This window comes from Pseudorca crassidens, chromosome 16 (assembly GCF_039906515.1).
Source record: "Pseudorca crassidens isolate mPseCra1 chromosome 16, mPseCra1.hap1, whole genome shotgun sequence".
Lineage (NCBI taxonomy): Eukaryota > Metazoa > Chordata > Mammalia > Artiodactyla > Delphinidae > Pseudorca > Pseudorca crassidens.
This window is the reverse complement of record NC_090311.1, coordinates 28,490,845-28,615,304: the sequence shown is the minus strand read 5'-3', so window position 1 is coordinate 28,615,304 and position 124,460 is coordinate 28,490,845. Positions and strand designations below refer to the sequence as shown.

At 39.9% G+C, this 124,460-nt stretch overlaps 3 protein-coding genes and 1 pseudogene across 23 annotated transcripts; 2 read left to right on the top strand and 2 right to left on the bottom strand.

Annotated features, from left to right (window-relative positions):
* The first annotated feature begins 11,047 nt into the window (after nt 1-11,047).
* On the top strand, nt 11,048-50,646 carry ENTPD7 (ectonucleoside triphosphate diphosphohydrolase 7). Of its 7 annotated transcripts, none has more exons than XM_067709723.1 (14): nt 11,048-11,203; nt 11,462-11,564; nt 11,645-11,776; nt 12,692-12,874; nt 24,435-24,640; nt 24,885-25,035; nt 29,249-29,352; nt 31,227-31,283; nt 33,676-33,809; nt 37,820-37,986; nt 40,095-40,419; nt 42,869-42,954; nt 44,653-44,814; nt 46,318-50,646. In XM_067709723.1, exons 4-14 carry the CDS (start codon nt 12,813-12,815, stop codon nt 46,547-46,549), a joined length of 1,686 nt encoding a protein of 561 aa, XP_067565824.1. In that variant the 5' UTR covers nt 11,048-11,203; nt 11,462-11,564; nt 11,645-11,776; nt 12,692-12,812; the 3' UTR covers nt 46,550-50,646. The 7 variants fall into 7 exon arrangements, with proteins under 7 accessions (XP_067565824.1, XP_067565820.1, XP_067565826.1 ...); XM_067709724.1 differs by having other exon boundaries at nt 11,079-11,209; XM_067709719.1 differs by lacking the exon at nt 11,645-11,776.
* LOC137209469 (receptor-binding cancer antigen expressed on SiSo cells pseudogene) lies at nt 39,036-39,877 on the bottom strand (annotated as a pseudogene).
* An 8,654-nt stretch (nt 50,647-59,300) lies between the features above and the next one.
* Nucleotides 59,301-74,994, bottom strand: COX15 (cytochrome c oxidase assembly homolog COX15). 2 transcript variants are annotated; one of them, XR_010935802.1, is made up of 10 exons: nt 74,776-74,994; nt 73,147-73,337; nt 70,990-71,112; nt 70,513-70,699; nt 68,531-68,698; nt 66,411-66,492; nt 64,336-64,490; nt 62,697-62,810; nt 60,968-61,774; nt 59,301-60,875 (listed from the first exon to the last, which is right to left on the bottom strand). XR_010935802.1 is itself a non-coding variant. In XM_067709727.1 (9 exons), the coding sequence occupies exons 1-9, from the start codon at nt 74,863-74,865 to the stop codon at nt 61,643-61,645; spliced, it is 1,242 nt and encodes a 413-aa protein (XP_067565828.1). In that variant the 5' UTR covers nt 74,866-74,994; the 3' UTR covers nt 59,301-61,642. The 2 variants fall into 2 exon arrangements, 1 of the variants encoding a protein (XP_067565828.1); XM_067709727.1 differs by having other exon boundaries at nt 59,301-61,774.
* Nucleotides 74,995-75,005: 11 nt separating this feature from the next.
* Nucleotides 75,006-117,362, top strand: CUTC (cutC copper transporter). 14 transcript variants are annotated; one of them, XM_067709733.1, is made up of 12 exons: nt 75,006-75,175; nt 78,509-78,580; nt 82,215-82,274; nt 85,263-85,472; nt 86,139-86,174; nt 88,414-88,547; nt 93,413-93,440; nt 95,739-95,795; nt 96,616-96,721; nt 105,052-105,133; nt 105,666-105,830; nt 108,920-109,136. In XM_067709733.1, the coding sequence occupies exons 2-12, from the start codon at nt 78,529-78,531 to the stop codon at nt 108,989-108,991; spliced, it is 1,002 nt and encodes a 333-aa protein (XP_067565834.1). In that variant the 5' UTR covers nt 75,006-75,175; nt 78,509-78,528; the 3' UTR covers nt 108,992-109,136. The 14 variants fall into 14 exon arrangements, 11 of the variants coding, with proteins under 11 accessions (XP_067565834.1, XP_067565833.1, XP_067565831.1 ...); XM_067709732.1 differs by having other exon boundaries at nt 75,006-75,224; XM_067709730.1 differs by having other exon boundaries at nt 75,010-75,228.
* Nucleotides 117,363-124,460: the final 7,098 nt, after the last annotated feature.

Below are 124,460 nucleotides of genomic sequence, written 5' to 3'. Positions count from 1 at the left end.
AATTTGATAGTGGCTTAGATGAGTGGTTATGGTATAGGTTATCTCATGAAGTTGCAGTCAAGATGTTGGCTGGGGCTGCAGCTATCTGAAGGCTTGACTGGGATTGGAGGATCCACTTCCACAATGGCTCGCTTACACAGCTGTCAAGTTGTTGCTGGCTGTTGGCAGGAGGCCTCATGTTCTCCTTGTGGGTTTCTCCAGAGAGCTGCTTAAGGGTCCTTATGACATAGCAGCACATTGTACCACATTCTTGGCAAATTATTTTCTGCCTTTTTGCTTATAGCCATACTAGTGGGTATATAGTAGCATCTCATTGTAGTTGTTTTTTTTGTTTGTTTGTTTGTTTTGCAGTACACGGGCCTCTCACTGTTGTGGCCTCTCCCGTTGCGGAGCACAGGCTCTGGATGCGCAGGCTCAGTGGCCATGGCTCACGGGCCCAGCCACTCTGCGGCATGTGGGATCTTCCCGGACCGGGGCACGAACCTGCGTCACCTGCATCGGCAGGCGGACTCCCAACCACTGCGCCACCAGGGAAGCCCCTCATTGTAGTTTTAATTTGCATTTCCCTAGTGACTGATGATGTTGAACACCTCATTTGCTTATTTGCCATTTGTATATCTTTTTTTGATGAGGTGTGTAAATCTTTTGTCCATTTATAAATGGTTTTTTTTGTTGTTGTTTTCTTATTATTTAGTTTTGAGGATTGTTTTTATATTCTGGATACAAGTCCTTTAACAGATAGATTATTTGCAAATATTTTCTCTGCCAGTGTGTAGCCCATCTTTTCATTTTTTTCAGTGTCTCTTGAAGAACAGTTCTTAGTTTTAGTGAGTACCAATTTATTAAGTTTTTCTTTTGTAGATCATGCTTTTGCTGCTGAATATAAGAAATCTTTGCTAAGCTCAAGGTCACTAAGATTTTCATCTAGTTTTTTCTTTTACAAGTTTTATAGTTTCACCACTTACATTTAGGACTATGATCTATTTCAAGTTAATTTTCCTATGTGGTATGAGGTTTTTTGTTAGCTGTCAGTTTTTTATTTCACAATATTTCTTAGAGATCTTCTCATATCTGTACATAAAGAGCTTCTTTATTCATTTTTTGAGCCAAATTCCTGCTCTGATGGAGCTTATATTCTAGTTGCAGGAAGATAGACAATAAAACATATTGTATGTAAAATGGTGATATAGGAAGTGTGGGTGGGAAGGACAGTTATAATTAGGGTGGTTAAGTGAGTCTCACTGAGAAGTTGATATTTTAATAAAGACTGAAGGAGGTAAGGGTCTTGGTAAAGCACTGGGTAGGGAGAACAGATGCATAAAAACTCTGGCAAAGGGAACACTAATTACAAAAATCTTAAATCAAGACAGGCCTGTCATAAGGTAGAAACTGTAAGGAGGCCCCTGTGGCTGAAGTAAAGTGAGTGAAGGGAATAACAGTGAGAAGTGAAGTTAGAGAGGTAAGAGTTATGTGACTTGTAGGCTATTGTGAGGACTAGGGCTTTTCCTCTGAGATGAGAAGCTACTAGAGAGTTTGGAGGAGTGACAAGATCTGGCTTATACTTGAAAGGATCCCACTGACTGCAGTGTTCAGAATAGACTATAAGGGGCAAGGGTAGAGACAGAAAGACCAGGAAGAAGGCTACTGCAATAATTCAGTAAGAAATGGTATAGACATTTCTCCAAAGAAGATATACAGATTGCCAACAAACACATGAAAGGATGCTCAACATCACTAATCATTAGAGAAATGCAAATCAAAACTACAATGAGGTATCACCTCACACCGGTCAGAATGGCCATCGTCAAAAAATTTACAAACAATAAATGCTGGAAAGGGTGTGGAGAAAAGGGAACCGTCTTTCACTATTGGTGCGAGTGTAAATTGATACAGCCACTATGGAGAACAGTATGGAGGTTCCTTAAAAAACTAAAAATAGAACTACCATACGACCCAGCAATCCCACTACTGGGCATATACAGTGAGAAAACCATAATTAAAAAAGAGACGTGTACCACAATGTTCATTGCAGCACTATTTACAATAGCCAGGACATGGAACGAACCTAAGTGTCCATCAACAGAGAAATGGATAAAGAAGATGTGGCACATATATACGATGGAATATTATTCAGCCATAAAACGAGACGAAATTGAGTTATTTGTAGTGAGGTGGGCGGACCTAGAGTCTGTCGTACAGAGTGAAGTAAGAAAGCAAAACAAATACCGTATGCTAATGCATATTTACGGAATCTAAAAAAAAAAAATGGTAGTGATGAACCTAGGTGCAGGACAGGAATAAAGACGCAGGCGTAGAGAATGGACTTGAGGACATGGGGAGGGGGAAGGGTAAGCTGGGATGAAGTGAGAGAGTGGCGTGGACATATATACACTACCAGATGTAAAATAGATAGCTAGTGGGAAGCAGCCGCATAGCACAGGGAGATCAGCTTGGTGCTTTGTGACCACCTAGAGAGGTGGGATAGGGAGGGTGGGAGGGAGATGCAAGAGAGAGGAGATATGGGGATATAGGTATACATAAAGCTGATTCACGTTGTTATACAGCAGAAACTAACACAACAATGTAAAGCAATTATGCTCCAATAAAGATGTTAAAAAAATAATGGTAGTAGTTTAGACAGGTGTGGTAGCAATGAGGTTAGTGAGAAATGGCTGGCTTTTGGATGCATTCTTAAGGTAGCGCTAATGGGCTTTGCTCATGGTCTCGATGGAGGGTGGGGAGTGGGTATGGGAGCAAGAGAAGGGTTAGGGCAACTCCAAGATTTTGGGCCTGAGCATCTGGAAGAATGGAGTGTTTCTCACTCCTTTACTACCATAGTGTGTCATCAAACATTTTAATCTTTGCCAGATTGGTAGCTGAAAAAATGGTATCTAATGTAGTTTTTACCCTATATTTTAACTGTGAAAATTGTCAAACATACAAAAAATTGAAAGAATAGTACCCACTTCATACTGACTTAATAAAGGATATTTATTAGCTCAAATAATTGGCTATCCAGAGATACAATGGAATTCAGGTTTCATTTGACTCCGTAACTTAACCATGTCATCAAGAATTTAGGAAGGAGGGGAAAGAGAGAGAGACAGACAGACAGACAGAGAGATAGAGAGGCTCCCTCACTACACTCCGTAAGAAAAGTGAACTTTTCATTTGCCCCAGCAAATATGTCTCTTTATCTGGAATTGGACTATATGCCCACTCCTGAAAACACAGCTGTGGCCAAGGGATAGGATTTTGCCCAATACCTTAGACCTGGCTTGCATGTCCCACTCCTAGAGCCAGGGTGAAAGAATCCTCAAGTACACACGGCCTATACCTGGGGAAGGTGCCCACACTCAAAATCGGAATGGGTGCCAAGAGAAAGGGATCAATATATTCCCCATGCCTTCGTCCCAAGTACTATGGGAATTTTAAACTTTGCCATACTGCACCCCACCTCCCCAGCTGGAATCTCTGAAGAGTGGCCTTTCATTTCTCGGAATGATCTATGGCATTGACTTCCTGCGTTTGTCAAATTTTCAATCATCCTACTTGTTAATTCACTTCCTACAGTTGCTGTCATCTTTTTTGCACTGATATGCCATCATTTCTCAAGATACTCCGACACATGGCAGTAGTGTTATCAGACTTTTACTGAAGGTTTAGGGTCATGGAGAGGATTATAACATAGCGCAGAATTCAAAATTGAACCCTAGATGTCAATGCTATTACCTGAAATTTCCCTGACCACCGTGTCTTGGGGACTAGTGATTTTAAAATATGTCTGCAAATTGTTAGATACTTCTCTCTTCAAAAAGTGGAGCCTAATTGCCCTACCCTTGAATGTGGACTGAGAGTTAGTGACTCGCTTTTAACAAATAATATGTGGCATAAGTGAAGACATGGCTTCTGAGGCTAGGTCATCAAAAGAATAAAGCTTCTGGGCTTCCCTGGTGGCGCAGTGGTTGAGAGTCCACCTGCCGATGCAGGGGACACGGCTTCGTGCCCCGGTCCGGGAAGATCCCACATGCCGCGGAGCGGCTGGGCCCATGAGCCACGGCCGCTGAGCCTGCGCGTCCGGAGCCTGTGCTCCGCAACGGGAGAAGCCACAGCAGTGAGAGGCCCGCGTACCGCAAAAAAAAAAAAAAAAAAAAAAAAAGAATAAAGCTTCTACCTGGCACTCACACTCTCCCTCTCTCTCAGATCACTCTGGGAGAAGCCAGCTTCCACATCATGAAGACACTCAAGGATCCCTGGAAAAGTCCCACGTGAGAAGGCACAGAGGCCTCCCAACAATAGACAGCATCAACTTGCCAGCCATCACTTAGCAGCGCATACTTCAGTGCCAGTTAAGATGTTAGATGACTAGAACCCCAGCTGACATCTTTTTTTTTTTAATGTTTATTTGGTTGCACCAGACCTTAGTTGAGGCATGTGAACTCTTAGCTGCGGCATGCATGTGGGATCTAGTTCCCTGACCAGGGATCGAACCCAGGGCTCCTGCATTGGGAGCATGGAGTCTTATCCACTGTGCCACCAGGGAAATCCCCCCAGCTGACATTTTTTTTTTTAATATTTATTTTTATTTTTTAAAATTCATGTATTTATTTTTTTGGTTGTGTTGGGTCTTCGTTGCTGCACGTGGGCTTTCTCTAGTTGCGGCAAGCTGGGGCTACTCTTCGTTGTGGTGTGCGGGCTTCTCATTGCAGTGGCTTTTCTTGTTGTGGGGCAGGAGCTATAGAGCGCAGGCTCAGTCGTGTGGCATACAGGCTTAGCTGCCCTGAGGCATGTGGGATCTTCCTGGACCAGGGATCAAACCCACGTCCCCTGCATTGGTAGGCGGATTTTCAACCACTGTGCCACCAGGGAAGTCCCCCAGCTGACATCTTGATTGCAAACTCATGAGAGACACTGAGCCAAGCTGCTCCTAAATTCCTGACCCACGAAAACTGGGAGAGATAATAATTTGTTATGCAACTATAGACAAAGAATACAGGGACTCTCTCATGTGCTCTTCTCTCCAGTCCCAACTGTCACCATCTTGCAGAGGTCCCTCATCTTTCTTTTATCTCATTTGTTTTTTCCTTTACCAGAGCTCCCTGAACCTAGTTTCTAGAGGGAATGCTCAAAATTCCTGTATTTTATTTGGAGAGTAATTGAAGTCTTCTTGGTCTAAACCTCTCCCATCTAGACTAAGCCCAGGGGATCCCACTCTCCCTGACCAAACATACCCATTATGGTCCAAAACCTAGATATTCTGTCTTCCTACCTGGCCAGCTGGTACCAGGTCCACTCAAACAGCTGCCAGCTTTTAAAACAAGTATTCTTGCCCTAATAGAAGTATGCATGAGCAAAGTGCTACAAGAGCAGAGAGGAAGCACCTAAGCTGACTGGGGGAGCTCATAGAGAGAAGGTGACATTTGAGCTGAGTTTTGAAGGATAAGTAGGAGTTCATTTGGTAGAGAAGTGAAAGAAAGTCATTTAAGCAGAAGTAATAACAAGTACAAGGGCTCAGAGGTAAGAAAAGGCATAATTCTGAGACCTGTAAATATGTCAGGGTTGTGCATGAGAATACCTGTTGAGGAGCTTGGTTGATGTTGGGGGCTAGATCATATCAGGCATTGTAAGCCACATATATCAGTTAGGAGACCAAAGCTAACAGAATCCCCTGATTCAACTGACTTAAAAATAAGAACAATAATGAATTTAGTATCTCAAATAGTAAGTCCGTAAGTAGGGCTGCTCCCATGTTGGTTACCTTCACAGCTTAATGATGTTATCAAGGACCCAGGTTTTTTCCATATTTCTATTCTGTTATTCCCAGGCTTGTCCCCTATCCCCCACCCCAACCCTACCCCCGTGGTTGTAAGATGACTAAAGCAGCTCCAGGTACCCTTAAGATTACTTCTGGAGGTAGAAAAGGGGCCTTTTCTTCTCTCTCGTTATGTAAACTTTTGATTGACATACTCCTTTTAAGATGGAGAAAGCCTTTCCCAGAAATGTCTTCCCTCCTCCTCCCATTCCTCCCAACAGCTGACTTCCCTTTAGTATCATTGGCTAGAATTGCATCATATGCCCAGGCTCAGTATTTGGTAAGGGAATAGGCCACCATGATTGATGTAGACCAGTCACAGTTTACTCCCTAGGGCTGAGGTGGGAGCTAGCACTCTTGAAGCACATGGTGAAGCATAGCAGTGTGGTTACTAGAATAAAATTGGGATTCTGTTAACAAGGTGGAAGTTTTGGCTAGGCAGTCAGCAGAATCTGCCACACCATGCCAAGGAATTTGAACTATCTCCCACTGGGATGGAAAACCACAGAAGATTTTAAAACAGGAAATAGCATGATTATATTTCACTATGTCAGAATAGAGGGGTACTCAAGAGGGGCATGGGTCTGGAGGTAGGGCCACCAGTTAGAAGATTTCATCAGAAGATATTAGAGAGGATTTTAGGCATTTGAATTAAGAACACCTAGTGACTAATTGGAATGGGAAAAGGAAGTAGAAGGGATAGATTCAAGAATGACTTGCATGTAAGCTAGACAGCTACATGTCAAAGAATGAAATTAGAACACTACCTAACACCATACACAAAAATAAACTCCAAATGGATTGACCTAAATGTAAGACCAGACACTCTAAAACTCTTAGAGGAAAACATAGGAAAAACACTCTTAGACATAAACCACAGCAAGATCTTTTTTGACCCACTTCCTAGAGTAATGAAAACAAAAGTAAACAAATGGGACCTAATTAAACTTAAAAACTTTTGCACAGCAAAGGAAACCATAAACAAGATGAAAAGACAACCCTCAGAATGGGAGAAAATATTTGCAAATGAAACAACGGACAAAGGATTAATCTCCAAAATATACAAACAGCTCATGGAGCTCAATATCAAAAAAACCAAACAATCCAGTTAAAAAATGGGTAGAAGACCTAAATAGACATTTCACCAAAGAAGACATACAGATGGCCAAGAGACACATGAAAAGATGCTCAACATCACTATTAGAATCAAAACTACAATGAGGTATCACCTCACACCGGTCAGAATGGCCATTATCAAAAAATCTAGAAACAATGTTGGAAAGGGTGTGGTGATAAGGGAACCCTCCTGCACTGTTGGTGGGAATGTAAGTTGATACAGCCACTATGGAGAACAGTATGGAGGTTCCTTAAAAAACTAAAAATAGAACTACCATATGACCCAGCAATCCCACTACTGGGCATATACCCTGAGAAAACCATAATTCAAAAAGAGACATGTACCACAATGCTCATTGCAGCACTGTTTACAATAGCCAGGACATGGAACCAACCTAAATGTCCATCAACAGATGAATGAGTAAAGAAGATGTGGCATGTATGTACAATGGAATATTACTGAGCCATAAAAAGAAACGAAATTGGGGCTTCCCTGGTGGCGCAGTGGTTGAGAGTCCGCCTGCCAATGCAGGGGACACGGGTTCGTGCCCTGGTCCGGGAAGATCCCACATGCTGCGGAGCGGCTGGGCCCGTGAGCCATGGCCACTGAGCCTGCGTGTCCGGAGCCTGTGCTCCACAACGGGAGAGGCCACAACAGTGAGAGGCCCGCATACCGCAAAAAAAAAAAAAAGAAACGAAATTGAGTTATTCGTAGTGAGGTGGATGGACCTAGAGTCTGTCATACAGAGTGAAGTCAGAAAGCAAAACAAATACCGTATGCTAACGCATATTTATGGAATCTGAAAAATAAAAAATGGTACTGATGAACCTAGTGGCAGGGCAGGAATAAAGATGTAGACATAGAGAATGGACTTGAGGACACTGTGGCGGGGAGGGGGGAACTGGGGCAAAGTGAGAGTAGCATTGACATATATACACTACCAAATGTAAAATAGTTAGCTAGTGGGAAGCCGCAGCATAGCACAGGGAGATCAGCTTGGCGCTTTGCAACGACCTAGAGGGGTGGGATAGGGAGGGTGGGAGGGAGGCTCAAGAAGGAGGGGATATGGGGATATATGTATGCATATGGCTGATTTACTTTGCTGTACAACAAAAACTAACACAGTATTGTGAAGCAATTATACTCCAATAAAGATCTATTAAAAAAATTAAAAAAAAATAACTTGCAGATACCTGCTTGGGTGAATCACAGGGTATTTTGTCAAAGTTGGGAATATGCATGGAGGAGGTTTGGGTGGATAAGGTGAGAATGGAGAGACAGTGAATTTGGTCTTCGACAGTGAGGTACCTATAGGACACATGAAGAGAGATCAGTAAACTTGGAGGGGAGAGCAAAGACCACATTAAATTCCATTAGAGTTTAGGGCAGGATGGAGTGTGGAATGAAGGAGAATTGATGAGGAGAAATAAAGCGATGAAGACAATGGACACAGTGTGGGACTGGTTTGACTGATTTTGCTCAGGGTGGGTAGAGTCAAGGATGCCTTGAGAAAATTGCAAATGTAATTGTAGACAAGCCTTTAAAAAGCAGTTAAAAACCTGTTTTGAAATATGGATTTCTGTAATTTGTTTCAACATGTTGAATTACAGCAAATGAGATGGAGAAATGATCTCAACCCATTTTTTTTGGCCTCCTAACTGGAAACCTCAGAACTTAGCCCTGTAGGCTGTTAATCAGATAAGCACTGCAGGCTTTACCATGCCTGAGAGCATATGGAGTGATTGAATGAATTATTGTCCAAACCAGATGGACAAAGAAGGTATAATGAGAAAGTGTTGGGATTAAAATGTAGGTTTCTTTTCTGTTTTATAACAGTAGTTACAAAATATAAATTAGATGTTTCAATGCACCTTCAAGTTCTAAGTTAATATAGTTCATAAACTATATGAAACAAGTACTATTTAAAACATAAATAGGAATTTTATTTCCACTCAAAAACACTCATTTAGTGGAACACTGGAGTTTGAAATATACATAGATTAGATTTAGAACTGCACAGTTGGCTGGCAACTTCAAGAATTAAAAAAAAAAACAAAGCCAAAACATTTGTTGAGCTTTTCCTATGTCTACCTTGTTCCAGGCACTGAACTGGGCTCTAGAATAAAATCACCTGGTAGGGCTTCCCTGGTGGCGCAGTGGGTGAGGGTCCGCCTGCTGATGCAGGGGACGCGGGTTCGTGCCCCGGTCCAGGAGGATCCCACATGCCGCGGAGCGGCTGGGCCCGTGGGCCGTGGCCGCTGAGCCTGCGCGTCTGGAGCCTGTGCTCTGCAGCGGGAGAGGCCACAGCGGTGAGAGGCCCGCATACAGCAAAAAAAAAAAAAAAAATCACCTGGTATTTTGTAATTTTTTGTGGTTAATCCTAACTTTATGCAGCTATTATACTCGATGTGGTTTCTGGGGCCTGGATAAAATATAACACTTGAAGCAGAGTAGGGACTGAGGGACAAAAAGAAAATTGAGAATTGAAGGAGAAAAGCAACCTAGGAAACCCAACAAGGTTGGGAGAGTAATGGAGGAAAAAAGAAACAGTCATGAGAGACTGAATACGCAAACTGGATAATGGCCAGACCGTATATGACAATTAAAACTCTGACCCACAGCCTCTGCAGCAATCAGCCCAGAACCCTCATGACTGGTCAATAACTGTCAGCTTCCCTAATTTTTGCCCCTGCCCTTCCAACTCAGGACCAACTGGTGAAGGTCAAATATGCTCCCCCAAAACAATCACATTAGATGCCTTGCTTCTAGTTAGCCTGCCTCCAGCTTCCCCATGCCATTCGGTGCATACATGAAATCTTCCCTTTTTGTTTTTCCACCTTAAACTTCCCCACTCCCTTGACAGCCTTTGAATCTCTGCCAGATGCCAAGTGATAGTGGTTGACTGCCCTGTTATAGCAGGCATAGAATAAATAGCCTCTTTGTTCTCATTTGGGTGGTCTTCATTTATTTCCACAGTCATTCATTCACATATTTATCATATATTAGTTGTATTTTATGTGCCAGGCAGTACCCAACATTGCTATGCAAGCAGATAGTCCTTGCCCTCAAGGATATTCTGTCTACTGGGATAGACAGATACGTAAATATAATTGTAATTCAATGTGGTAAGTGAAACAACATATAAAGGAGGTGTAGATCAAGTAAGGCTTTTAGGGGAAGTGACCCTTAAATCGAGTGGTAAGGGTTGAGGACGAGTTGACCCGGTAAAGAGGCAGGGAAGGATACTCAAGGCAGGTGGAGGGGAGGGGTGGAGGAGGCAGAGTGAGCAAAGCCCAAGAGGGCAGAAACCACAGAGGTGCGTTGCTGGAGCATGATAAGGGAGGTGCGGAGCAGCAGCAGATGCTGCATGGGCAGGTCGTGGACGGCCATGTGTGTGCCAAGTTTGTAAGGACTTGGATTTCATCCTGTCCAAGCGGCTCCCGCCTGGACATGAGAGAAGAGGCTGGTGTAAGCAAGGTACAAAAACAACATTCAGGAAACATTACCTTTTGTGTATCACTGTTAAGGTCTGGGAGGGCAGGGACACAGCCGCTCTTAATGTTTGGCTCACAGTAGACATTAAATGAATGTGGAATGAATGGATATAAGCGCTGCGGTGTAGTCGTCATTACCCCCCAACTTGTGTTTTTTTCTCATGGGACAACACAGTGGATCCGGGGCATCTGTTTGGGAGGCTGTAGGGAAGGTTTGTGGTGGGAGAACTGCCATTCTGCAGGGCAGGATTTGTGGACACAAAACCTCCGACTGGCTTTAGGCAAGGGATGCACTCGTGTCGCGAACACCCCGAGACCCACGCACCCGAGCCGCTCCGTCGTGAAAACGGCCGCAGAGAAAACAGCCAGCAGAGAACTAGCGCCCCCGAGAGGGTAGCAGCCGCAAGGTACCTGGGCGCCGCTCCGTACTGCTCACCTGTGAGCCACAGCCGGCCCCTCCAGGCGGAGCCCCGCACGACGCCCTTCCGGATTGGACGCGCTCGAAATCCCGGGGCGGGCATTAAGGCCTAGCGCTCTAGGGGACTGGCCACCCTGGCGGACCGACGTGCGGCCGACGGAGCTGGTTCGCCCGCGGCCCCAGCTGGGCGGAAGGCGGGCCCCTCTCCGCGGGTCCCCTGTCAGTCATTGGCTCCCTGTGGTTTCCTTGGGGACGTGGCGCCGCCGGCGGCCCAGGCCTCCTTCCGGCTCGGTTAGAGGCCGCGGGGAGCACCTCCGGACCTAGCAGAGCGGAGCTGAGGGAGCCGGCGGGCCGCTCGACCCGTGAGTGTGAGCTCGGGAGGGCTGCGGGGCCGGGAGGGGCGGACCGCGGGTTCCTCGAGGATGTCGCTGGCCCTCTAGAATACCCCGCTCCCAGGGAGCCTGGGTAGGGTCCACTGAGCCCCAGGAGCAAGAGCATACGGATCTGGAGTGGGAGCCCGGGGAGTGGGTGGACGCCATGAGCTTCTCGTGGTGGGGTATGGGGTCTAGTCTCGTGGGTACTGCTGGAGGTGAGCCGGAACCCCAACCAGCTCTTTCCAGGCTGCAGACTTCGGAGATGACTGGGACGAGGAGACCACCTTCTCAAGGCAAAAGGAAAAGGAGGTGACAGGCCTTGAGACCACTGAAGGGAACCCATGGCTAGGTAAGGTTGCAGACTTTATCCTCAGCTGGGAGCTCGGTGGGGGGTGGCTGGGAGATTGTTACGAGTGAGGTTTGCTCTAGGGCTGCATATGGACTTCGCAGCCTGGTCAGATGGATGCAAAGATCAAAGCTGCATTCTTTTGAAGGCAGATTCAACAATACCTTACAGCCCAGAGCCCCCGGGGTGATAGAGTGAGTGCTTGCTCAGCTCTGGTAAGTGCTAGATTGTAATGTTCTTTCAAATTTCCACTTGAGTGAGGCTAGGTGCCCCTTGGGGAGGTTAAAAAAAACCAAAAACCAAAAACAAAACAAAAAAATTTTTTTAAATGAACTTTGAAAACAGACCGAGGTCCTTCTGAATTACCATGGAAAGTGAACTTCACAGTTGAGTATGCTTATCCATACATTATAACACTCTGAAGCTTTCAGAAAAGATTAATGTGGCTCTGTGGAGCAACAGGTACCAAATGAGACAGTTGTCAAATAGAGTAAGTGGAGAAAGATGCAGAACAGTAGGTATGATGTAAAAGCAAAGGAATGGAGATACACACACAGACACACACACAGATATATTACCTATATGGTATGTATTTATGCTTGTGTATACAAGAATATCCCTGGGTAACAGTGGTTGCCTCAGAGGGAAATGATGGGGTTAAGGCACAAGACTCACTTTCCACTATATATCCTTTAAACTGTTTGATTTTTTTTTATTGTGTGCATATGTTACCTATTAAAATATTTTTAAAAATCAGTTGAATAAATTTTCTGACTATCCAGTTTTTTTGACAGCATTCTTGATGGCAATGTTACAAGTGCTCTGATTCTTCAGTGTTATGAGATTGCACAGGGAGACTGGTGATCTTTTCATTAACATGAAGTTGGTTCTTTGAACTGCATCCCAAAGTGCACTCTGGAAAAAGAGCAAAGAAGCCTTTTTTTATTTATATAGTAGAAGCTCCATGAACTATATATGTCCTTTTCTAAAGTTCAAGAGTAAATGAACATTTAGACTTCTGGGGGCATAAATTTTTTGCCTTTATCAGGAAGCGCTTTAATTCAGCTTAAAAACCATTTTTTAGCACTGGATTGTAGAGACTTTTCTTACTAATGTTTGTCTCATTTCAGGATCAGTTTTTCCTACCTCTGCCCAGCCTCCTGGTACTTCACTGTGCCCACAGTGAGCCCATTTCCCCGGCAGCGGGTGGCACTCCTAGGACTCTTCTTCATATCCTGTCTCCTTTTGCTTATGTTAATCATGGACTTTAGACATTGGGGTGCTTCATTACCACGAGACAGGCAATACGAAAGGTGAGTCAGCTTTACATCGCTTCGATTGGCTTTGGTGTTGAAGTCATAAATATTTTGATAAGCTGTTTAACACACTACCACCTTTGACTCTTTTGGGGAATACCGCACTTTTATTAGTAAAACTGCATGCCACTTATTACATAAAGAAGATCTTAAGCCCCATTTCGGCAATGTTCAGTTTTGATTCAGCAATGCTGTTGCTGCATTTTAACCATGAAAGACATCTTTCTGTTCTTTTGTCTTGGTGGGCTGACTTACTGGGTGCATAAATGTTTAGGATTGTTATGTACTCTTGATGAATTGACCCTTTTATCATTATTAAATGACTCTGTTTATCTTTGATTATATTCTTTGCTCTGAAATCTACTAGTCTGGTATTAATATATCAACAGCAACTTCAGCTTTCTTGTGTCAGTGTTAGCATGATAGATGTTTTTCCATTCTTTTAGTTTTAGCCTATTTGTGTCTTTATGTTTAAAGTGAGCTTCTTGTAGGCAAGAGTTTAGTTGAGTCTTTCTTTCTACCCAATCTGACAATGTCTGCCTTTTATTTGGGCCCTTCAGGCTATTTACATTTATCAATTGTTTAGATTTTAATCTGTCTTGCTATTTGTTTTCTGCTTGCCACATCTGTTCTTTGTTTGTCTTTCCTCTTTTTTTCCCTTCTTTTGAATTGAGTACATTTTTTATGATTCCATTTTAGCCCCTTTCTTGGCTTATTAGATATAACTCTGTTTTTATTTTTTCAGTGGTTGCTTTAGGGTTTAGAGTATACATCTTTAACTTATTACTTCAAGTAATATCATACCTCTTCACACACAGTGTAAGAACCTAACAACAGTGTACTTTCATTCCTCTCTTTCCCCTTGGCCTTGGTGCTATTGTTGTCATATCTTTTACTTCTACATATGTTATAAGCTCCACCATGTGTTATTATTTTTGCTTTAAGCATTCAATTATTTTTTAAAGAGGTTTTTAAAAATAAGAAAAAAAGGCTTGTATATTTACCATTTCTGGGCCTCTTCATTCCTTTGTGTAGATTTCATATTTCCATCTGGTATCATTTTCCTTTTGCCTAAAGGTCTTCCTTTAACATTTCTAGTAGTGTGAGTTTGTGGTTGGTGAATTCTTTAAACTTTTATGTGACTGGAAAAGTCTTTATTTTGTTTTCCCTTTAAAAGAAATGTTCACTGAGTATGGAACTCTAGGTTGATCGTTTTCTTCTTTCATTACTTTACAGACGATGCTTCACTGTCTTCTGGCTTGTCTTAGGAGAAGTCTGCTGCCATTTTTATCTTTGTTCTCTCTGTACATAATATGTCTTCCTCTGGCTGCTTTTAAGGTTTTCTCTTTATCACTGGTTTTAAACAATTCGATTATGATGTGCCTTGGTGTAGTTTTCTTCATGATTCTTTTTTCTTTTTTTTAAGATTTTTTTAAAAATTATTTTTATTTTTTAAAATTTATTTTATTTTATTTTTGGTTGTGTTGGGTCTTCGTTGCTGCGCACGGGCTTTTCTCTGGTTGTGGCAAGCGGGGGCTACTCTTCATTGGGGTGCACAGGCTTCTCATTGCAGTGGCTTGTCTTGTTGTGGAGCATGGGCTCTAGGCACGTGGGCTTCAGTAGTTGTGGCATGTGGGCTCAGTAGTTGTGGCTCGCGGGCTCCAGAGTGCAGGTTTAGTAGTTGTGACACACAGACTTAGTTGCTCCATGGCATGTGGGGTCTTCCTGGACCAGTGAGTCCAGGAAGTGGTGATCTATATAGCTGGAGAGGTAGATCAGGCTGGGCCTATTAAGCCATTTTAGGGGGTTTAGACTTTATCTTAAGGGCAGAGGGAAGACTTTGAAAGGCTTTGAAGAGTGATATGATCAGAAATGCTTTTTACAGAAAGGTCATTTTGATGGCATGGTGGAGAATGAATTGGAATCCTCCAGTAGAGAGATGATGGTGGCCTAGACTTGGGTGGTAGCAATGATGATGAAGAGAAGTAAATGCATCTGAGGGATACGTGGGAGGTGGAGTGATCTGATAGTTCTTATCTACCACTAAACTCAGGTGGCCAGATTCAATAAATACTTATGCTGAATTAATTGAAACAAGTTAGCCACAGAGCTAAGGAACACACAGACTGTGCCTGTGTAATGAGCGTAACAAAATCCTCACACCCTGTAATGCTCTGGCTGAGCAGCCAGCAGCCATATAGCCTAGAGCTCCTTGTTCTTTAATGAAATGTTAATGAAATGTGCATATGGCTACAAATTACCATGTGTCCTTAAACTTCACTCATGGCTGCCTACATGAGTCATTTAGGAAGCAAACATCTGTTGAGAGCTTGCTGTGTGTGTGACTCTGTGCTAGGCGCTAGGGTACAAAGATGAATAAAACGTGGCCCCTGAACTCATGCAATTAATAATCTAGTTAGAGAGGCAGATGTGAAGGAATAATTGTTTCCTAATGAGATAATAGTTTAAGTATAACTATGTAGAATCAGGAATAAAGAATCAGGAACTGTACATAGTCAAGAATGAGGAATAAAGTTAAGAATCAGAACTTAATAAGAAGAGGCTCATGAGTAACCAAATTTGATATCACTGAGTTCATGTACTAAGCGCTTATGTACTATACTGATAAGAAAGGCTCTCACATAGAGGCTGTTTACTTTTGTTTTACATACTGTTTTTTTTTAATTTTTTTCAACTTTTTATTTTATATTGGAGTGTAGTTTGTTAACAATGTTGTGTTAGTTTCAGGTGTACAGCAAAGCGATTCAGTTATTCATATACATATATCTGTTCTTTTTCAAATTCCTGCCCCATTTAGGTTGTTACATAATATTGAGCAGAGTTTCTTGTGCTGTATAGTAGGTCCTTGTTGGTTATCCATTTTATTTTATTTATTTATTTTATTTATTTATTTTTGTCTGCGTTGGGTCTTTGTTGCTGCACGTGGACTTTCTCTAGTTGCGGGGAGCGGGGGCTACTCTTCGTTGTGCGCAGGCTTCTCATTGCGGTGGCTTCTCTTGTTGTAGAGCACGGGCTCTAGGGTGCGCAGGCTTCAGTAGTTGTGGCACACGGGCTCAGTAGTTGTGGCTCACAGGCTCTAGAGCGCAGGCTCAGTAGTTGTGGCGCATGGGCTTAGTCACTCCGCGGCATGTGGGATCCTCCCGGACCAGGGCTCGAACCCATGTCCCCCGCATTGGCAGGCGGATTCTTAACCACTATGCCACCAGGGAAGTCCCTATCCATTTTAAATATAGTACTGTGTACTTGTGCATACTGTTGTAATTAGCTTGGTTCTCTCTTGTCTCAGGACACAGCAAATAATAGCAAGTTAGAATGGTGGTAGTGGGAAGGGTGTGATGGTCATTAGATGTGGGCACACTGATGACGGTAATTAATAACGTACTGACATCTTGACAGTGAGGCAGGAGAGAGGAAATTTATTAAAAGTAGACTCAGGGGCTTCCCTGGTGGCGCAGTGGTTAAGAATCCACCTGCCAATGCGGGGGACCTGGGTTCGAGCCCTGGTCTGGGAAGATCCCACATGCCGCAGAGCAACTAAGCCCATGCGCCACAACTACTGAGCCTGAGCTCTAGAGCATGCGAGCCACAACTACTAAGCCTGCGTGCCACAACTACTGAAGACCACACATCTAGAGCCAGTGCTCCGCAACAAGACAAGCCACCACAGTGAGAAGCCTGTGCACGTCAACGAAGAGTAGGCCCTGCTCGCCACAACTAGAGAAAAACCCGTGCTCAGCAGCGAAGACCCAACACAGCCAAAAAAAAAAAAAAAAGTAGACTCAGTCACTCAGAATTTCTACAGACCATTTCTATAGTGCTAAACAGTTCTACACATTTTGTTAAAACTATTTTATTATACAGTCTAATTATTTGTGTTAACGATGACCTTCAGTCAGTGGTTTTCAACTTTATGTAACCGAATTACTTGGGGACCTTTAAAAAATGCAAATAACTGGACTTTTTCTCAAGGTGATTCTAATATGCAGTCTAAGTTGGGAACCATTGCTCTACAGTTTAGTTATATTTATCTGGGAACGAAGTATTGTGGTATAGGGGAAAGAGATTGAATTTAGAGCTAATCAGCCCGTCATTCTCTAGTTGGGTTATCTCAGACAGGTGCTCTATTCTGGGATCTCATTTCTTTAGTATAAAGTGGAGGTAAAATGCCTGCCTTGTCTTGTCATTTGGATTAAAAAAGAAAAACACCTAGCACTGCCTGGTACATCACAGATATTAGTCTTATTAGTATTATTTGGAATAATCTTGATTTTTCTGTTCTCTAATTCTGTTTTGTGCCCTGCAAATATGCAGTGAAGATAAGGGGAAGCATTATCTCCATTTAAATTTTTTTCCTTCCAGAATTTCTTTTCTGTGGCAGCTGTTACAACTTAGGCACTGGTAAGCACTAGCTGATGATAAAATGATTAAACAAATAATTAGGAATTGATGAAAACACCTAACACTCAAGTTCAACAGCTTATAAAAAATTAGGACAAGTGCTTGTGGTTGTGATTTTTATATTACATACATTGAATATAGTCATATTTTTTCCAACTTAAATTGTTCTTAATTCACATGATGAAATTATATCAATATTTTATATAGAAAAAATGTTTTAATTTGAATTTTTTCAGCCATTGGTAGAACCTAGCATATCACTTCTTTTTTTTAATTTTTAAATTTTATTTTATTTATTTTTTTATACAGCAGGTTCTTATTAGTTATCTATCCTATACATATTAGTATATCTATAGCATATCACTTCTGAGGTGATATGGCCCAGGATTTTAGAAGCCTGCATGGGGGTTTTCCCTCAGTAGTTTCAAAACTGAAGAGCTGTTGTTTTACAAACATATACCCACATTGCTTCTGGAAGGAGAAAGCAGAAGGTTTGCATCAGAACTAGAATTTAGGAAAAGGTAAATTTACAGATTGATGGGTGTCAGTAAGGATAGAATCCAGAATTTTTTTTTAAATTTATATTTCTAAAACAAACTTTATTTTTTAGAGCAGTTTTAGGTTCACAGCTAAATTGAGCAGAAGGACAGAGAGGTTTCCCATAAACCTCTTGCCTTCCCCCCGCCAACACGCACAACAAAGCTGTTTTTAAGAATAATTTTTGTTAGATGTGTTTTAATCAACTATTTATCTAGTATGTGGCATATAAGATGGGCTCCAACAACTTCATCATACTTAATTCATATTTTACACCCATTTATTCATCTATTCACTTACTCAACAAACACTGTCTACACTGTGGTATCCAATAGGGTAGCCACTACCCACAGAGGCTATTTAAATATAAATTAATTTAAATTAAATAAAAAATTCAGTTCCTTATTTGTACTAGTCACATTTCGAGTGTTCACTGTGTGGCTAGTAGCTATCCTATCAGACAGTGCAGAAAGGGAATATTTCCATCATATCAGAAAGTTCTGCTGGAAAGTGCTAGTCCTGGATACTGGGTAAATTGTTAAAATTTATTAATAATTTTTAGTATAAGGGGTGCTTTTAGCATGTATTCATACATGTTGTGCAAGACAAACAGTGAACCGTTCTTACTTAAATGTTCTGTATATTCAGTACATTTCTTTTTCACCTTAATGTTTAATATTGTTCACTTTTTGGTAACCCCACTACTGTCTTTATTAGTGGGGAAATATTTGTCTGGTTGACTTATTGTCCTGAAGAACGTAGCTATTGAAAGGCGGTGCCTCATGTTCCTTTGCCATCTGGGAATAACTGAATGAGCACTACTGTGTCAGCAATCAGCTCAATACTGACCTTCCTTAGGAGTTTTAATTCTGTTTAAAGCAAGTGAAAAAGAGCCATTACTTATGGTTAGAATAAAAATGATAAACAGATATACAGGTGAAGTTAAGGGTTCTTATGTACAGTGGAAAAATTCAGAGATTTTGCTGGTGAAATTGAAGGCATTTATTTGCATTTATTCATTTACTTGTCCTTAATGGTGTTTATAATGTTTATAAGCAGAGCTTTAAATTATAAATGTTCCTGACTGCTCTGATTAATCTTGTTAGGAGATAAGTAGTAACCTTACAAGATGCTTTTCTGGGTATGTATTGCTATCATCAGTCATGCACAGCTACTTTGGCTACAATGTCATTATATTTGGTTTTGAGCCTTGAACAGAGTTGGGATATGATGACATTCATCAAAGAAGTGGTAGCTCCATGCTGATGGGGGACCACTTTAATGGACTTTTGGCATATTACTGAGTTCTTTTTGAACTCTAGAAGTGGTAATTAGTGTTGATTTTGTAAGCTAGGTAATGGTTTGGTTAGTTATAGCTCTAATGCTGTTAATGTCTTGAGGATAATGGCAACGAAAAGCAATGTCTTCCAGTTCTACCTTGGGTGATGTATATGTGGGTATCTTTCTTTTCATTGACTCAGCAGTGACCAGAGGGAAATCATGTTTCTCAAATAGAGGGGATATATGTGTGTGAGGCGGGGGTAAGTGCATGTGATGGTGAATCAGATCTCTCCTGGGACGGTGGATGTGAGGGATCCAAAGCTTTTGGAACTTTTCTCTTGGGCTTTAGGTCTTCTTTAGGGGTTGACAGTGCAGTATCAGCAAAGCAGAAGGATCCAGAAATGCAAGTAATTAACCATGATGGCTAAGGCTGGGACTGCAAATCAGAAATGAAAATATCCGAGAAAGGACCAGTGATCCATCCGCGTTAGGAGCCTAGACAGAGGAAGACCTTCAGGTGGTTGAAAAGTGTAAGAAGCCTGATTAGGTCATAAGAGGTCAGAATTCCAGAACTTTCTGCGGCCTGAAGCAACTGATCAAGGATTCAGGTGGGAAATGTAACATAAATGTCATCTGGTCCTATCTTTCTCCCTAGTATTCTAGTGTCAGCTGACTTTTTTCTGCCAATGCACACATGGCGACTTCTAAGAGAAGAGAAAGCAAAGTTGAGTTGTACCCAAATGAGAGCTGTAAAGTTGCTTATCTTGACAGGAACCAAAGAGGATGACAGGATGCTTTGGAAAGCCATTGAAATTTTCTAAGGAGACCAACTGATTTTGAATATAGCTATACAAAGACATAGATGAATTATTAACAAACTAGCAGCTTCATATTGTGAGCTCTAGGCCCAAGCCAATCAGGATTGATTGATACGTATCAGAGAAATGTGAGGAACATTGTGTCTGTATTGAGGTATGCAGATAAGGTAATTGCTCTTGAGAAGCTGAGAGTCTAAATGGAGAGGTGGAGCAAACAAATATGAAAGAACTCTTAGGGCTCATACTGAAATGTAAGCAAACTGCTTAAAGAGAATGACACTCCACATGTTAGAACAGAAGGAGGAGGCCTTTTTTAGATCATTACAAGAATCAGCTTGTTGAGGGGAGGCTTCTGGAGAACTGGGAAGCCATATCAAAGAAGGGAAAGGGGGAGGAATAGGTAGAGAAGCAAACGGATGTTAGAAAAAAGGTCGCGTTAGAGTAGTGGTTCTCAAAGTGCTTACTGACGCTTGGGAGTCTCTGAGACCCTTTCAGGGAGTGTGTGAGGCCAAAGCTATTTTGATGATAATACTAAGATGTTGTTTGCCCTTTTAAAAAATTGTGGTTAAAAACGCATAACACAATTTACCCATCTTAACCATTTTTAAGTGTATAGTTCAGTACCGTTAAGTATATTCACATGGCTATGAAGCCAATCTCCAGAACTTTTTCATCTTGCAAATCTGAAACTCTATACCCATTAGACAACAACCCCTAATTTTTCCCTGTCCCCAGCCCCTGGTAACCACTATTCCATTTTCTGTTTCTATGAATTTGCTTACTTTACCTACTTCATATAAGTGGAATTATTTAGTATTTGTCTTTTGTGACTGGCTTATTTCACTTAGCATAATGTCCTCAAGGTTCACCCATGTTGTAGCGTATGGCAGGATTTCCTTCTTTTTTTTAAGGCTGAATCATATTCCATTGTATGTATATATCACATTTTGTTTATCCATTCATCTGTCATGGACCTCCCGAGTTGCTTCTACCTTTTGGCTATGGTGATACTATTTGCCTTTTTCACTGAGTTGACATTTACACTGATGATGCAAAAGCGATGGTGGGTAAAACTGCTGGTGCCTTAGCACAAATCAAGATAGAGCACCAAATTATACTAGTAGTTATGGCAGTCTTCACTGTCACACAATTGCAGTGGGAAGAAAAGTCTAATTCCACTTAAGAATATCTTTTTAATATTCTGTGTGACAAAATGGGAAATAGGAATTAATCACTTCTGTTGCCTACTCAGGTTGTCTCAAGGAAAAGCACTTAGGCAATTGTTTGAGTTGTGAGCTGAACACAGTCATGGAATACTATTTTTCACTTGAAAGAATAACTGTCAGAAAAACTGTAGATTTCAGATGTGGGTATTTCATAGACATTTTCTTGCAAATGAATGAAGTAAAAACCTGTCACTTCAAGGAAAATAACTGTCAGTATTTATTGCCAGTGATAAAATTTGAGCTTTTAAGTGAAAATTAGAAGTTTGTATCTGCCACTGTGAGTTTGATAGCTTCCCAATACTTAAAAGACTTTTTTGATAAAATTGGTAGTGATATTCATGAATGTGTGTGGTTTTTTGGTAGAATGAAATGTGTCAACATTAAGAAGATTTGCATAGCTCAGCGAACCAGTATTTTCCAGTATACGATGTGAGAACATTACGCATGGGTAAAAGCAATTTAAAGTGAATGATAGACCAGTGCATTTTAATGTGACAGTATGAAAAGTTCTTAGAGTTTAGATTCCACATTGCAACCAACCTTTAAGAAACTCCACTTGTCGAGTTTCAGTGTAGTACCAATGATCTAAAAAGTACTCTTCCCTTTTCCAACAACATACCTGGGTGAAGCTTGATTTTCTTCATATACTTCAATCAAAACAACTTATCGTAACAGATTGAATACAGAAGCAAATATGAGAATCTAGTTATCTTCTATTAATCCAGACACAAAAGAGATTTGCAGAACTCTAAAACAATGCCACTCTTCTAACTTTTTTGTTTTAGAAAATAGTTGTTTTTCATAAAATATGTTCATATGTAATGAGTTTGCTATTGTGTCTAAATAAATAAATAAGTATTTTTAAATGTTCTGTTTTATTTTTTAACATGGTAAATGTAGATAGATGTGCCACAAAAGCTCTTTGGGGTCCAATAATTTTTTTAAGGCTATAAAGTGGTCCTGAGCCTCCAAATTTTGAGAACCAATGTACTGGAAAAAGTTATTCATTAAGCAGGAGGGGACAGGATCCAGAATCTTGTCAAAGAGAAGTAGAAGGGGTGGTTTTCAGAGAAGGAAAGCAGATAAAGATCTGTGAAGTAGAAAGATTGCTGATGAGAAATGAAAAGTCACTTTGGGCTGGAGATGGATTATCTTGCCTATTTCTTCTCTATCTGTGGCCCACAGATGTCTGCCCAGCTTTCCTGTGATAGAAGTGAGCTGTTATGAGTTGACTGGTGGATTGTGAGCCCATTTTAGCCCAATCATTTGATTAGAATTTGATTAGAATTCCACAGATGTCTGCCCAGCTTTCCTGTGATAGAAGTGAGCTGTTATGAGTTGACTGGTGGATTGTGAGCCCATTTTAGCCCAATCATTTGATTAGAATGGGAAAGTCTGTGGTGGAATGGAATCTTTAGGACTGTAAACTTTCTAGTGTGTAACAGACTTTTACCATCTGCTTCACTTCCTGCAACTCACTCTCATATCAGATCCAGAAAAAAGTTCTACCTGACCCTATCCTATGCAATAATTTACAGCATTGTATTGAAGCTCAAATATATGTTCTCCTCTTTTTAAAATAATGCATTTTGTGTTATAGAATAGGAAAGGTACTCAGCTCTACTTTTTTGATTTCAGAGCTGTTTCTACACGGTCTTCTTTTCATCAGGTTTGCTTTTCTCTCCAAAGTAAGGAACTCTGTAGTCTGTGTAGCAATGTGAAATCACCAGTAAACACAGGCTAGATTGTTCTGAGAGGTATGACACATGGCTTACTTTTCTGGATTTACTGTGAAGGGAATGTTACCTGCAATTCAAGGCCCCTCACTTGCATGGGCCCCTTTTGTATTTGTAATGTTGAATATTTTGTGTAAAAGAACCTTCCTCCCCCATTATATTAGTTTCAGGCTCCACAAAAGCTAGTTCTAAAGCGTTCTATGTAAGGGTCTTGGGGATCTGGGCATTACCGCTAAAGACAATGTTGGATGATAGGGCAGAAGGGAGTTTAGGTGTATTACTTGAAAAAATTCACAGCATTACTTTCAGAATATTCATTCAATTATTAGCTCAACCTATGGTAATATTTATTCAAATTTAATAGAATCTAGAAGGCAAAATTTTAGTCTGCCTACCATGCATTATATATTAGCGTCAAGAAAGAGCTCTCCAGGCTTCCCTGGTGGCGCAGTGGTTGGGAGTCCGCCTGCCGATGCAGGGGACACGGGTTTGTGCCCCGGTCTGGGAAGATCCCACATGCCGCGGAGCGGCTGGGCCCATGAGCCATGGCCACTGAGCCTGCGCGTCCAGAGCCTGTGCTCCGCAACAGGAGAGGCCACAACAGTGAGAGGCCCACGTACCGCAAAAAAAAAAAAAAAGAAAAAGAAAGAAAGAGCTGTCCTTTTTCGAGTAATAAGCTAAAAGCCATTCTCATTCTCACCGGGCTGCTCTTCAGGTGAAGCCTTTGAAGAGGAGTCATCAGTGACGTTTGTACTTTTCAGACCTGTATGCTCTGAGGAAACTTTAATATTTATTAAAGCCTCATCACTCAGAAGAAGGGTTTTACCAGCTTTTAGCCTTCTTTTCTTTCTGGATATTTCAGCCCTTTTCTCCAGAGAGTCTTCTGCTATTTGTTCTCCCAATAGTTATGTAACAAGCACAGCACTGAGCTAACTGCTCAACATACATTTTGGCCTCTCTGAGAGTAGAGACTCCTAACTACCCTCATTTCACAGACGAGGGAACAGCTTGAGAGAAGTAATTTCCTGAAGGTCACAAAACATAGGAAGTGCTAGAGCTGAGACTCAAACCTTGGGGTTTTGGTGGTAACATCTTTACTTGTTCCATCTTCCTGCTGTCAGCCAGATATCATTCCGCCATGTTCTTCATGTTTATATACAGAAAGGATAGATAAATAGAGAAGAAATTGTTAGAATTGCTTTAGTTATCTAGTGTGCATAGCAAACCACCCTCAAATTTTGTGGCTTAGTATTTACTGAGGCCTAGAAGCCCTTTAATGCTTAGTAAAAGATTTGCTACCCTGGCCAGTTTCAGAACTACCCCCAAACTTAGGGGAGTCTTTTGGTTACCTAATTTCAGTATAAACCAGCTGTTGCCTCATATACATCAGTAAATATGGTCAATATTGTTTCATTCCTTTGTTAGGATGTGTAGTCCCATGTGCCTGGCACATGTAGGCACTTAATGAAGACTCACGAACAGATGAATTAAGTGGTGGTGCTATTTGCTTAACACTAGTTTCTCTTTTTGCCCGGCTTAGGTATTTGGCTCGAGTAGGAGATCTTGAAGCTACTGACACTGAAGACCCAAATCTAAATTATGGACTTGTTGTGGACTGTGGCAGCAGTGGCTCTCGGATTTTTGTTTATTTCTGGCCAAGACATAATGGGAATCCTCATGACTTGTTGGACATCAAACAGATGAGAGACCGTAACAGCCAACCAGTGGTTAAAAAAATCAAGCCAGGTACTAAATGGAATGTATTTCATTGTCAGTCTCTCTTATCTGCTACAGAAATGAGAGGACAGAAGAGAAGAGGGAGAAAGAAAGCTACCCTTTTCTTCTGGACGTTCTGGATAATGGGAGGGATTCATTGCTACCCTACTCTTACGAAATAAATGTTTAGGACCTTAAACAGAACCTTATGGGGTATCAGTCTTCTGAGTCTATGTGATCTGCTCTTTAAAGAAAGTATTTTATCTTACTTAAGGAATCTCTGCAATGGCAGACACTCCAGAACATGCCAGCGATTACCTTCGTCCTCTGCTGAGCTTTGCTGCTGCTCATGTGCCTGTGAGGAAGCACAAGGAGACCCCCCTTTACATCCTATGCACAGCAGGCATGAGGCTTCTCTCCGAGAGGTGAGATGCAGGAGAGTGGGTGGCCCTAGAGTTGAAAGTGCAGTTTCATACATTATTCTCTGTGGTTCCCTGGTCTGAAGGCAGGATGTGGGTACAGCACACAGAGTTGACAGGTGGCACTAAGAGACTTCTTGCTCAAAATAGAGCAGAGCCACTCCTACACCCCGTTATTTCACAATCAGTTGATCACACCTCCATGTCGTTTGCTTCTTTGGGATCAATATCTATTTGAGATGGTTGTAATGATTCTTAGTTTTGATTGAGGGTTGGGAGCAGTGGTGATGTAATAAATTTGGATCATGAGGCACCTAGAAGGTGAGCATAATTTCAGAAGGGTAGTAGGAGGGTCACCTGGGGGACTGGGTACCTGGGGTCTAGTAGGAGGGCTCTGGTAGGAATGGGGTTTTCTCTATAACTTTGCCTGGCTCCCTGATGATAGTAGGTGCTGCTTGCAAAGCTTAGTCTCCATTGCTTTAGACCACTTTTTCAACCCCTGCTGGTTAAGTCTTTTCCACTTGACCTTGGCAGTTTAGCCTGGCTTTTTGCCACCTGATCCTTCTTCCTTCACTGAAAGAGGAGGAAGACGAAGGGGCAGCAGCTATGCTTAGGTCAGACCCCTCCTTGTTTGTGATTTCTCCCTTTTGACACCTCCCTGACCCCTCCATACTTATTATGGTCTTGAGGTAGGAATGAGCTCCCTTAACTTGAGCACCCATCCTTCTGCAATGTTCACAGTCTCATAGTCATCGGGTATTTTTTATTAGCTTAAATGTTTTTCCTTGATAAATGGCAGTTCCCTTTTCCACAAAGTTTCATTTCATATACTTGGCCAACAGCAATGAAAACCTCTGCCATGTGTGTAGGGCTCCATTCTGCTTGTGCCAGACATGTATGTCAACACTTCTTCCAGTTGACTACTTTCCTTCTGCTCAGACACAGAGTTACTGGTTTACTGTTGAGAAGCAGATTATTTTATGTAGCCATTTGTCAATCTGAAAGGCCTTCTAGTTCCTTGTTTTCCCATACATCTTGATCTTTAAATTTTTTTTTTTGGTTTGTTTTTACTTATTTTTAAAACTAAAGTTTAAAATGTTATTGCTAGAACCTTACATCATTAAAGGAAATCTTAAAATCAAAACAAAGAAGTTATAATTCTACTGCCCTATCAAAACTGTCTCATTTTGTCCTATTCCTTTCTCTCTGTATATCTATGTGTAACTTCTACAAAATTGTAATCATACTACACGTGAAATTTAGAATTTTTGTTTTTGACATAAGTAATGCATCATTCAAACTTTTAGAAACCATGTGAAGAGTATGGATGACATAGGTGGTGCCACATCACAGGGCTGTGAATGGACTAAGGTCTCACAAACAAGGAAGGAGGGTGGAGGGCCAGAGAAAAAGCTGACTCGGAGGTCAAAAAGGCAGAGCCAACCAGCAGGGTGATGAAATGGCCACAGTTTGTGTGTCTGGAGCAAAGGAGAGGATTGCCTCATCTCCTGGCCCTGCCCAGCCTTTCCTCTGTTTGTCAAAGAAGTTTCTATTTAAACAAAATCAACTATGTAGCTCCACCCCATTTGTCTAAGATGTTCCCTGTCATCGTGGAAGCTCTGAATATTAGTATTTATTTTATCTTAAGAATTTTTAAAGAACTTGCCTTTAACTTTTTTTTTTTTTTTTTTTGCGGTACGCGGGCCTCTTACTGCTGTGGCCTCTCCCATTGCGGAGTACAGGCTCCGGACGCGCAGGCTCAGCGGCCATGGCTCACGGGCCCAGCCGCTCCGCAGCATGTGGGATCTTCCCGGACCAGGGCACAAACCCGTGTCCCCTGCATCGGCAGGCGGACTCTCAACCACTGCGCCACCAGGGAAGCCCTAACTTGTTTTTTGATCAGCTCTTTTAATAATGCCTAGACCTACCCTGGGCTTATGAAATTATTGCTACCTCTAAGGTAGCTATAGTTGTTGACGTAAGTTTAACAGTCACTGCAAGAACCTGTTTTGTATAATTAATACTTTGTTAATTTATTAGCATTTGTGAGCAATATTCAAAATGGGTTTGAATCCCCTGGACTGTATTTTGGATTTATTAGCACTAGGTTTTATTTTTTTGCCGAAGGCCTAGACTAACAGAATTCATTCCACTGCCTTTTTAGTTTGTGATGGAAATACCTTTAAAGAATTACGAAGTGATAATTTAAGAAAAAAAACTTTATTATGGGAAATTTCAAATGTATATAGAAGTAGAGAGAATGATGTAATGAATCCGCATTTACTTGCCACCCAGCTTCAACAATTGTCAGTGTTTTGCCATAAAATGTTTTTTTTAATAAAGAAACAATATTGAATTTTAGAAAATGAAAGTTCTGTCCTATCCTGTGTAATCCATGAAGAGTGTTTTGTTTATTAACATAAATTGGGATCATATTGTATGTACTGTTTTGTAACCTGTTGGAACTCAAAATATATTGGACATCTTTTCATGTCAATACATGTAGATATAAATTGACCTCATTTCTTTTAACATCTGTGTTCTATTACATTGCATGACTATCCCATAAATTATTTAGCCAGTCACTACTGATATACGTGCATTTAGGTTATTTCCAGTTTTTCATTGTTATAAATAATGCTGTAGTATTTTTTCTCTCTGTATTCTTATCTGATGATTTCATTGCAATAAATGTCTTAAAATGTAGTTGCTGGGTCAAAGGTTAAGCACGTTAAAAACCTTGATACCTAGTCCCAGATTGCCCTTTAGAAAGGTTGTACCAGTAATTTATATTCCAAACAGCAGTGTGTGTTGGTACCCATTCTTCCATGTCATCACCAAAACCAGCAAGCCCTCTTCTTTGGGTAGTTTAGAACCATATCCAATAAGGAGGGCAAAATAGCACCTCTAGTTCCCCATATGAAATTTTTATCATAATAATTTCTTGTGTATAACAATGACGTTATATATTGGAAGATTATTACTTTAAATGTAATTTTCACTTTCAAGTGCTAATAACATTCTTCACCAAGTCATGCTGGCAACCAGGATAGCCAGCAGAATATTTTTGTAATGAGTAATTTAAAAAATCCAAGATAACTGCTCTTATTTTTAACCAGCATTGTCTCTAGATTTATATGATTACTTCTAGCTTTGTTTCTTTGCTTGTTTTTATCTGATAATACTAATAACATAAAACTTTAGAGGACAAAACAGCGCTGTAGATACTAAGCTTCAAGCGTCATCCCCAAATTATGACCTTTGGATTTTGATCCTGGTCTGGGTTTTCCAAATGATAAGATTTTTATACAGAAAAAAAAAATCAACCCTTGAAATATGGAAAAGGAGGTTTAAAAGTTCATTGTTAATGTAAAGGATCATGTAAAAATTTGTGGGCCAAACAGTGCTTCTTACGTGGTGATGTGAGACACTTTTTCTGTATTGTGTGAGATCTAAGGATGAGATTGTGTTCCTCAAATTAACAGCCTCCTTTCATAGTGGTTAGGAATAACGTAATTACATCTGTTTTATAGATTATGAAACTGTGTTTCAGTTTCCTGTAGCTTATCCATACTTAGCCTGTGAGAGGCATAGAACCATAGTCTCATCTTTTAATACTATTTGAATTGTAACATTGTATAAAGGATAAGTATTACTGTTACCATATTGCCTTTTAAGAAGGAGGCTATACTTTTTTTTTAAATAGATCTTTATTGGAGTATAATTGCTTCACAATACTGTGTTAGTTTCTGTTATACAACAAAGTGAATCAGCCATATGCATACATATATCCCCATATCTCCTCCCTCTTGCATCTCCCTCCCACCCTCCCTATCCCACCCCTCTAGGTCATCGCAAAGCACTGAGCTGATCTCCCTGTGCTATGCTGCTGCTTCCCACTAGCTAACTATTTTACATTCGGTAGTGTATATATGTCGATGCTACTCTCACTTTGCCCCAGCTTCCCCCCACCCTGCCCGCCCTGTGTCCACAAGTCCATTCGCTATGTCTATGTCTTTATTCCTGCCCTGAGGAGGCTATACTTTTGAGTAATTTTAAACCTTTGAAATCTCGAAGGGGGTACCAAACAGAAGCAGGGATCAAGTGTCTTGGGTAGGTGAACAGTGAGGTCTAACAAGGCTAAGTAGAAGGTCAAGTTGAGGTTGTTTGTGAGAAGAGAGTTTAACCATTAACTCAGGTTTTTTGTTCTTTCTTGCAGGAAGCAGTTGGCTATCTTGGCTGATCTAGTGAAAGATTTACCTCTGGAGTTTGACTTCCTCTTTTCTCAGTCTCAGGCAGAAGTGATCTCTGGGAAGCAGGAAGGTATTGGGCCATGAGGAGTAAAAGCTTGCACTTGGGGTTTGTAGTTTTGGGGTGGAGTTGAATGCATGTTCTCATGTAGCCCAAATGTGGCCTGTATGATGAATTATGTTTCAATTTCTTGAAAAACAGAAAATCTTTTGTCTTCTAGTTGCAGTTCACATAAAGGAAAAGATTCACCTTTTTCAATCTCAGTATTGCCTTTTTCAGTCCTAAAATTCCCGTTTGGTTTTACTCCATTTCTTTGCTGAGACTCTATCTTTCCATTCATTGGAAGACTGCTCTTATTTCCTGGCTGTATAGCTGCTTTATTTGATAATTCCAACACCTGTGTCATCTCAGGGTCGGCATCTTTTCCCTTGAGATTGGAAAGGTTGAGATTTTCCTAGTTCTTTGTATGACAAGTCATTTTTTTTTTTTTTTTTTTTTTTTTGCGGTACACGGGCCTCTCACTGTTGTGGCCTCTCCCGTTGCGGAGCACAGGCTCCGGACGTGCAGGCTCAGCGGCCATGGCTCACAGGCCCAGCCGCTCCACAGCATGTGGGATCTTCCCGGACCAGGGCACGAACCCGTGTCCCCTGCATCAGCAGGCGGACTCTCAACCACTGCGCCACCAGGGAAGCCCTGACAAGTCATTTTATATTGTATCCTGGATATTTTGAATATTACATTGTTAGACCCTGGGTCTTGTTTCTATCATAAAGAGAATGTTAATTTTTGTCTTAGCAGACTGGTTAGGTTCAAGCCTTAAGTTCTGACCTGGCTTCTGTGGGCTGTGATTCTGCTGATTCATTTTTCAAAGCTTTGGCACGGCTATTTGGATTTGTCCCATGTGTGTGCCAGCCAGTGGCCCGTCTGAACCTGGGCACAGCCCATACAAATGTGTTAACTAGGCAGTATGTCAGCTCTCAAAAGCTTTGATATGTTGTTTAGGGTCAGATCATGCATGTGAGCCCAGGAGTTCCTACACCAGTTTATTCCCCACTCTCCACAGTCTCCCCAATACTTTCTGGTTCCCTGAGGTTCACTTTCATGGTCCTTAGGTCAGAAAGCCAGGGATGTAATTTGCCCACTCTGCCATGCATTTCCCATGACTGCATCTATATCCAAGGCTAAGTGGTAGAGGACAGAGGGAGAAAAAAAGAGCAATAGGGATTTGCCCCAGCTCTTGAGGCTGTAGCTCCTCTGGTCAGAAAGAAGGATTCACATCTCTCAGAGGTTTAGGCATCTACCCAGTCTCTACCTCTGCTGTTGCAGGATTGCCTGGGGTAGGAGAGAACAGAATTTTTAAAAAAGCAAGGAATTTCTTGCCACTCTTTCTGAACCTTTGGAGTCCCCTTTTCTGATCCTTGGACCACAAAGCAAGGTCTTGAAGTTCTTTCTGTCCACATCTGGTGTGTACTTTTGTATTTCAAGCTGATTTTGAGTCCAGGCCAGGCAGTATCTGAGGGGGAAAAGTGGGAAACTCACTGTGGTTTTGGTGGTCCTTTAAAGTCTAATCTCTGTCCCAGTGTGCCCACTATCAGAGTTCTCAGAAAGCTGCTCCAAATATTCTATCCAGAGTTTATCCTTGTAGTCAGTGGGGAGACAGGGTGGGTGTGCTTGCCCAGAACTACAACTCCAAGATTTTTATCTTTTAGCGTTTATTTTTATATATTAATTCCTATTCATTGTAAGAAATTTAGAAAATGCAAATAATTTTAAAAGGGAAAAACATCACAAGATAAAAGATTTTAAATTCATACACTGAGAGTGTGGAATAAAATATGGTTATCACTTTTTTTCCAAGAAAAGGAGGAAAAGAGCAGCCCTGGGAGAGGTATATACATGCTATAGCAGTAGAGAATTAAGCAAGGGCTTTTATATTTCTTACTTAGGGGTTTATGCATGGATTGGAATCAACTTTGTTTTGGGAAGATTCGACCATGAGGATGGTGAGTAGTATTGTCTTCTTATGACAGTTCTAAGGGCTGAAGGTTTATGTCATAACCTATCAGTAGCATGTAAGTGCTAATTTTGAGTTTTCTTTCTTTTTTTTTCCAAAACTTAAGATGCTTCATTTCCCAGTCCTAATTTGCTTTCTTTTATTTCTTTTTAACTTTTTAATATGGAAAGTTTCAGGCATTCACAAAAGTAGAGTAATTAATAAAATGAACCTCCATGAACCCATTACCTAGTCTCAACAGTTATTAACAATTTGCCGTTGTTTTGTTCCCACACTCCTTCCATACAACACAGGTTTTTTTCCCTACTGGATTTTTTTTTTTAAATATCTTTATTGGAGTATAATTGCTTTACAATGTTGTGTTATTTTCTGCTGTAACCCTACTGGATTTTTAAAAGCAAACACCACACATAATCACTTTGTCTTCATGTACTTCAGTAATACCTCTAATAGGTAAGGAGTTTCAAAACAAACCAACAAAAATATCCACAGTTCCATTTTTATTTGATTTTTTTTTTTTAATTGCTTTGCTGCACCATGCCATGCAGCTTGTGGGATCTTAGTTCCCCAACCAGGGATTGAACCTGGGCCCTCAGCAGTGAAAGCGTGCAGTCTTAACCACTGGACAGACAGGGAATTCCCCCTCAGTTCCATTTTTAAACTTAACAAAGTTAACAATTCCTAATATCATGTATTGATAACAACCATCTCATACCCAGGTAGAGAGTTCCCCGATTGTATCAAGAATATTTATTTGTAGTTGTCTTGTTCAGATCAGAATCTGAACATAGATCACAAATTACATTTGATTGATAGGTCCCTTTTAATCTATAACAGTTAACCTTCCCCCCAAACTCTTTTTTTCCAAATCATTCAACAAACAACAACAACAACAAAAACCCAACAACCAAAAAACAACCAAAACTGGGTCACTTGATGGAATGAATTTGCCACATTCTGGCTTTGGTTGACTGAATCTTTGTGGGATCTTTAACATGTTTTTCCTCCCCTCCCCGGCTTTTGTTCTGTAAACTGGAGGTTAGGTATAGAAGCTTGATTAGACTCAGATTCAGTTCTTTTGGCAAGAATAAATCATAGGTGGTGCTGTTTCCTGCTGTATCACATCAGGAGTTTTGTAATATCTGGTTGTCTTACTTTTAGTCATGTTAAGACTGAACAGGTGTTCAGGGTTCAGATATTGTCAGTCTGATCTGATCTGTTATAAAAATTTTCTATCCACTTTTCACCTAATGGTTATAGCAGCCAATTGTGATCATTACTTAGATTTGTTTTCTCATTAGAGGTTGCAGAATGGTGATTTTTCTAATTCTGTCATTCTTTCTGCATTTAACAGTTAGGATTTTTATATAATGAAATTTTCTTCATTAGCCATTTGGTTATCCTGAAATATAGTTCCTATGGGAAAAACAGAATGAACCCTTGATTCTTTGCTTTTATTTATCAAGTTTTTGAATAATGAGCTGGTGTCCTAGCAACTTCTGAAGGTAACCAGTGAATTTTTTTTTCAGTATCCTTATGAATTTGCGGATTTTAATTTATTTGATGCATTGCAGTCCATCACATCACTATTCTTTTTGGTGCTCAAATTTTACCATCATTGGCCGGTAGGAGCACATTTGAGTTGGCTCTTGTGCCCTTTTAACATGATCCCGGTAGTCTTTTCTGTTTCCCTGGCATATTGGCATACGATGGTATTCTATGCTCATCTTGTGTTTTTTCTACTCTTAGACCCTAGCATCAGCCATTTTTTTTTTAAGGAGCCCTTGTTTCTTTTAGTGGAAAATGATGTTTAGAGATTGTGGTCTAGACAACAGCGGTGCTCATTGCTCCTGGATTATCATCGCTTCTAGGCCTTTTCAGTGGACAGAGCTAGGAAATTGTATTTTTTTAAAAAGAAAAATAAATCATGATCTCATAGTGATAGTTCTGATTCATATTTAAGATTATAAGATTATTGTTTAATTTCTTTCATTTTATATTAAAATCAAATCCTTTTTCTCTTATGCTGAATATTTTTTCCTAAAGCTGTTTACATAAACATTTATTTAACTTTATTTCATAATATATGTTTAATTGTTTAAAAATAATAATACCAATAATGTATTACCAGTAAAACTACTGGAATGCAGTTTATTTGTTTCTTTTGTCATTAAGATATATTCTACAAGAGATACATAGTCAAAATACCATGTTTTAAGTCACTTAAAGTAATTCTTTGTATAATATATAGTTGGTACAGTTAGATTAATTTATCTCAGTTTGCTTTCAATTTTTTAAGGGATTTCTGGGGTTTTTTTTCCCTTTAAACTTAATTTTGGCTTTTAATTACTAGACCCCTTCTGTTCTCTTATTTATTTCAGAATCAGATGCCGAGGCTCCCCAGGAGTTGGCAACAGGACGCAGAAGGACAGTAGGGATACTGGATATGGGAGGAGCCTCTCTCCAAATTGCTTATGAAGTTCCTACCTCAACTTCTGTCCTTTCTCCACAACAGGTATTTTACCTTTTGGGGGAATTCAGTGGCTAGGAATGCCTGTCTTTGAGAAGGAAGGGCACTATGTTTGGACTTAGACCAAATGGCCTGGGTCCAAATGTTGGTTCAGATCCTTGCTAGCTTGTGTTATCTTGGGTTGGTTACCTCTCTGAGCCTCAGTTTCCTCGTGTGTAAAAAGAGAATAATAATAGTATCTACTTCATAAAGTTGTGAGGATGAAATAATACCACGTGTATAAAGCACTTAGCAAGCTGCCCAGCACGTAATAACGTTTAATACATTTTTAGCAATTATAACTATACTACTTATCTGGAAGAGTTGCCTGAGGATTAAACATGATAATATAAATCCTGGACTACAGTATTTATTACATACTTGTTAATTAAACGTTATTCCCTTTCCTTTACTGATGATTCCATCCTTGTGCTTCTGTTATTCCTTACCTGACTAGAATGTAAAAATGTATTTTGAGGGAGAAGTTTCATCATACAGAGGAAAAAGAAATAAAACATTTTTTAGCACCTAGTATGTGCAAGAAATAAGACATGTTACACTGCCCCCAAAAGCTTATAATCTATCAGTGGAGACAGCCTGTGATAACAGGCAGACCATGACAGTGTTGTAATTTGATCTAAACCAGGGTTTCTCGTCATTGGCACTATTGGCATTTGGGGCTGGATAAGTCTTTGTTGTGGAGGGCTGTTCTGTGCATTATGTGATGTTCAGCAGCATCCCTGGCCTCTGTCAGGTGCAGCAACGCCCGTACTTCCCCCAAACTTCCAGTTTTGACAATTAAAAGTGTCTTCAGACATTGCCAGATGCCCCTGGGGGTGCAAAATTACCTCTGGTTGAGAACCTTGGGTCTAAACAGAGAGCCACAGCAATGTGGGGACTGGCAGGGTCAACCCCATTTGCAAAGGCTTGAATAGGAGCCTTCCATGCTGCCTTCGTGGAAAGTAAGGTATTTACCTGGGCCTTGGATGATAGCAGGCTTTTGCATAGTGGAGGTTGAGGGAAGGCCATCTGCATGGAGGTGACAGTATGCACAAAGGCACAGAAAACAGCAAAGAGCCCAGAATGTCCAGGTAATGATGAATAGCCTGTTGCAGTATGGGATTTTCAAGTGTGGTAATAGGGAAGGCTGGGAAGATAAGATGAAGTTAGATCATAAGGAGTCTTGGGTGCCATGCTAGGGGATTTGGCTTTTTTATCTGTAGACAGTGGGGAACCAGCAAAGGTTTTTGAGTAGGGCAGTCATATGGGCCTAAGTTTCATCATCTGTGAAATAATTAAACTCTGAAGGTCCCCAGCTCTGAATTTTGTGACTATATGTTAATTGTGTGACTGAGTTCCAATCTATTTTTTTTCTTTTTTTTTTTTTTTAAAGTGAGAGCTTTGCTTATCTGCGGGTGCCTGACTTACATCCTCCCCTATGTGACAGAGGATGTCACAAGCCTGCATCTGACATTAATTAATTAATTTATTTTTGCTGTGTTGGGTCTTTGTTTCTGTGCAAGGGCTTTCTCTAGTTGTGGCAAGCGGGGGCCACTCTTCATCGCGGTGCGCAGGCCTCTCACTATCGCGGCCTCTCTTGTTGCGGAGCACGGGCTCCAGACGCGCAGGCTCAGTAGTTGTGGCTCACGGGCCTAGGTGCTCCGCGGCATGTGGGATCCTCCTAGACCAGGGCTCGAACCCGTGTCCCCTGCATTAGCAGGCAGATTCTCAACCACTGCGCCACCAGGGAAGCCCCCCAATCTATTTTTTAAGAAAATAATTTTGGTGTCAGGAGAAAAAACTATAGGTTGGGGAACCTTGGGTGAGAAGTGCTAAAGAGCTAAACTAGACAGTGTAAGTGGAAATGGAAGGGAGGGGACAGATTTCAAGGGATATTTTGGAGTAAAAAAACAGTGTAACATGGTGATGTGGGTAGGGCAGGAAGGGATGGCCACATGCTGAGGGTCCAGCTCAGGTAACTGGAAGGGTGAAGAACCTAGTCACTGAGAGAGAGAGACCACGGGAGAAAGGGCAGGGTTGATGCTAAGCACACAGGTATGGTTTGGGTGAGAGTATCTTTCTGGTCTCTAGCTCTGAAGTCCTATCACCAAGCAGTTCAATTTTGGGTATGTTGAAAATGTGGGTTTGGCATTCAGAAGAGATTGTCTGTGGTGGGGTTGCAGATTTGGGGAACTAGGTTATGAGACTGTTTAGTCTATATTTGTTAGTATGTATTCAACAGGTAAAATGAAGGCATGGTTCTGATACTAAGGAATAAGTGACAGGTGGCATTGAGCCTTAAAGTCTTAAACAAATGGCTTTTTGTGTGTGTGCAGACTTAGAAAGCAACACTGGTATGGAAAGTATATTTGCAAGCAACAAGTTAGATGTGTACATAGCAATATAATGGATCTTTGTGCTTAGTAAAGAAAGGAAAGAAACAGAGACATAACACAATAGCACTTTAAACATTTTAAATAATCCTAAATATCTAATTTTTTGTACCGTTCACAAAGTTGTGCAATCACCACTGTCAAATTCCAGAACATTTCATCACCTCAAAAAGAAGCCCCGGGCTTCCCTGGTGGCGCAGTGGTTGAGAGTCCACCTGCCGATGCAGGGGACACGGGTTTGTGCCCCGGTCCGGGAAGATCCCACATGCCGCGGAGCAGCTGGGCCCGTGAGCCATGGCCGCTGAGCCTGTGCGTCTGGAGCCTGTGCTCCGCAACGGGAGAGGCCACAACAGTGAGAGGCCCGCGTACCGCAAAAAAAAAAGAAGAAGCCCCATATTCATTAGCAGTTACTCACCATTCCCCTCTCCCCAGCCCTGACAACCATTAATCTTTCTGTCCCTATGGATTTGCCTATGGAACCATAAAATATGTGGCCTTTTATGTCAGGCTTCTTTCATTTAGCAAAAGTTTTCAAGGCTTATCCATGTTGTAGCAGATATCAGTACTTTATTCCCTTTTTGGCTGAATAACATTCCATTGTGTGACCATGACACATTTTGTTTATCCATTCATCAGCTGATGGACATTTAGGTTGTTTCCAGTTTTTGGCTATTATGGATAGCGCTGCTATGAACACTCATGTACACATTTTTGTGTAGACATGTTTTCAGTTTTCTTGAGTATATACCTAGGAGTGGAATTGCTGGGCACAGTAGCATTTTCAGAAATTTAAAATAAATACATTCAAAACAATCCCATTTTGCAACAAAAATACAAACAAATACTACATATTAAGCACATTAGAATGATTGCCTGTGGCAAGAGCCAGAATGGCAGTGAGTATGAGGATAAAAGGAAGTAAATAAATAAAATAAAAGTGGGGCTTTGCCATGATAGTGTGCCATGAACTGAGGAATATGACTAATTCAACCTCTGTACCTGAAGTCAAAAAAAAAACAAAAACAGAGGTACAATAAAATTGGACTTTTCTAATCCTCAAATCTGTCACAGGGAATATTAAGCCATCTTAAATAGTTTTAGAAAAAGCCATAGAATAGATCTCAGGATGATCTCTCAAATTCCTTAAATTTATTTTTGTCAAAGGATTTTTTTTTTCTTTTTGGGTGAAGTAGAAAAGGATAGCAAAGGGGGACACACCAGGCTTCTGCCTCAAAAAACTAGGGGGACACACCAAGCTTCTGCCTCAAAAAACTATGTGTCTCCGGATTTTTTTTTTGATTATAAAAATAGTACATTCCCATTTTGGAGAATTGGAAAATCAGAAAAGTACACGCCAGATAATGACATCATCTGTAATGATTCTACCTTCTGTCTAACTACAGAAAGTATTTTAGTCTCTAATTTGTTATTTAGTCTCTGATTTGTTCCTTTTTGTGTAGTCTTGTCATTTTATGTCTTTGTTTAAAATAATGCTGTGAGGATGAAAGAATGCTACAAGACGTTTTAAAGAGTAGTCATAGCAGATGAAATCTAGTGTATTAGCAATGTCACACCTTTCTAGAAGTCAACCAAAAGTAAAGTTCCCTTTACATCGTATTACAGGAAGAAGCTGCGAAGATCTTGCTGGCCGAGTTCAACCTGGGCTGTGATGTGCAACACACTGAACATGTGTATAGGGTTTACGTCACAACCTTTCTTGGATTCGGGGGCAACTTTGCCCGGCAGCGCTATGAAGACCTTGTGATGAATGAAACTCTTAACAAAAACAGGTATGTTTGACATGGGATCTGTGATTCTGAAATAGAATGTTGTCAGGCTGCAGATATTAGGAAAAAATGGTTACATCCTACTAGATAGATACGTCCTTGCTTCCTCCTTTCTGACCACCCCTGCCAATGGGGTAGCATCTTTTAGAGACCCTCTATTAGTAGTCCCACTTGATCTGCTTGAGAGTGCCTTCTAATCTTTGTTATTAAGACTCAAAAATGTACAGTGGCTTATTGTGGTGACTTCTTGCTGTGCCCATCTTCAGACATGGTATCACAGGATAAGTGAGATCAATTAAGTCACCAATTTAAGTTGTGCAGTGCAATGTAGCTACTGGAAGTTCATTCTATCAATACATGGAAGTGTGCAGGACATGTTTTCTGAATTACAGTGGAGTTGCATCTTACGTGGGACTTAAGGTTCCATAGTGTGCATAAAAGATTAAAAGTATCTTAATCAAAATTAGCCTTTAAAATAGTAGTTAAAATTAGCCTTAAAATACTCTCTTTAAGTCCAGAATAGACATTTTTTCCTCTAGCATTGGACAGACCACTGATTCTTCATTGTGTACCAGATGAAGTATTTAGACCATAATGTACAAATAGTTGTGGGTTTTTTAGCATTTAAAATTATTTTTATCATTATGCACAATAAAGGAAAGCATAATAGAGAGCAGAGTTCTTTTCCACCATAAAACTATTTACCCCCATTTGTTTAGCTGGAACCAGTGGCTTGAAGAGCTACTGGTTTATCCCATTTGTAATAATTTCTCTACAGTAGTCAATTGCCTTATATTAGGAGCATGTTAAAGAAAATATTGTCTCATAAGTCTTTTTTGTTTTTCTGAGTCTAAACTCCTAAGAGTTCAAGGTGCTTTGGGAGAATCCTGTTATCTGGATGATTGATGAATGCATTAAAACCAAGCAGTGTGTTTGTATTCTGAAAGTACTCTTAAATCCATACAAATGTTGCTTGGGTTATGGAGTTCAGATCACTCCTGCTGACACTATGGCATCTGAAGAACAATTACTATGAAAGTTTCACACCAACTTTAGCCACTGTGCTTCCTCTTCCATTTCCTTCCTTTGTTGTTTTGCTGCTCTTTTATCTCTGTATCATGTTTTTTGCTGCCTCGGAAGAGGCTGCATCATCTTCTTCTCATGCATTGGTATTTTTTTTTACCATGTATCTAAGTTACCTTGTTCAGAAGATTGATTACTCATCTTGCGTATCTACTAATCTATAGAGAAACCTGTGCTTCCTGGGATGTTAAAACTTAATGTTTCTCTCTTTTTAATAATTTTCTGAGTTTTCCTTATAGGTGGTGTCACATCTTTAAAGTAGGTTCCACTTGTTCCAAAGCATTTTGTTGTGTTGCCACATTCCCATACCCTCCTTCAGTCTCTACACTTGTGGGTGCATCTTCATCCCAGGAAGTCCACTCTTCAACATTTGTCTTAGGAACTCATGAGTAATTAACTGTAGTTGGCCAAGTTATTTGGTCTCTACTTAATTTCCATCTTTGGCCAGATCTGCATATTAATCTCTTTAGGAATGAGAATACTGTTGCTAGACAAGTACAGACTTTAATTAATCAGAGCTGTGTGATGGCCATGATGGGAATCAAAACCTGCCCCTCCCTTCCCCCTCAGAGCTGGGCATGTACTCGGTCACTTTTGCCACCTATCGCCACTGCACCACTGCCATGGTCCCTGCCTCAGGACACTGCTCAGCCCTTCCCACTTCACCTCCTCCCAGTTGTTTTTTTAAACATTAGAATTGCGCTCAGAATGGTGAGATCTTTTCACTTTTAAGAGGCAAATGGGAATGAAGACCAGAGGGAGAACAGCAGATTCACATCTCCAATTTCACTATACATTGGGAAATATACATGTTGACTAAAAGGTTGAACAAAATCACTGCCATATTTCTTTCTTTTTCTAAATTGAATTTGCATAATTTAAATGTTCACGTGACACAACTACGTGGTAACACTCCATCCTTGTTTTTAGGGGTGTCATGTAGAAAGATAACAAGATATCTGGGAAGCATCTTAGAGGAGGCTGAGTACAGTAGTGATGTGTTTTGTTTGTTCTTGTGATTGTGACAGGTTGCTGGGCCAGAAGACAGGTCTGAGTCCTGACAATCCATTTCTCGATCCCTGCCTGCCTGTGGGACTCACAGATGTGGTGGAAAGGAACAGCCAGGTCCTTCATGTCCGAGGAAGAGGGGACTGGGTGGCTTGTGGGGCCATGCTGAGCCCCCTGTTGGCTCGCTCCAGCACCAGCCAGGCCTCACTGAACGGCATCTACCAGTCACCCATTGACTTCAACAACAGCGAGTTCTACGGTTTCTCCGAGTTCTTTTACTGTACAGAGGATGTGTTACGCATCGGTGGCCGCTACCACGGGCCAACGTTTGCCAAGGCTGCTCAGGTAAATTATTAATAATAAAGTGACTCATCCTGGCAGCAGCCATTTATTGTACGCCTGACTTTGTACCAGATGCCGTGTGAAGGGCTTTGCATGCATGATCTCACTGGATTCTTGGCAGGAGCCCTGTGAGCCCTCATTTTACAGATGAGGAGGTGGACTTCGAGAAGTTAAGGAACCTGCTGTGCTATACTGCCTTCTAATTAATTAAGCTTAGGTTTCCGCGGGTGTCCTATTACCCAAATTATCACCCAGGTCTAATATTGTCATGGTGGTTAATGGTTTTTCCTCCAGCTTTCCAATACTCTTAATTACTGTTTGTGGCCAAAAGTGTCATCTCCAGGTATTTTTCCCTTACTGGTTGTTCCCAGGTGTAATGTGCTTTTGGAGATGATGTCACACAGGTGGGCAAGTGCACTTTCATTTTCTTACCTTGAGTTTTAAGGATGGTATAAGGTCACTTAGAATATTAAAAAGATGTTGCAAAAAGCAATGATAGTGCATTTAAATTGCAGAAGAAGTAAACATGCACTTAGAGCACATTTAGGACTTAAGCATCTTATAGGTTTAAAACATTAGTTATTTGGACAGGTAAAAGTTTAGCTAGCTTTCTACAGTGTCTGCTTTAATTTGGATTCATCTCTTTTTAATTTTTGTATATCTCTCTTTTTTTTTTTGCGGTACGCGGGCCTCTTTCTGCTGTGGCCTCTCCCGTTGCGGAGCACGGGCTCCGGATGCACAGGCTCAGCAGCCATGGCTCACGGGCCCAGCCGCACCGTGGCACGTGGGATCCTCCTGGACCGGGGCACGAACCTGTGTCCCCTGCATTGGCAGGCGGACTCTCAACCACTGCGCCACCAGGGAAGCCCTATCTGTTTCTTTTATCAGAAAAATTTATGGGGAGATCTGTCCTCTCTTATATTTTTTATTCTTTCCCTTCTGCTTTCTTAGAATTCTCTAAGGTTCGCTTGGTATAAGGCTTCCAAAAGGAATAATATCTGCAGTGTTTGTACTGTTCTGTTCTCTAAAGGCAGTCTCTAAGAAATATTGAGGAAAACCTGGTTTGTATTTGCCCTTGCCTCTAGGAATACCCTCATATTCCCTTTCCTTTCCAGCGTCCCCTAAGCGTCCATAGCCTGAATCTTTCTCTCATTTTAAAACTTCCTCAAATCCTATTCTCTTGAACATCAAAGGGCTCAAGTTATTACTTGCCCAAACTGCTAGTGGCTTAATATGTTTTCTTTCCTAGGTAAAAGATGATTGCGTTCGCCCTTTTTTTTTTTTAACTTTGACTCAACTGTTATCGTCCCAGTGACACCTTCCTTGGCCATCCTATACAAAATTGCAGGCCTCCCCAATATTACCTATTTCCCTTTCCTGCTTTATTTTTCCCATGAGCACTTACATCATCTAACCCACTCTGTGTATGTATGTGTACATGTATGTATGTATGCATGTATATTTGGTTATTGTCTGTCCCCCACCACTAGAAAGTAAGCTTCGTAAGGAACGAAATTTTTGTCTGTTTTATTCACTGCTGGATCCCCCTGGCACCTAGAATAGCACCTGGCATACAGTAGACATGCAGGAAATGTTAGTTCACTGAACAAACCAAAAGGAATGATTCCTTTGGTGAGAATTACAACACAGAGGCAGGCCAGTGATAGATCTTTTTGTTTTTAATATAAATTTATTTTATTTATTTTATTTTTGGCTGCATTGGGTCTTCATTGCTGCAAGCGGGCTTTCTCTAGTTGCGGCGAGCAGGGGCTACTCTTCGTTGCGGTGCGCGGGCTTCTCATTGCGGTGGCTTCTCTTGTTGCAGAGCACAGGCTCTAGGCACGCAGGCTTCAGTAGTTGTGGCACACGGGCTCAGTAGTTGTGGCTCACGGGCTCTAGAGCGCAGGCTCAGTAGTTGTGGTGCACGGGCTTAGTTGCTCCACGGCGTGTGGGATCTTCCCGGACCAAGGCTTGAACCTGTGTTCCCTGCATTGGCAGGCGGAGTCTTAACCACTGTGCCACCAGGGAAGTCCCAGTGATAGATCTTTGACCATTTTCTGTTCTATCTGTTTGACCTACTCATGTCAGTCCTACATAGGATAGAATGAAGCTCTGTTTGGCTTTTGATGTTGCTACTCCTGGTCCTAACCTTACCCATATCTGAAGCCTAAGAGGCTCAGGAGCCATGTCAGGCAGGCTTCGTAGTGAATGTGGAGGCAATAGGAATAAAAAGGACTATTCCCAGGTAACTCAAGTCACTCAGTGGCCTGAGTTCAGGGACTTGCCTTGCCCAGGACCTGGCACTGTGTTTGGTGAATGAATATGCCATTTCTGTTTTCCTTTGTCAACTAGTATCCCACAAGTAACTTTAGAAATGGAACAGCTATGACTGTGGCGGATTTACAGTTTGCCTCCCATTTCATGTTGCACCATTTCTCTGTGGTTGTTCCAGGATTACTGTGGCATGGCTTGGTCAGTACTCACTCAGAGATTCAAGAATGGCCTCTTTTCATCACATGCAGATGAGCATCGACTCAAGTAAGTAACTTCCTTTTCTCCCTTAGATGTGGCCTTAAAATGTATGAACGGGACTTCCTTGGTGGTGCAGTGGTTAAGAATCCGCCTGCCAATGCAGGGGACGTGGGTTCGAGCCCTGGTCCGGAAAGATCCCACATGCCACGGAGCAACTAAGCCTGTGCACCACAGCTACTGAGCCTGCGCCCTAGAGCCTACGAGCCACAACTACTGAGCCCGTGCACCACAACTACTGAAGCCCACGCACCCTAGAGCCTGCGCGCCACAGCTACTGAGCCCACACGCTGCAACTACTGAAGCCCATGCACTCTAGGACCCGCCTGTCACAACTATTGAGCCCCCGTGCTACAGCTACTGAAGCCTATGTGCCTAGAGCCCGTGCTCCACAACAAGAAAAGCCACCACAATGAGAAGCCCAAGCACCGTGACAAAGAGTAGACCCTGCTTGCCGCAACTAGAGAAAGGCTGTGCGCAGCAATGAAGATGCAACACAGCCAAAAAAAATAAAATTAAATTAAATTTTTAAAAAAAGTGTATGAACAATGAATGAAAGAGAACGAGTGATAGTACAGATTGGATTTTATGTTGAAGGAGAATTTGGTTATTTCAGATTTTGATATTCTGAAGGGTAGAGGCCAAAATAGTGAGCTTATTTTAGTGAAGCCAAGGGAAACTGGTGGTTACCAAAAAGTGTTCTCTCCAAGTGGTTTTAAATCAAAAGTGGTGGTCTTTTTATTTTTAAATTTTTATTAAAATATCAAACATGCAGAAAAGTAGAAAGAACAGTAACAGAAACCCACGTGTAACTGTCACCCAGCTTCAACACATATCAATATTTTGCCAGTTTGGTTCATCAGTCCTCCCATTTTGTAAATGTTTTAGTTAAAAAAAATTTAAACATAAACAAAAATAGAACAGTTTAATGAACTCTTGAATGTCTGTCACCCAGCTTCTCTCCTAATAGCTGTCAGCTTCCAGCCCTCTTGTTTCATCTGTTTTCCCACCCCACAATTCAGTCATTTTGAAGCAAATCCAAAACATCATATTTGTAGATATTTCAGCATTCTCCCTGAAGATAAGAGCTGTTAGAAAAGAAAGAAAGAAAAAGAAAAGTAAAACGTACTCACAATAGTGTTGTTACATTGCATAGAGGTGTTCTTCCCTTTTGTGGTAAACGTTAACATAAAGGAGGCTCAGATTTGGCTCCACCTAGAGGTGAGGAAGGTGAAACGGGGAAAGAGAGGTCTTTTTGACATCTAGTGGGAATATGCAGAAAGCATTTGAATTCTTTTTTTTTTTTTCTTCTTTTTTTTAAAAAAATTTATTTTTATTTTTGGCTGCATTGGGTCTTCGTTGCTGCGTGCGGGCTCTCTCTAGTTGCGGCGTGCGGGGGCTACTCTTCGTTGCGGTGCACAGGCTTCTCATTGCGGTGGCTTCCCTTATTGTGGAGCACAGGCTCTAGGCGTGCGGGCTTCAGTAGTTGTGGCACACAGGCTCAGTAGTTGTGGCTTGCAGGCTCTAGAGCACAGGCTCAGTAGTTGTGGCGCACAGGCTTAGCTGCTCCGCGGCATGTGGGATCTTCCCGGACCAGGGCTCAAACCCACGTCCTCTGCGTTGGCAGGCAAATTCTTAACCACTGCACCACCAGGGAAGTCCCTCTTTTCCTTCTTTAAAAAAAATTAATTATTTTTTGTCACACAGATATCAGTGTTTTAAGTCAGCTTGGATGTACCAAGTTCTTCATGAAGGATTCCACTTTCCCTATGACTACCCAAATCTGCAGACAGCCCAACTGGTGTATGACCGAGAGGTTCAGTGGACACTGGGAGCCATTTTATATAAAACACGCTTCTTACCACTCAGGTAAAGGGGACTGACCAAGCTGGCATCTTGAGCTCAGAGGATGTTAGTTGGTGCCTCAAAATAGGTTTCTTAAGTAAACTCCCCCTCAAAAAAACAAAACAAAAAACCCACCCAAACGCCCCTTATTACTGCCACGTGAAACTACTATTACTTACCAGGCATGTTGAAACAGAAAGAAGTCTGAGAATTATTGGTCTGGAGTATGTTCTTCTTTGCAATTTCAGGAATTCAGTGGGTTTTTTTTGGCCGTGCCACGTGGCTTGTGAGATCTTAGTTCCCTGACCAGGGATTGAACCCACGGCCTCGGCAGTGAAACCGCCAAGTCCTAACCACTGGACCGCCAGGGAGTTCCCAGGAATTCAGTTTTGTTTATCTACAACAAATCAATCTTTAGAATTGAGCTCTTACTAACAACTTCTAAGATATTGACTGATGAACTAAAGTTACTCTGGAACTATCTCTATCTGACTAGAGGACTGGGATATGTTGTTCCTATACAGCAATCTTTCCTAATGGGTAGAGTCACTCTAGAGATCATGTCATTGACTTGGAAGGCTTTTTGGTGGGCCAGAATTAGAACAAAGGACCTGAGATGCTTTTAGGGGATGTCTTGCTCTTATGTACCATAAGATATTTGGGATAATTTTTAGGTGCTCTCTCCTCTGGACTATTTTAAATAAACTAAGATGAACTCTTAATCTTTGGTGCCTGTTTCTTTAAACTCAGTATAGAAGCCAGGTGGGTGAGAGAAGTGGGGAACTGGAGAGTATGTGCCCCAAACAAAAGGCTGATTACGTCATGCAAAAGTGCTGTCCCAGCATCTGCCAGCTCTCCTTTGTCGAGAAGCCAGAAACCCATATTTTATATGTGGTCTTTCTGTTTGGAGATTCACATTTTTAAAAAACACTGCAGGTCAAACAGAATGAAAATGGATCTGGTATCTGGACCATGAGAGAAGGGCTTCTGTTCTAGACAGATCACTGCACTTAGGTTTACATGTCTATTTTTTCTTCGGTTTATAATACAATTGATTAAGTGACAGCTTTCTCTAGATAAATCCTAAATCCTCAGGAAGCACAGCAACTTTTTTTTTTAAGATTTAGATATACTCTGATTTCTTGATTAGATTCAGGGGCCACCCTACTCATTCGCACCATATTTACAAACTGTGTAGGCCAGGGTGGTATGGGGTCACTGTTAAGACTTATTTGACAGGTGACCAGTCTTGTCTTACTGTTCATTTCTTTGGCTTCTAATTTTGCCTCCAGATTCTAGAGGGGGTAGGCCTGTGACGCTCCCTCTAGGCCGGGGAAAGGAAGGTACAGAAGGAATCACACACACCAGCTCTGGGCCTGGGGACATGCTTCAGCTTTGCTTGCTCTGTGGAGCTGGTATTATAGCATGTTTACATGGATGGAGTAAATGGGTAAAACCTCTGGGCCTTTTAAATTGGCATAAATATTTCTCTCCTAAACTAACATTTCTTTCCACCTTCTTCCTTAGGGAGCTACGGCAGGAAGGTGCCCGACAAGCCCATGGTAGCTGGTTCCGTCTCTCCTTTGTGTACAACCACTATCTTTTCTTCGCCTGTATCCTGGTGGTGCTACTGGCCATCATCCTGTACCTTCTGCGGCTACGCCGAATTCACCACCGACAAAGTCGAGCCTCAACCCCACTGGACTTACTGTGGATCGAGGAGGTGGTGCCCATGATTGGGGTACAGGTTGGGCCATGAGGCTGGACAGGTTCTAGGGGAACTCAAGTATTCAGAATTGCTGCCCATTGAATTCCACCACTTTCTGGTACTGGCCTCAGATGCTGCTTTGCCTGACTTTGTGGATATTTGGCCTTGAAATTTCTACTTTAATACCTACTTTAATTCATTCTCAATATCCAGGTCCTCTTCTCTGAGAGAAGCTGTAATTTAGTCTGTGAAGAACTAAATGAGAGATTGGTGCTAACAAAGGGAACCAACTTTAGTCCAATTGAAGCATGCTTCTACTCCTTTATCTGAGTGATTTGGTGTGCTCCTGGGATCTAGACTTTTCTCCCCTTGCTTAAAGCTTGAAGTTTGGCATTGGGCACACTGGAAGTCTGGTTGAAACCAAACTTGGAGCATCTGATTCAAAGCCGAAGACATTCTAGCAAGTGCAGCAGCCCCTTCTTTCTCTGTAACAGAGATATCACTTATGTGGAGATCCACAGCCTTTAATAGGGATCCAAGATCTTTGCAGTTCAGCGGAACAAATAAGAATTTCCAGGCAACCAAAATAACACAGCTTCTTTGCTTACTCGACAAAGAAGCCATTGTGCGTGTGGTCCAAGATCCCCGACATACTGTTGCTGATGTTAGTTCGTGATTTTAAAAGGTTAGAACCCTTTCTAAATGAATGGTCCATTGACGATTTTAACAATGTTATCTGATGCCTGGTAAGACCAGGATAGAAAATTTTTCCATGTCTATGTGCCTCACAGGCTGTTTGGGCATTAATTTTTCTTTTTGAACCTTAAGTGTGCTTGTAGGGTTGGAGAGACTATGATGGGAATTGGAGACCTAGATTTTTCTGGTTTCAGGTCACTGTCCTCTAGGCCTATTTTTATGAGTCCTTATGTGGGAAGATTCAAAAAAAAAGAGTTCCTGTATTTCACTGTTAAGATCAATATGTATTTTGGGTAGGGATGCATTTGGATTGTTTTTAAAGAAGGAAAGAACAGTATCAGGAGAGTGGACAAAGGCCATAAATCCAAGCTCTTATTTATTAATGTTTTTCTGAGAAACAGACGTTCTCTCAGTTTGACTCTTGGAATATTTGAAAAGAAGCAAATCCCAAACTTTGGAATAAACAGATAAATCTGTTAATAATCTACCTGGCAACTTTCAGAATATTTTTAAAGAGATTTCTCAGTCATAAACAGCATTTCCATTAATGGGGAGAGAGGAAAAGCCATAGTAATTACATTTTTATCTCCTACCCTTCAGGAGCTTTGCTTTTTCTCTGCATTTACCCTTCATATTGCACAAGGATTTCTTTTTCATCCCCGTGGAACCTTCTTTATACGTTAATAACCATTCCTCTATGTAGCCTTAAATGTCCTGCCCAAGAATATGCTCCCAGAGTTAAAACAGTTTTCTTTTTTGTCAGCTTTGAGTTCTAGAATTACATGAGTAGGGGAAAGGTCCTTGACTTCAAAGGGAAAAGAAAGTGGAATTCTTAAAAAATAAATTCCATACTGGGAGCAGAAAGGAATTAAGTGCTTCATAAAACCAAGAAAAATAAATCCAAATCCTCCTAGAACTATACTGGGTTGAAAATAAGTATACTGACTCTTGGTTGGTAGGTGAAAAGATCATGAGTCTTGAATTGTTTTCAAATTAGATAAAAATGGTTCCAGCAAAGAGTCTTACAGGTTCCTTTGGAAGTACTTTTTACTTTTCATTAGGGCTTATGTCACAGCTTCCTTTAATTTTTAAGATTTCTAAATTGCCTTGATTTTCTTTGACTTCTTATCTTTGTACTGTGAGTGACCCCTTGCCTTATGAATGCTGCTTATAAATAATGTCATAATATGTTTTGCTAGCCATTGCCTACTCAGGTAACTCTCTTCCCCTCACTTTGGTTTCCAAATACTATTTTTGGTTTTCTTGTGTGATCTAGTCAAAGATCTCAGAAGCTGCCTAGTTGGCTAACAGTGATCACATCTGCATGCTCAGAATGAAACTGAAGCATGGAGGAGGTGGTGATTAGTCCAGTCTAATTAGCTCAAAAGTTATTCTTCATCCTGGCTATGATAATAGCTACCATTTGCAAAGCACTCATTGTGTACCAGACACATCTTTAAGAATTTTATGTATATTATTTGCTCATCATGATAACCTTTCAGATTATTGTGTTCTTTTTATAGTTGAGAAACTCAGGATACCTGTTTATCATTTTTTCCATATAAATGTATTTCTTAATTTATTTTAATTAGTCTTTGATTTTTTTTTTTTTTTGCGGTACGCGGGCCTCTCACTGTTGTGGCCTCTCCCTTTGCGGAGCACAGGCTCCAGACGCGCAGGCTCAGCGGCCATGGCTCACGGGCCCAGCGGCTCCGCGGCATGTGGGATCTTCCCAGACCGGGGCACGAACCTGTGTCGTATGCGTCGGCAGGCGAACTCTCAACCACTGCGCCACCAGGGAAGCCCTGAATTTTTTTAGTGTTATATCCTTTTATTATTTTAATATTATAGGATCTAGGCTTGTCTACTGCAGTGAGTAAGGCATCTTAGAGTTCCATGGTATAAAAATAAGAAGGACGAATTTTTGTCATACCCCTCAGAAAAACTGAGTATTTGCTCTTGGTTCTGGTTCCTGAGCTTCGTCCATTGCTCCCAATTAAATATTTTAAATCAAATCTCATTAGCTAGAAACAAAAGCCATTTATCCCTTGCTGAGTGCCAGTTATATATATTACTTTCTCAAAATGAAATATTCTTACTTATAGAATCAGACAGTCTATCTTCCCTTTAACCCTGTTTTTGCCCTCAGTTTTAAAAGATTTTTAAAGACTTCTATTTGCATTTCTGCATTTTGAGCGGTTCTCATGTGAAAATAATTATGATTTCATAAAATTCACATTCCACTGGCTCCTTTGAATCTTACCAAGCAGTCTTCCTTATAACAGCAGCAGTGAACCTGAACTGTTTCAGTGCTTTAATTACTGAGATAGGTCACAAATGTCAAAGTCGAGCCAGTGGCTTACAGGAGTGAGGCTTTATTATTCTTTATGTTGGCACATCCCATCACTTTCCTCTGAATTCTTATCATGAGAACATAATAAAAATATGTATAATACCCAATTATTTGGCATTACATTCACTTAAGTTGCAGTTAATTCTAAGCCAAATTATACCATCTTTCTCTCTGTACCTTAGCTCCTTGAATTGATTTTCCTTGGTCTAGGAAATTTTAGGCACTTTCCCCCAACCTTGTATTTATTCTTCTAATGTTATCCAAAGTATTCTGCCTCTGCCCTCCTCAGCCTAAGAGCTTTCTTTAACTTCAGAGGCCTTAGGCAGTGATTATTAAAATGTGGTTGAGTCTGCCAAACACTTGCTAAGCTAGTCAGTTTAGGCATTAACACTTATTATCACCTCCATATTTAAATTTTTGAGATAGAATAACTTCTCACTGGTATTATCTAGGTGCCCCCCTCACCCGTATTCTCATAGTTTTGTGTTCTACTTTTTGTCAGGGGTGAAAGACAAGTGGGTGGTGTGATTTAGGGCAAAGAACAGCAGGCTTCGAAACAGCAGATTTGGATTTTAGCCCTGGCTTTGTCATTAAGTAGCTCTGGTACCCCAGGCAAGTCACCTGTCCTCTGTGGTTCATTTCTCATCTATAAAACAAGATGGCTGGACAAGATGATCTGAGGCCAGTTCCAAAGGGAGAAAAACTGGCCTAAGGAACTAAAGGCAGAGAAGGTAGAGAAGTGATATAGTAGTTTCAAGAAGAGGATTGTGGTCTTTGGTTTAGAAGATCAGGCTGCCCAAAAGAACCAGTGGTCATTTCCTACTTTATCCATAGTCCCTGACATTAAGGTTGGTGGGAATGGACTTTCCAAAAGCAATCATCATACATCAATTTCAGAAAATGAGATTTTTTTTATGCTACTGACAATTATTTATTGAAATCAGTGCTTAAGAAACTCTACCTGTGAACACTTTGAAATCCCAGTTCAAATCACATTAAAATATTCCATGATTCATACTTTCAACGAATTCAGATTGGTCTGTCCCAGTTTATCCCAACTGGTGAAGTTTTACAAAATAAACATCTTTAGCTTCCTAGAGTTACACTTTTACTTGTTTGACTTACTTGCTGATTTTTGTAATGTGCTTATATGATAAAAAATTCTATGAAAGTGCTAGGACTATTGGTTAGACATTACTTTTTTTTGAGTTTTATTTTATTTATTTTTTTACACAGCAGGTTCTTATTAGTTATCCATTTTATACATATTAGTGTATACATGTCAATCCCAATCTCCCAATTCATCCCCCCCCCACCAAATTTCCCCCCTTGGTGTCCATACGTTTGTTCTCTGCATCTGTGTCTCAATTTCTGCCCTGCAAACCAGTTCATCTGTACCATTTTTCTAGTTTCCACATATATGCGTTAATATACCATATTTGTTATTCTCTTTCTAACTTACTTCACTATGTATGACAGTCTCTAGATCCATCCACGTCTCTACAAATGACCCAGTTTTGTTCCTTTTTATGGCTGAGTAATATTCCATTGTATATATGTGCCACATCTTCTTTATCCATTCATCTGTCGATGCGCATTTAGGTTGCGTCCATATCCTGGCTATTGTAAATAGTGCTGCAGTGAACATTGGGGTGCATGTGTCTTTTTGAATTATGGATTTCTCTGGGTATATGCCTGGTAGTGGGATTGCTGGGTCATCTGGTAATTCTATTTTTAGTTTTTTAAGAAACGTCCATACTGTTCTCCATAGTGGCTATCTCAATTTACATTCCCACCAACAGTGCAAGAGGGTTCCCTTTTCTCCACAACCTTTCCAGCATTTGTTGTTTGTAGATTTTCTAATGATGCCCATTCTAACTGGTATGAGGTGATTCCTCATTGTAGTTTTTTTTTTTCTTTTTTTTTTTTTGCAGCATGCGGGCCTCTCACTGTTGTGGCCTCTCCCGTTGCGGAGCACAGGCTCCGGACGCGCAGGCTCAGCAGCCATGGCTCGTGGGCCTAGCTGCTCCGCGGCATGTGGGATCTTCCCAGACTGGGGCACGAACCCGTGTCCCCTGCATCGGCAGGCAGACTCTCAACCACTGTGCCACCAGGGAAGCCCCTCATTGTAGTTTTGATTTGCATTTCTCTAATAATTAGTGATGATGAGCAGCTTTTCATTTGCTTCTTGGCCATCTGTATGTCTCTTTGGAGAAATGTCTGTTTAGGTCTTCTGCCCATTTCTGGGTTGGGTTGTTTTTTTTTTTTTTTTTTACTATTGAGCTGCATGAGCTGTTTATATATTTTGGAGATTAATCCTTTGTCTCTTGATTCGTTTGCAAAAATATTTTCTCAGAAATAAATATTTTCTCAAAAATAAATATTTTCTCCCATTCTGAGGGTTTCTTTTCCTCTTGTTTGTAGTTTCCTTTGCTGTGCAAGAACTTTTAAGTTTCATTAGGTCCCATTTGTTTATTTTTGTTTTTATTTCCATTACTCTAGGAGGTGGATCAAAAAAGATCTTGCTGTGATTTATGTCAAAGAGTGTTCTTCCTATGCTTTCCTCTAAGAGTTTTATAGTTTCCAGTCTTACATTTAGGTCTCTAATCCATTTTGAGTTTATTTTTATGTATGGTTTGGGGGAGTGTTTAATTTCATTCTTTTACATGCAGCTGTCCAGTTCTCCCAGCACCACTTATTGAAGAGACCGTCTTTTCTCCATTGTATATCCTTGCCTCCTTTGTCATAGATTAGTTGACCATAGGTGCGTGGGTTTACCTCTGGGCTTTCTATCCTGTTCCATTGATCTATATTTCTGTTTTTGTGCCAGTACCATACTGTCTTGATTACTCTAGCTTTGTAGTATAGTCCGAAGTCTGGGAGCCTGATTCCTCCAGCTCCGTTTTTTTCCCTCAAGACTGCCTTGGCTATTTGGGGTCTTTTGTGTGTCCATACAAATTTTAAGATTTTATGTTCTAGTTCTGTAAAAAAGGCCATTGGTAATTTAATAGGGATTGCATTGAATCTGTAGATTGGTTTGGGTAGTATAGTCATTTTCCCAATATTGATTCTTCCAATCCAAGAACACGGTATATCTCTCCATCTCTTTGTATCATCTTTAATTTCTTTCATCAGTGTCTTATAGTTTTCTGCATACAGGTCTTTTGTCTCCCTGGGTAGGTTTATTCCTAGGTATTTTATTCTTTTTGTTGCAATGGTAAATGGGAGTGTTTCCTTAATTTCTCTTTCAGATTTTTCATCACTAGTGTATAGGAATGCAAAAGATTTCTGTGCATTAATTTTGTATCCTGCAACTTTACCAAATTCATTGATTAACTCTAGTAGTTTTCTGGTGGCATCTTTAGGATTCTCTATGTATAGTATCATGTCATCTGCAAACAGTGACAGTTTTACTTCTTCTTTTCCAGTTTGGATTCCTTTTATTTCTTTTTCTTCTCTGATTGCCACGGCTAGGACTTCCAAAACTATGTTGAATACTAGTGGTGAGAGTGGACATCCTTGTCTTTTTCCTGATCTTAGAGGAAATGCTTTCAGGTTTTTACCATTGAGAATTATGTTTGCTGTGGGTTTGTCATATATGGCCTTTATTATGTTGAGGTAGTTTCCCTGTATGCCTACTTTCTGTAGAGCTTTTATCATAAATGGATGTTGAATTTTTTTTTTTTTTTTTTTTTTTTTTTTGCGGTACGCGGGTCTCTCACTGTTGTGGCCTCTCCCATTGCGGAGCACAGGCTCCAGACGTGCAGGCTCAGCGGCCATCGCTCACGGGCCCAGCCGCTCCGTGGCATGTGGGATCTTCCCGGATCAGGGCATGAACCCATGTCCCCTGCATCGGCAGGCGGACTCTCAACCACTGTGCCATCAGGGAAGCCCCCTGGGTGTTGAATTTTTTCAAAAGCTTTTTCTGCATCTATTGAGATGATCATATGGTTTTCATTCTTCAATTTGTTAATATGGTATATCACATAGATTAATTTGTGTATATTTAAGAATCCTTGCATGTCTGGGTTAAATCCCACTTGGTCATGGTGTATGATCCTTTTAATGTGTTGTAGGATTCTATTTGCTAGTATTTTGTTGAGGATTTCTGCATCTATATTCATCAGTGATATTGGTCTGTAATTTTCTTTTTTTGGAGTATCTTTGCCTGATTTTGGTATCGGGGTGATGGTGGCCTCATAGAATGAGTTTGGGAGTTCCTTCCTCCGAAATTTTTTGGAAGAATTTGAGAAGGATGGGTGTTAGCTCTTCTCTAAATGTTTGATAGAATTCACCTGTGAAGCCATCTGGTCCTGGACTTTTTTTTGTTGGAATATTTTTAATCACAGTTTCAATTTCATTGCCTGTGATTGGTCTATTCGTATTTTGTATTTCTTCCTGGTTCAGTCTTGGAAGGTTATACCTGTCTAAGAATTTGTCCATTTCTTCCAGATTGTCCATTTTATTGGCATACGGTTGCTTGTAGTAGTCTCTTAGAATGCTTTGTATTTCTGTGGTGTCTGTTGTAACTTCTATTTCATTTCTAATTTTATTGATTTGAGTCCTCTCCCTCTTTTTCTTGATGAGTCTGGCTAATGGTTTATCAATTTTGTTTATCTTCTCAAAGAAGCAGCTTTTAGTTTTATTGATCTTTGCTATTGTTTTCTTAGTTTCTATTTCATTTATTTCTGCTCTGATCTTTATGATTTCTTTCCTTCTACTAACTTGGGGTTTTGTTCTTCTTCCTCTAGTTCTTTTAGGTATAAGGTTAGATTGTTTATTTGACATGTTTGTTGTTTCTTGAGGTAGGATTGTATTGCTATAAACTTCCCTCTTAGAACTGCTTTTGCTGTATCCCATAGGTTTTGGATCATCGTGTTTTCATTGTCATTTGTTTCTAAGTATTTTTTGATTTTCTCTTTGATTTCTTCAGTGATCTCTTTGTTATTTAGTAACGTATTGTTTGGCCTCCATGTGTTTGTGCTTTTTACGTTTTTTTCCCTATAATTGATTTCTAATCTCATAGCATTTGGTCACAAAAGATGCTTGATATGATTTCGATTTTCTTAAATTTACTGAGGCTTGATTTGTGACCCAAGATGTGATCAATCCTGGAGAATGTTCTGTGTGCACTTGAGAAGAAAGTGTAATCTGCTGTTTTTGGATGGAATGTCCTATAAATATCAATTCAATCTATCTGGTCTGTTGTATCATTTAAAGCTTTTGTTTCCTTATTAATTTTCTGTCTGGATGATCTGTCCATTGCTGTAAGTGAGGTGTTAAAGTCCCCCACTATTATTGTGTTACTGTCAATTTCCTCTTTTACAGCTGTTAGCAGTTGCCTTATGTATTGAGGTGCTCCTATGTTGGGTGCATATATATCTATAATTGTTATATCTTCTTCTTGGATTGATCCCTTGATCATTATGTAGTGTCCTTCCTTGTCTCTTGTAACATTCTTTATTTTAAAATCTATTTTATCTGATATGAGTATTGCTACTCCAGCTTTCTTTTGATTTCCATTTGCATGGAATATCTTTTTCCATCCCCTCACTTTCAGTCTGTATGTGTCCCTAGGTCTGAAGTGGGTCTCTTGTAGACAGCATGTATATGGGTCATGTTTTTGTATCCATTCAGCAAGCCTGTGTCTTTTGGTTGGAGCATTTAATCCATTCACGTTTAAGGTAATTATCAATATGTATGTTTCTGTTACCATTTTCTTAATTGTTTTGGGTTTGTTTTTATAGGTCCTTTTCTTCTCTTGTGTTTCCCACTTAGAGAAGTTCCTTTAGCATTTGTTGTAGAGCTGGTTTGGTGGTGCTGAATTCTCTTAGCTTTTGTTTGTCTGTAAAGCTTTTGATTTCTCCGTCGAATCTGAATGAGATCCTTGCTGGGTAGAGTAATCTTGGTTGTATGTTCTTCCCTTTCATCACTTAAAATATGTCATGCCACTCCCTTCCGGCTTGTAGAGTTTCTGCTGAGAAATCAGCTGTTAACCTTATGGGAGTTCCCTTGTATGTTATTTGTCATTTTCCCTTGCTGCTTTCAATAATTTTTTTTTGTCTTTAATTTTTACCAATTTGATTACTATGTGTCTCAGCATGTTTCTCCTTGGGTTTATCCTGTATGGGACTCTGTGCTTCCTGGACTTGGGCGGCCATTTCCTTTCCCATGTTAGGGAAGTTTTTGACTATAATCTCTTCAAATATTTTCTCTGGTCCTTTGTCTGTCTCTTCTCCTTCTCGGACCCCTATAATGCGAATGTTGTTGGATTTAATGTTGTTCCAGAGGTCTCTTAGGCTGTCTTCATTTCTTTTCATTCTTTTTTCTTTATTCTGTTCTGGAGCAGCGAATTCCACCATTCTGTCTTCCAGGTCACTTATCCGTTCTTCTGCCTCAGTTATTCTGCTATTGATTCCTTCTAGTGTAGTTTTCATTTCAGTTATTGTATTGTTCGTCTCTGTTTGTTTGTTCTTTAATTCTTCTAGGTCTTTGTTAAACATTTCTTGCATCTTCTCAATCTCTGCCTCCATTCTTTTTCTGAGGTCCTGGATCATCTTCACTATCATTATTCTGAATTCTTTTTCTGGAAGGTTGTCTATCTCCACTTCATTTAGTTGTTTTTCTGGGGTTTTATCTTGTTCCTTCATCTGGTACATAGCCCTCTGCCTTTTCATCTTGTCTCTCTTTCTGTGAATGTGGTTTTTGTTCCACAGGCTGCAGGATTGTAGTTCTTCTTGCTTCTGCTGTCTGCCCTCTGGTGGATTAGGCTATCTAAGTGGCTTGTACAAGTTTCCTGATGGGAGGGACTGGTGGTGGGTAGAACTGGCTGTTGCTCTGGTGGGCAGAGCTCAGTAAAACTTTAATCCAGTTGTCTGCTGATGGGTGGGGCTGGGTTCCCTCCTTGTTGGTTGTTTGGCCTAAGGTGACCCAACACTGGAGCTTACCCGGGCTCTTTGGTGGGGCTAATGGTGGACTCAGGGAGGGCTCATGCCAAGGAGTACTTCTCAGAACTTCTGCTGCCAGTGCCCTTGTCCTCACGGTGAGACACAGCCACCTCCCACCTCTGCAGGAGACTCTCCAACACTAGCAGGTAGGTCTGGTTTAGTCTTCTGTGGGGTCACTGCTCCTTCCCCTGGGTCCTGATGCACACACTACTTTGTGTGTGCCCTCTAAGAGTGGAGTCTCTGTTTCCCCCAGTCCTGTCGAGGTCCTTTAATCAAATCCCACTAGCCTTCAAAGTCTGATTCTCTAGGAATTCCTCCTTCTGTTGCTGGACCCCCAGGTTGGGAAGCCTGACGTGGGGCTCAGAACCTTCACTCCAGTGGGTGGACTTTTGTGGTATAAGTGTTCTCCAGTTTGTGAATCACCCATCCAGGAGTTATGGAATTTGATTTTATTATGATTGTGCCCCTCCTACCGTCTCATTGTGGCTTCTCCTTTGTTTTTGGGTATGGGATATCTTTTTTTGGTGAGTTCCAGTGTCCTCCTGTCGATGCTTGTTCAGCAGTTAGTTTTGTTTCTGGTGCTCTTGCAAGAGGGAGTGACAGCAGGTCTTTCTACTCCATCTTGAACCAATCTCCAGAAAATGAGATTTTTAAAGCTGAGACTTTAGAGATTTCTGGTTAACCCCCATGATTTTACGGATGATGAAATTGACACCCAGAACAGTAGTAATACAATGAAATGATCATTGACAGAATCTTCTTGCAAGACTGTGTGTTTCACACAGCTGACTGCAACTAACCATGCGCAGTCTTTATAACTGCTTCTGATACTCATTTGTGATTGCTCACATTTAGGAATAAAATATGAAAGAAATGCTTTGTTAAAAATAGTATCAGGTTTTCACTACGTCTATTCTAGCTTCATATCTTTCAATAATTTAAAATTTTAGACATCTCTTTTTTAAACAATTTGCTTAATTTTGTACAATTTTCTTAACCACAGCATCCAAGCAATTCATGTTATGGTTACAATCTAAATTATTTAAGATATAAATGTTTATTAGAGCTACCTCATTAAGGAACTTGGTTGTAATTATTGGGCAGTTCCTAGACTCCCTTACAGAAACAGAGTGCTGTTTCTTCTTGCTGTTTTTAGACTTCTTTTCAAACGAATTCAGAACTAGCATCTAATTTCCCTTTTTGCTGTGGTATGTGATGAAACTTCAGTTGGAATTAAGAATTAAGGTAGAAGTAGCAGCAAATGTTTCAAATTCTCCCAAACTAGTCTCAGGTTATGCTAATCTCAAGTCCTGCCACTAGGGCCATATGCTCTGACAAATTTGTGAGGATTTGTTGGTATTATAAAATATATTTGTTAAAAAATGAGGACTCTTTTTTTTTAATATCCAAATACACTTCTCTTATATTATTACATGTTTCCTTTTCCCCCTAATATTTCATTATTTCTCAGTACCATTATTAGAGGGACAGAGGAGGAATACATCCATTGACCATTTTGTTTCTCTGGAAGTCTGAGCAATAATACCGTTTTATTTGTAAAATTGAATCATTACCCATACTTTTAAAGGGCTTTCTACTTTTAAAATGTATTTAATCGTTGCTTGCCATTTTTATAAAGACCAAAATGGAAAAAAATTTCAGAATCACGGGATGATTATAGCCACGTACGCATCACTTCAGGCAAGCTGAGACTCTCCTTTTTAAGTAGTGAAGCCACTCATATGCCCTGTGGCTGCCTACCACTCCTCTCCACTCTCCACTTCTCCAGTGTAAAGTAGCCCTGATACTTTCCTAAGCAGCCCCTCCTACAGAGCACCTGCCAGAGTTTAGCCTCTAACGACTGCTGATGGTGAAGGCTCTGGCCCTAACTAGCTTCATAAAAATCTTTCTCTGCTAGCAAGGGTCCCAAACACTTTGATTTCTGGAATTTGTCATTATGCTGTGTTTGAAATTCTTATCCTACAATTCCCCTTTAGTTGCAGTCCTGAAGTATATGCCTTGTCTCCTCCATGATTTCTGCCTTGAGCATTGGATCCTGCAGTGTTGAAAGACATCTTTTTATTATGATCCACAACTAAAAACTCCCTTTTGCTTTAAAAAACCAAAGGCTGCCTGCATGGCATCACTTTTGGGGGTTGCTAAGCTTGTATGTTTTTCTAACACTTCACATTAAATAATAGTTTTACTGAACAGTTCTTGAAATTCTGATAAATACTGTTAAATCAGTGTTGAACAAAATGTGCAATGCATATTAGAGAGGGGATGCATTCTTATGCAGGGACATGGGTATATATGTGAAATACGCCAGTATACAACCCACCATTCATGCCAGGACTGGAAGGATTGCTGAAGATAAACTGGCTATCCTACTATTATGATCATCAGTGTTGGTCTTTGCAGCCAGCATCACTTTAGGCAGTGGCTAATATTACCCCTGCCAAAATGGACAGCATTTGTCAGTCTAAGTTAAAGACAAAGCTATTCTGGGTTGATTAAGAAAGCCAGGTGTATTAATCTCCTTTGATGTTTTAAAAACAACTGACAGAATTGTTGAGAGACTTTTGAAAATATTAAGGGAAATCCATTTCATCTTCTAGGTATGATGACTTATTTTGAAAGCAGTGTCTGGGACATCAGTTTGTAATCATTTTCCATTCATTCGTGCAATATTTGGTATGTGTCTGGTGCTGGGAATAATGCAAACAAAAATAATTCCGATAATATCCATTCACCAGGAGCTCATAGATGGGCATAATACAGTTATATAACTCGATGCAACCAGATCTGTTTTTCCAAACTTATTCATCTTTAATAAAAGAAACAATGAAGTAAAACATCTGCAACTTAAACTTAGTGAATTCATTCAGTGCTCCTTTTTTGGAGGGAACAGTAGCAGCATTAGCATGTGGTTCTTTGAGTTGGATCAGGCTGCCCTCTGCAGACTCTGTTATTAACTAAGAACAACCTTAATTTGGGGATCAGGAGATGATGGTATGGCAACCTGCCCCAGTGACTGCAGCTCCCCTTCTTTAGAGAATTCTATCTAGAAGAGGTGATACCCCATTAGCACACTAATGGGATCAACAAAGCAGATTAAATGAGATGATAGGGTGGGGTGGAAATTTGGAGGGAATGGGAATAAAGTGGTCAAAACTTTCTAAGGTAACTAGGCTATTAAGGCCTAGGGCAGTGGTTCACAAACTTTGCACATCAGAATCACCTGGGGAATTCGCTTATTACTGCTTTCAGAGATTGTGATTTAATTGGTCTTGACTGAGGCTGGGGATAGGATTCTGAAAGATTCTAACATGAGAGAAGTTGGGAACCAGCTCCAGGGGGCAGGACTTTTTAAGAATCAAACTGTCTAATTGTATTTTGCTAAGAACCATTTGAGAATGATACACTGTTGGTCACACTGAAACCCAGAGAATATTGGAGTTGAAAGGGAACTGAGATCATTAGTCCAGCGATTGTACAGGGGCAAATCTTAGGTCATTTATGGCTCCCAGATCTGTTTAGCCTGCATAATGTTCTAAAAGACTTGACAGCATTCACATAAAAATCTGGATGTTTAGTTTCTTTGAAAAATCAGATCTGACAACTCTGGACCTGCAGAGCAGCAAGAGGCCAGCACTCAGCAGCAGTGTAGTCCCTTATTCAGGTACGTGCTCTCCAGTTTGCCACTCAGCACCAGCCTGACCCTCGTGGGCATTTGATTTGGTCCAATTGACTCTTGCCTTCTACAAAACTAAAAACTAACTTTCTGCAACTTTCACCCACTGCTCCCAGCTCTGCAGCACAAAGGAAGCTCATTCCTTCTTCTGCATGAAGGGGCTTCAACTTCTCAAGGGCAGGATTCTTGTTTTCTCTCCGAACGTTCTCCTCCAGCTGAATATCCCTAGTTCCTTCAAGTATTCCCTGTGTGACACACGTTCTGGACTCCTCACCATCCTGGTCCCTTTGTCTGGATATATATCCTCCTTAAAAAATGTGGTACCCAGAGTGAAATGCAGCATTTGCATTGAGGTCTTCTGACCATGGCTGTGACACTTCTATTGATAAAATCTGAAACACCACTAATTTTTATCAGTGTCATCCCATGGCTGGTTCATGTCGAGCCTGTGTCCAACTGAAGTCCCTCCCCTAAGTTTTTTTTATATAAAATGATAAGCCAGTTTTCTCTACCCCAAATTTATACAAGCTATTTATAATTTAAATGAAGATGCTACATTTATGACCTGTTTAATTTCATCTTCATGGTGCCATTCTGGAACTGTTTTGAGTTGTAATTGTCTTCTATTACATCAGCAATGTTGGGTTGCTCCACTCTCAAATCTTTCTGATGCCTTCATTCAAACTGCTGATTTAAAAAATAAAGTTGAATAAGAGCCCTGTGAAATATCAATAGAGGCCAAAATCACACATTCATTAATCAACAGTTTGTTTAACTACCTGAATAGATGTCCATGTACTATACCATCAAGGCCATATTTTTCTTATCCATGAGGCTGTTGAGAAACCCTTTCAGGAACTGATTTATACTGTATTCCATTCGTCTCACCTAGTAATGTAACAGCCCTATCTCAGGAGGATCTAGGTTAGTGCTTTCCCCAGTTTTGAAAATCAGAACACTAGAAGACAGCAGCTATTTCTTGCTGAAGGCTATCTGGCTACTTTAGGGTATGCCAATCTATCCCTTTGAATCTTTACGTGATGGAAGTGAAGTTGAGACCATAAAGAATTTCTACATAGGCAGAATCCAGGACTCGGGAAGTCAAGGAGACAGAGATTATGCATGTAGAACCAACAGCTTGTCAACATTTAAGAATACTGAGACAGAGGCTGTTTTAAGAAGCAAATGACAGACAATTCTTTCTCTACATTAAATCCGAATTTCAACACAAAAAGTAATGGATTTAAAAAGGAACCTTTAGCATAATCATACTTAATGACTTTCTTGATTCAGTGACTGTCCCAAAAACAGGCAAACAATTTAAATAACTTGATCAATTTGGAAACCACTTGGTATACCAAGGTCATCCTCTCAGAAAAGTTCAAGTTCTTGTGTTCTCTGATGATAATCTCTCAGAAGCACAGTTTCAGTCCTAGGAAGCTGATCCTTGAGAATTATTTTGGGACTCTTCGGAGTTCACTCATGAGCCAAAGGGCAGCACTGAGAACAGCCAGGGAGCCCGACTGGTGAGTGGCAGCCAAAGGAGTTGGCACGTACATCAGCAGAGTGCTAATGCCCAAGCCCACCTGTTACAAAGGAAAGAAAGCAGTAAGCCAAGTAGGAACCACATATGCAGAGCTGAAATGACTGGCATGGATAACCAGATACACAAATCCTCCACATTCTCCCATCAGAACATTAAAACATATATTGTTAAATTTCACAAGTAGACTTAAAACAAAGGAAATTCAAACAGATTAGATAAAGCTAAAATTCCTTTTAATTATCCTTCATCTAGCCCAGTTCTCCTCCCCAAAGCTAGCCACTGTTATCAGTTTCTACACACCTATACTTTTGTATACATGTTTATAGAAAAACAGCTTGGTGCTTTTAAAAAAATATATTGTTCTGTCACTTGCTTTTTTCCACTTAATGTATGTCTTGAGATCTTACTATTTTAAACTACAGTACAGTATTCCACAGTATGGATATACCATAGATGTTTATTTAGGCTGTTTCCAATTTTTCACTATCACAGTAATTCCACAATGAATTTCCTTGGACAGAGCAGGCATTAATAAGTCAATATGCTTGATGAAAGGATTAAACATTTAACACTTCAAAAGATATTGCCAAACGCCAACTAAAAAGATCTATACCAACTCATGCTCTCGCTAAGAATATACAAAGGTATCTATTTTCCTATACCCATGCCAACATCTGCTTACCTTTTTTTTTCATTTTTTTCCAATCTGACAGGTACAAAATGGCACACATTGCTTTAATTTGTTCCTCTCTGATCATAGGTGAGGCTAAACAGCTTTTCATATTTATTGGCCATTCATCATTCCTCTTGTGAGAATTGTGTATCAATATCCTTTACTTATTTTCTGGTTGTTAACCTTTTAGTCTACTATAAATATTGAAAATATTTTCTCCTAGTCTGTCACCTTTCTTCCTAAATTTTGTTTTGAGGACACCTTCAGAACAAAAAGAAGTGGTTTATACCTGTGTGTAAGCCAAAGCTAGCAGAGTCACTGCTGCTATCTTGGTCCTTCGAGGAAGGGGAATTCTCCGGGAGAGGAAGTAGAGTGCTGTAATGGCAGCAACTGAAGTGATTCCCTGCAGGGAGGAAAGTGTCTCATCAAGTGCCAGGAAGAAATGTCCCACCCTCCTGGTTTCTGCTCACCTTACAGGTAACTCCACCAGATCCACTGAATAACCACTAAGCACTTTCCCCTCCCAGGCAGAGGACCACCTGATTACTCCTCCTCAGCTTCTTCCACGCTCCTCTTCTGTTTGCCACTTCAATGCCAGCCAGGCATGGCTCCACCTAAAGTTTCTGCACGTACCACTTTATACACACTCAGCAATCTTATCCACCTTCCAATGTGGGTGTCCCCCACGTGTGGCCCTCGGTTTTTAAATTATTCTTTTCATCCTTATCCCTAATTTTATCTCTACTCCAATCCTGTATTTTTAAAACAGGGCTAACACCAGCACACGAGGGTTATTGTTTCCCTGGGCTGTGACTAGAGGAGGTGGTGGTGCTGCCAGCTAGGGCTAAAAATGATCTGAAGTCTCCTTTTCATTTCCACCTCTTCAGAAAGAGTCTGCAGCTGGCAGGAAGGTTTCCATCCCCCTTCCATGATGTCAAGCAGAATGTTTTTCTATCATTTTCTATACCAATTTCATTTCTTTTCTTTTCAGAGCTGTCCACGATGACAATTTCAACCAGACCTGACTTATTCCAAAATGCTGTGTGGCAGTGGGGACTGAGCCCACACAAGGTAACTTGCCCAAGCCCCAGCATTCCATCTGGATATGAGGCCCCTGGGCCTCTCTCTGGGTGCACTACTATCATCTCACACTCAACGTACCTCAGTCTGATGACATCCTCTGTCTCTAGCTCAACACTCATTCCAATAGTCCCATTTCTGCTGGTGTGTTTTAAACATGCCACAGAAGAAACTCTGGGATCTCCTTGATCCTTCCTTACCTTTATTCCTGCAGCCAGTCTTCTATTCCCTACAACCTCTCTCAGATTCACCAAGCTTCTCAATCCCAGTCCCACCATTAAGCCCTGAACCCCATCATTCTCACGGCATTACTACAATAGCACTACTGCTTCTCCCGGGTCTCCTTGCTGCTGATCTTTCCCTGCTCCAATTTATCGTGCCCAGGCCACCAAGCTGATCTTACAGCAGGCCCTTAATAAATATTAGCTTAAATAAAATGAGTATTTATGATGCTCTTAGCTTCCTGGGGTCTTGGTTCAGCCCTGACAGCTGTGTGTTCAGCAACCACTGTCTTTGTACTCTCTTCTCTACTCGGCCTCAGTTTTGCTAAAATGACTCTCCTATGCATGTGCAGGATTGAGGGGAGTTAATCATTTGCCAGATGATAAAAGGCATATTTGAACTTTTAGAAGGTGGCAGTATCCTGAAAGTCAGAATTTGGCTAGAGGGGTGTGGGTAATTAAGACAAAAACGTCACATCAGAAAACTGGTACTAAATTTCTTCTAAAAAGAAAAGGAAATCTGATTCCCACTCTACCGTCTCAGCGTTGCCATCAGTGCTTCAGACACCGCAGAGTCTGTAAGAGGCTCCCTGTCCTTAGTAGCCAGTAACCACCAGCCAGACTTACCAGAATCCGGTGATCAAACTGCACCGTGGTGGGATTCTCGAAAACATTCCGCAGGAGAGGGGAGAAGGTAAAGAGATCCTCTGGGATCCAAGATTCTCCCATCTTGGGGAAGGAGTTGTAAACAAGCCCAGCATCCAGCCCTGCCACAAAAGCCCCTGTATTCCAAGGTAAAAAGTATTTATTAAAATGAAAGAAAGAAGAGATCAAAGATCAAATACTAGTTCTGACATAGAAAATGTTTATTATCCCAGAGTTAGACAAAAGGAATAGTCAGAGAATAGAAAGATCAATAGCACAGGTTCTCAAACAGGGAATATATATCACAATCACCATGGAAACTTAAAAAAAAAACAAAAAACCCCTGCATCCTTACCTATTCCCACCCCAAGATTCTGGGATGCCTCCCCTAGAGGGGTGGACTAGAAGCTCTAGAGGAGGCATATTAGTTTAGAAAAGTTCCCTTAGTGATTGTGATGTCCTGCTTACCTCCCCAACTGAGAACTACTCATCTATTCTGGAACTAGTTAATTTACTCCTTCACTTCCTCAAGTCTCCACTCAAATGTCACCTTATCAAAGAGATCTCCCCAGTTATCCTATACTGCATAAGATAGCCCTCCCCCAGCCCACCTCTATCCCCTTATCTTGCTTTATTTTTCTTTGAAGCACCAAACATTATCTGACATGTTATGTTTTGTTGTTTATTATCTGTCTTCCTCAAGTGCTCAAAAAAATCTTATAAACTAAATCCTGGGTAAACACACAAAGAATATATCCATGAATTCAATGGATAACTGATCCATTAGTTATGATCAAAGATTCAGGTTTGTTAAGTCACATTCCTTATTTTTATAAATGGCATTTATAAAGTCAAAATTCATGTTCTTCCACCAAAAAAAGGGGAGGAGGTTTGGGTGGATCACTGGTTTGATGGTTTTATTTAGAGCTGTGCTGTCCAATCAAACTTTCTAAGATGATGGAAATGTTCTATATCTGTCATCCATCCAGTACAGTGGCTGCTAGCCACCCACGTGGCTACTGAGCACTTGAAATGTGGCTAATGTGAATGAGAAACTAAACTTTAAATTTTATTTACTTTTAAGTAACTTAAGTTTAAATAGTCACATGAGGCTACTGATAATTGTATAGGGCAGTTCCGGAGTAAGAGAGGTAGAGGTGTAATTTGAAGAATGATAAAGATCTGTGTTAGTCTCTTTGCCCCAGTAAACTCCCCATCTAAGGCCATCTTTGAGGACAGGCTTTTGTTGGACCCATCTTGGTGTAGTGTAATAATAACAATAATGTCGGGACTTCCCTGGTGGCACAGTGGTTAAGAATTCGCCTGCCAATGCAGGGGACACGGGTTCAATCCCTGCTCCAGGAAGGTCCAACATGCTGCGGAGCAACTAAGCCCGTGAGCCACAACTGCTGAAGCCCACGCGCCCTACAGCCTGCACACCGCAACTACTGAAGTCCACGCACTCTAGGGCCCATGTGCTGCAACTGCTGAAGCCCGCATACCAATAGCCTATGCTCTGCAACAAGAGAAGCCACTGCAATAAGAAGCCCACGCATCGCAATGAAGAGTAGCCCCTGCTCGCTGCAACTAGAGAAAGCCCACGCACAGCAACAGAGACCCAACGCAGCCAAAAATAATAATAATAATAATAATGTATATATAATAACAACAGCTAACACTTACATAGCCTTTGCTACATGTGAGGTGCTAAGCACTTCACATATATTACTCAAACTATTATCATCTTCCCCAGTTTATAGATGAGGTCATGAAGCCCAGAGAGGTTACATAGCTTGTCCAAGGTCATGTAGTTCACAAGTGGTAAAGCCAGGATTTGAACCTAGACAGTCTGGACCCAGATAGATACTCAATATTTTTGTTCAACCAACTGGAAAGCAGGATTTGGGGAAGGGAGGAAGGAATAAAAAGAGGATGAAGATGGTGGTATATGACAGAGGCAGGTATGAAAAGGAAATATACAGGAGGAAAGCATTAGGCAAGAAATCCCACCTGAATGTGGAATGAAGCTAGGCCATCTTTGATAAGAAGAGTCCTACCTGAGAGAGCCGTAAGGAACACCAGGCCTGCAGTTCCATGAGCAAATCGTCTCAACCTCAGGAGTTGACGCGTTTCAGGCAACTAAATAATAAAATAAAATCGCACAGATAAACTGAATGCAGGAACTATGAAAGGCAGCAGAGAGCTCCAAGGCCAAACCCCAGAGACAATCTGAGGTCAGATCTTCTCTGACCCCTAGACTAGGTTCAGTACTCCCAGCAGATATTCTATTTTATTCTATCTAAATTTTATTAAATTTATACATTTACTATTTGTCTTCCCTGCTATCTTGTAAGTTTTGTGAAGGCAGGAACTGCCATCTGACTTGCTTATTATAGTAATCCTAGCCCAGTAGTTGGCATATAGGTATTCAATATATATCTGTTCAGTAACTGAATGATCTGCATTGTTCATGGGAAAACACTTCACCATGGTTAAAGTGATGTGACTTAAGGTACAGAACTGGATTTTCATGCTGTGTGTAATAATTCATGTTTAGCAAATATAATCAGAATCGAAACTACATAAAATGCCTAGAGTAGATTCTTGCATTTAGTGTTTTGGGTAAAGCCAAAATTTGTTTTTATTTTTACTGTAGCCAACTTGTGATAATAATCAGTGAATCAACAAATATTTAGTAAGAACTTTATACACAGATAACCATAAAGATACAAAGGAAAGTCAGAGTGCTGCCCTCAAATGATTTACAATCTAGTATGTGAAGAGTTAGGCATCATTACTAAGATTTTGTAGGACGGTGTATCAGCACTGTCCACTGGAATTTTCTGTGATGATGGAAATGTTCTGTTATCTGTGCTGGCCAATATGTGGCTAATGAGGATCTAAAATAAGGCTAGAGCAACTGAAAATTTTTTTAAAAGTTAATTTTATTTAAAGTTTAAGTAGATAACAAGTTTGTTTATATAAAGTTAATTTTATTTAATTTTAATTAGAATTTAAATAGCCACATGTGGCTAGCAGCTACTGTGCTGGACAGCACAGTTCTACGTGGTTGACTAGCATCTCAAATCCTTTCTGTAATTAGTGCAGAATATAAATAAACAAAAAGAGAAAAACAATAATTAAAAAGTCATTGGTAACCTTTAAGAGTACCATTCGGTAGAGAGTATTTAGGAGAGTATGGGCATGTGTATAAGTGTAGAGGTGAATGTGTGGCTGGGTATATATAGGGGTGGGTGGGGAAGCCAGATGACAAGAACTGGAAAACAATGGGTTGTCAGGATGTATAGCTACAGATGTACTCAATTCATTTTAGACGTCTGCCTTTGAAAGTAAGAGGAACAGGAACTACTCAGGTGTGGATTACCTACTATACCAATGTTTCAGCCCCACCTGGCTTCCCTGTAGGATGACTGCCAAGTCAACATCTCCTGTCCTTATTGGGATCCAGACCACTGGCTCCAAGTACCTACTGGATGATTCTATTTAAAAGTCCTACTATCATCCTAAACTTCACTCCATGAACAGGTTATCCAGGCCAACCATGACTTTAATACCTAAAATAATACTCATTTTAAAAATACCTAGTGTTTTCCTTTAATCAGCATACAGAGAAAATACTTTTAAGCAAGATCACTACGGTTTACTATTTTGTTAGATTTGCTGAATGGTAGGGTCCCCACATAAAGAACAAACAACTCAACGTCACTCTTGCACACCACTAAAGGTCTACAAATAGCTCTCGTTCTGGTCTTCCTCACCTCTCCATCCATCATCCCTCTGGGAGTCAGAAGTAAAGTGGTTGGGGTATCTCTTGTTGTTGGTACTCTTTCCTTTTTCTAAAATTCATCTTTTCATCTTTCTTGATAGGCAATGCTGACAAAATATTTGGCACCTATACTAATTCTCCTTTGAATAAGCTGCTCCAGCCCAAAAGAATAATTGCAGTTTTTACTTTGCCGTCCCAAAGCTATCCAGAGTCCCAAAGTTCAGTGTTTCTCTAAACTTTGGTTATATCTAGCTTCTGGTAAAACTGATAGGTGTTACTAAGGGAATGCATGCATTTTGACAAATAACTTCCCATTAGTACCAGAATTTCCATTTCTCTGACCCTGTCCGCATCTGTACAGATGTGGTAAACAATACAGACTGACTTCACCTTGTGCTGAGGTAGCAGCAGCGAGAAAGAGGTCCACAAGCTGGCGCAATAAAGCACAAGGGCCGATCCCAGGTGGGCGGCAAGGCGGTACTGACTGACCCGAGGGATGTCATGGGAATCTGGTTTCTCTGCTAAGCCACTTTTCACCATATACCATCCCAACAGGCCCTGCAACCAAAAAGAGAAGAGGCAAACAAAACAAGGTTGAAGCTGTTTATTCAACTTTACTCTCTGAGAAAGTGAGTACTCCCACCTAACTCCTCCTTTCCATACCCTCCCATATCCCCAGTATCCCAGGAATTGAGACCTACCCAATTTCCACATACAGCACCAAAAATACTACACCACTGTTTAGAATAACATTTTATTGAAGTAGAAGCCAAATATAGAAAAGTACACAGAAGTGTATTTGGGCAAAAGCTTACAAACACTTGGCATAATTTAACATTATGTAAACCAGTGAAATATGAAAGTAAAAAGACAGCTGATTTTACAAAAACTAGATGCTTTGGAGAAACCTGACAAAGATAACTGCTTAAAAACAATTACTGTCATGTTAGGTGGAAAAAGACAATTCTAAAGGTTTGGGGGGAAGTCATAAAAATCTATAAGGCTTTTCAGGCAAATTGGTTTGAAAGTGTCTAAATTTCTACTCCTCTTTTAAAAAAATGGTAATGAAAGTACATGTTTAAGGTATGTATTATTATTCTATGATTCCCTGTTTTAACTGACTTTTTCAAGTAACCAAACAACTGTCAGTTCTAGTCATATCAGATAAGGTACCCTTTCACCCTGACTCTCCCCAGCCAATAATCATGTTAAAGAGATGGGAGAATCCCACCTTTTCTAAATATATACTCCTCAGGAAGTCTTTTTGGGTATTTCTTTCCCCCTTCAAGACTACCCTAGATGTTCTAATTATTGTGATTTCATCTGCACAGGACACTGGAAGATGAGGGAGTATACAGTGTGATTTGCCAGCCCTCACTTTCCTCCCCTTGCCATCTTCAAATTTTTGCCTCCCTGGAAGTCTATCTTAAGTAGGTTTTATTTTTCTTTTTAATTCTGAAACAAACTTTCACTTTGTTTCACCAATCCTCCCTAGTTTCTATCAGATTTTTATTAATGTCTACCTCTTTATTATCTTTTTCTATCGCCTTTATTTTGTCTCTTACATCTCCCTCCTTAATTCCTTTTCATTGGTTCGTATTCTTACCACTTTGAGTTAAATCAACCAATTAGCTTCCTCCTGATCAAATTTTGGTATTTCTTTGATGCTCTGAGACTCTCCCTTAGGGCCTGTATACCTTGACCCAAATACTCACATGTGTCTTCTCTAACACTCCCTTCCTTGGCTCTCAGGCTTCCCTAACCCCTTAACTGTGGGAGTCATTCAAAGCTCTTTTCCTTAAGAAAAGAGAGAAGTTCAACTTATATAATTTTAATCACCATTTATACTTTAACTCTCAGCTACATCTGTATTCTAAGATTCTTTATCCCACAGAATGTTTCTCTCTTCTGGAATTTCCCTATTTGCTTCTATAGCCATTCTAGTATAGGGATCCCACTTCCCCATAGAGCAGGCAAGTTAGAAAAAGGGAGGATACAAGAACCCAGGAAGAAAGCCATAATGGAAAAGGAACTCTAATTCTTGTGACATAAAAACATATTTACTGAGTGCTTACTGATTCCAGGCACTACTCTAAGCACTTTCATGCATGATCTCACTTAATATTCACAGAACCTAAGTGGTAGGTTCTATTATTGTCCCCATTTACAGGTAAGGAAAGCACAGCCTACAGAGGTTAGACAACATGCCCTACTAAGTGACAGGGCTGGGCCTTGAAACCAGGCCTGTGACACTAAAATCCATGCTCTTACCCACTCTGTTACACTGTTTCAAAGATTACTTCATTAAAGACAATGCCACCTTGGAGGCTCCTGAGAACATCTCTGGTTTCCCAAACTTGAGTAAATCTCACCTGGAAGCAAACTAAACCACAGAGGGCAAGAACACGTCCTTTCAGGCCATGCGTGAGCCAGCCCTTTCTCCAAAAGTAGGCAGCAGGCAGGATGTATGCGAGGCCTACAAGGCGACCCCACATTCGGTGTGAGTACTCCATGTACCAGATGAACTTGAATTCTGCCAGCGTCATATCATGATTCAAGCTGGGTGAAAAGGGACGTCAAAAATAAGAAAGAGAAAAAAGTTCATCTAATTTTTATTTCCTGACAGAATGCAGGAACATTCTCGGTTTTAAAGCTTGACTGGTCTGCCCTCTTCCTCATCGGCCACCTCAGAATCACTTTGGAATTGGAGGTTTAGCGTAGGGAGCTCGCTAAACATAACTGAACCAAATATCGAAAAATCGGGGAACCTAAACATTCTGAAATGTTTAAATAAGCAAAAGATTGCGTGGGCCCACCGGGAAGTTTACCCGATTTTCTATAATACTTACATTTTAAATTCTGGAAACTGCTGATATTTTTGGAATTCTGCTTCCCATTCTTCCTGGCTTGTAGGTGGCTTCATCCCCTTTATTAAATGCCAGTCTACCATTGAGAGGCCAGACTCTGTCAACCTTAAGATAGGAAAGAAATCTGAGTGTATTAAACTTGAGTGTGTATATGTGTGTGCACCACACTGGATTATTCATAAATGGTTTACAGCAGCAAGTGGATCTGAACTTGACCCCTATAAAGGTAAACACATCGTTTCATCGTTTCCTCTTTTGACAACTTGCTCTCTTCTTACTGCTTAGAATTTTGTCAGAAGCAGCTATCAGGTACAAATTTCTTTACTCCTTGTACTATTTCATTAAACTCTCCTTACTTCTTTCACTAGCATTCCTTAACAGATAAAACCAACCCTTAGATGAAAGAAATGTGTCCTAAATGCATAACCAATATTATTTTATTTTTTTAATTAATTAATTAATTTTTTGGCTGCGCTGGGTCTTCGTTGCTGCACGCGGGCTTTCTCTAGTTGCAGTGAGCGGGGGCTACTCTTGGTTGCAGTGCGCGGGCTTCCATTGCAGAGGCTTCTCTTGTTGCGGAGCACGGGCTCTAGGCGTGCGAGCTTAGTAGTTGTGGCATGCGGGCTCAGTAGTCGTGGCTTGCGGGCTCTAGAGTGCAGGCTCAGTAGTTGTGGCGCACGGGCTTAGCTGCTCCTCGGCATGTGGGATCTTCCCGGACCAGGGCTCGAACCTGTGCCCCCTGCATTGGCAGGCAGATTCTTAACCACTGCACCACCAGGGAAGCCCCAACCAATATCATTTACACAGGGAGAAGAGACTGCTACAGATATAAATCGGTTTAGGTTATTGAGTGAATTTAAAGACAATACAACTCAAATTTGTTGCAGTTTCCCATAACAGCCTATATAACACATAGGTATTTTGAAATAAGGGCACAGGGAATGTGGAGAGAATTTGAGGAACACATACTTTATTAACACTATAAAGTATTTTCACCAAAAGGGGTCAGGATTCCAAAAGTAAAAAAGCTGATTTCTGGTCTGAGGCAGGAAATGTACACGACAAACCTGGAACATCTTAACAGAAAGCAAGGAATCAAAGGTTACTAGGGTCCTGTCAAAAAGACTCTGGAGCCAGTCTGAAGAGGTTCCCACTGACTAAAGATGGGACAATTTGGGCAAATCTCAGTACAACGGATTGAAACATATCAAATATATTTAAAACTAGGAGCGCCTAATACTTAAAAACTCACTTTATTGGTCACCTTTGGAGAGTGCTTAGGAACCAATTTCTTATTTTGAAAATTGGTAAATAAAAGGAAAGGAATCAAGTGTTTATCTTGCCTTTCCGAATACATTGTACCTTAGGATAACCAAATTGCTGATGAAAGTTTCTCTTTATAGTTGAGCTAATAAAATACCTATTACAATTTTGCAACTCTAGTGAAATAATGTATTTAGGCAATGATCATCAATGGCTGTTGACATCTCTAATAGACACCAGATATTTATGAATGTTCTAATAACCTATGAAGTATTTTGCCACCTGCCCCCCAACCTGAATCTGATCAAGCAACACGTGGTTTACAGGAAATACAGGGGACAATGGAACATGTTAAACAACATAAGTATGCAATCAGCAAAATCTAGACTGTGAGAAAATCCAAAAGGACAAATGACTTGGGTTTCTTCTACAACAAAAAAACTGCAAAGCGGGTGGGAGAGGTGGAGGGAGTAGAATCCAAATCTATAAAATCTCTTTATAGATTTAAAGAGACCTAACAGGCATGCATAGGAACCAACTGAGAGGTATGGAACTTCTCTGCACTTAATTCAAACAAACTGTACAAAAATTTTTGTGACAAATTTGAACTCTGATTGTAGGGGGAAATATACACAAACAATGCACAGCTAACAGGTAAGACCTGAACCAGTCTTTATGAAGGGCTTCTACTAGTAAAACCCTAAACTGTTCTAGGGCTGGGCAAGCCATCAGACCTGTTCCCTCTGTAGGCCTCAGTTTCTGCATACGTAAAATGAGGGAGCTAGATGAAATGATTTCTAAGGTCCCTTCCCCCTCCATCATCCTGCACTTTAATGATGACTCAAATAGCTGACTCACTATGAACAAACTACTCACCTAGTTACTCCACCAAGAATAACTGCTCCAGCCACTGTTCCACTGCAGACCAGGAGCCATCGGCCCACCACCCGCTCAGCAGCTTTTGAAGGTTGGGACACTGTACCCCTTCCAGGTTGCAAAGCTACTTCAGAGATGGTGCTGTATTGCCCTGGCCTCAAGGGGCGCCTGATCCCACAGCTGCAACCACACTAAGGATCAAGACAGACAAATTACAACTGGAGAAAGAGGGAAAGGCTTCACTCCACTGCTACTCACACTCAATCTCTGTCTGGTGTGGAGTACCCTGAATGGCCCCATTTCCACTGCTACTGCCCTGCTAAATCATCATCTCTTATCTGGACTACATCCACTCCCAACTGCCTCCAATCCATCCCCACACCACCTGAACCTTCTGGTCTCTGCATATTTCCCCCAGACTTAACTCTACACCTAAATATGGATTATTTTATTTCTCCTATGGGTCTTTTTTTTTTTTTTTTTGCTGTACACGGGCCTCTCACTGTTGTGGCCTCTCCCGTTGCAGAGCACAGGCTCCGGACGCACAGGCTCAGCGGCCATGGCTCATGGGCCCAGCCGCTCCACGGCATGTGGGACCTTCCCGGACCAGGGCACGAACCTGTCTCTCCTGCATCGGCAGGCGGACTCCCAACCATGGAGCCACCAAGGAAGCCCTCTCCTATGGGTCTTTAAATATGATTTTTCTCTGACTGGGGCACTACTGGTCCCCTGACTGATAATACCTCCTGCAGATCTCAGCTTAGATGTCACCTCCTCTAGGAAGTATTCCCAGACTCCCCCACATCTGCAACAGGTCACTCTCCCAGCACACTATACCTCTCCATCACACACTGTAATGTACCACTCAGTACAAAGAGGTTTGTCTCCATCTCCCACTAAGCTATGAGCTGTGGGACAGCAATGTCTAGTCAGTCTGGCTCTTTCCCTCTTGCACACTTCATTTCAAACACAGTCCCCTTACATAACAAGACCTTAATAAAGATTTGACAAATCAGTTACAAATGAATGAACTGTGACTTCCTCTAAGGCAGGGAACTTTTGGTATTTTATCTTTTCTTTCACAGTTCCTAACGCATATTAATCACGCAATAATTATTAGTTCAGCAAATAAACGCCCTCTCCTGACTCTATCCCTAAAAGTCCAAACACCCATGTTTTCCCTATCCTGCTTCTAATTAACTAAGTAACTTTAGACAAGTTAAGCCTCAATTTACTTTTCTCTGTAGAATGGGGTTATAGTCCCTAACCTGACTATCCGGGAGCTTTGAGCAAAAATCAAATATATGGGTAAAAATCACTGAGCTTTTACTATGTGCTAAGCCTCTATGTATATTAAATTATTTAATGCAACAACCCTTATGAAGTAGGTGCTATTATCCCCATTTTGCAGATGAATAAATTGAGGCACAGAAAGGTTACCCAACTTGGCTAATAGCCCACAGCTACTAAGTGGTAAGTCCAGATCCGAACTCAGGGGCCCTAGACATAAGTAAATGCGTCGTGAACTCCAAGGAGCTACGGAAACGTGACATGTGAGAATTATTCTCTCTGTACTGGCCCTTTCACCCCATGCCAGCTTCCGCGACTCAGTCCGCTGCTGTGCGGTACCTGTGTTCTAGGCGCCGCCCCAGGAATCAAGAGCCGGAGACACGGGCTCCCCATCACTGCCTTCAACGGCGGAAAGAGTAATCGCTGCATACTATGAGCAGTGCAGAACTGCCACCTCCACACTCCTGCGCTCCCTGGTCTCCTTTCTCCGCCACCGACTGGAGAAGCACTACCGGGTCACGCAGAACGAGCCCCTCCTTTTCAGAAGGCCGGGGCGAGCAGTGACTGCGCCTGCGCTAGCTCCTGGGCTTTCGCGGGGGCTGCTGGGGCGTGAAAGTCGGGGACGCGCTGGGGTGTGCGCAGCCGTGAGGACGCGCCTGTCTGCTTGCGCGCGCTGGAACCCGGACTCTTGAGTGGAAACCGAAGACGCACGTGGGAGGAACGCGTGGAGCATGAAGAGGCAGGGAGCCTCGTCCGGGCGGAAGCGAGCGCGGATACCGTCCGGGAAGGCGGGTGCGGAAGGGGGCGGGGAGGGGGCGGTCGGCCGACTTCGCTCCCGGGTGAGGGCTGGGCCCGGCGGTGGTTCTGGCCAGTGGATTAATCGCGATTTCCCTGGAAGTACTTTCCTCTCTCCTCTCAGCACCCGCCCCCCCTTCGCCCCCGTTTGGTATATTCTGTCATTCCGGCTTTAAACGTGTGGAAACCCGGGGGCTGGTGGCGAGAGTGGCCCGGCTCTGGAGCCAGATATATAGGTTCGAATCCCGGCGCCACCACATCTCGTCGTGCGACCGTATTCAAGTTGGTTAACTTCTCTCCGCCTCGCTTTTCCCTTCTCCACTGAGGATACCAGTACGCCCTCACGGCACCGCTGTGATGGTTCAGTGTCGAGCGCTGAGCTCAGTGCCAAACCTGTGGGGACCGCTTAATAGCCTGTAGCTTCTACGGCGGGGTCGAGGATTGTCCCTAAAGCCACACCCCTCCCAAGTGGCAGAGCTTAGCTGCCCCAAGCCCGGAGTTCTTCCTAACGGGCCAGGGTGCGCTGGCATGGCAGGTGTTAGGGAATTTGGCAGGTCCGTCCTCCGTAAACTCTTGGTTCCTCCAAACTAGCAGTTCTCAAACTTTTTAATCTCAAGACCCCTTGGCCCTCTTAAAATTATTCAGACCCTCAAAGACCTTTTATTTATATAGGTTAAATCTATCGATATTGTCCACGTTAGAAATTAAAACAGGAAATTTTTAAATTTTATTTTTATTTTATCAAACAGGAATTTAAAAAAAATTTATTAACTAGAAAAAACATAATAAACCCATTACATGTTAACATTTTTTATGAAAAAATATCACCATTTTCCTGAGCAAACAAAAAATAGTGAGAATAGTGCCAATGTTTTTGTATTTTTGCAGATCTCTTTAACATCTGGCTAAATGGAATTCTCATACCTGCTTCTGCATTCAATCTGACAGGTCAAGTAGCCTCCCCAAAATTCCACTCCACTTGTGAGAGAATGAGAGTGAAAAAGGCAAAGTCTCAGTATTACTATGAAAATAATTTTCACTGTACGGACTCTGAAAGTGTGTTAGAGTGCCCTAGTTCAGAGTTAACTGGACTACCCCACTTTGAGAACTGCTGCTCCAAACAAATGTTCTCTTCTTTGATCCCTACAAATAACTTCCTTTTTTAGGACAATTGCCTTACTCTTTTTTTTTAATTTTTATTTTATATTGGAGTAGAGTAGATTAACAATGTTGTGTTAGTTTCAGGTGTACAGCAGAGTGATTCAGCTATACATTTTCATGTATCTACTCTTTTCAAATTCTTTTCCCATTTATGTTATTACAGAGTATTGAGCAGAGTTCCCTGTGCGATACAGTAGGTCCTGTTGGTTATCTATTTTAAATATAGCAGCGTGTACATGTCAATCCCAAACTTCCAGTCTGTCCCTCCCCCCCATCCTTCTCCCCTGGTAACTGTAAGTTTGTTCTGTAAGTGTGCATCCCCACCCTCTCCTGGCCAAGGTTGAGCCACGAGATTTCGGGATCTTAGTTCCCCTACCAGGTATTGAACCCGGGCCCTGGCAGTGAAAACGCCGAGTCCTAACCACTGGACTGCCAGGGAATTCCCACCAAGGTGTTTTCTTGTGTGAGGCAAATGGTACCCCTGCAGCACTGTTCAGTTAGATTGATCTGACAGCTGGTGTGGGTGGCTATCAGGAAAACCATGGAATTAATGCAGTGCTGTTGGTTAAGGGCACAGAGTGTCACTTAGCTCTTTCTAGTCTTCTCCTAAATAAATGAGGCAGTTACAGTTTGATGTTAGTGGATGATAGACTTTTGTTTTTCAAGTTGAAAATTGATTTTAAAAAAAACTATAAAAGCAACATCGGGTAGAAGAATCAAGCAATATAGAAAAGTAAAAAGAAGAAAGTAAAAGTAACTTTAAATCTCACCACCTAGTAGTAACAATTATCAGTATGTGGTGAACATTCTTTTAGGCATTATTAAGTATGCATTCAGTAGTTTTAATTTTTTTAAAACAGTATGTGCTTAACTTACAGAAAAAATTCAAAACTCTGTTTTCATCACACTCTTTAGTGTAAATACATGAATTTTTATGAATTTATAAATATTCAGCCTTTAGTAAATCTTCGTGTGTCTATTGTGTACTGTGGTAGACAATGTACTTACTGTGGGTAATAATAAAGATTTCTCACATAAAGACTTTACTTAGGAAGTTTAGGTCAAGTAAGAGTGATCAGACACCTATCTACATAAATAATAATATGAGAAAATAATGTTTTAAAGAGATGAGTTAGTGCTTTAAAGAGGAACATATAGTTTATGAAGAGTTATATGAGTTCAGAAAAGGGAGATACAATTTCCTACTTTGGGAGAGAGAAAATATCATGGAAATGTGATTTGACATGAACCTTGGAAGATTTTAGCATTCAAAGATAGAGCTGGAAGCACTGTGGATTGAGGAGATGGCATAACCAAGAGCAGGGATGGGGATCAGGGGGAACTTGAGGCATATAGAGGAAATAATGTATAGTTAATTAATGACAACTAGTACTTTTTGTATACTTAGTGGGTACTATACACTTGAAATGAATTATCTCATTTTATCCTCACTACTCTGAGGTAGGTACTAAAACCTACTCTGTTTTATAGAAAACTTAGGCTAAGTAATTTGTCTAGAATCACACAAATCAGTTGTCTGGTCAGGATTTGAGATCCATCCCTGCTCTTAAATATACATACCTTATGAAGAAGTTTAAACATATTCTGCAGGTGTTGAGAAGCCATCGAAAGAATCTTGACCTGGAATGTGATGATGAGGTCTGTGTTTTAGGAAGATTAACTTGGCATTCAGTGTATATTTTTCTCAGTATAATTTCTTTTTTTTAAATTTAATTTATTTTTTTATACAGCAGGTTTTTATTAGTTATGTTTTATACATATTAGTGTATACGTGTCAACCCCAGTCTCCCAATTCATCGCACCACCACCCCAACCCCCACCGCTTACCCCCTTGGTGTCCATGCGTTTGTTCTCTACATCTGTGTCTCTATTTCTGCCTTGCAAACCAGTTCACGTGTACCATTTTTCTAGGTTCCACATATATGCATTAATATATGATATTTGTTTTTCTCTTTCTGACTTACTTCACTCTGTTTGACAGTCTCTAGGTCCATTAGACATTTGGATTTTGGCAGCAAAATGTAAAATATCTGTGGTCGCGTGGTCTGGATGGATAGTATCATCATGAAATTTCATTGTTCTCTGTATATTTTAGGAGCAGCAAATGGGTTTCTTATGGAAGTGTGTGTTGATTCAGTGGAGTCAGCTGTAAATGCAGAAAGAGGAGGTAAGAGAAATTAGAAAATCATGGCAATTGGCAGTCCTTTTAAAAGTCTGAAAATGAATCCTGTGAACTGACCTTAGGAACCTTTGTGATCTCTAAGGATCCCAGTAATCCTTTTGGAAACAACCAACCAACTAGAAAACCTACTGATCGTCTAGTCCTACTTCCCCAGTAGGTTACATTTTGAGTCAGGTGTCCATAATAGTGCTTACTAACCAACTTTTTTTTTTTTTTAATTTTTATTTTTGGCTGCGTTGGGTCTTTGTTGCTGCATGCGGGCTTTCTCTAATTGCGGCGAGCAGGGGCTACTCTTCGTTGTGGTCCACGGGCTTCTCATTGCGGTGGCTTCTCTTGTTGTGGAGCACGGGCTCTAGGTGTGCGGGCTTCAGTAGTTGTGGTGCATGGACTTAGTTGCTCCACAGCATGTGGGATCTTCCCAGACCAGGGATCTAACCTGTGTCCCTTGCATTTGCAGGCAGATCTTTAACCACTGCACCACCAGGGAAGCCCTAACCAACTTTTTAAAAATTGAACTTAGCAAAGATTTAATTTTTTTCAGGCCACTGATTTTAGAGATTTGATGCTTTTTTCATTGTGAGGACTTCTATCATAATCTTTTTTTTTTTTGAACATCATATATTTTACCTCATGGTTTCTTTTGCACCCTGGACTTGCTTTAACAGGAAGCACAGGAATTCCCATCATCTCAGGATCAGAAAAATTTTTAAACTTTATTATAGAAAATTTCAAACATACACAGAAGTAGAGAGAATAGTATAATGAATCACCATGTACCCATCAGCTTTAATCATTTTCAGTACATGGCCAATCTTTCATTTATATTGGGGGTGAGCAAACGTTTTTGTTAAGAGCAAGACAGAATATATTTCTGACTTTGCTGGCCACATTTGGTCTCCGTCATATATTCTTTGTTTTTTTAAAAAATCCTTTGAAAATGTAAAAACCATTCTCAATTTGGCAATAAAAAAAGGGTGAAGTACTGATCAAGCTACAACATAGATGAATCTTGAAATATTATTCTAAGTGGAAGAAAGCAGTCAAAAAATACCACATATTGTATGATTCGACTGTATGAAATATCCAGAATAGGCAATTTTCTTATAGACAAAGTAGATTGGTGCTTGCCAAGGACTGCGGAGCATGGGGAGAAGGGAAAGTGACTGCTGAAGGGTGTGAGGTTTCTTTTTGGGGTTATGAAAACGTTCTAAAATTGGTGACAATGGTTGCAAAATTCTGTGAGCATACTAAAAACCATTGAATTATACACTGTAAAAGGGTGAATTGTATGAAATGGGTCAGTTGTATGAAATGTATGTTTTTTAAAAATACACGAAAACAGGACTTCCCTGGTGGCACAGTGGTTAAGAATCCACCTGTCAGTGCAGGGGACATGGGTTCGAGCCCTGGTCCGGGAAGATGCCAGGTGCCGCTTAGCAACTGAGCCCATGCGCCACAACTACTGAGCCTGCGCTCTAGAGCCCACAAGCCATGACTACTGAGCCCACATGCCACAACTACTGAAGCCCGCGCGCCTAGAGCCCATGCTGCACAAAAAGAGAAGCCACCACAATGAGAAGCCCATGAACTGCAATGAAGTGTAGCCTCCGCTCGACACAACTAGAGAAAACCCGTGTGCAGCAATGAAGACCCAACATGACCATAAATAAATAAATTAATTAATTAATTAATTAATTTTTAAAAATACACGAAAACATGTTAAACTTGAACGCCATAACAAAAAGAAGCTTGTGAGCCTTTGGCCTGCAGACCATCATTTACTGACCTCTGATCTATATTCCTACCTTCCCTCTCCCATCCCCAAATTATTCTGAAGCAAATCCCAGACATTATGTCATTTCATCCACAAATATTTCAGTATCTCTAAAAAGCTTTAAAAATAATAATAATAACCTTTAAAAATAATAATAATAGGGCTTCCCTGGTGGCGCAGTGGTTGAGAGTCCGCCTGCGATGCAGGGGACATGGGTTCGTGCCCCGGTCTGGGAAGATCCCACATGCCACGGAGTGGCTGGGCCCGTGAGCCATGACCGCTGAGCCTGCGCGTCCAGAGCCTGTGCTCTGCAACGGGAGAGGCCACAACAGTGAGAGGCCCGGGTACCGCAAAAAAAAAATAATAATAATAATAACCAAAATATCATTAACATCTTTTTAAAATAATATTTATTAATATCATCAAAAATACCCAGTTAGTTTTCAGCTTTCCCCAATTGGCTCACACAGTTTTGTTTTGTTTTACAGTTCTTTGAATCAAGATATAAACATTTTTTTGATATGTCTGTTTCAGTCTATGTTTCCCTTTTTTCTTTCTTTAATTCTTTCTTTTCTTTCCTTATAGTTTGTTAAAGAAACTGTGATTTTCATCTTTTATTTTAATTTTATTTATTTTATTTTTTAAATTTATGTATTTATTTATTTATTTTTGGCTGCATTGGGTCTTCATGACTGCACACGGGCCTTTCCCTAGTTGCAGTGAGCAGGGGCTACTCTTCGTTGCAGTGTGCAGGCTTCTCATTGCAGTGGCTTCTCTTGTTGCAGAGCACGGGCTCTAGGCATGCGGGCTTCAGTATTGTGGCACATGGGCTTGGTAGTTGTGGCTCGTGGGCTCTAGAGCGCAGGCTTAGTAGTTGTGGTGCACAGGCTTAGTTGCTCCGTGGCATGTGGGATCTTCCCGGACCAGGGCTCAAACCCGTGTCCCCTGCACTGGCAGGAGGATTCCCAACCACTGCGCCACAAGGGAAGTCCCGAGATGGCTTTTTTTTTTTTTTTTTTTTTTTTTGCGGTACGCGGGCCTCTCACTGTTGTGACCTCTCCCGTTGTGGAGCACAGGCTCTGGACGCTCAGGCTCAGCGGCCATGGCTCACGGGACCAGCCGCTCCGCGGCATGTGGGATCTTCCCGGACCGGGGCACGAACCCGTGTCCCCTGCATCGGCAGGCGGACTCTCAACCACTGCACCACCAGGGAAGCCCCCGAGATTGCTATTTTTTTAATCAATGAAGAGTCAGTGTTCCACTGTGGTCAATCCAGAAACTTCTTTATTCTAAATCACTTCCTTGTACGTAGAGAAGCAACCCTATAATACAAAATTTTAAGAGACCTAGCTTAACTTGAATTAACTCTTAAATTTGACTATCAGTAGCAATGTGGGTTGCAGAATATAGCTGGGTTTAAAAATAGAGTTTTACTCTAGTTTTATAATTTGATTTCTCTCAGTTTCTAAGACTCTGTTCTACACTTAGGAAAAAAATGTTAAGTTTGCTGTTTAATAAGAGTTTATTTTGGACAATAACTTTTGAACAATGCTTTTGAAAATTTTTCTTAATTTTTTTAATTAAAAAAATTATTATGGGCTTCCTTGGTGGTGCAGTGGTTGAGAGTCCGCCTGCCGATGCAGGGGACACGGGTTCGTGCCCCGGTCTGGGAAGATCCCACATGACGCGGAGCAGCTGGGCCCGTGAGCCATGGCCGCTGAGCCTGCGCATCCGGAGGCTGTGCTCCGCAATGGGAGAGGCCACAACAGTGAGAGGCCCGCGTAACACAAAACAACAACAACAACAACAAAATTATTATGCTTAGCAATGCTTTTCTTATTACAGGTGCTGATCGCATTGAATTATGTTCCGGCTTAGTGGAAGGAGGAACCACACCCAGCATGGGTAAGTGTCCATTTTTCAGATTTTCTCATAGAGCCTGGAGACAATTGATAATCTGTTTCATTGGGATATTTTACTGAAGTTACTAACATGTTAACTATGCCATGGATATTGTATCAGTTAGAAATGTTTATGGTTGCAAATAAACTTGTCTATCACAGATGTGATCAAATAGATTTTTTTTTCCCTTATGTATCATAAAGTTGAGATTAAGTTACTGTTAATATTGGTTCATATGCTCTACAGTAATGTAAAGGACCGTGTTTTTTTTATCTTTCCATTCTGGCATCCTTGGTATACTGATTTTTGTCTTCATTTCACCCCTCTTAGTCTTTTTGCTGTTGTCATACATTTTTCTTTTACATATGTTAAAAAACCCACACTGCATTGTTATTATTTTTGTTTAAAGAGCCAGTTATCTTTTAAAGAGGTTGAAATAATAAGAAGACATCATATTTACCCATGTGTAATTAACCATTTCTGATGCTCTTCCTTTGTATAGATCTATATTTTCATCTGGTTTCATTTTCCTTCTGCCTGAAGTAATTCTTCTAACATTTTTTGTAGTACAATGTGCTGGTGATGAATTCTTTCAGCTTTTGTGTATCTGAAAACACCTTTCCCCATTTTTGAAAGATATTTTTGCTGGGTGTAGAATTCTAGGTTGACAGTTTTATTCTGCCAGGACTTTAAAGATGCTTCTCCACTGTCTTCTTGCTTGTATTGTTTCTGACAGGAAATCTGTCATCCAAACCTTTGTTCTTTTCTGTGTAATTTTTCTTTCTCTTTGTTACTTTTAAGATTTTGTTCTTTATTCTTGGTTTTGAACAATTTGAGTATGATGTACCTGAGTGTAGTTTTTTTCATGTTTCTTGGACATGTGCATTTGTACTTTTCATCACATTTGCAAATTTTTCAGCATTTAATGTCCTCCACTCCCTCCTTCAAAGACTTCAACTAACTTACTTAAGCCTGCTTAAAATTGTTCCACAGCTCACTGATGAACTACTCTTAAAAAAACTTTTTCTCTGTTTCATTTTCTATAGATCCTATTCCTTTGTTTTCGAGTTTATTGATCTTTTCTCTGCAATGTCTAATTGCTGTTAATCCCACCTAGTGTATTTTTCATCTCACACACTGTAGTTTTCATCCCTAGATATTTGAGATTGTTGTTCTATCTCTCATGTCACTTTTTAGCTTTTTTGAACACGTAGAATAAAGTTACAATAGCTATTTTAATGACTTGGCTGCTAATTCTAACATCTGTATCAGTTCTAGGTTGGTTTTGTTTGATTGATTTTCGCCTAATGATGCATCTTGTTTCCCTGCCTGATAATTTTTCATTGTATGTAAGACATTATGAATTTTGCTTTGCTGGGTACTGGATACTTTTATATTCCTATAAATATTCTTGAGCAGTTAGGTAACAGTTTGTTCATTTTGGATTGGGTTTTTAAAATTTGTTAAGTGGGTCTGGAATAGTGTTATTCCCCACTACTGAGGCAAGACCTTCTGTGTACTCTACCCAGTGCCCCATGAATCTTGAAATTTTCCTGTGTGTGGCTGGTGGGAACAGGCATTATTCCCGTCCTGGTGTGAATGACAGGCACTATTTCTTCTAATTCTTTTCAGTGGGTCTTTCTCTGGCTTTGTGTAGTTTCCTTGCGTGCATACGCCGATCGGTACTCAGCTGAATATTAGCGGGAAGGGGGTGTGTGGTTCTGTGCAGATCTCCAGGGTTCTTTTTCTCTCCTCCCTGCTATTCTCTGCTGTGAACTCTAGCCACTTGGTCTTCCTGGACTCTCAGCTTTGTCTCCTCAACTCAGAGAATTCTCTGGCCTCTGCCTGGGTTCCGTCTCCCTATGCTGTGGCCTGGAAAACTCTCAAGGTAGTAATCTGGGTCATTCAGAGAGCTCACCTCATTTGTTTCCCATCTCTCAGGCAACATTATCCTTTGTTGCAAACCATTGTTTCATATGTTTTGTCTGTTTTTTGGTTTTATGGGTGGAAGGGTAAATCCAGTTCCTGTTACTCTGTCTTGGTCAAAAGCCCAAGTCCCTATATGAAATTTTGACTCCAATATTTTACTCCGAGATGGATGATAGCGTTATTTAGTATAAAAGGTTTATATATGCAATGGCTTTTTGGACTCCCCTCTCTAAAATAAAGGAGGGCATTCCCTGGCCACTTTGTGAAATACCTAGAACATACCTGTTATTTGAGTGCAGTCTGTTTTTTGCAACAGCAGTCATGTATGATTCATTACTTGGTGATGGGCACATTGCTATCCCATGCAGAATCGGGGTTCTTGTAGCAAGGAAAAAGACGTAAATTCACATTGGGTAAACACTAATGGTGCTTGCCACAGATCTTATACCATTGAGTGTTTCTGAACTAGCCACGAATTGTGTCAAATTTGGGTACTTTTATTCATAGATCTCCTCATAAAATCACAAATAAGTTCAACTTTGCTCCCTTTTGCATATCTCTTATTAAAAAAAAGGCTTTGCTAAATATCTTTTTCCATTAAGGAATCATAAACTTTAGAACTATGTAACCATCTCTATAGTAGGTTTTAAATAGAGCTGTAATCATTATGAAGGAGAAACCGGATCTTAGGGAATACACTGGCAGAACATAGAGCCTGGTAGTTATTACACTTTCAAATGTCACATTCCAGTAAAAGAATTTAGTTGAGTCAACTGACAAGTGCTTTTAAAATGTGGTAACTTCCTTCTATTTTCTAAATTGCTTTTTTATTTACCCTTGATTTTCTTATTACGTAACTTCTACTATATGTACGTTTTTCTTCTCAGTGTCTCCTTTTTCCTTTAGATCCATCTTTCTATGGTTTATTCCATCAACTCTTCCATTTCTTGTAGAAGTGATACACTAGAGCAAATGTAAAAGACCAGTACAGTAATATTTTATTGACTTCCTTGAGCTTTTAGCTCACATTTGAATTTTAATTAGTCTACTCTATTCTTATAGGTGTCCTTCAAGTAGTGAAGCAGTATGTCCAGATACCAGTTTTTGTGATGATTCGGCCGCGTGGAGGTGATTTTTTATATTCAGACCGTGAAGTTGAGGTGATGAAGGCTGACATTCGTCTTGCCAAACTTTATGGTGCTGATGGTTTGGTATTTGGGGCACTGACTGAAGATGGACACATTGACAAAGAACTGTGCATGTCCCTTATTGGTAAGAATTTGTATCTGAGACCAAAAAGCGTCTAATGATGATTGCATTGAATACTCCCAATATAGAAAAACGCAATCACAAAACTGACTTTTCATTCACACTTGCAGGCACTTATACTAACCTATTTTAAACACTAGCTATTTAGGTGTTTTGGGTAGAGACTATGTGTGACATAGCCCTCCTGACTCTCTCAGTTACTATAGATTGGATTCTGCTACTGTTCCTATAGGGTTTAAGGGAAATTTACCTTGATTCCTTTAATCACAGCACTGAAAAGTTGAAAAGCTATTACAGTTGGTGAGGATGGGGAGATGTAGAGAGGACAGAAGCAAACTACTTATATTACTAGGCCAGAGTATTTCTTGAAGATTTTCAGAAGGGTCGTAATAGATGTAATGCTACCCTTATAGTTGCCAAATCATATAGTTTTTATTTGGTGCCTCTAAGGAGTGGATGACCTTTTTTTTTTTTTAACTGAAAATCAGAGATTAATGGAAACATAGGACTTTTGGATTTGGAAGGTTGCCATTTTTTTATTATTTTAGTTCAGTGTCTTCACTTAAGAGAAGAAAGTATTAAAAAGTTCATTCTAACATGGAGAATTCTGTAAATAGTAATCAGTGATGATCTCTTCATTCATGTTGTCATGTGATTTTCTTTATATAGCTATTTGCCGTCCTCTGCCAGTCACTTTCCACCGAGGTGAGTCATTTCCATTTTAGAAGTTCTGTTGAACGGTGTCAGTTTTCTCATTTCACCAAATGCCACAACCTTTTTTCTGGAACACAATTGTATAGTGTCGTTACAGTGTTACCAATTGGTTTTTTTATACTGGTCATGGGACTAACAGTTGTAAATTTAGAGATGGACAATTTCTAGAAAATATGAAGGCTTAGTTATGAAAAGTTGTTAAAAGCAGAAGGTGGTGGTGGTGGCATATAATAGAGGGAGAGAGTAAGCATTGCCTACAAGTGCGTGTGCTTGTCACAGCTTTCCAAGCAAGAATCCTGAGATTCATTTTTATTAGTTTGCCTCAGGTCATGTGCAGTCTCAAAAAGGATAAATCACTATGGCCAATGAAAGGAAATGTGCTGCTTGGCTTAAGCCAGATAAGATCATTCTGGAGCTAGGAGTGAGGTCAGCTTTCACAGATGAATATAAGATTCGTGGGCAGAGAGGGGGAGGGTATCTGATGAAGAATTGGATACTATTAGGAAGAGGAGAGAAGAAATAGGTGCTGGATAATCAATGAACAGACGTTCACTTATAGTGCACAAAATTATTGTACATTATTGATAGCTTGTCTGCATCAGAATGATTTCTAAAAAGTATCTGATAATTTTATATGAAAATACTTCTTATCTCTAAATCAGGCAGTTACAATTTCCATACATTTTTGCCTAGCATTGGTAAAATGGAGGAACAAGTGTGAATTTTGCCTTCAGAGGCACTGCCATTGCACATGAAAAGAAAGAAGTCTTCAATTTTTTTTATTTGATGATATGCATGAGAAATTATTGAATATTTTTTGTCCTTTTGAGTAAGCATCCAAAGATTAGGATGAGAGTGGACACTAGGATTTGCATCCATTTGTAGAAATTAGGTATATAGCATTTGTAATCCTTGTTTCTTTATGAAATGAGTAACACCAGAAAACTTTCTTGACTTGCTGTTTAGCAATGCTTCTCATAAACTAGCAATAACTAAAAGATGTTAGATCGCTTAAAAGTCAGAACTTTGAAGCTAGCCAAAAGAAAAAAGAAAAGTTTTAAAATATGAGGTAATTTAAATTAGTAAACATTTATCTGAAAAATATATAGTTTAAAATTTGATATGGTAAATAATTCAAAATAAACCCACCATATAGAATATATTTTTCTGTTCTTAGACTAAGAAAATCATTTCAAAGTTTTTGTCTTTTCCTTCAATAAATTTAGCAAAAATATTTCCATGTTTTTATATTGTTATATTGTCCTGTGCTCCACATTTTTTTCACTCATGTATTTAATATTATGACAGTATAATCACTGAGAAGGTACTGCCACCAAAAAAGGAAAATCCTCTGTGTTACATTTAGCTGCCTACATACACTAAAGGGTGAAAGGAAGGGGTCTACCGCCTAATCCACCATAGATTAGCACTTACGTATCATGTAGCAGTGCTGAGAACCAAAGCAGAAGTAGTTTTCTTTGGGGTTCCTATTGCCAGTTTCCTCACTGAGGAGGAGAGAAGTCTCTTAGAAAGTAGGATGGAACTGAAACCTCATATAGTCTGTTGTAAACAACTTTCCTTATACTATGAGTCTTGAGTACATGGGATAAATGGATTAGAATAAAATATTAGTCAATAATGAGAATGTGAACCAAGGCTTTTTCTAGAACTGGTGAGTGTAATGTTTTCATTCTGTTTGTCCAGTTTGTTTGAACCCTTAGAGCAGACTCCCAAATTTGAGTCACTTGCCTGTTACGTTTACAATTTTACCATATCCAAGGGCTGCTTGTGCAAATGTATTTAATAATTTTCTTAAAATCTTAAGTAAATTTATTTTAAAGAGAAACTTTATAACTAATGAAAAATGGAAACTTTTCACTTCTAATCTGCATTTAAGTAAATGCATCTGTTCAAATGCATACCATCTAAAATGATCCTGCATACCATTGGTGGCATGCTGACTGTGGTATGCTGGTAAACTGGTTCTCAGGAAAAAAGAGTCCTGATTTGTAGCATTTGTTGATTTCTGTGGTTTTGTACTTTCACCTTGACTAATTTCAGCTGCCAATGGATTGACAATCATGCTTGCAAAATTCCTGAATATTTAACAACTGACTCTTGCAAGCCAGGACAAGCTAGGTCCAGCATACCACTGTGTGTATACTACATTTTGGAAAGCACTGTATTAGAGATATCTGTTCAAAATTCAAGTCAGTTTTATTTATTTCAGCCTTTGACATGGTTCATGATCCAATGGCAGCTCTAGAGACCCTCTTAACTTTGGGATTTGAAAGAGTATTAACCAGTGGATGCGACATTTCAGCACTAGAAGGACTACCCCTAATAAAGCGACTCATAGATCAGGTACACACAATTTCCTTCCTTTCTTCCTAAGACGCTGTTGTGGTTACTTCTGATATTCTGCTGTTCAACGAGGTTGTGAAACTACATATTACTGACTTTGTGGTTACTCCATAGCAAGCAGGAAATAACATATTTTATAATTTTTATTTCTTTCACATGAGCATTTTTAGTAGCCAAGGCTCTTAAGATCAAATGATAGACAATACCTAAATAACTGATCTAATTTGGATAACCACAGCAAATTTTACCTTTCTTCTGCCATCAGCGTTGCATAGTTTAAGCCATATCTTCTTACTGGCAACCTATGTATACTCAGGGGTTCCCACATAAAATTTGAGAAAATTATCATTTCGAGGTGAATTCTAAAACTAAAACTGGGACTTCCCTTGTGGTCCAGTGATTAAGACTCCACGCTTCCACTGCAGGGGGCACGGGTTCGATCCCTGGTGGGGGAACTAAGATCCTGCATGCCAGATGGCACAGCCAAAAAAAACCTAAAACTGTATCCTTCTCATTTCTCCCAAACTACCAAGATAGGAGGAAATACATTTTTCTCTTATATGATGTCCTCTTGTGAGTTCACATCATTTGTAGAACAGCCAGAAGATGGCTTTGTAATTGTAGTATGTCTGTGTTTTTCTGACACCCGTCCAGAGGCATTCTAAGTGAGTGAGTATGGACTTTGAGATGAGAATGTTCTGGATTTGAGACAGTTTTGACACTTGCTGTATAATGTTGAGTAGATTACTAGCGTTTAAGCCTCTGTTTCCTCATGTGAAATTGAGATAAGTTTAATATCTCCTATATAGGGTTGCTCTGAGGATTGGTAGAGATCAGGTAGGATTGGTAGAGATAAGAGATAATATAAGAGATAAGAAAGGCTCTTGGTAAGAGCCTTAGCAGAGTGCTTGATATATATTAGATTTTAATACATGTTAGTGTCTATAATTATTATTACTGCTATTATTAATAATATTATTTAGTGTTTTTGTGTAGACATCTGCTTATGTTTACTTTTCTATAACCATGAAAATAATTTTCAGAAATTTCACCTGAGGATCAGATAAATTTTTCTAGACTGGAACTTACTGGTTTTATAAATATTTATTAAGTATATATTAAGGTGCAGGACATTTGCCCTATGTTGGTGACCAAGGGGTGCCTGCGCACGCACGCGTGTGTGTGTCTGTAGTCATTGCCCTTACAAACTAGTGCACAACAGGCACTTTTAATAGAGTACTATATAAAAAAAAAAAGTGCTGTGGGAGCACATTGGAGAGGAATTAACCCCAGATTTGAGGGATTGGGATTAACAGTAGTTAGCTTCCCAGAAGAAAAGAAATCCACACTGCAATGTCTTACTCATTTGAAGGATGATTAGGAGCCATCAATGTAAAAGGGAATAGGGAGAGGGAGAGTCGGGGGGATGCTCCATGTGGACAAAACAGTATATGCAAAGGCCTAGAAACAAAAGTGAGCATCATTTATTAAGATATTGAAGAATGACTATAATGTTGAATGTGAAGAGAAGAATACTGTCCAGAGCCTTGAAAACTATTTAAGAGTTTGTATTTTATCCTTGGTGCACTGGGGAAGCCTGAAGGGTTTTAAAATAGAAGAATTGATGAGTCAGCTTTCCATTTTAAAATGGTTACTCAGTATGGAGTAGAGAATAATTGTTGTAGTCATATATTGCATTTCATAATATTTGTGTGTGTGTGTGTGTGTGTGAGAGAGAGAGAGAGAGAGAGAGAGAGAGAGATTTGTAGTTTAATCACTGGTTGGCAGGAAGAGCTGGGTTAAATATGCTTATACACTAACTTTACTTTTTTTAAGTAAAAGTTATATGTATATATAACAGGTGTACAACATTGATGTTTTGATATACATATACAGAATGAAATGGTTACAGTCAAGATCATGTTCATCTGTTCATATAGTTAATTTGTGTGGCGTGTGTGTGTGGTGAAAGTACCTGAAATCTACTCTCTTAGCAAAATTTTAGTATTCAGTACAGTTTTATTGACTGTAGTCATCATGCTATACATTTGATCTATAGACGTACTCATCCTACATAGCAACTTTGTATCCTTTTACCAACATCTCCCCATTTCCTTCACCTCCTTACCCCTGGTAACCACCATTCTATTCTCTGCTTCTCTGTGTTTTACTTTTTTAGATCCCACATAGAAGTGAGATCATGCTAACTTTACTTTTTGAAGCAGTTACTTAGTAGTATAATATACTGGTTAAAGCATAGGATTTGGGATTAGAAAGGTCTATGTTTAAATCCTGGTTTTGCCACTTATTAACAGTGACCTTGGGCAGTTTATCTAACCATCCTAAACTTCAGTTTCCTTACCTACAAAGTTAGCATAATAATAGTGCCTACCTCTTAGAATAGTTGTGGATTACTTCAGCACAAGGTCTGACACTTAGTAACTGCTCTGTATTGGTAAATCACTTTGATAGCCTCAGGTAAGCATATACTTCTAAATAATCTTTTATGGAAGGCCAAAAAAAAAGTGATAGAATTCATCTCTTTAAGCATTTGTCCATGTTTTAGAAAGCTTTCAGTTGGAAGAAACAGTTACAGTAAGTATGACTTTTTTGCTCCTAAACTCATTTCAGCGTTCTAGATAGTAAATATTTAGTTTTGTGGGTATTTTGCTGTAGTCTGTTTGAGGATACTAAACAGCCTTGTTTCACTTATTTCTCTAACAATTATTAAATTTTGTGAAATAGCCCCCTCTCCCTTTTACTCTCTATTTCATTTCCTTGCTTTTTTATTCATTGTATGTTTAAATATTTATATTTTATAAATATACCTATCTGTTGTCTGTTTTCGTTGAACGTGAAAGCCCCATGAGAATAGGAACTTTCTCTTGCTCATGATGTCAGAGAGGAAAAACTTTTTCTTTACCCTCTTTTTAAAAAGAAAAGTGAACCCTCCTAGGTTCAGTATTAGAGATCCTGCAAATTAAACTGACAAAAGATAGATTTGCAAGAAAACAAGATTGTAATCACGTGTGTATGTATGTATGGGAGTTCACAAAGAAATGTGACTCAAAGAGGTGCTTAGAATTGGGGGCTTATATACCATCTTCTAATAGGTAAAGGAGGGGGAAGAGAGCACTTAGGGACTTAGAAGTGGAAGGAGAAAGGGCCCTTATGGGAAAACAAATGACTTTTTGGAAAGATTATTGTATCCTTAGAAGAATAGATGGGAGATAGGATAGTTTTATGATACTGTCTGCCTGGGTGTGGTGCTGATGAGCTGCTTCCAGAGAGGGGATTTATGACGGTTGAGTTCTTTTTCAGTTCTTTTGGGAGGCTCTGCTTTTAGGCAGATAAGGAATTTCAGCCTTTAGCTCAAAATAATTTTTATGCCACAGTGACATATTTTGGACCCCTTCAGTCACAGTGTTCTTCATACCTACAACAGAGTCTGGTACACGGTAGGCACTTAATAAATATTTGTTGGATGGATGGAGGAGTGAGTAAAGTGACATTTGATAAACACTTTCATGATAGAGCAATTTGATCAGGGTATTATTCTGCAAGTTAGTGAGCTTGTTATAACATTATATGTTATTTTTATTCTGTCATTATTACCTACTGCCACTAGAGTTTCTACTGAGTATGCATTTGTAAAAAGGTGATTTCCTTTTGACTTTCAGTGATACTGGGTATATCACCAAAATTTATTTAGGAAATGGGATGAAAATTAGAATAAAAGTAAGGAAATTTCAATACCTATTATCAGAAATTAAATCAATTCATGTAGTTCAGTTTTATTACTTAATATCCAATAAAATGGACCTATGGTTTTATTTAATTAGTATAATAAGCTAGGGAATTTAGTTGAGGACACATGATTTGAACAGATTTTTTTTCTAGTAATTTACGATTATGCTATTCTCTTTCTTTTCTGCTGAAATCTTACTTAAATTCAACTACTTCCATTCCATCGCATGCCAAGAACTCAGAATTAGTGTTATTTTTCAGTAGTGGCTTTTTTTTTTTTTTTTTTTTTGGGGGGGGGTACATAGACCTCTCACTGTTGTGGCCTTTCCCGTTGCGGAGCACAGGCTCCGGACGCACAGGCTCAACGGCCATGGCTCATGGGCATAGCCGCTCATGGCATGTGGGATCTTCCCGGACCAGGGCACGAACCCGTGTCCCCTGCATTGGCAGGCGGACTCTCAACCACTGCACCACCAGGGAAGCCCTCTTTTTTTCTTTTTTAAAAATTTTATTTTATTTATTATTTTTGGCTGTGTTGGGTCTTCGTTGCTGTGTGCACACTTTCTCTAGCTGCGTTCGTTGCGGTGCAGGGGCTTCTCTTGTTGCGGAGCACAGGCTCTAGGCGTGCAGGCTTCAGTAGTTGTGGCACATGGGCTCGGTACTTGTGGCTTGTGGGCTCTAGAGCACAGGCTCAGTAGTTGTGGTGTATGGCCTTATTTGCTCCGCGGCATGTGGGATCCTCCCAGACCAGGACTTAAACCCGTGTCCCCTGCATTGGCTGGTGGATTCTTAACCACTGCGCCACCAGGGAAGCCCCCAGTAATGGGTTTCCTTAAGATGGTGTGATTATTTAGTATTTATATTTTATTCTCCTATTCTTTGTGTTTATAACAGTACAAGTCTTTAAAGCAATACAATAAAATAACCTTTCTGGGTAGAAAGAGTTACTACTCTGAACATTTTACTTACCCAAGATCCCAAAGAAATAGAAAGATCTATTGAAAATTAGACACTAGTAGTAACTTAATAAATTTAATATAATTATGTTTCTGTTTTGCTGCCTTATTATCCCATGTAAGAGAAGGATATTAAAATTGTTTATTTTTTTCTTTTTTCAGGCAAAAGGCAGGATTGTGGTAATGCCAGGTATTTATTTATCTATCCGTTTACTAGTGTAACACTATAGTGAGGAAGAGCAAAAGAGGCAGGACAGTATGGGGAGTAGTATTAGTACATGGTGTTCAGAAAGAATATATAATTTGATTAAAATGTTTAAGATTGGGGGATCTGTGCTGCAATTTAAAACTACATGAGGAACACTCTAGTAGGGTTTCGCTCAGAGAAGAGCAAATAAGGATTGGGGTTTCTCCATGTTTGCTTTCCCATAGTATACAATTTTGTGAATGTAGATGTTCATTTCTGGTGAGGCACACCAAGTTTGATGCTGCTACACTGCATTAGGGCCAAATGTCCTAGTTGTTGATAAGGTATAAGCAAACATAGGTAACGCCCCTGGATAATGTAATACTCAGTTTCTGAAAATCTTTGATCACAAAATTCTTCCTTGTAGTCAGAACAGTTGGATCACATACTTCTAATGATAACTCTAAGATCAATGAAGTACATAATGGCTCATTAGAAGTCAACAGTTTTTTAAGAATTAGATAAGATGACCTAGATCCAGAATAGATTAATATAAAGACAATCTTAATTTTTTCTTATTAAATTTCTCAAACGTATAAAAAAGAAAACAGCATTATGAATACTCATGTACTCAATTTCTATATTTAACATTTTATCACATTTGTTTCATCTTTTTTTTATCCTGAGGTATTTTAAAATTAAATTAAAGGCATTATAACATTTTCTCTTTATACGTCTCTAAAAAAATAAGGGCATTTTACTCTAACCGCAATATCATTATCACATCTATCAAAATAAACACTAAATCCCTAATACCATTTAATACTCAGCCAATACTCTCCTTTCTCTAATTGTACCCAGAATGTTTTTTATAGCTGATATGTTCAAACCAGGATCCAATCAAGGAACAAGTATTGCACTTGGTTTTTATCTTTCTTAATATCTTTTAATATAGAAGTTTTCCTTTTCTTCTTCTGCTTTTAAAAAAAATGACATTTAAAAAGTTTGAACTACTTACCCAGTAAAATGTCCTAGTTTCTGGATTTATCAGATTGTTTCCTTTTGATATTGTTTAGCATGTATTTCCTAGACTAGCCTCTGTATTTTCCTATAAACTGCTTGTTTAGATTCTGGTTAAATATTTTTGGTAGGAATACTTCATGGATAATTCTGAATACTTCATATTTCATCACATCAGAAGGCATACAATGTCTGGTTGTCTTAATACCAGTGATGCCAAGACTGACCAGAGGTCAAAATGGTGATAGTGAGATATAGGCCAACTTTTAAAAAGAGGCCAAACAGACAGATAGTGTCAGAAATTTAGGAAAGCTTTGACTTGTAGCAAGTTCCTGAAACATGAGCAAAAAGAAAGCATATATTATTTGTTCAGTTGAGACCCTTAGTAGATTAATCAGGGAATGTTAAAGAAACTTAATTGAGTCTGATGCATTTCCATTTAAGACTAAATATATTTATACTTGACAACTAATACCCAGACTTAAAGACAGTTGTTAACGTAAAATTGCCTTTGCTTTATATGTAATTATTAAGTTATGTGCTATGTGCAAGGCACTACTTGGGATACAGATTTACACAAGAAACTACTTCCTCAAGAGGCTTACAGTCTTAGGTGAAAAGATGTTATATCCAAAAATATTTGTGATTATTTAACAAACCTCACCAAGAAAATGCTAATTATATGACAGGTTCTGTGGTAGGTGTAAAAACACAGAAATGTATATGAAGTAATCCTTCTACTTGAGGAGCTCACCAAATAGATCTATAAACAAATTATAACGATTTCATGTAAGTAATTACCAGCAAGTAAAAATTCCTGGGTAAGTCAACCTGAATGCCTAATGAGTGTCCATCATTGGGAAATATAAAGATAACTAGAACATAGTAGCTCCCCTCTAGGGACTTTCATAATGAAGCTTACAATATAATTTAGGCTCCAGTTTCCTTATCTTTATAAAGAGAGGATATTGAACTAGCTGTTCTTTCAAGTCCCACCTGTTAGTCTATGTTTGGAAAATGTATTACTTATGTTCTGATAACTGAGCAACGTGTGTTTCAGTGGCCAGATATTTTGTTATTTATTAGAAGGAAATAATGTATTTGTCTTTTAATCCTTACAAGTTTGTGAAGTAGGCAATACTATCCCTCTTTGGTGAAAAAATTGAGGCTCAGTGGATTTAAGTAATTTATCTAAGATCACATAGCTGTGAAGGGCCACAGTGGTAAAGCCAGGATTCCAGTCTAAATCTGACTTCTCAGTCTGTTCTTTCTGCTTCTTAGGGCTCAGTGATATTACTGTACCACCAAGAAAAAGAGTTAATGAGTCTGAAAGAGTGTGTAAGTCAAGTTATTTTAGTAGCTTGAATAGCTTGAGATAAAAAGTACATATTTTAACGGTCATTTAAAAATATGTATTGAATATGTCCTATATATTAGGAGAGAATGATATCAAGATGAATAAGCTGATTTTATATTTATAATCTGGTATCAGTTCAGAATATTATTCTTTATATACAGACATTTAAGAGATTGTTCATTAAAACAAATGAGTCATAAAATACTTGATTGTGCAGTTTTAATAAAGTAGAATCAAATTCTTCTGTAAAATGAAACAAAAAGTTGATATTATAATAAATAAGCTGTATAACACCTTGCATTATTCCCATTGCCAGTGAGATCTGTGTGTTCATCAAATCCTGGGCCAGAGAAAGAACCTTGGAGGTTTTCTCTTTGAGATACATTTCTGAGGCTTTGCTTTTGTGACTTCTTCCTCAAGTCTATCTTACCTTTCATTTCAATTTGATTTTGCTTTAATTGAGGGGAAGCAGGGCTAGAGCACTCAGTGATTTTCCTTGCCCTGGAATAATCTTTATAGATTTAAAATCGGTAACATATAGCATTGTTATATAAACCAGTGGGCATGTAAACTTCTGTCATAAAGGTGCTTTGACCTTATCTTTTGTTCTTCAGAGTCTGTAGTCTTGCCTTTTCATCATTTTTTTTCTAAATTCATTCTAGCTGAGTAAAGAGAGAATAATTCTCAAATCAATGAGAAATTTCAGTATGGAGGTTCCAGGTAGAGTTGGCAGTCATATTATTCATTAAATCTTATATGAAAATATATTCTATTTAATATATTACTTATTCTTTCCAACAGGGGGTGGCATAACAGACAGAAATCTACAAAGGATCCTTGAGGGTTCAGGTGCTACAGAATTCCACTGTTCCGCTCGGTTGGCTAGAGATTCAGGAATGAAGTTTCGGTAAAAATATATTCTTTGACTCCTGCAAAAATGAATGCAGTTAATCTTTACTTCCCCAAACAGGAAAACCTTAGTTGATGGCATGATTAATGAATGGAATGTTGTGATTAGTATGTAAGTATTACAGTCATTTTTGAAGTTTTTTAACTGCAAAGTGGTTCTTTTCCTGCCTTAAATAAGCAGGCTCTTCTGAACACAGGCTAACCTTCAAAGCCTTAAGGCATTGCTGAACTTAGACCAGTTAATAATAAATTCTAATTCAGCAGCTAAGCTTCAAATGAATCAGATATGTATGTGTGGCCATTCACCTGTGATTTCCTTTAGCAAAGTTAATAACTATGGTGTAAGGATTGAAGAGCCGTAGTCATTTTTATCTTTCCTACTGTTAATACTTAAGTCTTTCCTCACCTTTGCTCTCTATTTTCAGTTATTTTATTTTTATTTTTCAATTTCTTTAAATTTTATTGTTTTTGGCCACGCCGCACAGCTTGTGGGGTCTTAGTTCCCCCAACCAGGGATTGAACCTGCACCCTTGGCAGTGAAAGTATGGAGTCCTAACCACTGGACTGCCAGGGAATTCCCTATTTTCAGTTATTTGGAAATTATATCACTATTAAGGAATTTAAACTATTATGTGTTCTTTTTATTATACTTGAGAGGACTCCTATATTTAATAGTTAATTGTTGATTATTTCTAAGTTGGAAAAAATGAAATGTAAAAGAAGCAAGAGCCTTAGAATTTACAACTCCAGATATAAAATCAAGTATACTATCTGATAGATTTAGATACTAGATGTTTCAAGTAATTAATAAAAATTATAAAATATAGTAGTTCAGGGTCCTTGACCTAACTTTGTTCTTGAGCCTTGAAATTGCCTGTAAAATGAAGTGCCAGTAGGAGGGCTCATTTAACAACTTATGTAATTATCTGTTCCTTTATTACTTCTATTGCAGAAATTCCTCTGTTGCTATGGGAGCCTCTCTTTCTAGATCAGAATATTCTCTAAAGGTAACAGATGTGACCCTAGTAAGGACTTTGAATGCTATTGCAAAGAATATTCTGGTTTAGCCAGACCTCTCTGAGAGAGATGGATATCACTGGACAAAGGTAGAAGAATAGTCTACAGTTCTCTATGACACAGCTTTAACCTTCTCTGGCCAGGACAGTCACAGTCTTTGTTTTAAGTCTTACATTACCATGGAGAATGTTTCCAAGAAGAAAAAGAACTTGAAACAGATTACAGTCATTTCCTTTGCTTAATCTTGTCGACCATCTCCATCATCATGGTTAAATCTGGCCTACGCTTCTTCCACAAATGGAGGCTTAGTCTGTTTTCAGTGGAATTAACTGATGAACTGGGAAAATTCAACTGCAAAGTATGAACATTCAACTCAGATGTGACTTCATGGTCAACTCAGTAGCAGTATTTTGCCTTTTCATTTGTAAAATAAAAATTGCCATTCTATTATGGTAGTAGAGTCTCTTACTCATCTGTAGCCAAGTATTAAAGGGAGGATTTTTTTTTTTAATTTTATTTTCTCTTTTTATTATGTACCTTTTGGATCCTGGGCAGGATACTAAGGATATAGAGTAAATGGTATAGCATAAAAATTCCTAGACTTGGGAAGTAGGATGTAAAAGTTCCCAGACTTAGAAAGGCAGAAGTGATCTCTGTTGTTCATCAGGTTACTTCTACCTCTGCTCCCAGATAGAGAAATGGCTTAACTATGAGGTTCATCTGACAATGTACAAAGATCTATAGAGAACTGGAGGAGGTTAGGAAGGTTATCAGAATAGCTGTTTCTTTCAGCTGAGGCCACAGATATGGAGACTGGATTCTAGTGATGAAAATTGCTTTTCCTATGGGCAGGTCCCAAATGGTGAGGTTCATTTCTAGTTTTTTCTGTCACTTCCATATTTATTATCTCATTTTACACAGACACCGCTCTGGTAATAGAACTGATGCTTCTGTATTAGGAAAGGAACTGAATCATAATACGAAGAGCTTGCCCTTGGTCATAAGGCTAGTTAGTGGAGCCTCTATAAATAGCATGCACAAACTTGGGTACCAATGAATGTGTATACCAAAAGTCTTCCCTTTCTTTTAATGTGCCCCTTCCCTCACTTTTATTTATTTATTTTTAAAAGATTTATTTATTATTTATTTATTTATTTTGGCTGCGTCAGGTCTTAGCTGTGGCACGTGGGATCTTGTTGAGGCATGTGGGATCTTTTGGTGTGGTGCGCAGGCTCTTCGGTGTGGTGCACAGGCACCTCTCTAGTTGTGGTGTGCAGGTTTTCTCTTCTCTAGTTGTGGCGCGCGGGTTCCAGAGCGTGTGGGCTCCATAGTTTGTGGCATGCAGGCTCTCTAATTGAGGTACGTGAGCTCAGTAGTTGTGGCACGCGGGCTTGGTTGCCCTGCAGCGTGTGTGATCTTAGTTCCCCGACCAGGGATCGATCCTGCGTCCCCTGCATTGTAAGGTGGATTCCTTACCACTGGACCACCAGGCAAGTCCCCCTTCCCTCACTTTTAAATCTTAACTTCTTTCCTCACTTTCTCAGGTACGATTTCAACATAGAATATTTGCCAAGGAATTTATGAGAAATGAGAGGCAAACTATTTAAAAACTAATAATAACCTCAGTGGTTTCTGTTAATATTGGTTTCTGTTAATATTGGTTTCTGTTAATAGTTTTAATATTGGCTTTGGAATATAGAAAGAGACATGTAAGTATCATGTACACATGCACGCACATCATGTTTAGTATTTTGGCCTAACCCTCCCCCATGCTTGGACTTCACTGTATGATCTTCCAGAGATAAGAGCAGGCTATGTTATTATCTCTATTTTATTTAGACAGATTAGCTAGGGATCTGAGAGGTGCTATGAATTGCTCAAAATTTAATAACAAATGAATGTTGTTTACAAGACTTGAATGCTAGGCTACTAACCTCTAAGTCTTATGCTTAAGGATGCTTCTGGTATCTGGATGTAGTACAGAGAGCAATACTCCTGGGCAAATCAGACACACCTGGAATCATATCCTCACTTCCAGTTTAAGTTAACTTAATTTTTTGAACTTTAATTCCTTTATCTTTAAATCAGGACTAATAACTAAACTATGGCTTCTGTTTTAAGGATATATTAAAACACCAAGTACATAGTATGTACCCATTAAAGTTCTTTTCTTCTAGGTTAGTTTCCTAGTATCAGTCTTTGATAGTTTAAAAGTCCTCCCAGGAAGCTAGGCATTGAGTACTGAAACCGATAGTTTGTGCCCTCCACTATGTGACTATAAAAGCATAAGGTAACCCCTTACCTTGAGTTTTTTTTCTACACATAGTCCTGTTTTAAAATATTTACTCATTATTTCATGTATATATGTCTTCTCATCAATATTATAAGTATTTTGAGACTAGGGAACCATGTCTTCATATTTTTATATATTTCTCATTACAACCATCAATTGTGTACTCATACTGTTGATTTACTTTGCTAGTGGAAAAAAAGCACTGGATTGAGAATCAGGATTACTGACTTCGGGAACTATGCTAGATATCTTCAGTTTGCCCCATCGAGATCCACTTTTCACTTTGTTCTGTAAACTGAGTCCAGCAACATAAAAAAGATTACAGTAAGTCCCCTACATATACGAGTTGTAGGTCCAGTTTGTTCATAATTCCAGCAAAGTTAGCCTAGGTACCCAACTAACACAATCGGCTATATAGTACTATACTGTAATAGGTTTATAACACTTTTCATACAAATAATACATAAAAAAACAAACAAATATACAAAATAAAGAGAACGTTTTAAATCTTACAGTACAGTACCTTGAAAAGTACAGTTGTACAGTACAACAGCTGGCATACAGGGGCTGGCATCGAGTGAACACCAGGCAAGAAGAGTTACTGACTGGAGGAAGGAGAGGAGGTGGGAGATGGAAGAGCTGAAAGATCATCAGCAATAGGAGACAAAGGGCAAGCTGCAAATTCACTCACACGTGACATTGATGGCACAGGTTCTGGTTCCTTGCTGGATTCAATTTTATCTACCCTCCTGAAAAAACAATCCAGTTATGTCTGGGTAGTAGCTCTTTTTTTCTCATCATACCAGTACCAGCTACATCACCACTGCTTTTATGCTTGCTTCCAGACATCCTGGGCTTGAAATAAAGATACTGTACTACTATACTCTAAACAGAACTGTACTGTACAGTAAAGTACACAAAAGCACAACCACTTGTAGAGGATGCACGCATGTGACAATGTACACCAGACAGGTAAACTAATTTACGTGATTAGACATGCGAATGCATGTTCACATCTTTGAAAGTTTGCAACTTGAAGGTTTATATATAGGGGACTTACTGTGTACTCTATGACCAAATAGGATTTATACCAGGAATGCAAGGCTGGTTCAATATCCAAAATCAATCAATGTAATGCACCATATTGATAGAATAAAGCACAAAAGTCACATGGTCATCTCAACACTTAAAAAGCATTTGACAAAATCTAACACCCTTTCATAATAAAAACACTCAGCAAACTTGGAATAGAAAGGAACTTCCTCAACCTGAAAAAGATCATCTGTAAGAAAACAGAATATATAGCTAACATCAAACTTAATATTTTCTCCCTAAGATTAGGAACAAGACAGGGTGTCCACCCTTACCACTTCTACTTAACATTGTGCTAGAGGTCCTAGCCAGGGCAATTAAGCAAGAAAAAGAAATAAAAAGCATCCAGATTAAAAAGGAAGAAGTAAAACGTCTTCTATTTATAGGTGACACAATCTTATATATGGAAAATACTTTTGTGTGGAAAAGAATCCACACAAAAATTTTTTAAAGTTGACAAGGTTGCAGGATATAAAAATCAATACACAAAATCAGTTGTATTGCTACACTAGCAACTAACAATCCTAAAATGCAATTAAGAAAATAGTTCCATTTATGATAGCATCAAAAATGACAAAATGCTTAGGAAAAAATTTAATCAAGTGCGAGACCGTACATTGAAAGCTACAAAGCTTTTTTTTTTTTTTTTTTTAAGTTTTTTGGCCGCACCCAATGGCATGTGGGATCCTAGTTCCCTGAACAGGGATCATACCTACACCTCCTGCATTGGAAGGCACAGTCTTAACCACTGAACCACCAGGGAAGTCCCTACAAAGCATTTTTTAAAGAAATTTTTAAAGATCTAACAATAAATAAATAGATGGAATGACATCCCATGATCATAGATTGGAAGACTTGATATTGTTAAGATAGCAATATTCTTCCATTGGTCTACGGATTCAAGGCAATCCCTATTAACATCCCAACGGCCTTTGTGGCAGAAATTAACAAGCTGATCCTAAAATTCATCTGGAAATGCAAGGAACCCAAAATAGCCAAACAATCTTAAAAAGGAACAAAGTTGGAGGACTTACACTTCCTGATTTCAAAACTTACTACAAAGCTACAATAATTGAGACAATGTGTTACTGGCATAAAGATGAATATATAGCTCAATGCAGTAGAATTGAGAGTCCAGAAATAAACCCTTTTACTATAGGCAATTGATTCTTGACCAGGGTGGCAAGATAATTCCCTGGGGAAAGAATAGTCTTTTTAACAAATGGTGCTGGACCACTGGATATACACTTGCAAAGGAATGAAGTGGGACCTTACATCATGTACAAAAGTTAATTCAAATGCATCATAGACCTAAGTAAAAGAGCTAAAACATAAAATTCTTAGAAGAAAACTAATAAATCTTTGTGAGCTTGGGTTAGGCAAAGCCTTAGATACGACAAGAAAAGCACAAGTCACGAAAGAAAAAATAATGCTTCAAAGGGTAACATCAAGAAAGTGAAAAGACAGCCTACAGAATGGGAGAAAATATTTGCAAATCATATATCTGATTAGGGGCTTGTATCCAGAATGTATAAAAATACTTAGAATTCAACAATAAAAAGACAACCCAGTTTTAAAAATGGATAAGGATTTGTGTAGACATTTCTCCAAAGAAGGTGTACAGTTGGCCAACAAGCACATGAAAAGATGCTCAAAATCATTAGTCATTAGGGAAATGCAAATGAAAATCCCACTGAGCTGCCACTTCCCACCCACTAGAATGACTATACCCACCAAAAGACTGACCATTATCAAATGCTGGCAAGGATGTGTAGCAAGTAGAACTTTTGTGTGCTGCTGGTGGGATTGTAAAATGGTGGAGCTGCTTTGTAAAATAGTCTGAGAGTTTCTCAAATGCTAAACATAGAGTTGCTATATGGCCCAGCAATTCCATTCTTAGGTTAATATAATATATAGTATAATATAATATAATATTATATATATATATCTCCAAGAGAATTGAAAATATGTCCACGCAAAAATTTGTACATGAATATTCCCAGCAACATTACTCATCTTTCCGAATTAGAGAATAACCATTTTGCAACCCCTAATGAAATAAATCAGTCAGAGACTATTAATGCTGAAACCATTAGGTAAAAGGTTGATTGGGGACTGAATATCCAAATGGTGCCAAAGTATCACCCTATGGGTTATTTGCTAGTCATGAACATAGAAACTTGACATTATAATGGAGCTATATGGTTGTTACCATCTTAACCCAGTAATCAAATTTAACATTACCAGCAATGGAAGAGTATACTGCTGAAAGACAGGATTTGAGGGGGGAAGAGGTCAGCCAGTGTGTATAACCTGTGTTAGGAAATTGCAATTGGGAAGTCACCCAGGTGCCTCAAAGAAGAGCTAAGGGTTGGACCACCTGGAAAGTGGCTGTAACAAAGTGTGATGGTTAGCTATTGATCAAACAAGAGTGAACTATAAACAGCACCAGCTCAATACGGTGACTAACCATCCCAATTTTCTTGGAACTTTTTCAATTTTACCATTGAAAGTCCCATATCCTAGGAAATTCCTCTGTGCCAGGCAAACTGGGCAAGTTTGGTCATCCTACCAGATCAGTAAAATTACCTTTGCCTCTTTTCCCCGGGTCCTCACCTCCCTGCCCCAATCCTGGAATTTGTAGGGGAGAAATTGAATAACAAGGAAAAATGATAAAAAGAATGACACTTCCCTCCCCAGCAGTAGCTGGTCCCTGAGCCAAGAAAGGGGAAGGACTTTAAATTGGGTGTGAGTTTCTTTTGTGGGTGGTAAAAATGTTCTAAAATTGATTGTAGTGATGGTTGCACAACTCTGTGAATATGCTAAAAACCACTGAATTGTACACTTTAAGTGGGTGAATTGTATGTAATTTATATGTTAATAAAGCTGCTTTTTAAAAGTAAATGTGAGAGAGTTTTAAATTAGATTAAATTAGCTTGGACCTTTTAAACCTGAGATGTGGTCAAGGGCAGAGAAGGAGTTTTGATACAGCATGGTTGAAGACAATGGTAGAAGCAAAATATCATTTCTTATTCGTTTTGTATTTAGTTTACATCTTTCAGTAAGATGGCTACACTGGTTGAATGGATTTCTGTTCCCTGCAACTGAGAGTTGTGACTAAGACACCTGAAGAATATTCATTCCATCTGTTCCTGTATAGATGCTAAATTTTATCCTTGGATAAAATCACAAAGAGCTCTGTGTTTGGATTGCATTGCTCTAGTCCCTCATAGAATTAAAAAAAAAGAAAATCAAACCACATTGGCATTATGCCACTGGTCTATATTGGAAATGTAATAGAAGACAGTTGTATAAAATACAACTGTGTTGTTGAGGCCCTAGAGGACATTTTTTCTTAAGTGTTAGTCTGGGGAGTAGCTGGGCTTCTGAACAATTGGTTTGTTTATATCTTATGTATGTGGAATTACGTTGTTATCAAGACATTTTATTTGCCTATCTTTTCCTTTCTGAAGCTGCCACTGAAAGATAATGCTTTCCTGATAGGATTGTCAATCATATAGCTCTCCCTGCTCATGGGAGAGGGCACGTTTACCCAGGCTAACCAGTTAGAGTGCCTCATTCCTTTGTCCATATTGTTTAGTCTAGAGATGGGAACACAACACAAAGAGGGCCAAACAGAATCCAACCAAGGATTTTTTTCTGGTGTTCTCTTTTCACTAGAATCACTGGCTGTAAGATCTGTGAAACCATAGAGCTTTTGAGGCCATCTTTGCCAGCAAGTGAAAAGAGGCCACTTGAGAATGAAACCAACACACAAGTAAATGTCCTGAGAACCTTGTTTGAGTTTCTGGACCCATCTGTGCCTAAAGCTAGTTCCATTCACAGAGTGTTCTATTAAATGAGCCAATAAATTTCCTTTTTGTATTTATGCCTGTTTGATTTGGGTCTTTGACACTTGCAACCAGAAGAGGCCTGACTGATACAGCTACTGATTCAGAGTTCCTCTTTCGACTGATGGAAGCTCAGAGTCAAACTTGTATCCCACAGGTAAACAGGATCATATTGAATAAATTTTGTGTAGTGGGCTTGTCCCTTGTTTTATCTTTTTCTATCCTTTTTTTCCTTTACTCATTTTATCTTGTTATATTTTGTGTATTTTTGTAAGTTGCTTAAAATCCTTTTTATAATAAGACACTAAATAGTAGACATTGTTTCCCATATTATCCTGAATCTGAATTGGAAAAAAAACTAAGAGTTTATTCCTAGTGGACATCATTGATTTCCTACCGAAACTTTCTCTCTCATTTCTTCTCCCAGTTCTGATTTTGTTGTAGCAATCACTCTGCATGTAGCCCATGTAATTTAGGAAAGGCTTACCTCACCCACAGCTTCAGGTATGGGCCTGAGTAATCTAGGGATAACCTTATTTTCCTTGTCAGGAATTGATTCAGAAATTTGGGCCATTGGGATGCCAGGAGAAGGTTGCTAGTGGCTTCTAGTTCTAGGACACTTGCTGAAAAATGACACTTTCTCTCTTTTCCTATATGTTATGTGTGAATATGACTCTTGAAACTTGCAGCTGTCCCACTACCTGTTTGAGAATAAAACTGATGCCAAAAGAGAGCAAAGCCAAAAGAATGAGAGGGAAATGGAGCACAACCACTGGAATAAATCAACCCTGAGAACTGCATTATCTCTGGGCTTTTGGTTAAGTGAACCAATAAATATTTTCATTCGAGCCACAGTAAGTTGGGTGTACCCTTTATAAGGGTTCTAATATAATTGGAGAATGAATTTTTGGCAATGTTTTTTTGGATTCGACCAAAAGCAAAGACAACAAAAGCAAAAATAAGTGGGACTACATCAAACTAAAATCTCTGTACAGCAAAGAAAAGCATCAACAAAATGAAAAGGCAACCTATGGAATGGGAGAAAATATTGGCAAATCATATATCTGATAAAGGGTTAAAATCCAAAATACATAAAGAGCCCATGCAACTCAATAGAAAAAACAATTTGATTTAAAAATGGGCAGAAGAATTGATCCAAATAGACATTTCTTCAAAGAAGAAAAAGCAAAGTTCAATAGGTACCTGAAAAGGTGCTCAACATCACTAATCATCAGGGAAATGCAAATCAGAACCACAATGAGATATCACCTCATACCTGTTAGAATGGCTATTACCAAAAAGGCAAATTATTGTTGGTGGGGATGTGGAGAAAAGGAAACCCTCTTGCACTGTTGGTGGGAATGTAAATTGGTGCAGTCACTATGGAAAACAGTATGGAGGTGCCTCAAAAAATTTAAAATAGAACTACCATATGATCCAGCAATTCCACTTCTCGGTATTTATCTGAAGGAGATGAAACCACTATCGAAAAGATATCCATGTTCATTGTAGTATTATTTACAAGAGCCAATACATGGAAACAACTTAAATGCCCATCAATGAATGAATGGATAAAGAAATTGTAAGATGCTGTACACCTAAAACTAACACAACATTGTAAACCAACTATACTCCAATAAAAATTTAAAAAAATAAATCATAAGGTACATACACACATACATACACATAGACATAATGAAATATTCAGTCATAAAAAAATAGAAAGAAATCCTGCCATTTGCAACAATATGGTGGGATGGATGGACCTTGAGGGAATTATGCTAAGTGAAATAAGTCAGAGAAAGACAAATAGTGTATGATCTCACTTGGAATCTAAAACAAAAAAGCAAACTCATAGACAATAGATTGGTGGTTGCTAGAGGTGGAGGTGGAAAAAATGGGTAAAGGTGGTTAAAAGAAAAAAAATTGGAGAGTGAGTTTCCCTCCAGCAGTTGCTATGAATGTTTCATAGCAACCTTCTTGCGTAGGGTTAAGAACTTTCCAAATCTGTATACAGTTTGAAAATTGCAAGGGAAGTCCTATCTTTAGAAAAACAATCTTACTGGTAACCACTGGCTTGACTGAGCTCAAAGTCCTCTAAACCTCTTTATAGCTTAATTAAAACAGTCAGAGCTTGTGACTTCCCTGGTGGCGCAATGGTTAAGAATCCGCCTGCCAATGCAGGGGACACGGGTTCGATCCCTGGTCCAGGAAGATCCCACATTCCTTGGAGCAACTAAGCCCGCATACCACAACTACTGAGCCCGCGTGCTGCAACTACTGAAGCCCACGTGCCTAGAGCCCGTGCTCTGCAACAGGAGAAGCCACAACAAGGAGAAGCCTGCGCACCACAATGAAGAGTAGCCCCCACTCGCCACAACTAGAGAAAGCCCGTGCGCAGCAACGAAGACACAAAGCAGCCAAAAATAAATAAAATTAAATATTAAAAAAAAAAACAGTTCAATGAAGTTCAGACTCCTATCTTAGAGAATACACTTTATACTTCAAAATTGCTCTGAAGTCAATTATAGTTTATGTGTTTGAAGATAGGAAGGACACCCATAAATAATTCATCCTATTTGGAGATCTTTCAACCCATTCACAGGGGTCCACTCACAAGATGCCAAAGAGATGGCCCTTCCCTTTATAGATCAAAGAGGAACCCAGGTCAAAAGTAATGATTATGAGAATAGCACATTTTATTTATATAGCTCATATCCGTATGCCTACATACAGATATGAGCTATATACTTTCACTACAACCTCCATAGTGAAAGAATTTAAAGTTGAAATTATATGATTGAAATTACAGATTTTTCCTTTAAATAAAATATGGGGCTCTTCAAACTCCTTTTGCAAATACCACTTGGTAATCTCTCTCATATATGTCCCCAAAATAAGTTAAAAAACTAAGTGCTATTAAAATCACTCCCCAGATTTCTACATATATGTGTGAACAAACATGAACATACAGAGAAATGCATTTTTTACAGTCTTGGCATTAGGCTTAAAGATATTGTCCAGCAAATTTTCACTAATTTGGCTATTTTCATGTTCTTAATTCACAAAACTGTCTATAATAATAATAATAGTACTAGTCCAATCATAAATTATAAGAATGCATTTGGTATTATGAATTTAAATAACTTCCTAGTAAAAAGGCCAGTGTATGTTAAGGTAGTGCTATCCCTTACCGTGATAAGAATGAACTCAGCTCTGTCTTAACAGGTTGTTTTGGTACTGTTTTGGGGGAATCAGTATCCACAGAATTCAACACCTTATGTATACTTTCTTTTAGCTTATCTTCTTCATTCCTCCAGTTCTTCTGAAAGCAGCCACCATTAACAATTTCTTTTGTATCCTTCCAGAAATTTTTATAATTTACTCGTATTTAATTGCTGGTAAAGCTATGTGGTTTTCCATGTGATAATTACTATTTATATTGCCCCTCCATGTTATTTTTATCAGATATATTTCCTGTTTGGTTGCTTTCATATTAGTACAGGTTTCCCTCAGTATCTAGGGGGGATTAGTTCCAAGACCTCTCTGGTCTGGATACCAAAATCTGCAGATGCTCAAGTCCCATGTATCTAGTGTAGTATTTTCCTGTAACCTACCCACATCCTCCTGTATACTTTAAATCATCTCTAGATTATCTATAATACCTAATACAATGTAAATACAAATAGTTATAAATACAATCTAAATGCTATGTAAATAGCTGCCAGTGAATGGCAAATTCAAGTTTTGCTTTTTGGAACTTTCTGGAATTTTTTTTCTCAAATATTTTTGATCCGTGATTGGTTGAATCTGTGAATGTGGAACCCAAGGCTACAGAGGCCTGGCTGACTGTATTTGTTTTATAAAAGTCTCTTGAACATTAAAAAAAAAAAATTGTGTAGGCACTTTCTGTTTTCTGATATCACTTTTTTTTTTTTTCCAGGACTCAGAAGAGTATTATTTTCTCCAGTGCACATCTTTTTATGCTAGCCCATTTTATTCTCTTGTTTTATGACCTATCAAAAATATATTTTATGGGCCTCCCTGGTGGTACAGTGGTTAAGAATCCACGTGCCAATGCAGGGGACACGGATTCAAGCCCTGGTCCGGGAAGATCCCACATGCACGGAGCACCTAAGCCCGTGTACCACAACTACTGAGCCTGCATGCCGCAACTACTGAAGCCTGTGCGCTGGGAGCTGTGCTCCACAACAAGAGAAACCACCACAGTGAGAAGCCCGTGCACCGCAATGAAGAGTAGTCCCCGCTCGCCGCAACTAGAGAAAGCCTGTGCGCAGCAACAAAGACCCAACGCAGCCCAAAATAAAACAAACAAATAAATAAACAAATTTATGGAAAAAAAAGATTCCATGTCTTCCTTGAAGACATTTAAAATTTATTAATTAATTAATTTAATGGGATGATGTGAAGTAAAGACCTAAATTAATTACTTTTTTTTTTTTTTTTTTGGCCCCTCCACGCAGCTTGTACGATCTTCGTTCCCCAACCAGGGATTGAACCCAGGCCAGCGCAGTGAAAGCACCAAGTCCTAACCACTGGACCACCAGAGAATTCTCAATTACTTCTTTTTTATTCTAATATGCTTCTGTCTAAAAAACATCAAACTGCTCATCCAATTCTCTCTAGTTTGTCGACAGTTAAAAGCTTATTCTTTGACTCTACCAGGAACATTATTCTGTAGTGTCAATAACTTTTACTATTTTTTAAAGTACATGTTCTTTTTAAAAACTACATCTTTTAGTAGTTGACTCTTTTTCTGGTAGGCTTTAAATCTAGTTCAATGAGTTTATTAATTATTTAAATCTATGCTTTGCAATTTGTTTATTCTTCCAGAAGAATTTCAATATATTTCAGGTTTTAATATTAAAAAAATATGTTTACCATAAGTAAAAATATTTTAAAAATTACTTGTACATCCCTTTTGGTCTCTGGTTATTCTAAATTTTTTTGTTTGTTTTAGCCGCACAAAAATGTACAGATCATCTTGGGAGAGTTTGGAAGTAATTATTTGATTAATTCATACTATAGTTTTTAGTTTATGCTATAGGAGATGAATGTTAGACCCAATTAAAAAATACAAAGGGAAAAAATATTTTTACTGTTACCACTGGATATCTATTTTAAGATATTGCACAAGAAAGAAAACCTTTCTTAAGTTCATATGTAATCATTAACTAAAAGTATGCAACTCTGGTTATCTTGAACATTGAACTTTTGTAGATTCTTCAAAGTAACCTAAATGCAACCACTTGTTAATCAACATTTGCTTACTAAGTAGAAGTGATAGAGCATATTTTTCCCTGAGTCACTATGATCACATGTTCCCTTCTACTGAATTACCTCTATGCAATCAATTATTTACAGAAGACACACATTGAGCCATTAAGCAGAGATTTTTGGAAACCATTAAGAAGAGATCTGGGAGAAATCATTTTACCCAAGACCATCAGAGCTAAAGCCAGAATCCAGCCTGGTTTCCTGACTCCTTAACATGCTGCAGTCTTTCTTAGTACAGTCTTTAAATATCAATTATTACACTTTAAAAGAGAGAATTCACAGCACACCTCGTCTGATAGAATAGGAGCTTTCCTGAAAATGTGCATGTATTTGACATATTCAGATTACATCTGCAGGGCAGTAGGAGAGCTTGTGATTTAAAGAAATCCTGTGGTGTATCCTTGGGTAAAGGGAATCATCACACTATTTTTGTCTTTGTGTAAAATTTTATATACATTAAATCGTAAAATCTTGGAGATCTTCTAGTTGGACTTTCTCCCCAGAGCATATTTTCTCCAGTCTTTTCTACCTTGTAAAGGTGTGGGAGGACATCTGTTGATGTTTTTGCTGTACCAATATGGAGGATTATTCTTTGTAAGTTGTGGAATGTAGGACAATTTTCTTAACCTTTCTGAACCTCAGTTTCTTAATTGGTAAAATTGGAGTAAAAATACCTATCTCTTAGGATTATTGTGAGGATTAAATTACATAAAAATTTTAGAGTGCCTAACATAGAAATGTATTTGTTATTTAAGAAACCCATGTGAGGTTGACATATAAGATGTCCATTAAATGTGAGTTCTCTTAATGCCTGTAGATCATTGATAAAAATGTTGAAGGTGCTGAAGCCACTGCAGACCCTTTTGGAATGCCAGTAGAGATCTTCCTCTGGTTATATCATTTATATCATTCTGTTAATTTATTTGAATATACAGTGGTTCAAGCAATTAAAGGTCCATGTAAATATGCACTCATCCAGTCCATAGAAAACATGATGTATCTTGTCAGGTGCCTTGCTGAGTTCAAGATACGCTACACCTGCTGCCCAAAAAGGAAATTAAATTATGTCAAAGAGTGTCCTGCCTATGTTTTCCTCTAGGAGTTTTATAGTATCTGGTCTTACATTTAGGTCTTTAATCCATTTGGGGTTTATTTTTGTGCATGGTGTTAGAGAATGTTCTAATTTCATTCTTTTTATGTAGCTGTCCAGTTTTCCCAGCACATATTGAAGAGACCGTTTTTTCTCCATTGTATATTCTTGCCTCCTTTGTTGTAGGTTAATTGACCATAGTTGCATACGTGTATTACTGGGCTATCTTGTTCTGTTGATCTATGTTTCTGTTTTTGTGCCAGTACCATACTGTTTTGATTACTGTAGCTTTGTAATATAGCATGAAGTCAGGGTGCCTGACTAACTAACAGTATCTTTTGCAGAGCAGAAACTTTTAACTTCAATAAAGTCCAGCTTAATAATTTTTGCTTTCTTTCTTGGGTCATGTCTTTGGTGTTGTATCTAAAAAGTCATTGCCAAACCCAAGGTCATCTAGATTTTCTCCTCTGTTGTCTTCTAGGACTTTTATGGTTTTGTGTTTTATACATTTAGGTCTTTGATCAATTTTGAGTTAATTTTTGGGAATGGTGTAATGTATGTATCTAGATTTTTTTTTTTTGGCATGTGGATTTCCAGTTGTTCCAACATCACTTATTGAAAATACTATATTTTCTCCATTGTATTGCCTTTGTTCCTTTGTCAAAGATCAGTTTACTATATTTATAAGGATCTATTACTGGGCTTGCTTTCTGTTTCATTGATCTATTTGTCAGTTTTTTTCCATCATATTCCTGAAGTCAGATAGTGTTAGTCCTCCAACTTGGTTTTTCTCCTTCAATATTGTGTTGGCTATTCTGTGTCTTTTGCCTTTCCATATAAACTTTAGAATCAGTTTGTTGATACCCACAAAATAAATTGTTGGGATTTTGATTGGGATTATATTAAATCTACAAATCAAATTACAAAGAACTGACATCTTGACAATAGTGAGTTTTCCTAACCATGAACATGAAATATTTCTTCTTTGAATTTTTTCATCAGGGTTTTGTAGTTTTCCTCATATAGACCTGGTACATATTTTGTTAGATTTATTCCAAGGTATTTCTTTTTTGGGGTGCTAATATAAATGGTATTGTGTTTTTAATTTCAAAATTGACTTGTACATTGCTGGTATATAAGAAAGTGATTGACTTTTGTATGTTAATTTTGTATTCTGCTACATTGCTATAATCACTTATGAGTTCCAGGAGCTCTTTTTCAATTCTTCTGGATTTTTTACATAGACAATCGTGTCATCTGAGAACAAAGACAGTTTTATAACTTCCTTCCCAATCAGTGTATCTTTTCTTTCCTTTTCTTGTTTTTATCCTTAGCTATGAATTCTTCAGTGTTGAAAAGATGTAGTGAGAGGGACATCCTTGCCTTGTTCCTGATCTTAGTGGGAAAGCTTCTAATTTCTCACCATAAGTGTAATGTTAACTATAGGTCTTTTGTAGATATTCTTTATCAAGTGAGGAGATTCCCCTCTATTCCTAGTTTCTGAAAGTTTTTATCATTAGTGCATATTGGGTTTTTTCAAATACTTTCTCTACATCTATCTATTGATACGATCATGTGATTTTTTTCTTCTTTAGCCTGATGTGATGGGTGACATTAATTGCTTCTTTTCTAAGAACTTTTTTTAACTGTACAGGCCAAACACAACACTTATAAAGGCTGAATTCAGCCCACGGACCTCCAATTTGCAACCACTATTTCAAATATTTATTTATTTGGCTGCGCCAGGTCTTAGTTACAGCATGTGAGATCTTTAGTTGCAGGATGTGGGCTCCTTTAGTTGCAGCATGTGGGCTCTTAGTTGTGGCATGTGAGATCCAGTTCCCTGACCAGGGATCGAACCCAGGTCCCCTGCATTGCGAGCGCGGAGTCTTAACCACTGGGCCACCAGGGAAGTCCTGACATTAATTGATTTTTGAATGTTGAACCAGCCTTGCATACCTGGGATAAATCCCACTTGTTTCTGGTGTGTAATTCTTTTTATACATTGTTTGATTTGACTTGCTAATATTTTGTTGAGAATGTCTGTATCTATGTTCCTGAGAGATATTAGTCTGTAGTTTTCTTGTAATCTCTTTGTCTGGTTTTGGTATTTGGGAAATGTTGACTTCATAGAATGAGTTAGGAAATATTCCCTCTGCTTGTATGTTATGAAAGAGACTATAGAGAATTGGTATATTTTCTTCTTTAAATGTTGGGCTTCCCTGGTGGTGCAGTGGTTGAGAGTCCGCCTGCCGATGCAGGGGACATGGGTTCGTGCCCTGGTCCGGGAAGATCCCACATGCCGCGGAGCGGCTGGGCCCGTGAGCCGTGGCCGCTGAGCTTGCGCGTCCGGAGCGTGTGCTCCGCAACGGGAGAGGCCACAGCAGTGAGAGGCCCGCGTACCACAAAAAAACCCAAAAAACAACAACAACAACAACAACAACAACAAAAATGTTTGGTAGAACCCATCTGGGCCTGGCGATTTCTGTTTTGGAAGGTGACAAGTTATTGGTTCAATTTCTTTAATAGATAAAGTCCTATTTAGATTGTCTCTTCCTTCCTGCATGTTTTGGCCCACTGTGTCTTTCAAAGAGTGGTCCATTTCATCTAGGTTATCAAATGGGTGGGCATAGCATTGTTCATAGAATTCCTTTATTATCCTTTTAAAGTCCATGAGATCTGTAGTGATGTCCTCGCTATTTATTTTGTTGATGTTGTTGTTAAATATTTATTTATCTGTCTGGCTGTGCCAGGTCTTAGTTGCAGCACACAGGATCTTTTAGTCGCGGCATGCAGGATCTTTTAGTTGTTTCATGTGGGATCTAGTTCCCTGACCAGGGATCGAACCCAGGCCCCTCCCACATTGGGAGCGCAGAGTCTTAACCACTGGGCCACCAGGGAAGTGCCTCTATTCATTTTTGATATTAGTAATTTGTGTCCTCTCATTCTTCTTTATTAGTTTGGCCAGAGGCTTACCAATTTTTAAAAAATCTTTACAAAGAACTAGCTTTTGGTTTCATTGATTTTCTATTTTGGTTTCCTGTTTTCAATTTTATTGATTTCTGCTTTAATTTTTATTATTTCTTTTCTCCTGCTTACTTTGGCTTTAATTTGTTCTTCTTTTTTCTATTTTTCTAAGGGGGAAACTTAAGATGGTTGATTTTAGGTTTCTTCCTTTCTCATACATGCATTCAATGCTATCAATTTCTCTCTAAGGACTGTTTTTGCTACATCCTACAAACTTTGATAATTTGTGTTTTCATTTTCATTCCATTCAAAATATTTTAAAATTTCTCTTGAGATTTCTTCTTTGACCCATGTGTAATTTAGTATAGTGTTGTTTAATCTACAAATATTTTGGCATTTTCTAGCTACCTTTCTGTAATTGATTTCTAGTTTAATTCCATTGTGGTCTGAGAGCAGTATTGTATGATTCCTATTTTTTTGAAATTTATTGAAGTGTGTTTTATGGCCCAGAATGTGGTATATCTTGGTGAATGTTCCTGTGAGCTTGAAAAGAATGTGTATCCTGCTGTTGTTGGATGAAGTAGTCTATAAATGTCCATTATATGTAGTGATTGATGGGATTGTTGAGTTCAACTATGTCCTTACTGATTTTCTGCCTGCTGGATCTGTCTATTTCTGATAGAGGGGTGTTGAAGTCTACAACTATAACCGTAGATTCATCTGTTTCTCCTTGCAGTTCCATCAGTTTTTGTCTCATGTATTTTTTTTTTTTTTTTTTTTTTTTTGCGGTACGCAGGCCTCTCACTGTTGTGGCCTCTCCCGTTGCGGAGCACAGGCTGCGGACGCGCGGGCCCAGCAGCCATGGTTCACGGGCCCAGCCACTCTGTGGCATGTGGGATCTTCCCGAATCGGGGCACGAACCCGTGTCCCCTGCATTGGCAGGCGGACTCCCAACCACTGCGCCACCAGGGAAGCCTCTGTCTCATGTATTTTGATGCTCTGTTAGGTGCATAGACATTAAGGATTGTTATTTCTTTGTGAAGAATTGACCCCTTTATCATTAGGTAATGTCTCTCTTTATCCCACATAACTTTCCTTCTTCTGAAGTTGTTCTGAAATTAATATAGCTGTTCTCACTTTCTTTTGATTAGTGTTAGCATGGCACATCTTTTTCCATCCATTTACTTTTAATCTATATGTGTCTTTATATTTAAAGTGTGTTTCTTATAGACATAGTTGGGTCTTGTTTTTTACTGACTCTGACAATCTCTATTTTAATTTGTATATTTAGACCACTAATACTTAAAGTGATTACTGATATAGTTGGATTAATATCTACCATATTTATTATTGTTTTATACTTGTTGCCCTTGTTCTTTGTTCTTATTTTTGTCTTCTACTCTTTTTGTCTTTTTTTTTTTTGGCCATGCTGTGCAGCTGGTGGGATCTTAGTTCCCTGACCAGGGATCAAACCCTTCCCCTCTGCAGTGCAAATGCAGAGTCCTTACCACTGGACCAAAGAATCAGAGATTCTTTCCTCAGCTGTGTCCAGTCTACTAATAAGCCTATTACATGCATTCTTTATTTCTACTCATTTCTATTACAGTGCTTTTGACTCTAGCATTTCATTTTGATTCTTTCTTAGAATTTCTGTCTCTTTGCTTACATGGCCCGTCTGCTCTTGCATGCTGTCTACTTCATCTCTTAGAGCCCCTAACATATTAATCATAGCTGTTTAAAATTCCTAGTCTGATAATCCCAACATCCCTGCCATATTTGAGGCTTGCTCCGTCTCTTCAAACTGTGTTTTTTGCCTTTTAGTATGCCCTGTAATTTTTTCTTGACAGCTGGACATGACATTCTGGGTAAAAAGAACAGCTGAAAATAGGCCTTTAGTAATGTGGTGGTAAGGAGTGGAGGGAGAGGAAATGTTTTATGTTCAGTGATTAGATCTCAGCCTTTTTAGTGAGACTGTGCCTCTGGACTGTGAACTTCACAAGTGCTTCTCAGCTCCCTCCCTTAGGTGGGACAAGAAGGCTAGAGTGGGCTGGAGTTGGGTATTTCTCTTCCCCCCAGGTTGGTTAGGCTTAACCCAGCAGATTAAGCTCTGGTTAAATAGTTTCTTCTGAGGGCAGACTTTAAGAAGAAGAGAATGCTCTGGTATATTTCAAATGGTTAATTTTCCCCTCCCCCACCAGAAGCATTAGGAGATTTTTCTCTGACATTCACTGTGAGAAGCTCCTCAAGGTAAAACTCACAAAAGTGTGCCGGGTTCCCCTATAACTGAGTCCCCGTGGATCTTTTTGATATTTCAGACTTGACTGAGACTCAGTCATCCAGTGGAGATTTGTGAACAAGATCTAGAAGCAAATGAATGCCATCCTAGAGGGATTCACAGAACTGATTTGATTAAAAACGCTGATGAAAGTGAGCTTTGCAGATGAAAGGAGTTGCTGATGTGCAGCCTTGGCAACGTGGACGTGAACGACTGGAGGCAACATTTATATACAAGAAGGACTACTGCCCAGACCACCCTGTCATTCAGTGGTTCTGGAAGGCTGTGCTGCTGATGAACACTGAGAAGCATATCCAGTTTTGCTGCAGTTTGTCACAGAAACATCCTGAGTACCCAGGAATGGATTTGGTTCCAGTGGTCCCCAGCTGTTTACAATATAGCAATGGAGAAGTCCTGGAAAACTTCCCAGAGCTCACACATGCTTTAATCGCCTTGACTTATCTCCAGCTGAAACCTTTGAAGATTTATGAGAGAAACTTGTGGTTGTGGAAGATACACAAGGATTTGAAGGTGTGAATTAAGTGCCCCCTGCCTTGGGATGGTTGTTTGTGGAGCAAGTCCTGCTTGCGCTTTTGTATTTGCCTAACAGACTTGGCAGAGGCAATGGCAGAATAGCAGTTGCAGGGAGTGGCTCCTGGAGCAGAGCCTTTGCTCATGCACTTGTGTAACAGAAAGTGGGGTCCAGCTGCTCACAGCTCAAAAGCCAATAAAGAGGCAAGGTTGGTGGAAAGGAAAGTTTGCTTTATTTTGGTTGCCGGCAACCGGGGCAGGGGGTGGGGGGCAGGGGGTGGACGCCTGTCCAAAGGCCAACTCCCCCCCACTGACAATCAGTGGGCAAGAACCTTTATAGACAGAGGGAGGGGGCTACATGCAGAAGCAGCACAGTCAGCTCTGACAGTCATGTTGAAATTGGCCATCAGTGGTCTGATCAGTGTCATCTTGATTGTTTTAAGTACAGTTAGTCTTTAGTTCCAGGGTCGGTTTGTTCCCATTTCTTCGAGGCCAGTTCTCGGAACTGTGGCAGCTTAAGTCATGGCTACAGTCTAGTCATCATGTAGTTAACTTCTTCCACCTGGTAGGGGTTTCAGTATCTACAAGACAGCTCACAGGATATGGCTCAGAATTATTATCTATAGCCCTTGAGAGGGACTAAAAGTCCTTGACTATGCTTAATGACTAAATTATTATTATTTGGTCTCCCTTGACTGTTTCTGTATTTTCTGACTTCTCTGATTAAGCTTATTTTTTGGCTAAAGTTTTTTCACAGACAAAAGGCAGGCTGAGAACATGGGGGACAAGGACCATAGGGTCCTTCTCTGTTTCACTTACCCAAGTTCAGATGTGGGAACCTAGTCCCAGGTCTTGCATTTTCCACCACAAATTATCAACTGGATGATATCAACTGGCTACACTAATAACATTTCAGGAGAATTTATTCTATTTATGTCGTGCCTCTGTAGGCGAAGCCCTTAATAAATATTTTGCATGCTTAAAAAAAAACCAAAAACCTCTCAGTGACCCTGACTCTCTGACACTGAGCTTCTATCAATTAGTCAATTATAGTTCAGCTTTTCCTACCTTGGCACTGGTTCCACAGAAATTTTAGTTCATGGATATTTGTTCCGGTAAATAGTGATTCTCCGTATTTGCCTGTCTCTCTGATTTGGGGGACAGCAATTTGCCCTGTGACCTCACTTCTCTTATCCATCTGAGAAAAATTTTTGACTTTTCAGTTTGTTTAGCTTTATACTTGTTAGAATAGAATGGTAACTTTCACGCCCCTTCATGCCAGAACCACGCACTTCTTTTTTCATTTAATATTATATATATATTCCACCTGTGTCAGTACGTATGCTATAATCTAAGCATTTGTTTTAATGAAATTTAGATCCTCAACTTTCTTTTTTTTGGCTACACAAAATGTTTAAGCACAAACAAGTACAAATCCTGCTTTTTTTTTTTTTTGAAAATATGTATTTATTTATTTGGCTGCACCAGGTCTTAGTTGTGGCGCATGGGATCTTGGTTGCCGCATGTGGGATCTTTAGTTGTGGCATGCAGGATCTAGTTCCCTGACCAGGGGGTCAAACCCGGGCCCCCTGCATTGGGAGTGCAGAGTCTTAACCATTGGACCACCAGGGAAGTCCCCTGCTTGTTTTAAAACATGGTTATAATCTCTATTAGTCACCTTTGGTTCCTCTTACTTGCAAGAGACATCATGGGGGTTTCATTTTATTTTTAGAATACCACGCATCAGGTCCTCTCTTAAATCTCCATGAACATTACCAAGCATAGCTAATTTGCTCTCACAACTTACTTGCTAGACAAATGCAGTCAATAAATCCTCCTCCATTTGCTTGAGAAATGGAGGTCTAACATCATTGTCAGAGAATAACAGGTATTTTGTTAGAATTGCAATACTGGTGTTGCTTTTCAATCAATTTTTTAAAAGAGTAGAACTTGCTTAGAGTTTGGCAATTTATAAATCTTGATTTATATAACGGGTCCTCATTTAAATTTTTAACTTGCCTAAATTTTAATAACATAGTTTCTTCTCACTCTCTTGAGCCTATTTAAAGAGTCCTGAAGGGACATGAATTGGAATTGTGTTAATTTAGAAGCTTTAGTATGCTAATCAAAGAAAGCTGATTCCTGTGTGCTAGAGACTTTCTAAGGCCCCTTAGATATTGTCCTTTATTAAAGTCAGAAGTTCTATAGAAGTTTATGCATATTTTTATCATCCCTGGTAAAGGAATTCCATTTTGCAGATATTGACAACTAATGGGTAAACGTGAAAAAAGCTAATGGTTCAGAGGAAGGAAGAAGGCTCTGAGCCTTAGAATCACACACTGGTGTATAATATACACAGTGTATTCTAACTCTGATCAGAAGCACATGATAATAACAACTTCTCAAACATACAGTTTTAAATGCCAGTAAATGTAACCCAGCAGGACCCTGTGGGACCTTCCTAGGACAGACCCCTCCCCCATATCCTCTGCTTTAGCTCCTCTCTGAAGTACCCAGATAATAGTCTTTATGCACATTTCCTGAGCTTTTTTTTTTTACAGATGCTAAAACCACCATCAAATGGAAGAAATTAACTACTTGATGATCATGAGCACGTAGCCCCCAGACCTACTGGTGCCTAAGGATCGATAATGTTAACCCCTCTGACACCGCCCTGTTACCTCACAATCAACCAATCAGAGAATTGTGCATGCGCTGATTGCATACCCTGGGAAGCCCCTCCCTCACCTAGCCTTTAAAAATGCTTTTTGAAGCCCATCGAGGAGTTCTGGTGTTTTGAGCACCAGCGCTCCTGGGCTCCTTGCTGACGCGCTGCAATAAACGCTGCAACTTCCTTCACCACAACCCAGTGTCAGTAGATGGGCTCTCCTGCGCGCGGGCCAGTAGACCCAAGTTTGGTTCGGTAACAGAAATACCAGAATTATGACAGACAAGCAAGGTTAACAAATGAAGATTTCCTGTTGTCTGCCACCTGCCACGGAATGGGTTCCTGTTGAATGCCACCTGACAGAAATTGCCACTGATGAATGGTCAGACAGCCAAAATCCCACATTACTGACACCAGAGGGGAAGAATAATCTGATAAACGCAAATCTGAAAAGCGACTTGGCTGGTGAGAGCCAAAAGCTCAGTCATTATCTACACCACTCACCAGAAGACCCAGGAAAGGTGAGCTGTGGGCCTATGGGTTCAACATTGGAATGAGGTTTACCTTCAGGCTGTATACTTCTCTTGGCTCTGATGATAGAACTCAGGTGGGAAAGTTGGTAAACCTCTCTGGGTTGATTACCTCCATTGCTGCTTCCTGCTTTCTGTTTTCTTGGGAGATCTCATTCAGCCCCGCTGCTGCTGCCCTCCTTGCCCATTCCAAGCATGATTGTGGTGGTCTTACTCTCTGTGAAGGTGGAATTGCATTGGAGGGGTTTCTCTCAGCTCTTCTGCCTCTGCCCTAACTTTCCGTCGGTGAAAGCTTAGAATGCCTCGGTGTTTACTCTCAGCTCTCCTAACTGCCTTCTCCAATTTTGTTGTACTGTTCTCAGCACTTGGTAAGACAAGTGTGGCAAAGAATTGGGGACAGTGCAGTCTTGAAACCGCACAACTCAGATGGGACTTGAACCCAGCCGAAACCCAGATTGGGATTGAACCCATGGGCTGAAACTCGAATCCACTGTCTTTTTATTAATTCTGTAATTTTTTTGGCTGCACTGGGTCTTTGTTTTTTGTGGGGTTTTTTTTTCGGTACGCGGGCCTCTCACCGTTGTGGCCTCTCCCGTTGCGGAGCACAGGCTCCGGACGCGCAGGCTCAGCGGCCATGGCTCACGGGCCGAGCTGCTCCGCGGCATGTGGGATCTTCCCGGACCGGGGCACGAACCCGTGTCCCCTGCATCGGCAGGTGGACTCTCAACCACTGCGCCACCAGGGAAGCCCTGAGAAAAATTTTTGACTTTTCAGTTTGTTTAGCTTTATACTTGTTAAAATGGAATGGTAACTTTCACGCCCCTCCATGCCAGAACCACGCACTTCTTTTTTCATTTAATATATGTATATTCCACCTGGGTCAGTACGTATTCCATAATCTAAGCATTTGTTTTAATGAAATTTAGATCCTCAACTTTCTTTTTTTTTTGGCTACACAAAATGTTTAAGCACAAACAAGTACAAATCCTTTTTTTTTTTTTTTTTGGAAATTTATATTTATTTATTTGGCTGCACCGGGTCTTAGTTGTGGCGCATGGGATCTTGGTTGCCGCATGTGGGATCTTTAGTTGTGGCATGCAGGATCTAGTTCCCTGACCAGGGGGTCGAACCCGGGCCCCCTGCATTGGGAGTGCAGAGTCTTAACCACTGGACCACCAGGGAAGTCCCCTGCTTGTTTTAAAACATGGTTATAATCTCTATTAGTCACCTTTGGTTCCTCTTACTTGCAAGAGACATCATGGGGGTTTCATTTTATTTTTAGAATACCACGCATCAGGTCCTCCCTTAAATCTCCATGAACATTACCAAGCATAGCTAATTTACTCTCACAACTTACTTGCTAGACAAATGCAGTCAATAAATCCTCCTCCATTTGCTTGAGAAATGGAGGTCTAACATCATTGTCAGAGAATAACAGGTATTTTGTTAGAATTGCAATACTGGTGTTGCTTTTCAATCAATTTTTTAAGAGTAGAACTTGCTTAGAGTTTGGCAATTTATAAATCTTGATTTATATAACGGGTCTTCATTTAAATTTTTAACTTGCCTAAATTTTAATAACATAGTTTCTTCTCACTCTCTTGAGCCTATTTAAAGAGTCCTGAAGGGACATGAATTGGAATTGTGTTAATTTAGAAGCTTTAGTATGCTAATCAAAGAAAGCTGACTCCTGTATGCTAGAGACTTTCTAAGGCCCCTTAGATATTGTCCTTTATTAAAGTCAGAAGTTCTATAGAAGTTTATGCATATTTTTATCATCCCTGGTAAAGGAATTCCATTTTGCAGATATTGACAACTAATGGGTAAACGTGAAAAAAGCTAATGGTTCAGAGGAAGGAAGAAGGCTCTGAGCCTTAGAATCACACACTGGTGTATAATATACACAGTGTATTCTAACTCTGATCAGAAGCACATGATAATAACAACTTCTCAAACATACAGTTTTAAATGCCAGTAAATGTAACCCAGCAGGACCCTGTGGGACCTTCCTAGGACAGACCCCTCCCCCATATCCTCTGCTTTAGCTCCTCTCTGAAGTACCCAGATAATAGTCTTTATGCACATTTCCTGAGCTTTTTTTTTTTTACAGATGCTAAAACCACCATCAAATGGAAGAAATTAACTACTTGATGATCATGAGCACGTAGCCCCCAGACCTACTGGTGCCTAAGGATCGATAATGTTAACCCCTCTGACACCGCCCTGTTACCTCACAATCAACCAATCAGAGAATTGTGCATGCGCTGATTGCATACCCTGGGAAGCCCCTCCCTCACCTAGCCTTTAAAAATGCTTTTTGAAGCCCATCGAGGAGTTCTGGTGTTTTGAGCACCAGCGCTCCTGGGCTCCTTGCTGACGCGCTGCAATAAACGCTGCACCTTCCTTCACCACAACCCAGTGTCAGTAGATGGGCTCTCCTGCGCGCGGGCCAGTAGACCCAAGTTTGGTTCGGTAACAGAAATACCAGAATTATGACAGACAAAAGCAAACAAGCAAGGTTAACAAATGAAGATTTCCTGTTGTCTGCCACCTGCCACGGAATGGGTTCCTGTTGAATGCCACCTGACAGAAATTGCCACTGATGGTCAGACAGCCAAAATCCCACATTACTGACACCAGAGGGGAAGAATAATCTGATAAATGCAAATCTGAAAAGCGACTTGGCTGGTGAGAGCCAAAAGCTCAGTCATTATCTACACCACTCACCAGAAGACCCAGGAAAGGTGAGCTGTGGGCCTATGGGTTCAACATTGGAATGAGGTTTACCTTCAGGCTGTATACTTCTCTTGGCTCTGATGATAGAACTCAGGTGGGAAAGTCTTGGTAAACCTCTCTGGGTTGATTACCTCCATTGCTGCTTCCTGCTTTCTGTTTTCTTGGGAGATCTTATTCAGCCCTGCTGCTGCTGCCCTCCTTGCCCATTCCAAGCATGATTGGGGTGGTCTTACTCTCTGTGAAGGTGGAATTGCATTGGAGGGGTTTCTCTCAGCTCTTCTGCCTCTGCCCTAACTTTCCGTCGGTGAAAGCGTAGAACGCCTCGGTGTTTACTCTCAGCTCTCCTAACTGCCTTCTCCAATTTTGTTGTACTGTTCTCAGCACTTGGTAAGACCAGTGTGGCAAAGAATTGGGGACAGTGCAGTCTTGAAACCGCACGACTCAGATGGGACTTGAACCCAGCCGAAACCCAGATTGGGATTGAACCCATGGGCTGAAACTCGAATTCACTGTCTTTTTATTAATTCTGTATTTTTTTTGGCTGTACTGGGTCTTTGTTTTTTTTTTTTTTTTTTTTTTTTTTGCGGTACGCGGGCCTCTCACTGTTGTGGCCTCTCCCGTTGCGGAGCACAGGCTCCGGACGCACAGGCTCAGCGGCCATGGCTCACGGGCCTAGCCGCTCCACGGCATGTGGGATCTTCCCGGACCGGGGCATGAACCCGTGTCCCCTGCATCGGCAGGCGGACTCTCAACCACTGCGCCACCAGGGCAGCCCTGCACTGGGTCTTTGTTGCCGCACACGGGCTTTCGGTAGTTCTGGAGAGTGGAGGCTGCTCTTCATTGCGGCGGGTGGGCTTCTCATTGCGGTGGTTCCTCTTGTTGCCCAGCGCGGGCTCCTGGCGGGCGGGCTTCAGTAGTTGTGACACGTGACACGCAGGCTCAGTAGTTGTGGCTCATGGCTTTAGTTGCTCCACGGCATGTGGGATTTTCCTGGACCAGGGATCGAACCCTTGTCCCCTGCATTGGCAGGCAGATTCTTAACCACTGTGTCTCCAGGGAAGTCCCTGAATCCACTCTTTTAATTAAGGTTGCACACCTGGTCTCAGGGCTTAATGAAGCTCAGGTTCTTTGTTTCTCAGCACAGAGGAATTCAGTGAGAGGCAGAGTAATAGGTAAGAAGTGGGTTTATTTAGAGAGATACACATTTCATAGACAGAATGCAGTCCATCTCAAAAGGTGAGAGGCCCCGAAATATGGGGTGGTTAGTTTTTCTGGACTGGGTAATTTCACAGATTAATGGGTGGGAGGATTATTCCAACTGTTCGGGGGAAGGGGCAGGGATTTCCAGGAATTGGGCCACTGCCCACTTTTAGCCTTTTATGGTCAGCC

Bases quoted from the DNA above. Each gene is read 5' to 3' on its own strand.
- ENTPD7 (XM_067709719.1), top strand. The intron at 24,641-24,884 runs GTACTAAATGGA...ATCTTACTTAAG, and splicing joins GGTTAAAAAAATCAAGCCAG to GAATCTCTGCAATGGCAGAC. The intron at 44,815-46,317 runs GTAAAGGGGACT...CTTCTTCCTTAG, and splicing joins ACACGCTTCTTACCACTCAG to GGAGCTACGGCAGGAAGGTG.
- COX15 (XM_067709727.1), bottom strand. From the start codon at position 74,865: ATGCAGCGATTACTCTTTCCGCCGTTGAAGGCAGTGATGGGGAGCCCG. The intron at 70,700-70,989 runs GTAAGTATTATA...CTTTTCACCCAG, and splicing joins CAGTTTCCAGAATTTAAAAT to CTTGAATCATGATATGACGC. The intron at 68,699-70,512 runs GTGAGATTTACT...TTTTGGTTGCAG, and splicing joins GTGGTTTAGTTTGCTTCCAG to GGCCTGTTGGGATGGTATAT.
- CUTC (XM_067709730.1), top strand. From the start codon at position 75,168: ATGAAGAGGCAGGGAGCCTCGTCCGGGCGGAAGCGAGCGCGGATACCG. The intron at 82,275-85,262 runs GTAAGTGTCCAT...CTATTCTTATAG, and splicing joins AGGAACCACACCCAGCATGG to GTGTCCTTCAAGTAGTGAAG. The intron at 95,796-96,615 runs GTAAGTCAAGTT...TCTTTCCAACAG, and splicing joins TAATGAGTCTGAAAGAGTGT to GGGGTGGCATAACAGACAGA.